General features: G+C 47.6%; 1 protein-coding gene across 2 annotated transcripts; it reads left to right on the forward strand.

Moving 5' to 3' along the window:
• The first annotated feature begins 19,715 nt into the window (after positions 1-19,715).
• On the forward strand, positions 19,716-118,220 carry Gfod1 (glucose-fructose oxidoreductase domain containing 1). 2 transcript variants are annotated; one of them, XM_041632659.1, is made up of 2 exons: positions 19,716-20,816; positions 112,037-118,220. In XM_041632659.1, exons 1-2 carry the CDS (start codon positions 20,564-20,566, stop codon positions 112,954-112,956), a joined length of 1,173 nt encoding a protein of 390 aa, XP_041488593.1. In that variant the 5' UTR covers positions 19,716-20,563; the 3' UTR covers positions 112,957-118,220. The 2 variants fall into 2 exon arrangements, with proteins under 2 accessions (XP_041488593.1, XP_041488594.1); XM_041632660.1 differs by lacking the exon at positions 19,716-20,816 and adding an exon at positions 20,852-21,232.
• Positions 118,221-121,896: the final 3,676 nt, after the last annotated feature.

Raw genomic sequence — 121,896 nt, forward strand, 5'->3', positions numbered from 1 at the left:
CGGGTCTCTGTGAGTTCAAGGTCAGTCTGGTCTACTGAGTGAGTTCCGGGACAGCCAGGGCTACACAGAGAAACCTTATCTCAAAAAATAAAAAATAAAAACAAGAACAAATGTCCTGTATGATGTGTTTGTGTGTATACACATATGTGAGCAGGCGCACATGCATGTAGAGGCTGGAAGACAATCATGGGTGTCATTTCTCAAGAGCATGTGCATGTGAGTGCATGTATGTATGTGCGTGCGTGTGCATATGCTTGTGTGGAGGCATGCCCAGAAATTAGTATCAGTGTATTCCTTGATTGCTGTCCACCTCATGTTTTGGAGATAGGGTTTTTTTTTTTTTTACTGAACCTGGAGCTCCCCAATTCCAGACTGGGTGGTGGTCAGCAAGCCCTAGGTCATCCTGTCTCCCCTTTATGCCAGATTACAAGTATGCATTGCCCTGCCTGATTTTCCATTTGATCTCTGCCGTTCCAATCTCAGAACCTCATGCTTGTGATGTACCTTACTGACCAAGGTATCTCCCCAGCCCTCTGACTCATTTTTGAGACAATGTCTAGGCTGTGTGGTCAGAGACCCCTGGAGTCTTCCTGTCTTCTCCATGGGGCTGGGATGCACACATGTTCTACCGATTCCTCTTGTGCCATGCAACAAAGACACAACCCTGTTTGTATTTCTGTGAACTGGGCAAAACAAGCTAGGCCACCTGCTCAGGACTCAGATACAGAAGAGGCTTTCAAAGGTTGAAAATGATCAAAGCCAAAACTTGTCAGGGGAGGGTTAGGAATCCTGGGCCACTGGAGGACTAATTGACTAATGATGAAATGGACGGTTCTATTTCTGCAGTCCACAGGGTAGCAATCGTATCCAGGGTGAGCCCCTGCCTATAAGTGCTCAGAGATTACAGACCTCACAGGATGCCCAGATAGGCACAGAACACTGGGTATGCTATGTCCTCCATGAATGCCAGTCTTGTTTCAGAAAGGAGCCTGAATATGCTGAGCAACGCTGGGTACCGTCAAAGAAGATGTGAAATGAAAATACATTGCTCCTAAACAGGAGGATAGTCCATTTGTTAGAAGGAAATGGACTCAGAGCACCAAGAAACAAGCACAACATTGACTCAATATACACCCATCCATTGTTGAACTATAACACAACTCATATTTGTGTGGTTTTTTTTTAAAAAAAATCGATATGGCTATAAATAAAAAGTTTATGTAGGAGTTAGAAAGCTTGCCTGTCCCAATCTCCAGTTTTGCACATAAGGTTAAAAGAGTAATTTAAATAAATGAAAGTCTATGTTATTGGTGAAAACCTTGGGGCTTTATTAGTAGCCAGGAAGCAGGACCCTCCCTGGAGGTGATGGATAAGCCACAGAGATGTTGGTCAGGCCGTCTGAAGCGGTCCGAGCGGAATGAAAGTGTAAAACAGTGCAGCTTCCCAGAGGGCAGCGGGGGTTGGCAGTGTGTTTCAAAAGTTACTCAAGTGGAGCTGTTTCTGGATCAAGCAATTCTGCTTCAGAGAGCAATAAAAATAAATACGATGTATAAAATTTTTCGTTATGATATTGTTTGTAGGTTTTCTCTTTAATATTTCAGACAGAGTGTCATTGCATCACTCGCCGTGTGAGCCAGGCTGGCCTTTAACACACAGACGTCCATTTGCCTCTGCCGAGCAACAATATCTGCTTACTCAAAGCCAAACTAACAAAGCAGGAAACAACTTACGGCCATATGAATAAGGGATTTGCTGGGGCTGGAGAGACGGCTCAGTACTAAGAGCACTGGCTGCTCCTGCGGAGGACCAGGTTTGGTTCTCAGGGCCCACATTGAACAGCCCATAACTGCTTGTAACTCTAGCTCCAGAGGCTATGACATACCCCCTTTTCTGGCTTCCATTGCTAGACACACACACACACACACACACACACACACACACAATAATTTTAAGTTAAAATAAGAGTTTTGTTGACCACGAGGGGTGCACCCACACACTAAGACAATGGGGATGTTCTATTGGGATCTCACCAAGGCCAGCTGGCCTAGGTCTGAAAAAGCATGGGATAAATCCGGACTAGCTGAACATAGCGGACAATGAGGAATACTGAGAATTCAAGAACAATTGCAGTGGGTTTTTGATCCTACTGCACGTACTGGCTTTGTGGGAGCCTAGGCAGTTTGAATGCTCACCTTATGAGACCTGGATAGAGGTGGGCAGTCCTTGGGCTTCCCACAGGTCAGGGAACCCTGATTGCTCTTCGAGCAGATGAGGGAGGGGGACTTGATCGGGGGAGGGGGAGGGAAATGGGAAGCGGTTGTGGGGACGAGGCAGAAATCCTTAATAAATAAATAAATTTTTAAAAAAAAGAGTTTTGTTAAATATATTCAACTCAAAGCACTCTCTGAAACATTACCCAGTCTGAGAAGATATTGCTGTGATAGATGGATATTAAGATCACCACAAGGATGAAGCTGAGGATAGCTCAGTTGATAGAGGGCTTGCCCAGTATGCATGAAGTCATGAGTTTGGTTATCAGCAGGGCATAAATTATGATGACACACAGCCGTAATTCTAGCATCTGGGAGCTGGAGACAGGAGGATCAGAAATTCAAGGTCATCCTCAGCCAAAAGTAAGTTCAAGGCTAGCCTGACCTACACCAGACTCCGTCTCAATAACAACAACAAAACACCCCGAGAAAAACAAGAAACATCCAGAAATTTAGACCAAATACCTGGCCACCCTGTGGCCCAATCAAGTGCGCATAAGAGGCTGACTGCCAAGGTCATCTCAGTCTTTTTAAAACATTAAATATTAAGGTTGATGATTTATCTGCTACTACCAGGGACTGAAATGTAGAAACTACTGCACTCTGGCCAAAGTCTCTGCCACTGAACTACAATTCCCAGCAGTGAATATTAATGTTTAATTTGTTTCTTTTTCCCTTCTCTCGTCTTCCCTCCCTTCCTTTCTTTTGTGAGACGAGGTCTCTTTGTGTTGCCCAGGCTGGTCTCAAACTCCTAGATCCACTGGGCCCTCCCACATCATCCTCCAGAGTCCCTGGGATCACAGACCCTTGGCACTGGGCCCAGCAATTTACACACAGTTTTAAATGCACAGGCCTGGGAATTCTTCCAGATTTTTCAAACACACACAAATCACATACCCAAAAGAACATAGAACTGTTAGCCTATAGCGCATTTTTGTTTTTGTGTTTTTGTTGTTGTTTTTGGTTTTTCAAGAGAGGGTTTCTCTGTGTAGCCCTGTCTGCTCTAGAGTTGTTTTTGTAGGCCAGGCTGGCCTCAAAACTCAGAACTCTGTCTGCCTCTGCCTCTTAAGTGCTGGGATTAAAGGAATAAGCCACCACCACCACTCAACAGCATATGGTTTTTAAAACAACATAAAAACAATCATATTTTTAATTTTAATCAATATCACATACATTTTTTTCGTCAATTATAAACCTCAAGAAGTGTCCATGGAAAATTACTTTCCTGAGACCAACCCAACTTGATAGGCAAAATTGCTCATTATTCCTTTGCTCTTTCCATAAAATCTTTTGTTAGTCCATTCCTCTAGTCCATTGGCGTTTCCCTGCTACAGGCAGCTCAGCTACAGCTATCGCGAGCTGGGACTTTTCATGGGAAATCTCAGTATTCCCAGAGGAGGAGCTGGGACTGCTCAAGATTGTCCAATTATGGCATGTGTACATAGTCAGCTCTCCTGAGTCCTACCCAATGGCTTTCACGCTGCCCATCATGGTTTGTGCTTCCCCTCGCAGTATTTGAGAGCTCCTTTTGCTCACATCCTGATATGTTAATTTTTTAAAAAGGATTTTATTTTTAATCATGTGTCTCTGTGTGAGCATATACATATACATTTACATATACATATGTGTATGCAGATACCATGGAACCCGAATCAAGCATCAGCTTGGAGCCTCAGTTACGAGTAGTTGTGACATAGGTGCTGGCATGAAAGCCATTGGGTAGGACGCAGGAGAGCTGACTATGTACACACGCCATAATTGGACAATCTTGAGCAGTCCCAGCTCCTCCTCTGGGAATACTGAGATTTCCCATGAAAAGTCCCAGCTCGCGATAGCTGTAGCTGAGCTGCCTGTAGCAGGGAAACGCCAATGGACTAGAGGAATGGACTAACAAAAGATTTTATGGAAAGAGCAAAGGAATAATGAGCAATTTTGCCTATCAAGTTGGGTTGGTCTCAGGAAAGTAATTTTCAAACAAGACGAGCAAGTGCTCTTAACCACAGAGCCATCTTTCCAGCCCCCTCAATTTGTTTACTTTTATGGTATTCCTGTGTATTGTGGGTTGGATATGAAATACCCCGCCCCCAAGATTCATGGGGTAGAACTATGAACATCCAGTAACAAACATCAGAGGTGATAGCCCAACAGGGGCTCCAGCCACATGAATCCATCCTTTGAGACATCATGATCCAGCCACCATTACACTAACCCACTGATAAGCTCATACCCTGATGTGCCTTTTAGCAGTGGGTCATAATTAGAGGAAGTGGGTCACTGGGAGTGTGTCTTTGAAGAGTAGAGTTGGTGTCTATTTCCTGTCCACTAGGAGATAAACATCTTTGCTCTGCCACACAACCCCCACCATGAAGCACACCCCAGTTCAGGCCCAAAGCAAAGAGATTAAAAGACCATGAACCAAAACCAAAACCAAACAAAACAAAATACATCTTCCTTCATTTAAGTTGGTTTTCTCAAGCATTTTGTTACAACAATAAAATCTAATAAAATGTGTGTGTCAGGTCTTTTTATGTCTATATTTTATGTCTATATATGTATCAGAATTTTTATGACTATAGCAATTTGCCCATTTGGTCTTTTTTTTTTTACAAAGGTCTAAAGTTGCTGGGCAGATGTGAATACCACCACCATGCCTTTAATTCTAGCACTTGGGAGGTGATCTCTGTAAGTTCAAGGCCAGCCTGGTCTACAGAGCAAGTTCCAGGACAGGCAGGGCTGTTACACAGAGAAACCCTATCTCGAAAAACAAAAGAAAACAAACAGCAACAATAAAAAACAAAAACAGACAAAAATCAAAAAAATAAGCAAATAAAAAAATCTAAAGTTCTCCGTGTGAAGAGAGAATCCACTCTTTTTTCTTTATTGGTATATGAAGTGATATATTAGTTATGCACTGCTACATAAAAATTGCCCCCAAATTCAACAGCTTAGAGCTACATTTATTATCCCATAGCTTCCGGAAGGCAGCAATCTGAAGGCAACTTGGTTCCTCTCCCAAGGCTATAAATTGCTCATGACACATCAGTTATCTTCTATAGACCGAACCACCATCCCAATTTATTGAAGATAACATGATGGTATTAGAAAGTTGGATCTTTGGGAAGTAATTAGGTGTAGATAAGGCCATGGGAGTGAGCCATGTGATGGATTAACACCCTCAGAAGGACAGGAAGAGATCCTTTCCCTACACACCACACCAAAAAACAGGTCTTCATCAGACACCGGGTCTAATCTCAGATTCTCAGCTTCCAGAGCTCTGAAGAGTGTGTGTGATGTTTAACCATCTGGGCTGTGACATTTTATTCAGCAGATCCAGTTGATGGAGGCACATCTGAAGTCCACAGGAGATCCGCTTCAAAGAACATGCGCTCACAGGCTGTTGTCTAGAGGTCTCCTCTCTTCCCCAGGGTCCCCCTCCACCTGAGAGTCCTCATGATATGGTAGCTGGCTTCCCAGTCAGGATGAGTGAGCAGGAAGCTGCAGTTCCGCTTGTGACATAGCTTCCAAAGTCATACATAGCCCTTCTACTCACTGGGTGAGTCACTGTCTAGCCACACTCAGTGGGTGGGGGAAGAAGGATCAGCAAAGAGCCATGCTACTTTAAACCTGCCCCCGGTAGAAAGCAATGTAACCCACTCCTACTCAGCTTGCTTTCAAAGTCCACCCTTTTTTCACTGACAGAGATGGACATTTTCCTTTTTAAAAATACTTATTTTTATTTTAATTTATTTCACATGTATGGGTGTTCTGCTTGCCTGTGTATCTGTGCACAATGTGTGTGCAGTACCCAAGGAGGCCAGAAGAGGGCGGTGGATCCCCTGGGACTGTAGTTACAGGTGGTTGGGGGCCACTATGTTGGTGCTGGAAACCCAACCTGGGTCCCCTGCCAGAATGGGCAGCAGTTCTTAAGCACCGAGCCCCAATGGAACATGTTGAATTTCATCTTCTACCTTTTTAAAAATATCTGTTAAGGTAATCATGTGGGTTTCCTTTTGCTAACATCTCATATGTTTGAACAAATTGATATATTTTTTTTGTAAGCTTAAACCATAAACATTTTTATAGAGCCAGGCAGTGGTGGTGTATTCCTTTAATGATATGGGATGTCCTTCTGTATATGTGTTGTTTTTATTAGTTAATTAATAAATCTGCTTTGGCCTATAGCAGGGCAGAGTATAGCCAGGCTGGAAGAGATATATAGAGAGAGTAGGCAGCGTCAGGGAGATGCCATATAGTTGCCAGAGGAGGCAGATGACATGTAGTTGCTGAGGGAGGAGGACATACTGTAACCTTACTGGTAGGCCACAGCCTCGTGGCGATACACAGATTAATAAAAAATGGGTTAATTTAAGATGTAAGAGTTAGTTAATAAGAAGCCTGAGCTAATAGGCCAAACAGTGCTGTAATTAATATAGTTTCCATGTGATTATTCGGGTCTGGGCAGCCTGAAACAAAAGAGCAGTCTCCGTTTACACTTTAATCTCAGTACTCAGGAGCAGAGGCAGGTGGATCTCTTTGAGTTTGAGGCCAACCTGGTTTGCAGAGGGAGTTTTAGGACAACTAAGGCTGCACAGAGAAACCTTGTCTTGAAAAAACCAAAAATAAAAAAATAAAAAATTATCGAACAAATCTCACTGGTTTAGGCTTATTTTTATATGTTGCTAAGGTAGATTTGCAGATTTTATTATTTGTGTATGTGTGATGTGTTGTGGGGAATTTGCTATAGTATGCTGCTGCAGAAGACAGGATTACTCTGTGGACTTAGTTTTCTCCTTCCAACTCCACATGGGTTCTTGAGATGGGATGCTGGTCCCCAGGCTCTCAGGTGGGCACTTTTATCTGGTGTGCCTCCTTACTGGCCTTTACATTTAGAATATATCCATAAATAGCAGTGGCCTCTAATTTTCTTTGGAGACACTGTCATTTTCTACTTATAATAGCATAACAAGTAAGTAGCATCCCCCCCTTTCTATTCTCTGGAACTATTTGGCTAAAATAGGCTATAACTTTCTTAAACAATTGGTGTGGCTGGATGAGGTACCATTTACCTGTAATCCCAGCACTGGAAAGACTGGGGCAGGAGACTCACTGTGAGTTTAAGGCCAACCTGGGATGATTCCAGGCCAGCCTAAGCTACAGAGTGACCCTGCCTCAAAAAAATTTTTAGAAAATTTTGTGTGAGCTGGGCAGTGGTGGTGCACATCTTTGATCTCAGCAATTGGTAGGCAGAGGTAGGTGGATCTCTGTGAGTTCGAGGACAGCCTGGTCTACAGAGTGAGTTCCAGGACAGCCAGGGCTGTTACACAGAGAAACCCTCACGGTTGTGGTGGTGATGAGGTGGGGTATTATTGTAAAGCCTGTTTTTCTTTATTGGAGATGTTTGATTGGCCATTCTATTATTTTAATAATCACTGTCACATACAGACTTTCTGTTTCTTCTTGGGGTCAACTTATTTAAAGTTCAAAACTATAGGCTAGACTTTATTTACAGTCTTTTATTCCTGATGTTTAATTTGCCGTTTCTCCAGAAATTTTTGTGTTCTAATTAATAGCAATTTATTTTAAATTTACTTTTGTGTGTTATTGAGCATGTGCATGTGTTGGAGTGTATATATCACAGTGTATATTTGTGTGCGCATGTGTGTGTGTTGGGAGGTGCATGTCACAATGTGTGTGTGTGTGTGTGTGTGTGTGTGTAGGTCAGAGGACAGTTTTGTAAGGATCTGTTCTCTCTTCTATTCATATGAGTTCAGAAGACCAATTCAGGTGGTCAGGTCTGAACATCAAGCACTTCTACCCACTGAGCCACCTCACTAGCCTTTTAACTAACAATATTTTAGAATAATTGACAATTTTTATATTCTTGGGTTTTAGTCTATTATTTTTGTGTTTATATTTATTTCTCTATTCTCCTAGATTTTTTTTTCATTTTCTCCTTCTGAGTTACTTGAACATTTAACTCATTAAATTTAAAGTGAATTTTGTATTTAAAAATGTATTTAAGATCTAAATCTCTCATTGGGTACAATTTTTAGCTGACACATGGACATTTTTGTATGCATGATTTCATTGCATTCCATGCTAAATATTTCTTTTCATCATAGTTTTCTCTGCAGTGTAGAGACTATTTAGGGGGTAATTTTAATTGTCAGAGTCACGGGCTAGAGGAATGCGTTTCTATTCTTGGTTTCTGTTTCCAGTGTACTGTGGTAAAAGAACGCGAACCAATGACATCATTCCTTTGGAATGTCTTGTGATTTCCTCTGTGGTCCGATAAATGACCAAGTGTATGAATGTTGTGGTTGGGTATCCTCCAAGGCCTGGGTTGTAGCACATGGTTAAGTATGCCCTGAGCAGGTGGGTGCAAGACTCTGGGTTCAATGGCCAGCAACAATTTAGAAGAAGGTATTCCTGTCTAGGGGTCTTGATCAGGTGTGTTTCCTCTGCCTGTTAAAGAAATAAAAGGTAGGAAAAATCTTAAGCTTAACGGGCATTGTCAGAAAAATCTCAGACACAGCAGACAGGAGCCGAGAGAATGACAGTTTTTTAAAAAAGGCTTTTATTGTTCTTTCAAGGTCTGTAAAGAATTTTGCTGGGATTTTGATGGGGATTGCATTGAATCTGTAGATTGCTTTTGGTAAGATTGCCATTTTTACTATGTTAATTCGACCCACCCAAGAGCATGGGAGAGCTTCCCATTTTCTTGTGTCTTCTTCAATTTCTTTCTTCAAAGATTAAAAGTTCTTGTCATACAGGTCTTCCACTTTGGTTAGAGTTACTCCAAGATATTTTATGTTATTTGTGGCTATTGTGAATGGTGATGTTTTTCTGACTTCTTTCTCAGCCCTATTATCATTTGAGTACAGAAGGGCTACTCATTTTTTGGAGTTAATCTTGTATTCTGCTACATTACTACATTAATGAAAGTGTTTATGAGTTGTAGAAGTTCCTTGGTAGAATTTTTGGGGTCACTTATGTAAACTATCATACCATCAGCAAACAAAGAGAGTTTGACCTCTTCTTTTCTGATTTGTATTCCCTTGATCTCCTTTTGTTGTCTTATTGCTTTAGCTAGAACTTCAAGTACTATATTGACTATTTATGGAGAGATGGCCAACCCTGTCTTGTTCAGTGGGATCGCTTTGAGTTTCTCTCCATTTAGTTCGACGTTGGCTGTTGGCTAGAACAACACAGACACGTGCACTCACGCACACACATGCACGCACACACACAGTCATGCACGCATGCACACAGCAGAAACACAGACATAAAGACCCTCTGCAAGGCAAAGCAGGGAGGACCCGTCTCGATTTAAGGTTCAGAGATTTTTAATTCCCGAAGGTGTTCCTCCCCTAATTTAGAGTTAGTCCCTTTGAAGAAAGAAGCTAGCTGATAGGCCCACAACTGTTGTGTGACACTTCCTGATCTGGCCTTGAACTTGTTTGGACAGTTCATTAGCAGGGTTTCTGCTGACCTGACAAAGAGCCTTTAAGCCTTTGTTTTAAACTGCCAAGCTTTTTTCTTGGGTCAGAAGGGGAGAAAGAAGCCGGCCATATTGGAAGTTCGTTATCTTTATTACCAAGTTGTGGCCGCTCTTTCTAGCTGTTTGGCTACTAGGAAACTAACTCCTAATCCCTCAAAGGTATCTTGCTTACTTGTTTTCCGAATAGCCTTTCTGAAATTCATAGTTTTATAATAGACAGTATTGTTGTTTGGAAAGAAAGAAAGAAAGAAAAAAGAAAGAAAGAAAGAAAGAAAACACAAGTAGATTTTAGGAGCCTGGCCTTATCAGGAGCAGAAAAAGGCTTTCAAAGTTAGAGCCTGAAGGATAATCTGTCCAGGAAGTCTAGAGACTCCTCCAGGGGACACAGACAGACATCTAAGGCTATAAACCTGAGAGACAGACTGCCGTGGAACTGTAGCTTCCTTCAGTGGCTGTTTCCAGCACTGTCACACAAAAAATAAATACACAAATACACATAAAATGATAGGAGTCATTGATTTGGACAAAGTTTCTGCCTGGGCCCTACAGAGCAAGCCAACATCCTGGCAGGGTGGTGGTGGCACGCACGCTGTTAATCCCAGCACTTGGGAGGCAGAGACTGGTGGATCTCAGTGAGTTCAAGGCCAGCCTCATCTACCAAGCAAGTTCCAGGACAACCAGGACTGTTACACAGAGGAAAACAGAGCAAGCCAACATCCTGAAGCCTAAGTTAGGGTGCTTAAGTGTCCTTTCCAGAAGTGACAGCAGGAAGGGGAGAATGCCTCTCTGCTTTAACCTTACAAGGAAACTAGCTTTCAAGTAACCAGCTTCTCTCTCTCTCTCTCTCTCTCTCTCTCTCTCCCCCCTTTTTCTCTCCCCCTTTTTCTGTCGGTAAAACCAGATTCCTTTGCCTGACTTAATGGAGTAAATTCTATTGGATAAGTTGCCTGATTATAGAACCACAATGCAGTGGTATATTATTTGTATTTTGATAAATAAATCTTGTCTGAAGACCAGAGCAAAGCTAAAGCTACTAGAGGTCAGGCAGTGGTGGTACACACCTTTAATCCCAGGATTTAAGAGATAGGGTCAAATGGATCTCTGTGAGTTCAAGGCCACCCTGGGTTACACAAGATCAGCAAGATCAATGCAGAAATAAATCCAAGTGGTAGTGTCCTACACCTTTAATCCCAGTATTAGAGGGAATATAAAATGGGAGGAGAGAGAGACTGTCTGCTTAGTCTGCTTAATCTGCAGATGCCCAGCCTTGGTAAATGTGATTTCTCTAGTGGTTTGCTTTTCTAATTTTCAGGTTGAACCCCAATTTCTGTCTGTGGATTTTTATTATCCATGCTATACTACAAATACAAATCAATTAAGGTCTTCATTCAAGGTCAACCTGGTCTACAGAGTGAATTCCAGAACAGCCAATGCTACACAGAGAAACAGTCTTCAAAAACAATTTATATCTGTATATCTATATATAATATGTACGTATTAATACAATGTGTGTATATATATTATAAAATTTTATTTTAAAATTGTGTGTGTGCACGCACACGTGTGTTCATGTGTGCACATGAGAGCAGGTATTTTGCAAGGTCAGAGGAGAGCTTCCCAAGGAGCTAAAGTTACAGACCCTTAATGAGCCATTCAATGGGTGAGGCAGAGGCAGGCAGATCTCTGAGTTGGAGGCTGCCCTAAAGATCGAGTTTCAGGATAGCCAGGGATACACAGAAAAGCCCTGTCTCAAAAGAACCAAAACCAGGTAAGCCTGAAGGACCAAAGGGCGTAGGTATGACAAGAGCAGAAGAGACAATGGGGCAAAAGTACTTCATATTCATCAGAGTGTTGGAGCAGCACACAGAACCTGCTCCATCTGTAGGGGGATTTGGATGGGTTGCAATGGGGAAAGGGGGGCTTTAAACCTGTCAGCGACTACCCAGTGCTTTGTAAAGCTCTCAAATTACCTGTGGTTTGGTGGAGCAAATGCATGAAGGGCTGTCCTATGAGGAGTCCAGGGCAGGCAAGATGGTTGCTACCCAGGCTTGTGCACTTCATTCAAGCCAAGGCTGCAGCAACCTGAGGCCCATTTCCATCAACAGAAGCCACAGACCCTGTTCGATCTGTAGCATTTGAAGACACAGCAGACTCAGCTCCTGTGATAAGCTCTAGTACTCTGTCCCCCTTTGTCGATCCAACTGCAGCTCAAGGTCCCACCAGAGCTGCAGCCTCCGTCCATACCTGTAACCCCCCCAACCCCTGCCAAGGAGATGATGCGCATCAAACACCTGCAACCCCAGACCAGTTCTGGGTTCAAGGCCTCTGCAGATTTGATGTCTCCCTAGATACTGTGTTTAGTCCAGCCCTACTCACCCTGAAGCTATTTCTAGGAACCTTTGCTACTCCTTAAGACATTAGTATACCAGCCGGGTGGCGGTGGCACGCGCCTTTAATCTCAGCACTCGGGAGGCAGAGGCAGGCGGATCTCTGTGAGTTCGGGGCCAGCCTGGTCTACAAGAGCTAGTGCCAGGACAGGCTCCAAAGCTACACAGAGAAACCCTGTCTCGAAAAGCAAAAAACAAACAAAAAAGACATTAGTGTACCAATGAGCAGTGACATAAAAAAGGACCAATGGGCCCAGGATATTTCTTTGTCTATAACGAGGGGTATGTGATGCGCCTGCTTAGTCCTAAAGATCCCCAGGTAAGGTCCTGGTTTTGGTTCATGTTTTTGAGACACCAGCTTCCAACCTGAAAAAAATAAAAATAAAGCAAGCAAGCAAGCAAGCAGCAAGCTAGCAGAGAACAGACAGAAAGTAGAGCCATGCTAAGACATCTGAAGGTCCATCCCCGGTGACTCACTTCCTGCAGGAAGTCTCCTTTCTTAAGTGTTCTATAAGCTCCCAAGACTGGGTCACCTGCTGGCCATGTGGTGTACAAACATAGGAAGCTACGGGAGACATTTCACGTCCAAACCACAGCAGCCGGCTACCACCAATGGGTGGGGAGACACTGAGCTAAGTCCTGTGGCTAAAAGTGAACCCATTCTGAAGATGAAGGGCAGAAGGAAGAATATTCCTAGAGCAGGGAGCATCAAGTACAAAGGCCCTGAGGTAGAACCAGGTAAGCTTTGTAAAGCTCTCAAATTACCTGTGGTTTGGTGGAGCAAAAAGCATGAAGGGCTGTCCTTTGAGGAGTCCAGGGCAGGCAAGATGGTTGCTACCCAGGCTTGTGCACTTGTCTGTGTGGTCTCTTGTAGTCCAAGTTAGCCTTCAGCTTACCACATAACCAAGAATGAGGATGATCTTGAACTCCTGGTCCTGTATCCATCTGCTGAGAGATGGGATTGTAGGCGTGTGTCTCTACCCTTCCTGGCTTTATTCTGTGTATACGAGGCAAGCAAAGCAACTGAGCTACATTGGCGCCCCCAAGCTACTAAAACCTCAAAACCAGTTTCTTGGGTGTAATGATGGAGAAAGCTGTGCCCGCCTGAAGGAGCCAGGAGGAATAACACATCCGCCAGCTGAGCTTAGCGTCCCACACATGGCAAGCCCTCGGCAAGTGGCGGTTGCTTTCAACCTAGAGCAAAAGAGTTGAAAGTTAAAGATGAGTGGGTACTTTAAAAGACTCAGCTACTGCGAACTGTCTTAGCACTCAGTTCAGGACCGAGTTTATAAGCCATCTTAGCACTCAGCTTCAAGACCGAGCTTGCAAAGTGCTCGGTAGATCTGCTGTATGGCTTCCAGCGTCATAACTTAGTCCCACTTTTCAATCTGATACAGCTTAAGTTCTGCAAAGGCCAAAGCCGTGTCACGCGGTAGATACTATTTATGAAGTTATTGCCTATTTGGGGCCACTCGGTTAAAAATAACCGAAGCCTGTTTTCATTCTGTGTCAAAAAGGAACAAAAACCATATCTAATAGCAAGACATTCTTCCTTTGTGTTTTATTAAAATACTAACATATTTCTTAAAATCCTCGAGCATAAAAACCCAGTTGTTTATCGTGGCTACGTCAGTGTGAAGTGGCATGTCCTGTTTTCCCTCTCTTCTGGAGGTGGACCAGGTTTTGCTTTTGAGACAAGATCTCACTGTGTGGCCTGTGTTGATCTGTGACTCTCTTGCCTTCACTCAGAGCAGGCGAGGATTATAGGTGTGTATCACCCTATCTGGCCATCACATCTCCATTTCAGAAATTGCCATAATATTTACAAATGTGTCTTTTACACTGAAAGGTATGTTAATTTATGACTGGACCTTTTGGATTAACCTTTTTATGTGTTTGGGTGTATGCGTGTGCCTGCACAGGCCAGGAGGTGTCGGACCCTTAGAACTGGAGTTACAAGTGGTTGTAAGCTGTTGACTATGTGTGCTGGGAACTGAAATCGAATCTTCTAGAAGAGCAGCAAGTGCTCTTAGCCACTGAGCCATTCCATTTTTATTTCTAAAATTGTAAAAGGTCCTGAAATTTAGTCATGTGACAGTTACTTTTGTGTGATGTGTGTATGTGTTTTGTGTGTAAACATGTAGGGGGTACCTATGTAGAATACATGTGTATGCACATGTGTGTGCAGGCTAGAACCCAATGTGCCCAAGAGTGGAGTGTTTTGGTCAGTCATTATTTTTTTTAAAGACCCATTTCTGTATTTATGTTTATGGATGGGTGCTTTATCTGCGTTCATATCTCCACACCAGAGAGGCCATTGACTCTCATTATAGATGGTTGCAAGCCACCATGTGGTGGCTGGGAGTTGAACTCAGAACCCCTGGAAGAGCAGCCAGCGCTCTTATTCCCTGAGCAGCCTCTGCACCTTCTACCTTTTCAGACGAGGTCTTTCACTGAGCCAGTAGCTCACCAGTTTGGCTAGACTGGTTGGCCAGTTAGTCCCAGAGATCTTCTCTCTTGCCCTCCCCAGCCCTGGGGTTACAGACAAGCACAACCAGTTACAGCCCTGATTACAGCCAGTTTTTATCTGACCTCCGGTCCTCATGCTCATATGGGAAGCACAACTATCTCCCCAACCCCATATTATTTTAAATTACACTCAAAGGGGGCTAAACTCTTCACCCAGATGAAAGGAACAGAGATTGGGAGCCAAATCCTGGGGAAAGGGGTGGAGCCTTTTGTTTTTTTTTAGGCAATTGTGTGTGTGTTTTGTTTTGTTTTGTTTTTTACTATATTAAGATTCCTGAAGTAATGAGTCAAGAAAAAAAAAGATTGAGCTAGGCTCTTGGTTTTGGAGACTCTAGATCCATTGCTTCAGCCACTGGTGGAGTGGCAGGGGAAGATGCCACAGAGCAAAAATGGTCATCTTGTGACCACGAAGTGAAAAGAGAGGGAGAGAGAGGCCAGGGTTCCATAGGTCCCTATATGAGCACTCCCCGAGTGATGTAAGGACTTCCCATTAGGTCGCAGCTCCTGAAGATTTCAGTGTTCCCCACAATGCCACTCTGGGGAATGAGCCTTAAGCACAATGGAACTTGGGGAGGACATTCAACACACACATGCACATGCATGCCTGTGTGCGTGCCTGCATGTGCCCGAGCATGTGCACAGAGCCACTGAGTCCACAAGAGGGCATTGAGTCCCCCGGAGCTGGAGGGGATAGGTGATTGTGAGCCACCTGAAATGGTCACTGGGCACCAAACTCAGGTCCTCTACAAACGCTAACTCTCCAGCCCCTGTGGGCAGTCTGGAAATGTCTAAATGTCAGGCTGTATTGGGTGGAATCCAGGGCAAGGCTTTCACGTAAGACCAGTAAAGATTACCACACAGATGGCTTTTAAAGCTGCCCATGCGCTAATGTTGTCCATTCTTTGACATTTGGTCCATTCACGGCCTGGGTGGAGGGCATACTCAGAGTCATCCGGCACTGAAGCGGATGAAGCAAGACCTGCCAAACCCGTAGTACACAAGTGCACGCCCAGATGACATCCCCTTCTGAGAAATCACTTCTCACTCCCTGCGCACGTCCATCCCCTCCCAGGCCTTTCTTCCCTTCAGTCCTGGGTGCCTGCAGGGGTGCCTGTCAGGGCTGTGCCTCAGGCCCCTCACAAGCCACCCATACTGGAGGCTCAAAGATGTGGTTTAACTCTTTCAGCAATTCTGGGTCCTATCTGGACTCCACAGGCTCCTCCACCAGTCTAGAAAATTCTCTCTCCTAACTCCAGTGTGCCTTCTGGAACTCAGGTCCAGCTCTCTTTTCTTTCCACACATGTCCGCAGTCTTTTGTTTTCAACTTTGAAGGCCTTACCTACTCCCACCCGCTCCCACCCCCATGAGCCCCTGCAGCCCTATGTTGTCTCAATTGGTGTCCTAAACCAGAAGCCTCCCAATGTTAGCACCCGAGGAAGAGGCGGTCTGGCATTTCCAGTGCCCACGTCACTCTTGTGTACATGCTTGGCTTAGTCCTAAAGATTTTACATATCCTCAGCTATAGTATTCTCCGGCTAATAACACAGTGCTATGTAACAGGTCAATATAAAGAAAAGGGGTTTGATCCCAGGGTGAGGGCCACATCTGGGGACGCTGGCCGCCTTCTAGCAGTTTCCCGGAATGGTTCCAGGCATCACTGGGGAAAGAGACAGACAACACATATGTCTGTCTCTCCTGGCCTCTCTCCTTTTATGAAGTCTCCAGGATCCAATCGTGGGACTCTCTTCTGATGACTTTATCAAACCCTTGTCACCTCGCAAAGGCCACACTTTGTCTGCAGCTACCGGGCATTTAGAAGGTGACGTATGCACTTCTGAACTCAGGGAGTCTGTAATCTGTGAGGCAAGGGATGATAAGCAGATGATGTGGTGGGAAGCAGTGATAAAGGATGAAATGTGACAAGGACATCATTTCAGATGAGGTGGTCAGGCAAGGGCTGATCTAAGGAGGGGACATCCAAACACATACCTGAGTGGAGTAAGTAGCAAGCCCCTCCCCCCACCGTGTGTGTGTGTGTGTGTGGGGGGGGAACAGCTAGTGTAAAGGCTCCGAGATAAGAGCAAACTCTGCCTTCCGGGTGTGCAGCTAGCAGGTCAACATGTTAGGCTAGAGTCTGTAGCCAGATGTTGTCCCAGTGACAAACCAAGGTGGGAACCAATGAGTTTATAAGGCTGACTTGCAGAGCCATAGGCAAGGGGTCACCAGAAGGAGCGTGGGTATTCTTAAAATAGCCACATTGGACAGCCTGTGCTCAGCATGGGTGGTGACTCCTAACTGTGTGGACAGAGGTTCCTCTTCTCTTTGGTTCCCACCTAAATGTTCTCCAGTCCAAAGGCCCCAAGGCTACATTCAGTTAGGGTAGAATTATATGCAATAGGGCAGCAATGGCTGTATACTTAGGTGGCCCCTAGTGACCCCCCAATACCCATTCTTTCTATGAGGAAATAAGCCCAGCTATGCTGATATTTTTCTAACAAACCCAGCCAAATTCCTGAAGGCAGTAAGTTTGAGAGATAGTTTTGTACAGCATTTTAAATTTTTATTTATTAATTATTATTGTTTTGGTTTTTTTGAGACACAGTTTCTATGTATAGCCCTGGCTGTCCTGGAACAAGTCTGTAGACCAGCCTGGCCTCAAACTCACAGTCTGCCTCTCCCTCCTGAGTGTTGGGATTAAAGGCATGCACCACCATGGCCTGACTATACCTCTTTTTTAATTAATAAATTTTATTAATTATTGCGTGTATATGTGTGCACAGACATGCCATAGCACACTCATGGAGGTCAGTTTTCTCCGTCTACAATGGAAGTTCCAGGGGTTGGAGTTAAGTCATCAGACTTAGTGGCATACACCCTTAGCCACTAGGCCATCTTGCCAGCCCTAGCCTTCTTTTAAAAGATGTCAACAAAAGACCCGGTTTTCTCCTTTGTGGACACCAGGAACTGCTGGTGTAACAGGGGACTGAGAAGGTTTATATGCACAAGGCTGTAATATGGAAGATGGAGACAGGAGGACCAGAAGTTCATTCAAGGTCATCCTCCCCTAGAGAGTAAATTGGATGCCAGGCTGGACTACATGAGACCCTATCTTGAAAAAACCAAACCAGGAACTGGAAAGATGGCTCAGCAAGTAAAAGTGCTCGCTGTCCTCCCAGAGGACTTGAGTTCTGTTCCTGACACTCGTATAGGGTGGTCCACAATTACCTTTCACCTCCAGCTCCAGGGGCTCCAATGCCCTCTTCTGACCTCCGAGGGCATATGCACTCAAGTGGTATAAACCCACACCTATACATATGAAAAAAAAAATGAAAGAAAACCAAACCAACCAACGAACAAAAATCCCCAAACAACAAAAAATTATAACAGAATCCATACAGGTTATATACACAGGCTAATAGTTACTTTTAAATAGGGCAGTCGTAATAAATAGAAATGAATATCAAAATAGAGGGCATATATATCACATAGAGCATTTTCCTAGGGAGTATCCTTTTTAGGACTTTACGAATGTCAGGTAACATGGTACTATCCTGTTCTTCCTTTGCAGAGGATCACAGCAAAGTTATTTGTCCTTGGTTCCACAGCTAGTAAATGGCAGAGCCAAGAAGCAGCTTCCACCTCTGACTTTCAAGACACACACACCAGACAGTGAGTGAGCTTCCCCGCCCCTGACGCAGGACGTTGAACACTGTGTGCTGCCAATGCCAGCATCGGCCCAGTAGGTGCTCCTGCCGTGGTTCTTGCTCCGCCAGGGCTGATGGCACACCCTCCTTTCTTTTCCCCTAACGCTTCTCAGCCAGTCTTCAGCAGATCTTGTTTGCTCTTTTGTCTCAACCCTGCTCAGGCTGTTGCCAGTCCTGGAGCACTTTGTCCTTTCTACTAATGTCCTGAGGTCAGCTCTGCCTCCTCCCATTGCCACACATGAGCTTTTTACGGCGTACAGCTCTCTCCACGAGCCCTGCCTCGCTGCCGTTTGTTACAAGTTGCTTTGAACGCTATGGAGTGTCATATTCTCCACGCTTCTGTTGGAGCAGGCCACGTGCCTCTTTAGCTGAGAGCTGAAGGCCAGGGGTGAACTTGACAGACAGTAGTAACCTGATCTTTCCAGAAACATTGAGCTAGAAGGCAGGTGCCCTTGCCCTTTGGCACTAACTCCGCCCTCCCAGCACTAAGTGGGCACCGAGGGACAGGTGGTGACTATCCATTCATTCATTTAGTTGAGCGCCTAGTATCGACTAGTTAGGCCGTGCGATAAATGCTGAGGATATGGCCGGAGACAAGAGGACCACTCAGTCAGCACCACTGTTAGGATTTACCATGCAGTTCGGTCTGAGGGTCCCCAGCATCCTCTGGGCCTCAGATTCAGTAAAGAAAATAAGTGGTTGGGAACCGAAGCAGAGGACGGGAGGCTGGAGTGGCAGTGAGTACCTACGTCTCTGGAAACCAGACTCCACAGGCAGTGCAAAGACCCCATTCTGGGTGAGGTCGCCGGTGCCACATGAGGCACAAGCATGACATGGGAAACTGGTGGAGCTTGTGCAGCCAGAATTGGCTTGGTTGGGATGGGACTGGGCACACTTAGGAGTCAAAACTCTAGGGATTCAGGGCTGAGACGCTGGTGTGTGCATTCCGATTCCAGGACTGTTGTTTGTGTTTGTTACTTTGAGCAAATCTCTTAACCTTCCCGGACCTCATTTTCTTCATCAGTGAAATGGGTTTCCAACAACCATAGGGTTAAGTGCCCGGAAAGCTTCCCCCCGCGCAGCGCCCGTAGATAAAAATACTCGGGAAAGGAGGCAATGATCCACGCTGCTCACACCTCGTGGGGTTCTCCGGCTTCCCTGGGGTCCCGGCGACAGCCAGTCTTTTCCAAAGGACCCGGTCCTAGCCCATTAAGGGCCAGTCCCGCTTTGATATATTTATTTGCTTGCTTGGGCGGAGCTTGGAGCACAACAAGGAGGAGGCGGAGGCGGAGAGCACAGAGAAAGGGAAGCCACCCGGGGGCAGCAGGCTAGCCTGGCGGGGCTGGGGAGGAGTCAAGCCGGGTTCCAGCCGCACGGCGCTGCGCGCAACGAGAGCCTCGGGCGGCGGAGACAGGGGCGGGGACGACGCTTGTAGGCCAATGGTGCTCGGCGCTACCGCAAGGGCGGTGCAGGAACCCCAGCCGCTGACAGTCAAAGTAACCAACTCCGCCTTAGTACCCGCGGGATCCCGGAGCCCGAGCCCTAGCGGGGCTGAGGCCGCCCAAAGCGCGCTGCGAGCAAGCGAATATGGCAGCAGAATGAGGAGCCTTGCGCCGGGTGGTGACCGCCGCTGCGGTGCTGCAGCTCGCAATCGGCGCTTGGCACGCCACGAACTGCATTCTTAGTCGGCCTCCGGGTTATTTCATTCCGCACCAAGGACCGCGGAAAAAGGAGATCCGTAGCCCAGAGAGGGAGCTAGGAGACGGGAGCGCGACCCGGGAGAGATTCTGCGGGGATGAGCCGGCCATGGGGCGGCCTCGGCGGGGCGCACGGAGACGGCCGGCGCATCGGCGGGACCGCTGCCTGAGCCCGGGCTCCACGGGACTTCGGGGCCTCGTGCGTCCCGGCGGAGTCCCTGACGCTGTCTCTGGAAAGGACACGATACCTGCGTGGCGGACACTGCAGCGATCACAGCACTGAGGCTCCCGGAGCCTACAGGGTCTGCGGTTCGGTGTGCTGTCACACCGCCGCACGCGGGCGCCTTGCCCGGGGCTCGGCGACTGGCGCAGCTCAGCGAGGTCGGCTGCAGGAGCCGGGGACTGCGGGACTAGCCGGAGAGGCGTGCGCGCGGGTGATCCCGGCAGAAGCAGAGCCGGACGGACCTGAGCAGCCATGCTTCCCGGGGTGGGCGTGTTCGGCACCAGCCTCACGGCCCGTGTCATCATCCCGCTGCTGAAAGATGAGGGCTTCGCGGTGAAGGCACTGTGGGGCCGCACTCAGGAAGAAGCCGAGGAGCTGGCCAAGGAGATGAGTGTTCCTTTCTACACTAGCCGCATCGATGAGGTGCTGCTGCATCAGGATGTAGATTTGGTGTGCATCAACCTGCCGCCGCCGCTAACCAGGCAAATCGCTGTCAAAACCCTGGGTGAGCGACCCCTCCTCCAGCCCTCTCTTCATTAGCCCGGGTCTTTGCTTCGCACCCTCTCCAATGGCAGAAGCGTACACCCCAGGGATTCCAAACCCATGCATGTTACTCCCAGCTTTTCCATTCCCAGTCCGTGGCCTTCCCCACCTCCACGCTTCGCTCCTGGCACCACCTGGAAGCGTATCCCCACGTGTGTGGTGCGGAGGCTGGAATAGGCTTGGGTTCCAGGTATAGGAACCAGGTGGATCAGATGCAGAGATCTGAAGATGGGTTGCTGTTCCGGGAGAGGAAACTCGGTCCCCAGCTGTATGTGTTAGTGCTCCGGTGTGTTGGTGCGTGCGCGCCTGGGAGAGGCGAGCGCGCGGCCAGGAACCCTTGAATAAAGGACCGCACACGTGGCAGGGGTTTTCCCCAAGGTACCTGTTGTCAGCAGCTGTGGCACCCTATTTTGGTCATTTGTTTCTACTGTAAGTGAGTTTAGTGTGAGATGAGAGACGTGACAGCTGGCCGGAATGACCTTTTTAGGCTCTGGAAGCAAGCAAGGAAGGACAGTGGAAGTGAGAGGGGGCGGGTCTATTAGAACATTCTCAGATGTGTCAGAGGTTAGTAAAGATTGTAATTTAACCTTTGGGCAGAGTCTCCCAGAGTTGTCTTCTGCTCCAATTGGGATTAATATACCTTATATTCTTAGGAGATGGGCGTTGCTGTTTCAGAGGCAGGGATGCTTTGTGTGGTAACAGGCCAGACGCTGCAATTTCCTTTGGAAACGTGCGATGGCACCTCCGTGTTTTGCCTCCGGAATATTCCCAGACGCTGTGTTTACAAGTAGGTTGGGACTCTGCTGGGCTCAGAGGAATGTCTCGAGCAAGCCTGTCCATCAACAGCTCTCTTCCATACCTAAAACAACCCCAGTTGGCTAGTCCCAGGCGTTAATTGCTCACCCTTGGATGTTAGAGTCTTAATTGGTGAAGAAAGAGTAAAATCTCCTGAACTGGGGGCGTTGCATTATGGTAGAACACCTGTCTGGCATGCACAAGGCATTCGGTTTCAACTCTCAGCAAGGAGAAAAGAATTTTATAAGTTTTTGTTATTGACAAAACCGAGGTGAGTTACATTTTCTTAACGAAGCACCAGAGGTGCTATTATCGGAGTTTACTGTGTGATGGGGGATAGCCAGGGCTTCATGCTTTCGTGATGGGCTGTAGGCTTTCTTCTTTTCCTTTGTGAGCGCGTTTTCCCGTGGCTTGAGGTAGTCTATGATGATGAAAAATGTAGTGCCGCTGGATTTAGAAGTGGCCACACAGGCGCTAGCCGACTTCCCTGGAAGCCCCATGAGGTGCCTTGGCTTGTGTCTTGGAGGCCGCTCTTGACTGGCTTCACAGTCGTGGTTAGGAGGTGGTACACACACAACAGAGGAAGTGGAAAACCCCAAACAGTTGTCAGTCTGGCTTTGGCCGTTGTGGGGTTTACACATACTAACGTTTACCTGGAATTCGAATGAGCCGCCCTTCAACGAGTCCCGGTGAATTGTGCTTCTTTTTCCACAGCCAGCAAAAGTGATAGACCTGTGTGTCCATGTCCTGGCCCGATAAGGAGAGGGCACCAGACAAGTGAGGTTAGTGGAATCACACACATTCTCCTTTGAGTTCCAGAAACTTCCTCCAAAGCCCTACCTCTGCCAGACTTTGGGTCACACCCTTCCCCAGCAAGCCAGGTTCAACCACCTGTCCTCCCTAAGTCAATCAAAACATCCAAATTAGTCTATCCATTGTTTTGGCTCCACCCCTCCTGCCAGGTGGCCTGGCAAGCTGAGAACCTCACCTCGTTCCTTGAGAAGTTTCCCCTCTGGCTGACTCAGGTTTTAGGCTTTCTCTTCTCTCAGCATGAGATTCCTAGGGGGAATTCCAGCTTCTTGGGGGTTTATTGTTTTAATAGTGTGGTAGCTGAAGCGAAGGCTGTCTCTTTAGAGCAGCTTCATTCTGTACAGGCCAGTTGCACTGCCTCAGTGGCGAAGCTGCTGTAGAGATCTTTCTGCCACACACAGTTTGTACACCATTCAGGGCTGTCTATAACCGAGAACTTCTTGTGGGCCGGCCTGGGGGGTAGTTTGCAGTGTATAAAACATGTCACGGTGATGAAACGGGTCTCTAAGGTAGACATCTGACTGATTTTACAAATGAGGCCACCCTGATTCAGAGAGCTGAGTCTGAGCTCCCCATGGCCATATTCCTAGAGAGCTGCGCCCACCAGCCAGCCTCTCCAGTTCTTTCTGAAGCCTGCTCCATTACTACAGTTCCTTCTGTCACAGATTGCTGGGGAGGTTCTGTGTTGCTTTCTACCCCACCGCTGGAATCGGTTCCCCACATTCTGTCCCCTGCTGTCTCCTGAATCTTTCTGTCTTTGTTACCCCCTTTTTTTTTTTTGCCAAGTTGCATCCCACTAATAGACATCAAGGTTCTCAATTAGTTTCTGAATTTTTCAGAGGGTCCTGGCTCACCCCTGCTGGGTCACCTTCACAGTGCTTCAAGTTATCACACAGAGCCCTAGATACTGCTCCATTGTCAGTGCTTTTAGGAGAAGCCTTAGCTCGATGGCCTGACAGATAAGAACCAGTCTCTGATGAGACTGGCCATCAAGTCCCTGATGAGACTTGAGGCTTATGTCCTGCAAGGCATTCAGAATCTGGTGAGCTTGGGCCATCGAGATGGCTCATTGGGAGTGATGGCTTGCCATGTAAGTCTGGAGACCTCAGTGTGATCCTTAGAACCCACAAGCCGATGGAGTGGGAGAGCTGATTTCATGATATTGCCCTCTGACTCTGACTGTCATATATGCACTGTAGCCTGAGTACACACACACACACACACACACACACACACACACACACGTTTAGGGATATTTGATCACACTGTGACACTCTGAGCCTGTGTTAATAAAGTTAAATTTGGATCAGCAGGGCAGAGCCAGTGACTAGTTGACAAGAATTGACCATAGAGATTTTGGAGGACCCAGGATATGATAGAGAGGCACAGGAAAAAGTAGGGAGGAGCTTGAAAAGGATTTCCAGTCCTTTTTGATCTGGGAAGTATGGAGAGAGGGCCGGCTGGTTGCTCCTCTGCTATTGCTTTGCTTTATCAGGTTTCACCCTAATATCTTAGAACTCATCTCTCTCTCTCTCTCTCTCTCTCACACACACACACACACACACTAGAACTCCACGAGTCACAGTTAAGCTACCAGTGGGGATTTCTTGGAGAGACTCTTGGTTCATTCATCTGCTCAAGCTTCCGCCAGGCTCTCTATTGTCCCTGCAGCTGGACTAAGAGTTGTGCAGTCTTCAAAATCGATCATCTGTTGGCACCTCCTGAGTGTTGTGCTTCTGCTTCTCGATCCCACCCCTTCCCTGCGTACCCTTCTAAGCTCTCAGTACCAGGAACTTTCTAGAACCAATTTGAATGTGTTTGCTTAAAACCCAAATTGTGTTCAGTTAGTTTGAATAGGTTATATATTTACATGGTATAAATTTCAAACACTATAAATGTACATACTACAGTAGAGTAAGTGCACCCCATTCTGAGGCAATCAACCTTACTACTTCTTTCAATGTCTTCTAGTCAAGATTTTCTGGCTACAGTAGTAAATATATATATATATATGTAAGAACTTTCATATTGGATGGGCAGTGGTGGCATATGCCTTTAATCCCAGCACTCAGGAGGCAGAGACAGGTAAGTTTGAGACCTGGTCTACAGAGTGAGTTCCAGGACCGGCTCTGAACCTACAGAGAAACCCTGTCTTGAAACAACAACAAAACAACAACAACAAAACAACAACAACAACACAGTTTTTTTTTTTTTTTGATTTTTCGAGACAGGGTTTCTCCGTAGCTTTTGGTTCCTGTCCTGGAACTAGCTCTTGTAGACCAGGCTGGCCTCGAACTCACAGAGATCCGCCTGCCTCTGCCTCCCGAGTGCTGGGATTAAAGGCGTGCACCACCACCGCCCGGCCAACAACACAGTTTTAAGAGTTTTCATGTCCTCTTTTGGGTGACTGGTAAAGTCTCATTTGTGCTACTGGAAACCTGCTTTCTATCATGACATTATTAGCTCCTATGTGAATTCAACCAACCAGCAATCAAAAATACTCAAAAACCAAAAGAAATTGTACCTGCACGGAACAACTACAAATGTTTGTCTTGTCATCTCCCCCTGAACAACCTAGCAAGACCAGTACATACTGTCTTTCTACCCTAATAGCTATTCTAGGCAATCTAGAGAGGGCCAAAGCAGGGAGTATACACATAGGTTACACACAAATACTAGGCTGTACTGAGGGACTTGAGCATCCAGGAGCCTTTGTGTATCCATGGGGATTCTGGAACCAATACCCGGAGATAGGGGTAACTGAATACATATGTCTGTGTATGTAACATATTTATGTTATACACCCATATATACATACACATACATATATTTAGAATGTGAATCCATCCTTGTCATGTTTTGGGCTATATAGGGTTTCCTGGTAGGGGTGAAATGAAAGCGTATTTGACCCGTTCCCTGTTATTCAACATTTAGGTTGTTTTCCTGTCTTACACAAGCGTGGAATGAGTCATCGTGACGCACTGCCATTTTGTATACGCTAGTGTAGTTGTAGCATAAATGCACAAGCTGAGAGCCGGCCAGGGGGGCATAGTCTCATTTCATGTGACACAGATATTGCCAGATGAGCCGGCATCTGACATTCTGTATTTTGTCAGTCTCCTGAGCTGCTCCCAACAAGGCCCTGGACTTACACATCCCTGGAGTATAGTATAGTTTGGCTCACACTGTTCAGTCCAGAGAGACTACTAGCTCGGGCCAGTACCATAGGCCATTACCACCTTCTAGCTAGCCCTGGGTCAGTCCGAGCCTGTCAAAACATTGTCCCCCTGCAGAAGTCCTTTTCCCTTAGGTAATGCGGCAAGCTCTTTGGCTGCCCGTGTAGGCCCAGGGGATTCTCTGTACCATGGGAGAGGCGAATGTGTAGGAGTCTGGACATAATCACACCCACAAATGGTATGCCCGTGGTTCTCTTGGACGTCGGGCTAACACTCATACTGAGGAGGTATTTGGATTCAAGTTGCCCTGCCTCCTCTCTGCCTCTTACTTCTTAAGTAATTGGGGCTCATCCTGGATGCACCACCCGCCAGTACTAAGGCCTCTGTTATGTTCCTGGAATTCCCCAGTCACTTATCTGACTCTCTGGATCGTTGTACTGGCTCTGAAGATTGTCTAGATGGCTCACTACCCTGCCTGTGGATGGTTGGACAACTCTCTCCCCTGCCTGTGAATGGCTAACTCTCTACAGATCTATATTTTGAGGGAGTGACTTTTCGGGCCTCCCCTTCCATCTCTGGGTTCATCTCTGTCCCTGCTGTCTCTTTGCTGTTCTTGGTGACATTCTCACAGCTGGGGAGCCTCACGGGTGTCGTCTTAACTGCTCTTTGTCCCTCTGCTGGAAGGCAGCTCTTTGAGGGCTGAGCTTTTGTCTGTCTTGCTCCCTGTATAACTCTTTACCCTCTAGACAGCGCCACATACCCAGCCATCTCGCACACAGGCTGCAAATGCCTGTTAAATGACCAGTGAATGCGGACACTTTTCATTGTGTGGACATGTGACCTCAGGAGTCACAGGTTAGGAACAGGCGACACCTATCAACAGAATTTTTGTGCCCTGTGTGGTATTCTTTCCCCTTCTAACTTCACGGTTCACTGGTGTTACCTGGGGAGCCCTTCACAATATAGATTCCTGGGTGGTAACAGATGAACCATTTCTGCCTAGCTCATGGTTGCAATACTGGACCAGCTGGACACTGGAGTTGCTAAAGCTCTAGGCCTTGGGGAACTGAAGGGGGCCTCCCTCCCTGAGTAATTACCACGCAGGACTGTGCCAGAAATACCTGCTCCCTTGTGTGGCATGCGAGGACACTTGCTGCCGTGCTCTCTGTCCTCACGGTTGGAGGTGGCTGTGAAGACCCACAGGAATGGAAGGCTTCCCCAGGGTGGCAAGTGAAGCTGCAGGCTTTCCTTGAGCTCTGATCTTCCTGCGCCTGAATCCTGCCCCAACTTGTTTGGCATTTGGCAGTAAGGACCTGGAGCAGTGGAGACCTTAGCACTAAGGAGGACTGGGGGGAGAGAGGTGAGAACTGACGGTCTCGGGCCATTGTTGCCACACCAGTGATCATTCGGGCTGCAGATAATGGCAAGGGTGAACTTGGACTCGAGGGGAGCCGTTCTGAAATTCTAGCAGGCCCCTGAATTTCCAGTTCTTCCCTGGAGTTTCTTTTGGATCTCTTCCTATCTTAACACTGGGAGGGAAAAAAAAAAAAGAAGTGATTGTATTCTCTGGGTTCCTACCCCTGTGCACAGCAGGAAATGATTTTCGGTCTATCAGTTTGGTGCAGAATTGAGGAAGCCCTTGGGTATTATGTAAATGAGAGAAATTACTCTGTTTATGGTTAGGAAAACCCAGGCGTGACCAGGCTCATTGCATCTAACCGGTATTAGGTGCACTTGAGTGATCATTTGCTGGGTGTGTTGGACTTTGGAGATGGATGATTCTGCAGCGTATCATGGAAGGAGAAAGTAAATGAAGAAGTTGAGCATTTTGATACCTGACCTGAGAGAATGGCATGAAAGAGGAAATGAAAAGGTGTGTTTAATATGCAAGCAAAGTTGTGACACGTTTGCTAGCTGTGACCTAGGAAGGTGCCTTGCCACTTAACAGGTCGTGTATGGTTAAAGTAACTAGTTATAGAAAGGGTTGGTGGGCCATTCCTGTGTGATTTTGGGGAGGTAGTTGTCTTCAAAATGATTACTAAAAATTCAAACAATATTGTTATTATAGCGTGTATGTGCAGGTCTGAGGACAACTTCGAGTTGGTCTCCCTTTCTACTTGTCACGTGGGCTCTGGGGATCGAATTCAGGTTTCTAGGCTTGCGCAGTAAGCCCTTTTATGCACGGAGCCATCTCACCAGCCCTTTGGAAATTATTATTGTGTGTGGGTGGGTGTCCATGCGCCATGACAGTCATGTGGCGGTCAGAGGACAACTGTTGGGATCAGTTCTCTCCCTTCCACCTGAGTTCTAAGGATCCAAGTCAGTAAGGAATTTCACCTGCTGAGCCTTCTCATCAGCCCCGCCCATTATCCATTGCTCTTGAGCCTCCGTTAGTCTCCCCAGTGAGACGGAGCAAATGACACTACCACGTGAGACATTTAAAATGGGGAGGATTATGTCATGACCTGGCCTGTTGTCCCCATTCGGTTATATGTATGGGCTCAACAAATATTCATTTCTTTTTGTCACATGTGATCAACTCTCTAGTTGGCTTATATATGTGATGCTTTTTTTTTTTGTGGGGAGGGGTATGTGTTGAGATAGTGTCTCACCTTATAGTGCAGGCTGACCTTGGACTTGGGGCAGTCCCCTTGCTTCAGCCTCCTGGGTACAGGGATTACAGGTGTCAGTCATCATCATCCGTGCCTAGAGTGAATGGGTCTTATTTTTCAATTAAAAACATCTCTTTTTGAGAGCTCGTCATGTGCATCCCAGGTGGGACTTGAACTCACAATGTAGCTGCAGATGACTTTGACCTTCTGAGATTTGTCTCTACCTCCTGTACTAGATTGCAGACATGCACTACCATGCCTAGTTTTTATGCAGTGCAGGGGATAGAACACAGGTCTTTGTACGTGCCAGGTGGGTACTCTACCAAGCCCCATGGCGCTTTTGAAATGTTTTTTTTTATTATTATTTTCTGCCAGATTCAGAAAACAACATTTTCAAGTTTTCCTCCCTCCCTCCCTTCCTCCCTCCCTCCTTCCCTTCCTCCCTTCCCCAAAGGGAAGTTCTCTAAACCGAGCTTTTCTTTCATTTTGTTTGTTACAAACTCAGCACAGTCAGCATTCAAGGTCTACAGATTCCACACTCTCAGATCAATAAATTACAAGTGGAAATTATCCATAAAAAGAAACTGCATCTGTACCGAACACACAAACCGTTTCTTGTCATTATCCCCCAGTTTAAACGGTGCTTACATCTGGATGAGATTCAGGTGCATAAGGAATATGTGTAGGTTCTGTGCAAACAATGTTTCTTTTCACAAAGGGGGTTTGAGCAAAGACTTTGGCATTTTCCAGGACAGTCAACCCGCTCTGAAGATCTGAGGGACTGACATAGTAGCTTCACGGTGATCAGTAGGAGGCACAGAAATTACCACATCCTCATTCTGACCATCGCTTGTGACAGGGCCATGGGGCATCTCACGGAAACCAAGAGCTGATCTTGGGCACCTTGGCTGTGCATTCCTAGAGTTAATTTTGCTTCTCTCCGTGCGTCAACACTGTCATTCATCTCTGCTTGCAGCAGCTTCCTCGGCTTCCAATGTGGTAGACGAAAGCTGTCTGGCTACACACATTACAGGTTCAGCCACCTGGGAAATGCAGCCCCTCCCCTCTTCCCAGTTCTCCCTGCTTCTTCTGTCTGGTGCTGTCTCCTGGCTGTCATTTCTATGGTTACCTTTAGTGTTTAGATAGCGAAGTGGTTCTCAACCTTTATTTACTTAATGAAATGCATCGTGGCATTGCCTTTCTAGTTGATCACAGCCAAACAGTAAAAAGAACTGATGTATGTGAGGTCCAGCGAGACCACTTATTGCTAATATAAGGTCATGTATATGTCTTGTATATGCACATATATAACATAGACGCATACATAGATACTGTACTGAGGCTGAGACCCAGGATTTAAGCACTCTAATCCAGTGTAATTGTCCTGGGGGATAATGTAAAGGAAGCCGCTTATGCCTTCAGCTATCTGTGTACTCAAACAATGGCCTGCCGAGAATTAGCATATCTCCAGGAATTCGTGTTGGAAGAAGGAAAAGGCTGCCATCTAGTCAGCCAGAGTGGGAACTTGTCTCCCACGAAGGGATTTCACACAGTTGTGAAAACCTGTCCGACCACCTTGCAAGAGAAGCTGGAGCCAGACGCTGCCTTGTTAGTGATGGGCATGACCACACCTGGCCAGGACTGCTTAGTTATGCATGCCTCTTGCTTTGTATTTAAATCGAATACTCACCTCAGAACCTGGAATAAGGATGTGCAGGGGTGGGGCGGCTGTCACTGGACCTCTTTCTGTTCCTCTTCCTCATCTGGCCATTTGAATAGACCAATCTCTCTCTCTCTCTCTCTCTCTTTCTCTCTCTCTCTCTCTCTCTCAAAGTTTATTTTTATTTTGTGTGTATGAGGGTGTGCCTACGTGTATGTGTGTATACTCAGGGTGTACCTGGTACCCACAGAAGTCAGGAGAGGGCATTGGAGCCCCTAGAACGGGTTGTGAACCCCCATGTGAGTGCTGGGCACTGAGCCCTTTGCAAGGGCAGCCAGTGCTCTTGCCTATTGCTCTCTCTCCAGCTCCTGGACCCCCTTTCTCTGCTTCTCACTGCTGCTTATCTTTTTAATTGGAGTAGAGAGAATGGAAAATTGGGCCTAGTTTGTGAGGGCTTGGGATGAGTTTGGGCTTCCCCTTGACTTCAGAACTTAAATAATTTAAAAGAAAGGTATGCTTGCCTGTAATTCTAGGATTTAGGAGGCTGAGGCAAGAGGGTCAAAGTCAGTTTGGTCTACACCAGTGGTTCTCAACCTTCCTAATGCTGCAACCCTTTAAATAACAGTTCCTTGTGTTGTGGTGACCACCAATCATAAAATTATTTCATTGCTATTTCATATGTATAATGTTGTTACTGTTATAAATTGTAGTGTAAATATCTGTGGTTTTTGATGCTCTTAGATGACCTCTGTGAAAGGGCCTTTGGTCCCCCCCAAGGGGTCACGACCCACAGGTTGAGAATCATAGGTCTACATGCTGAGACCCTTCTCTCTAAATAAATGAATAAATATATACATGAGGGGCTGTACAGATAGCTCCGCAGTTAATAGCACTTACTGCTCCTATAGAAGATCTAGTTCCTAGCACCTCTATAGCAGCTCACATCCACCTGTACTCCCTCTTCCAGGGTATCTGATGCCTTCTGGCCTTGCAGGCACTGTGTGCACGATACACATGCACACATATAGACAAACATACTAAAAAACCCCAAATGAGTAAACAAAGAAAACAAAAATGCATTTAAGAAAGACAAGGCCCCATGAGTAGGGTCACCCAGAGGACCTGTCCAACTCCCCTGAGCTCCCTCTGTATGGTCCCCACCATCCAGGAAACAGTGGATTGAGAATGTCCAGCTGTGTCAAAAAAAAAAAAAAGCCAGAAGTGAAGAGTTTGAAGGTTCCCCACCTGCAGAATGGTTGGGAGTTGAGGCAACCGAAATGCGAATTACCCTGACTTGAGCATCACACATGTAGACGTGTGTCAAATTACCCCTCCTAAATATTTATGTCATTTGCTAATAATCATAAAATTTTAAAGAATATCCAAAATTAAAAAAAAATTTTGGAGCTACTGTCAATGCTACTTGCATCATTCTCTCTGCTCAGGCTCCAGTTAGTGATGGGAGCTAGTGACAGCTCTCTAGGGTCAGCGAGGGTGACAGCTCGCAGGAGCGTTGGAAGGAACCGGGTTGGGAGGAGCCCAAGTGGCTGCCTTAGCTAGTGTGAAAAGCCCTGCAAAAATGAATTCACCCCGAAAGGCTTCAAGAGGATGCTCCATGTGGGGCAGAGTTAGGGGTGCAAGATGGGGAAGAGAGGGTGCTATGGAGGGTCTCGGTCCCGGCCCGTGCTGCTGCGTGGAGCTTTGCAGAGGTTTAGCATCTTCTTGGGAATGCACACTGAAATTCAATCCCCATAATAGGAGTGTAAGAGGCTGGATCATGTGGGATCTTTAAGAGAGAACTGGGGCCCTGCCTTCATGCGAAATTAATCCAGTCCTGTGTGCTTCCCTGTCTCCAAGGGGCGGGGTGGCAGGGAGTGTACACACTGGGGGATTTGTGTGTCCCAGAACTAAATAGTGGAGGTTTTACAAGGTCTGGGTGCAGCCCTCAGTTTATTAGCAAGGACTCTATTATTAATCAGAAGGAAACATGTTCTGGAGAGTTTTCCTAAATTCACCCTGAGATATTGGAAATGAACACAAAAATAGATTCTTCCCACCCTCGCTGAACACCATAGGACTTTAGGTAGTGAGGGTACCCAAGGAAGGCTGCCATGTTGGGAACCTTTAGCAAACCTGTAAGGACTGGGCTTTCTGGTCACTAGAGAGAGAAGCAGAGGAACCAGGGACTTCACGTGCAGGAGGGCAGATGTCAGTGCCACCCCTCCCCCCACCCAGTGGGCATGTGGAGGTCAGGGTTTAACTTTCACGCTCTTGTTCACGTCGTGGTTTTGAGACAAGGTCTCTCACTTGACCTGGCACCCTAGGCTAGGCTGGCTAGTGGCTAGTGGGCCCCTAGAGATCTGCCTGTCTCCACCTCCCCCAATGACAGGATTACAAGTGCACCATGGTATGGGACTATTTAAGTGGCTTCTGAGGATCGAACTCGGGTCCTCGTGCTTGCACACTAGGTGCCTCACTTAGCTATGAAGCACCAGCTCATTGCCAGGCCTCTTTGTTTGTTTGTTTGTTTGGTTTTTGTTGTTGTTGTTTTGTTTTGAGTTGGGGTTTCTCTGTGTAGCCCTGGCTGTCCTGGAGCTCACTCTGTAGACCAGAGATCTGCCTGTCTCTGCCCCCTGAGTGTTGGGAATAAAGGCGTGTGCTACCACCGCCCAGTTAGTGCCAGGCCTCTTGATCCTGAAAGAACCTGTGAGCATATTTGGCATCCAAGTCCTGGGATCTGGGCTGAGGGGAATTAGACTTCACAGTGTAACTTCATCCCTACCTCCTGCCAACATACTGGAAGACGCCAGGAAAAGCGTGGCTTCTATCTTCATTCTTCCTCTCCCCATCCCCCCCTTCCTTCATCTGAGGGGAGAGGCTTTAACAATCTAGCACACAAAGCCTCAACAGAAGGAAGGGTCATCACTATTTTGCTGATTACTATGGCTTCCCCTTCCCCGCTCCCCCTTTAAGTCCTCTTACTGATAGGCAGCCCGAGTCATTGGTGTGAACATTCCTTAGGGAGCCTAGGCGGTTGCATCCCAGCTTGTCAGAGCTTGGGAGGGGGTAGAAGAGAAGAGCAGAGAGGAGAGAGCCTGCATGTGGGGGTCCAGGGTGAGTAGGGGTGGTGGAGGAGAGGAGTGTGCATCTGAGAGCGCGAACACACGTGACAGAGTTGAGTGTCTGCAGAGTGGCTCTCCACTGAAGCCAAGTGCACAGCACTCAGTTTGGATTGCTGGCTATTTGGAGGGAACTCTGCTCATCTCCGACACGAATGTGAATAACCGGGTGGTAGAAAGTGAGCTGTGCTTCTCTGCTCTTAGAGCTAGGGCATCAGAGGAGAAAAGAGCAGTAACCACAAAAACGGGAGGGAGATGCTGCGCGGTGTGTTTGCAAAGGCTTCTGTTCCCTGCAGCTCCAGTGAGAGGGACAATTGTTTACACCCCATCGTGATGTCGCTCTCAGAGAGTCCTGGGAGACATGGTTGGAGCCCTAGGGGATGTGCTTGTCTGATTTAATATGCAGGGCTATTCACGTCCAGAGCACAGAGAGCCTGGCTTTCCCCCTAAGGCCCATGGGTACCACAATGCTAGGTTTGTCTGTGGAAGTGAGATTTAGCCACTCCTTCCTGACCGAATGCAGCTGCCTCCCTCCACAGCCCAGGCTTGGGGGATTCCAGAGTCATCTGTATCCTGAGCCCTTCTTGGCTCTTTCCAGCCTTTTGGCCTCTAGTGTGATTATACTGGCTCCTTCTGGTTCTGGGGAGACCTACATTGAATTTCCTGGTCCCTGGCTTGGGTGCTTGTCAGTTTTTACATTTCTTGATTTTTTTATTTGTGTGTGTGTGTGTGTGTGTGTGTGTGTGTGTGTGTGTGTGTGTGTATGGGCATGCGCAGGAGCCTGTAGAGGCTAGAAGAGACCAGCGGATCTCCTGGAGTTATAGGCAGCCATGAGCTGAGGATGTGGGTGCTGGGAACTGAACCCAGTCTGCCCCCCCCCCCCTTTAAAGAAGCCCAATTAAATGGCCAATATTTGTGTGAAGTACAAACGGAGTCTCTTGATGTTTACCTCCCTTTGCACCGGGTTCTGGGGGAAGGTCTGGGATTTTATTAGTTGGGTTTATCAGGGATATGGCTAGTGCTGCCTTACTGTCCCTGAGGACCAAGGTGGAACACAGAGCTATGGGGCACACAGCCATGAGAAGGGACACAGGCAACTCCCTTCCTTGCACGTTGAATTCTGGGAAGTTCCCAAGTGAAGGCCTGAATATGTTTATTGCCACAGTGCGCTGGGGCCATCTCTTACAGACAGATGGAAGTTTGTGGAAATCCAGAGCCATCCTGGGTTAAGGAGGCAGCAGCTAGGAGTCTTTGAGAGGAGGAACAGCCAGTCCCACCCCTGGGTTTTGTACACCCTTGACTCGATTTGCAGGTCCCTGCTTACATTAGCATAGTCCTACCGTGGGCTTCGACTAAGTCGTTTTCCTGGACAGCTATAGGAAAAGCAAAGAAGGGAGAGTGGATATGAGATCTGGGGCCTCAGACAGGAGACCCCGTGGAATAGTGGCAAGAGAAGCCTGCTGACAGTCGGACACCTCAGGCAGGTCCTGGGGGCTGGGGGAGGGGTGCTGTCATACCTGTCTCTTAACTAATGCCTCAGGAAACCAAGTCTCCGAAGAGTTGAGTGGCTTGCCAGTGTTCTTAGACCTAATCGCTAACAACCACGTCAGGACCAAATCCAGGTCTCCTGAGAGGAGTCCCATACGCTATGGGATTAGTTTGCCAGTTGGCACGTGTGCTTCCCTAACAAGGAGGAAAATGAGGAGCTGACTTCTAGGAAGCTCTTCTAAGGATGTAATAAAGTAACAGTCACAAAAGACGTCTCCCCAGTCAGTACTTCACCTCAGTGAAGTCTTGTTTATAATTAGTAGATCTCTAGAAACGTAGGGTTTGTGATGGGGACACTTATTTAAACATGGGGAATGCATGGATTATATGCTACATGTAGCCATTGGAATTCTATATTGGGAAGACGGTAGCAAAAATGAAACACTTTATAATTATGGGAAAAGAAAAAGGATACAGATATTTGTATATATCGATGATTGAATAAGCTGACTTGTCTGCACCATGGTATGGTTAAGGGGAAGGTTTTTGTTGTGGATGTGCAAGAGAGAAGAGCCAGAGGCATCTGGAAAAACCGGAGCAGAGAGAGAGAGAGAGAAAGTAATAGGCTGAGCACGGCCAGTAAACTGGACCAGAGAGAGAGCAAGAAGCACAGAGAAAGGGAGAGCGTGGGAGAGCAGAGGGGTTTTGAGAAATAGCAGTTATGAGGCGAATGGGGAGCTAAGGGTGGGGGCAGCTTCTGAGCAGGTGGGGGCAGTTTAGAATAAGGGAGAAGGTGAGAAGAGCCAGGTTGGACTTTGGGATGTGTAAAGGGTACTTGCGCTTCTGAGGGGTCCTGGAGGCCAGCATGCACTCGGATTTGCTAAGAGGCGCCACAGCCATTTGTGCCTTCTGCCTTTTGGAATTTTGGGGGAAATGGAGCTTCCTTTGGACCAGACAGTGATAACCTTGTTTAATTCCCCCAACCCCACATACTTAACCAATATATACTCTTAACCAATATACAAGGAAAGCCTGGTAGGTGATCAGCTCAAATCCTGGGGATGATTTTGAATTTATTAGGCCATTGCCCTAGTTAGCTTTTTGTCGATTTCTGGGGAGAGAGAACCCCAATGAGAAAATGCTCTCATCGGATTGGCTTGTGGGGCTCCTTCTTGATTGACAGTTGCTATGGAAAGGCCAGCTCACTCACTGTTGGTGAAATCATCCCTGGGCAGGTGGTCCTGAGAAACCAGGCCGAGCAAGAAATGAGGAACAGCCCAGTAAGCTGCATTCCTGCATGGCCTCTGCTTCAGTTCCGACCTCCAGGTTCCTGCCCTGCTTGAGTTCCTGCCTTGACCTCTCTCAAGGATAGACTGTGATGCAGAAGTACAAGCCAAATCAACCCTTTCCTCCCCAGCTTTTGGTCATGATGTTCATCTCAGCAGTAGAAACCTAAGTAGGACAGAAATAACGGGAGAAATACATTTTTCCCAGGGAGAGAAAAGCAGGGGATGTGACTCAGTGCTCACAGCTCCACAAAACAAAGCCCAGAAACCAGGGCGGGTGACAATGAGTGACTCCCTTCCTAGCTCTTTGATTCTCTACCCCCCCCCCCTTTTCTGTTTTGTTTTTTGTTTTTTTGAGAAAGAGTTCCTCTATGTAGCTTTGACTGTCCTGGAACGCACTCTGTGGCTGGCCTCGAATTTACTGATATCTACCTGCTTCTGCCTCCCCAATGCTGGGACCTCCTGGCTGATTCTGTACCCTTTGGGCTTGGGTTAGCTGGCTGGGCGACCCTCACACACGTGTGTTTAACACAGGAAAGTGGATCTAGCTTAAAGGCGTAAACAGACTTGCCAAAGCACAAGGGGATGAATCGTTCACTACGGGCCTGTGGTGTTTAGGTGTACCTGCCCCTCACTTTGGGGAGAGGCATAGGCTTCTGGCTGAAGGGTGACTGCTTAGAACCCTAACTTTGCACAGCCCAAACCTGAGCACAGATGGAGGGAATTGCTCTGTTTTCAGCCTTTCTTTTGCTGTTTGAACTTGTAAGAAAAATGAAGTTTTCGCTAGCTTCTACCTTCAAGGGATATAGGAAAAGGGGGCATGGTGTACCTCTGTAATCTTACCTCTGAGGAGGTGCAGACAGGAGCATCAGGAGATCAAGGCCATGCTCAGCCACTTTGTAAATTCAGTGTCAGCCTGGGCATCATGAGACACTGACAATACCAGCAGGTGGTTAATTTCTGGGCCTGGGCCATCATGTCTTCATCATTGCTGGGGAAGGGGCTCATGAAGTCCCATTTCTCCCATTGGCTATTAGTGGTTTTGAGGGGATGGGTGCCATTCTCTTCAATGATGTAGCCACAACCAAACTGCCTTTGATTCACTGACTCCCCTCCCACCCACACTTGGGGACGTACTCTTACTAAATTCTGTGGACCACACCCAGAAAGAAGATGTGAGAGTAGGAAATTGAGAAGAAGAATTCCAGGGGGAGAAGGTGGGGAGTAAGAGGGGAAGAGTGTGGTGAAGATGGCTAAGAGTCATTCTGTGGATGCGTGAGACCATTAAACAATTAAAACATTAAAACAAAAGCAATAAAGCCAAAAACCATAGAATGAGAGCCTCAAGCCAAGACAGTCCTGGGTAGCAAGCCAAGGACAGAGAGGGTGGTGCGGGAGGCTGGAAGGGTGGTGGTCGTGCTCATTCCCACACCTTGGGCAGGTGGCCTTCTTGCAACTGAGTTGTTTTTTTTTTTTTCTTTCTGTAACAGGAAGGTTCTAGAGTAGATTTTAAAACCACCTCTCTTTGAATACCCACTTTGAATACCAATTCGAATAACTTGCACCGACCTTCCCTCTCTCTGCGAGGGAGGAGATGAATTTCCAGGGCAAAGTCACAGGGCTGATGAGGCTTAGTGGAAAGGCTGCTCGTTAGTATTGTGTGCGTGTGTCTGTGGTGTGTGTGTGTGTGTGTGTGTGTGTACGCGCACGCTTGTCCATGCATGTGTGTGTGTGCATGCATGTGTACATAGTACACCAGCCCATGTGTGTTGTGCCCTCGATGGTGTTTTTGTAGAATTTCTTTAAGCACACTGCTGAGAATGCATCCATGTGGGTAGCTGCTCCCACCAACTGCCAAGCCGACAGTTCAGTGGGGGTTCTGTAAAATTTCTGGGCACAAATTTCTCAGCCCAGTAGGTGCTGGAGATGTGTTAGTATCTTCTGTTAGAGCCTTCTTAAGTATGGGCTCCACCAGACTAGGGAACAATGTGCTCTTGGCACGTCCTGAGCGGAGCAAGGGCTATTGGTGCTGGCCAAGCCCGGGTCAGATAGCTGATAACAGCTGTAGTCGGAGAGGTGCTTGCAGCCAGTAGGTGCTGTCCCAGCACCCTTTGCTGCAACTGGCTCTCAGGAATGCCCTCACTGTTCTAAAAGCCAGAGGACATTCTCTTGCTCAGCTTGGGGCATGAGAAGCCTGTTCTACTGATTCAGACCCCTCCAGAGGAATCACTCAGTTCATTTGAAGGGAAAGCAATCAGGTTTATTCCTCTTTTTTTTTTTTTTTTTTTTACATCTGCCTTCTCCTGACTGAGATGAAAACGCAGGCCATATGGCCACCCACAGAAGGCACAGTATTGCCTCGTAGCTTCCAAAAATGTTATGTAACCGTGAGTCATGAGCCTCAGCAGAGACCTGAGGAGCCAATGGAAGCTCATCTGCTGCCACGCAGGTCACATGTGGGTCACCCTACCCCAGGGGTGGCAGGGATCTTTCCCAGGACTCACTTTACACATTGTTTCAGTGTTTGACAGTTTTTATGTACGACCTGGCTTCCTACAATCCATTCTAAATGGAGCCATTCTTTTTATGTTAGTGAACCCTGATGCTGCTTCTTGACCTGTGAGATACTTGGTATGTTGATATGATCCTGGGATAGGATCCTAGTCTTTCAGGGTAGGGCTGAAGGTGTGGATTTCTCTCTCTCTCTCTCTCTCTCTCTCTCTCTCTCTCTCTCTCTCTCTCTCTGAGTCAAGAAGCACTCACTTGCAAGTGGCACATGCCATACTTTACAGAGTTTACAAAGTATGACATACAGAGGCACCCCCTGTAGATTCAAGCTCTGTAGGTCCAAGGTGGCCCAAGAAGCATCTCTGGCCTGCATCATAGAGACGGATGTAGCTGATTTGTGAACCAAGCTTTTGAAGACTTGGGTTTAAAATAAGCATAGATTGGTTAACAGTAATATGAGGCACAGTGCTGCTTGTGAAAATATGACATAGGGACTGGAGTGTAGCTGGTGTTAAATTGCTTGCCTAGCACACCGGATGGCCTGGGTTCAATCACCAGCCTCATAATGCACACATGCAGGTATGCACATCCCCAAATATGTAGGTATATGCATCATATATTTATACATGCAGGCATGCACTTTATACATGCACACATACAGGCATATATGTACCCGTAAACTTGTAGGTATGTGCATCATGCACACATACGGGCATGAACACCCACTAGCATGCAGGCATGCACTTCATACATGCATACATGCAGGCATGTACACCCACTAGCATGCAGGTGTGCATTCACAGAAGGAATACCAGCAATAAAATACCAGAATGATCCCGATCCCAGGAAGAAGAATCCTTAATTCTTAAATCTTAATTAATCTCAGGGGTGGTTACCAAGAGGAGGAGGCATTTGAGAGAGCATTGAATGATGAAGAAAGAAGTCAAGGGAACCTGGGTTCTCCAGGGGGAAAGCAGAGTCAAAGTAGGAAGGGAAAAGGACAGAGAGAACTGGGGAAAGAAAACTCCAGCCAGTGGGCGGCTCGGGAGTGGAGCGGGTCACTCTAGGGAAGAATTGTCCTGCTGGTCCACAGACTGTCTGCTGACAGAACTCCTCTTCACAGGTCAGCCTTTTAAAAACGTTTTGAGTTAAGGATTGGATGAGGCCCACCCACGGGGTTCAGAGAATCTACTTTACTCAGATTTAAAGAAGAATCGCACATAAAAAAAGATCAAAACAGGGCTGGAGAGGTGGCCCAGCGGTTAAGAGCACTGACTGCTCTTCCAGAGGACCCGGGTTCGATTCCCAGCACCCACATGGCAGCTCACAACTGTCTGAAAATGCAGTTCCATGAGATCTGACACCTTCACACCAACAAACATAATAAAGTTAAGTAAATAAATAAAAAAAGTTAAAAAAAAAAGATCAAAACACTTAGAAATAGGTTTGACTAAATGCTTGAATATTGTGGTTTGTCCATGTAGACACAGAATCATCATAGTGGAGGAACAAGTCCTCTACGGTGTGTGTGTGTGTGTGTGTGTGTGTGTGTGTGTGTGTGTGTGTGTACATGCATTACAGTACTATATAACCATAGCTGGCAAGGGAAGACCTATGATCTAGGGGAGCAAGACTCATTTCTGGGTACCTCATGGTTTTTGCTGTGGATGCTATGGTGAGCCTTTGTTCTGCTCTTACATACTAAGGAGGCTGGCTTCACACACCCCAGAGTGGGCATGGGCTCCGCTGAGTGTGTGTGCCACCTCCCACCTGTGGAGACAGGAGCCCCGATGAGTATATGAAGCTGTCCTGTTGCCCGGGTCTATGCCAAGAGGAAATGGATTCTAGGGGAAGCACATGGATGGTCACGTATGGAGGAGAACTCGTGCTCTGGATCAGTCATACGGAAAGGGGAAAATGAGTAAGCACAGGATCACTCAGACACCAGGGCAGGGCAGCCTACGCTGGGGAGTGAGTTGATGCTATAGCTACACACACGTATATGATCTATAGGATACCTATATCTAATAGATGAATAAGGAGGAATCTAGGTCTCATGACATGAACCCTTCTTCCACTGACATATGGTGTAACATCCTAGTTACTAAGAAGTAGAGGGACCGGCCATGACCTATTAACCACTTTCACAGTGCCAAGTGTGTGGGTACCTGCTGGGAGATAAGAGAGCCAAGTCCTGAGACAGGGCTGTAGGAACTGAAACAGTGCTGCCCAGAGGATGCTCCTGTGATGACGGACAGTTCTGTGCAGAGGAGCCCCGCCCCAGACCCCCCAGTTATAGTTAGTGCAAATGATGAACTGGATTTAAGTTTTAGTTCATTTAAATGTAAATTTCGTTCCTCTAAATTATTTAAAGATTGTTTCACTTAGACTAAACTGTGGCTCCTGTGGCAAGGTTCAGGGTACTGCCTAGCAAAATGGCAATAGTGCCCAAGTCCATACAAAACCTCTAAGAAAAACTCCTTGCCAGGTCTCTGAAAAACCCTGCTGGAGATGTTTGTGCTGGGATACAGTTAAGGAAGTATACAGGGCTGTGTTTGCAGGTAACTTTGCTTTGCCTCTTTAAATGCTCCAAACCTTTTCCTTCCTCCATTCAAGATGGGTGCTCTCCACCTAATGAGATCTCGGCAGCTCCTGTGGGCACTGACTTGCTGGACTCTGCCGGGGCACTTGTAAGGAGTGGGAGATGCTGGAGACGGTTTGCTCTGATTGATTGCTCCTTTTGTGGCAAGGTTTCAGGTAGCCCAGCCTGGCTTCATACTCACTATGTAGCTAAGAATGGCTTTGAACTTCCGATTTTCCTACTTTTGCCTCCTGAATGCTAGGATTACAGTGGTGTGTGTGTGTGTGTGTGTGTGTGTGTGTGTGTGTGTGTGTGAGTGCGTGCACGCACCCACGACATTTTGCCTGGTTCATGTGTTGCCTGGCTTACATGCAAGCCCTAGCCGTTCCTTGCTAGGCAAGCACTCCCTACACCGAGCCACACCTCCAGCAGCCCATCAATTGCTTCCTGATCTAGTGGAGAAAGCCTACTCGCGGGACTGGGGCTGGCTGACAGGAGGATGATGGTGGGAACTGGGGGGCCTGTGTTGAGCCACTTGTTTGTTGGTGTCCCATGACGTTTGTAAGCCAGTGGTTCAGCTTGAACTTGAGTTTGTTTAAATTTCAGCCTGGCCAGGTTTCTTAATGATTCCGGAATCTTGTTGGGGAAATGAGGGATTGTCCCCATTAGAAAAAAAAAAAAGTTCCCATGTACCAAGGCTTGGTTTTGGCAGAGCTTGCGCGGGTTCTGCTCCCAGCCCTCATGTTTGACCTGACTGAAGATGAATTGGCAAGTGGTGTGAAGTCATAATATTCATCCAGGCCAGAAGTGACATGAGATGATATATATATATATATATATATATATATATATATATATATATATATATAGGCTCTTATGAAGGATGTCACATCTCTCCCTCTGCTTATGGGGAAGGGTGGTTTCTGGATCCCACTGCTTCTTGGGCAATCACCTGGGTGATGTCCCCACACAGTTAGTGAAGCTCGGGCCTTTCTCCGGCTAATCCACCTATTGTCACTTTGTTAAACAGACTGGACCCTTCAGGGAGAAGTAGATCCCCTGGGATGGGAGGACCTGGGGCTCTAGAATTTTGCTTTCAGTACTGTTTACTTTTATGTTACCCATTCACAATCCAGAGTCACTTGGGAGGATAGAACCGTGTAAAGAGTCACCTCTATCAGATTGGCCTGGGGCGTGTCTGTAGGCTTTCCTTTGTGTTTGTTTTGTTGAGACAAGGTTCTTTGTGTAACTTTGGCTGTCCTGGAACTCTCTCTGTAGACCAGGCTTGCCTCAAACTCAGAGATCCATCTGCCTCTGCCTCCCGAGTGCTGGATAAAGGCATGTGAGCTACCACCACCCAACTTTGTAGACATTCTTGATGGGAGCGCCTCACTCACTGTGGGTGATGCTATTCCTAGGCAGGTGGTTATGGGAGAGTTAGAAACACAGCCATAAAGCTTGGTGGTTTCTGCCCAAGTTCCTACCCTGACTTCTCTCAGAGGCGAACTGCGATGTGGTACTGTAACTAACCCTTTCCTCCCCAAGTTGCTTTTGGCCAGTGTTTTATTTAGACACCTGGCGTTCTAGACCCCAGGGCAGGGTCCTGTTTGCTGAGGATTTTGAAATGTTGTCTTGACTCTCTGAAGCCTGCCTGGAGCACTGATGAACATTCCCTAATTCTCTGTCCCTGTTACACCCATGTGACAGTGTGACAGTCACAGTAACCGCCATTATGAGAGGTGGGCTGCTGGTCTTCTGAGCTGTAGCTTGCTCGGCAAAGGCTGAGTCTGGCGTGTGTTTGCTGGGAAGGGAGGAGCCTGGAATGAGGTTCCTGTCTGAGACCAGCACTCGAGTGAAGCCTGGATTCTTGACTTTGCTGCAGAACAGGATTTCAGGATGAACCCTAGGGGGCTGAGTCGGAGTTGGAGGAGAGACTGTAATAGTTTATTTAGCATGAGAGTTAAGAGAAAGACACGCCTCAGGAAAAGGGTGAGAAGTGCCCAGAGACCAGCTTCACCGTCCTCCCAACAGTCAAGAAAATGATCGAGGACACCCAGAACCAAGCCAGGGGAAGGCCCCAGGTTCAGTTTTTCTTGCGAGAACCGGCTCTGCTTGAGCTGTGGAGAACATCAGTCCTGGGGTTGTCTATGCATGGAGGATCAGCTGCTTGCTGAGTCACATTCGACTATAGGTTAGAGGTAGCCGTGACGCCCTGGCTCCATTGATAACCAGTCGTTTTTATGGTTCTAAGAAGAGAACCAAGCATAACCAGACCAGGCTCCCTCATGCTCAGGGGCTTCTCAGGTGTACCCCAAGCCACCTCATGAGGCTTTAGGCTGAGGGTGTGATGGTGACTCTCCACCCCTCCACCAGAATATTGATTGGGGGCTTCTGACCCCTAAGCCGTCAAGCCCTCTCTCCTTGACTCCTGGCTCAAGGAAAGGCCAATTTACCCTCACCCACCCATAGTTACCAAGCACCTGCTGTCCGCAGACTCCAGTTCTGGGTGTCATGAGTCTTTCTAGCCATCGTTCTTCCATTTTAGGCCATGGAAAATTCCAGGCCATGGCTCAGATCCCTGGCAAGTGCCCATTTGCTTCTGGCGAAGTCTGAGTCAGGATGCACAGTGGGGAATGTGTGCCTGGGAAGGTTGCGCTGTCCTTGCCATTTCCCTGCTTCTCAGCCCGGCCCTGAGGCTGGGCTCCGCAGAGCTGCGGGCAGAGCAGCCCTGGCCATGCGTTTCTTATTTGTGACAGAAAACTCCATCTTTGATTTCCCCGTGCCTGCTAACCTACCTGTTAGTTAATGGGAGCAGAGAGGGGCTGCAGTGTTCCCCATATTTCAACAGAATGCTCTGGATGGGCTCCCCATTTCCTGCTCTTGGATCCCTGAGTAGGGCAGGACATAGCTCAACTTACTGCAGGGTTAGCCTTGTCTGCTTCTGAGTCTCCTGATTTTATCTGGGAATCTTTTTTTTTTTTTTCCCCTTACTAGTACCTGGAGAACTGAATGGGGCAGCTTTTACCCCTGGAGTCTGTCCTGGCTTCTAAGGCCTACTCTGAAATGGTAAGGGTATCACAGTCTATAAAGCCCATGAGGTCATAGGTCAAGAGTCAACAGCTGCTCAGCATTAACCATCTGTAGCAAAAGAACAGTCAAATGCTGCCTGTATCTGTATTTCAGTTCTTGCTTCAATGGGTAGTTAAAAAGTTAACCTGTGCCCAGTGGATGAAAAACAAGTGGAACAAGCCTGCATTTGTATCCATGGCAATACTGATAAACAAAAATTTGATGGAGAAGTGGGTGGGGAGCAGGACAGGGTCTTTCTCTCCTTCTCCTCCCTCTCCTCCCTCCCCCTCCCTCTCCATTCCTCTCCTTCCTTCCCCCCTCGTGTGTGTGTGTGTGTGTGTGTGTGTGTGTGTGTGTGTGTGTTTCTGCCTGCTCAAGCCTTTTGAATGCTGGAATGGCAGGTGTGTACAACCACATTTGGTATATATATGAAAGATTAGAGCATTGTCTTTAAAACTCCATTTTTTTTCATCCTTTTTTGCTGTCTTTCTTTTCTTGTAGACTAGGTTGGCCTTGAACTCAGAGACCCACCTGCCTTGGCCTCCTGAGTACTAGGATTAAAGGTGTGTACCACCATGCCCACCCAGATAAAATCTCCACTTTCTTTTGCAGTGCTAGGGAATAGAGCCTTGTGCAAGCCAGTCCAGTGAAAGACTGAGCTACACTCTAGCCCAGAAACCTCACATTGCCTTTACCCTGTGGGCTTTCACTGCAAGGTGGAGGCCCTGCTGTCAGTGTTTTCCTGCACCCCACATCCACACTGGGACAAGCAGTGCTGAGCCGAGGATGCTCTTGGGTGGGAACTGGGCCCAGTGTGTAGAGAACTCCCAGCCCCGGGCAGCTGTGCCCAGATCATGTCCAGCAATATACACTCACGGATCCGAATAGTAGGCAAGCTAGAGGAGTTATTGAGCCAAGTCCTGTCTTTTTTGGAAGTCCTGCCGAAGGATCCTGGGGTAGTGTAGATCACAGATATCTGATATCACTTCTTTTTTCCTGGCACACGTCCTAAGATCCTTAGAATCACACAGTGCTGAGTGGCTTTTGAAAGTGAATGAATGGACCAAAGACTTGCAGCGCCTGCACAGCTTCGGGCTGAGGGACCGTCCACAGCTTCAGGCTGAGGGACCGTCCATGGCTTCAGGCTGAGGGACCGTCCACGGCTTCAGGCTGAGGGACCGTCCACGGCTTCAGGCTGAGGGACTGGCAGCGCCTGCACAGCTTCAGGCTGAGGGACCGTCCACAGCTTCAGGCTGAGGGACCGTCCACAGCTTCAGGCTGAGGGACTGGCAGCGCCTGCACAGCTTCGGGCTGAGGGACCGTCCACAGCTTCAGGCTGAGGGACCGTCCACAGCTTCAGGCTGAGGGACCGTCCACAGCTTCAGGCTGAGGGACTGGCAGCGCCTGCACAGCTTCGGGCTGAGGGACCATCATAGCAAAGACTGGCAGGGTTAGAGGTGAGGTGCTCAGCTCTACCCACTGCCTCCAGGAAGAGAGAAAGGATAAAGCTCAAGTTGATTGCAGATGACTTTTATCACCAAGTCTTTGTAATGAAGTATCTATAAACCCCCATTTTTCTGGGGAGAGCACATTGAGGGAGTGGCACTTCCAGAAAGGCATGGAGGAGTCCCAAGCCCCCCTTCCCCAGGATTAGTGTCCTTTGTAATTTCTGTGTGTGTGTGAATTGAATTTAGGACCTCATTCACACGAAGCAAGTACTTTGCCACTTAGCCCTGCAACCCTTTCTGATAAACTACTAGATGCATTTCCCAGGGTTCTCTGAACTGTGCAAGCATATTAATTGAACCAGAGGAAGAGGTGACAGGAACCTTGGTTTAATTAATTAACTAATCCTGGTTTGAATAATTAATTTAATTTTGAGCCTCACTCTCACTACACAGCTCAGGCTGGCCTTAAACATGCGATCCTGGTATCCTTCAAATGCTGGGATTTACTACATGTGCACGATCACTCTCAGATATAGAATCGGGACTCATTCATTCATTTGGTTTTGTTTGTTTGTGTTTTAAGTGATGCTGGAGATTGAGCTCAGGACTGTTTGTGTACGCCACCATTAAGCTATTTCATAGCCTATTTATTTTATTTGTACGGTTTTTAATAGAGCCCTAATTTAAAGCAGGTGAGCCAGAGGCAGACAGGTCAGCCTGGGCTTGTAGTTAACATCTAAACCACATGTGTTCGTATGCGGAGAAAATCCTGGGGCTCAACCCTCGACCTATGGGACCTGCCACCAATACCAGGCTCACCCTGTCAAAATGAAATCATGTCAGAGGACCCCCAGCTGGCATTTGCTGCTGCAGCTGTGGCCTGGTTATGGATCGGGGGGGGGACCCCACCCATGCCTGACGTCATGATTCTGCAGTTAGAGAGGGAGAAACTGAGTCTTTTCCTATGCCCCCCCCCCCCCACACAACGGCTGACTGGCTAGGAATGCAGGCGGTGATGGATGGGGTAGAGTCTAGTGTGTGGGAGTAGGGGACAGGTAGTGTAGGCAGGTGACATCACGATTTGACCTTTGAGTGTTTCCTATCTAGCTCTGTGTGTGGGTGTCTGAGCTTCATTGGGCAGAACTGTTTGTTTCTTACAGGCTTCTTGAGTTCAGACAGGACATCAGGTGACGCGTTGACAGTCGGCAGGCATCGGTGGGGAGACTTGGTGTTTACAATGGCTATGGCTTAATGACAGCCCTTCTCATCTCTGTCACCCCTGTCAAACTGTCACAGCAGTGGTGAGCTAGGGTGGGGTTTCCTCTTTAAAATAGCACTGCTGTGGTCCCTGGTGCCCTGCCTCCAAAGACAGCGACAAGGTGGCTTTCCTACTCACAAGGAGCTTCTGGGTTTCTCTGAGCCCAGGGTTGGCTTTCCCTTTCAGGAAACCAAACCCGAGAAGGGCAAAGGGTGGCGTCTGGAATTACTGAGGTGATTCAGTGATAGGGACTTCTGAGAGAAGCAATTGTGGGTGTGCCCTCAGTTCAACTGGGTCAGAAACTTGACCCCCCACCACATACACCCCTCTACACTCATCTGCTCAATGTCAAGCTTCCGGAATTGTTCGGGAGGCATACACTCCTGCTAGATGCTTGCAAGGACAAGAGCTGGGGGCCATGAGTGCACGTGTGTATCACGCATGTGCAGAGGGAGGGATCCAGGTCTGAGCACCTCCGATGATTCAGTCCCCAACTCCAGTGAGAGCCCCAGAATCAGATGGCACAAAGTCTCCCCTAAATGCCTTCATCGTGTATTTGAGGGTTTTCATCTCCACACAACCAGAGCTTTCCTGCCAGTGGTAGTTAAAGGTGAAGTCAAGGCCCTGGGGTCTGAGGAGCTTCAGTGGTTCCTTCCCTAGCGTCCCTTGTAGAGCTACACCACCTCTTCCTTCCCTCTCTGCAGCCTACAAAGGACTGGGCAGTGTTGACATCCATTCCTGGCTGCCAGCTGTCCACCTGGGTGGCACGTGGGCGGGTGGAGAACACTGTTAGTGGACTGGAGAGTGGGAGGTGTCTGCTCTGTGACATGTGAGTGTGGGGACCCATGTGATCACAGATGTACTTTTTTCATTCAGAGCAACTGGGGTGCGCTTGTTATCTATTTTTTAAAATTGTTTCTTGTTTTCGTTTGTGAGATACTGGGGATTGACTGAACCTAAGCCCTCGCGCACTCGGCATGCGTTCTGCCACTGAGCCCTGTGTATCCCTGGTCCTTGTTTTTACCATTTTCGTTTTAAGATGGGCTCTCTCACTAAGTAGTTCAAGGCTGGTTTGAAATGTGTAATCCTCCTGTCTCAGCCTCCTAAATTGGCTAAGCTCACGGGGCTGTACCAGGGGGCTCAGCAGTGTTTTGGTTTAAAAGAGGTATCCCAGAAAGGCTAGAGAGTAGCTTAGGGGGCAGGACAGGGAGGGCTCTGATAGTGTCCCATCTCTTTTCCTTTAGGGTGACAGGGTGGAAGGATTACCCTCTGCGTGGGCTGTCTGTGAGATTACACATTGCTCTGGAAGGTTTTAGCCACTTGATGGGCTTGTATTCATTTCCAAGAGCCAATGTAACAAAATGTAGAGGGACTGACTGTGCTTGACCAACAGAGGTTTAAATTTGCAAGGCAGGAGCCAGGGAAATCTAGGAGCTTTGAGGGTGGTCCTCTCCAGGGGGGTCTGTGGGGGATCTTGGTACATGGCAGCATCCACTTATGCCTGTTTTTAATTTGGCCAAGGCAGTCTCTTTATTAACCAATGAAAGTAACACATAGATAGATGACCCTCCTACATCAGCTACCTTATTTTTACTCTTTGACATAGGGCAGTGCTTCCCAACCTTCCTCATGCTGCAACCCTTTAATACAGTTCCTCATGTTGTGGGCACCCCAACTTCATAACTGTCATTTTGCTACTGTTTGGAATTGTAATGTAAATATCTGTGTTTTCCAATGGTCTTAGGCAGCCTCTATGGAAGGCCCTTCCCCATAAGGGGTTGAGACCCACAGGCTGCCACCCATGGTTATAGGGTCTCACTGTGGCTCTTAGGCTGCCCTTGAATTCATGATCCTCCTGCTTCAGTCTCCCAAGGGCAGAATTGCAGCATGCACCCGGAGGGATGCCTGGCTTCCTGTTGGGATTCCCCCACTCCCCTAGCTAGTCCTCTTGTTTGTTTGAATTTATGAAAACATACTATTATTGGGGAAACCTTAAGAAGTGGTGATTTGAGAGAAGTTAGGACACTGCTGCCTGTGTGTCTAGATCTAGACATCATCAAATGATTCAGTAATTGTCCCTGCAGGGAGTCTGCAAGGACCCATTGTATTTTGGATATTGAAAAAGATTACTTTTTATAGCTTGCTCCATTCATCTAACAAACACTTATTCAAGCGTTGCTATGCGCAAACCACTTTGCTCAGTGCTGAGGTGACTACAGAATAGCAAAGATATTATTGTCTCTGGGTTTGAGATGTCTGTAGCGAGTGAAGGAGACACAATGCTAGGTGGGGACTGAAGGGGAAAGGCTGTCTGCGCCTTGCGGCTCCGTCTCAATCAAGACAGTCTTTGAAACAACCTCATGGAGGGCAATTCAGTCCCTTCTCCTCAACCTGCATTTTAAAAACGTGACAGAAAGCCACCTGGAAATGGAATGTTTTTATTTGGTAGTTTTGATGCAAACACATGCTCACAAGACTATGAACTCCAGTAGGAGGCAGGGTATTGTTTTACTGTTTCCTGCATGACATAGAATGTTCAGGAATTTCCCTGTGGTGAAACTGGAATGATACGTGCCTGTTTCTCTCACTTGAGAGGGTGAAAATAGAGGTTCTGGGTATGGTTTAGTGGACAGAACACGCCGCATGGGTCTCCATGTAGTACCCTCACTCCTGGGGGGAGTGTAACCTGCTGACCTTAGCGCAGTGTCCAGTATCTTTGGAGTGAACATTCCTGCCCTTGGTTCTCACTGCTTTGTCTGATGCCGTTGGTTCCTTTGTTAGTCTTGTACCATCATCCCCAGAAATGGCAGTTGTCTTATAGCTTTTATTTCTGTGAAGAGACACCATGACCATGGCAACTCCTATAAAGAAAAGATTTATTTGGGGTGGTTCACTTACAGTGTCATGGGTTCAGTTCATTTTATCATCATGGTCGGGAGCATGGCAGCGTGCAGGCAGACGTGGTGCTGGAGCTGAGAGTTCTACACCTTGCAGGCGACAGGAAGTCAACTGAGATACACTGGGCGATATCCTGAGCATAGGAAACCTTACAGCCCACCCCCACAGTGACATACCTCCTCCAACAAGGCCATACCCATTCTAACAAAGCCACACCTCCTAATAGTGCCACTCCCTATGATATTATGGGGGCCAATGACATTCAAACTGCCACAGTAGTGAAGACTGTGCTCTTGGTCCACGACAAGAAAGTTTCGCCTTTGATTGTCTTCATCCCTTAGTCTTCTGGGAGGTCTTCTCCCAGCAAGTCCCAAGCCACCTCCTGGGGCTCTGTGTTTTTCAGGATGGAGTGACCTTGACAGAGCCTTTTTTCTTTCTGGCCTCTTGTTCCTCTGGCTGAACTCCAGCCCCGCTCCCTGACCTCACCAGGCTCAGTTAGCTGCATAGCCAGTCTACTGCCCAACCAGACCCTAGATCTTTTGGGTCATGCTGAGGGCCATGGATTAGGGCTTAGACAGCATCAAAATCCCTTCCAAGCTAGGGGAGGTGAGCAAATTCCTTGCCACTCCAGCACGAGAGCCTGAGTTCAGATCCCAGGAACCCATATCAAGTTGGCCTTGGCAACATTCATCTGTTATTCCAGCGCTAGGGGAAGGGATTGAGATGGCGGCAGAGACAGGAGGATCCCTGGAATGTACTGGTTAGCCAGTATGGTCCAAACAGTGAGCCCCAGGGTCAGTAAGTGACTCCATCTCAGCAGTGAAGATAGTGGTAGAAGACACTTGAAGTCAGCATCTGGACTCCACATGCACATATGTGTGTTTACACATGGATACAGGGCACACATACTAACCCACTCACACAAAGCCCATCCCATGTCGAGGGCTGGAAGCATCTGGCAAAGGGGAAAGATTTCCAATACTAGACTCACCTGGATTTGTTCCTCATTCGTATTCCCAGGGGAATGACCCTGAGTTCCTTTCAGGGCCCTCTGGTTCTGAGAAGCTTTAATGTCTATTAATGACTTGCCAGGATGGTCAGGATTGCCAAAAGTGGTCCCTAGCGTGAGCATCATCCCAGCATCGTATCAGATTGAACCAGCCACAGGTGAGAGCCATGCTAATGTCAAGGTGTGGCAAGATGATCACACGACCTGGTGTTTGGACTTTACTCACCTGGTTCATCATCTAAACTTAAGTAAGACACTGTGGAAGGACCTGCTTGGAGGCATGAGACCTGGCTACTGATGAGCGGTTCCCTTTGCTAAACAATATGCAGAGCTCCCTGTGCCTACATCCTGCAAGCAGTCTGCTGGACACTTGCTTTCCATCAGGGAGTCTGGAATCCAGGGCTGGTACAAGCACAGCAGACACATGTTAAGACCCCAGCAACTGAGTCTGTGATGAGAGCTGGATTCGTGACAAGCTTGCCAGTAGACAGCCCCTCACACTCTTGGTCACCTCCAGGTGCTGGGAGAGCTAAGCCATCCGGAGTGAGTGTTGGGAGTGGATTCATGGTCATGGCCTATTCTCACAGGAACTTCAGCTTTGTTGAAGGGTGGGCTGGTGTGGCTGGAGACGCAGCTCAGTTGGGAGAGTCCTTGCCTAGAATGCATGATACTCTGGGTTCCATCCCTAGCCTCCACACTGGGCGGGGAAATGCCTGGGGAAAATCAGTAAGGAAGTCATGGCCCAGCTGGACGTTCTAGACCGTGGAGGGATGTGTCTGGAACAGAACTGGGTGGGGGTTGTGGTGATGTGTGTGTGTGTGTGTGTGTGTGTGTGTATACACATGCGTGTGTGCTCTCACCTGCCTTTTTTCCTGCTTCACTCTGGTGATGACTTTCAAACCACCCCAGGATTGTTTAGCAGCGCAGTGGCTGTCTATGTCCCAGAACCCAGCCTCCTGTAAGTCAGGAAGTATTATTGCCGGAAGACCAGTGGGAGCAAGTGTGGTGTCACCGTTAAGCATACTTAAGGCAGCAGCTATGACTTTTGACTAAATCACATACCTGCTCCTCAATTCTAGGTACCGGTGAGAGTGTGGTGGGGGAAGGGTAAGATTTGTGCCTAGAGTGACAGGAACTGTTGAGGAAAATTCAAGCTCTCACATTTGGCTGCTTTATCCTTTGTGGACCACAAGAAGCCAAATTTCAGTACAGGCAGATGGCTTAATGGTCCCGCCTAATGAATTTTTTTTTTTTAACTTTACTATGGTGGGAAAGCAGCACACATTTAGTAAGATGCTGACATGGAATTTCGGTTTGAGGTCTTTCAGACAGTGATAAGCACTCCAGGTTGGGTGGTGTGCCAGGACCCAACCTGGACAAAAACACTTCTTGCCAGGGTAGGGGTGTGGGGATTTAGAAATATAAGTAAAGAATACTAAGGCACATGAAAAATAATCAAACAGAAACCGCAGGATAGTACCAGTGAGTACTGAAATCATCTGCATTTATTTTTCCATATACTTTTATACCCAATACAAAAGGGAAAAGAAGGCAACAAAAGACTTCTTTAACATGATACAAAGGACAACTCGAACAGTCAATTGCTTCAACACTTTGAGACATCAAGTCCTTAGCATTCTTTTGTTTAGGCAGTGACACCACTCTGGACTAAGTATTTTGAAGGCAGCCATTCCCCAAGTAACCTCATATTACAAAAGAAGGAGCAGAATACACTGTACATCCTGACCATCTGTCAGGATGGAATGGATCTACTTGTATGAGCCATCTTATGTCAAAAGAACCGAGTAATCACATCCTGAGTCACAACACGTAGCTATGCTTGTCAACCATTTTGAGCAACCTGCAAACTCTCTGACCATCAGACAAGGTAGAAGTAGACTCACATTTTTGATCCTCCAGAGTGGTGGTAGCAAACCAAGCTCTTGGCCAGCCCCACGGTCATAATACTGCAGGATATCTTCTGAGGGTCTAAGCTAGAACATTCCACAGGCTAGGCGTAATAAATGGTGTACTTTTCACCTTGGGATATTTTCAGTTTACAGCGATGTTGCAGGGCAGGACGTCAGCACACTGTAAGCTGAGGAATGTCAGGTTGATTCTTTAGGCAATCCCTTTTCTGCTTGCAGTTGGTCCAAGTTGTCCCAGGTTGCCCTGATGTTTGGCTCTCCAAGGTCAGAAGGAGTCATTCCAGGAGGCTTTGTATTCCAGCATTTAAAATTAGCCCTGCTGTAGAGAGCCCTTGGCTCAGTCTCCACAGGCGGGGCTAGCTATCTTCTTTATCCAGAACGCATCAGAGGGACAGCCAGGCTGCCATCCCTAATCCCAGGTAGAAGTGTCGCCTGCCCTCCAAGGTTGCACTGAGAGTTTGTATATTACAGGACAGCTGAATGGCAGAAGTCACTGAGTTTACCTATAAGTGCTCTGAGAAAGTGGTGAAATCCTAATCAAAGCGATTAGTAGGAACATAGAAGGAGGCGGCAGAGACTGCCCCTCTTGGCATTTGTGAGGAAGGCTGCATGTTGCTATGGCATTTGGAAATTTCCATTTCCTTTTTAGAATTGTTCTCAATATCCTTATTTGGTGGAAGACCAGTAAGAGCAAAAGCTGTGAGGGGGTGGGGACTCGAGGTGCCCCTTTTCTACAAGTGACAAGCAGGTGCAGATGGTGAAGACAGAGTGGGTTTGCCGGTCAGAGGCATGACTCACATCCTGGGTGGGATGGAGTGGGATGCTGTGAGGTTCTATCACAGCTCACGGTTTAAAACTCACACAAACTGTTTATTTCTGGAATTTTCCATGTAATATCTTTGGACTGTGGTTAGCCATGAATATTGAAACTGCAGAAACCAAGTTCAGATAAGGTGTACGGGTAATGGTTAAACTAAAACAGCACCGTTTCCTGAAGGTCCTGCAGGCCACGAGGAGCAGCAGGTCCCAGGCAGGGAGCCACAAGGCGGGTGAGAGACATAGACAGATAGGCACACCATGCAGAGAAAGTGGGTATTTATTTAACGGGTTTTAGAGAGGAAAGGGAAAGGGGGGGAGGGCAGAAGGGAGAAGAGCAGAGAGAGAAATAGAGAGAGAGAGGTGAAGAGAGAGAGAAAAAGAGAAACAGAGAGAGACAGAGAGAGAGACAAAGAGAGAGAGAGAGACAGAGAGAGAGAGAAGAGAGGAGGAGAGGGGCAAAGGGAGAGAGGCAGAAAAGAAAGGAGTCAGGCTGGAAACAGGAGGAAGATCCTCTTGCCCTGGTGGACAGGGGAGGGAGTAGGCAGGGCTTGTCTCTTAAAGGGACAGGAAAGGCTATTACAATACAGATACATGTTTCTGTATCTCCTTCCTCAAGAAGGAACTCACCCATTTATCCCCTTGTCTCAGGTCCTCTGTGCTTCTTCAGCTGGCTGACCCCTCCTCCTACACTGACCTTATCTGCTGCCATCATGGATGGTCCTTAGCTTGTGGTCTGCCCCAGATGTGTGCTGCTGCACGTCCCTGTTCTGCTCATCTATTTCATTTCTTCCTAGTGACTTTGCCTGGGAAACTCACATACACTGGCTAGAATGTGTTCAGCCATAAGGAATAAACTCCCTTCATGTGTGGAGACATGGACAGCAGGCCTGACAATAGGGCCAGTGGAATATGCCAGGCACAGAAAGACATCCACCACATGACCAAATGTGTGAAAACTAAGAAAGCTGGCTTGGGCTGGGGTGTGGCTTGGTGGTAAAGTGCTTACTTACCTGGCACACACAAAGTCCTGGATTCGATTCCACAAGAAAAAAGAAGAGAAGTGAAAACCTTCCAGCTGTGGAGAGATGCGGGACAGATTTCCCTTCAGCTCTCTCAGGAGGAGTCAGATGGGCCCACGCTGCTAGGCTCTCCAGGCACTTGAGACTGTGGTGTTTTGTCCCAGGAGCCCTTGCCAACTAACTTGTCTTCTACCTCGAATTTTCTCTGCTCTTTTACAATGGTGGACAAATCAGTGAACTGCTTGCTTTAGCATTAGGCTTCAAGTCCTAGCACACGGGTTCCAAAAATCCTCCTTTCAGATGGACAAATCTAGCTTTGCCACCTAAAGCTGGGTGGCCCCAGAATTCTGGAAGTGGCTTCAGCTTTGGGCAGCTGGAATTGTGGGCAGAGAAGAGTCTGGTGAGAAGAGGGGGTGTGGCAGTGGCCAATGGTGAAATGAAAGGCTTGGCTTGCACATGTGTTTCTGAAATCCCTTACCCCGATTGGCAAGACAGACAAGTGATGTCATGTCAGACTTCTCCTGCTTCTCAGGATCCCGTTTCCTTGTTGTGGCTTGGATCTGAAATGCCCCCGACAGGCTCATGTTTTGAATGCTTGTTCTCCCAGCTGGTGGCACTGTATTTAGGAGGCTGTGATAGTTGGGGGTGGGTGGAATCTGGGTGGCAGAAACAGGTGATTAGAGGGAGCCAACCTTACACTTGGCTCTGTCACGATTTCTGCTGCCTGGTTAGTTACCATCTGAACAGTGTCAGTCACGTACTCCGCCATGCTACGTGATGCCACAGACAAGCCTCTCTGCCATGTTCTCTCTACCATACTGGATGAAAATCCCCTGAAGCCATGAGCCTAAATAAATCCTCTGGAGAGTGAATGCTGTAGGTGTTTGGGTTAGACCAAGAGTGACTCACACACAGGGCTTCCTTGGCCACTCACAGACGTGTGCACTTGTGGGGTCGATGGGATTCGATGGCCCATGGTGGGGGTGTGTCTGACGGATAACACTGTTTAAGTAGGCCACCATGATGACTGGGGAGATGGCTCATTTCTAAAGTGCTTGCGGAAGAAGTATGAAGACCTGTGTTTGATCCCCGAACCCATGTAAAGTTAGGCACGGTGACTCACACACTTGTAATGCCCAATGCCAGGGAAGCAGAAAAAGGTGGATCTTGGGGCTGGCTGGCTTATCAGCCAGCTCACTGAGTGTGATCCAGGCCAGTGAGAGTCCTTGTCTCAAAAAGCAAAGGTACCTGAGGAATGTCACCAAAGCTTACCATCTGGCCTCTATGGACATGGACATATACATGCACACACATGTTTGGACATACATGTACCCACATGACTATGCATGCATGCCCACATGAAGGTCACTCTGAGACTCATAGATGGCCACACCAGCGTGGTGTGACCTTTGGCTACTGTTCTCCCCACTTTCCAGGCCTGGTCTGGTTGTACATGCACTCTGGTTCTTCTGCGCTGAATGACTTTCTCGGAAAGCCTGTGTTCCTGCACTGCGTTGCTTCCAGCTTAAAGCCCAGGGCCACTGTGTGATCCCAGTCAGCTCCCCACATGACCCCTAAGCTCACACTTCACTTCTATGTTTGCTTTGTTCTGGTCCTGCAGGGGCAGCTGGCATGTTAGTTCGAGGGCACAGTTTTGGAAGCTATGGCAAACAGATACGTGTTTGAGCTATTTATTTAATTGATTTATTTATCTGTCTATGTATTTTAGGGACAGGGTCTTGCTATGTTGTTTCAGCTGGGCTGAAACTTTCTCTGTAGTTCAGACTGACTTGGAACTCCTAGAGATCCACTTGCCTTTGCCTCCTGAGTGCTGGAATTGAAGGTGTGTTCCACCACTCTTGACCTATGCTTGAGCATTTTGAATATAACAATTCAGGTCTTTGAAAGGCCTGCCCCTGCTAGACTGGAGTCAGGCTGTGGCATCATTAGCTTCTGGTTCTTGGCCAGGTTGGGCCAGGAACACAGCTGACCTTGTCAGCAAAGTGGACAGACAATACTGTAGGTGCCAGCTCCAGCATGGTGGCTTTGAGCCCCTCTTTTTTTTTTTTTTTTTTTTTTTTTGTCTGTCCTATGTCACTGCCCACATAATTTTCGGCTTTATATAGCTGAACAAATGGATACCCGGCCTTCCGTCTTTCCTCCTCTTCCTCCTCCCCCTCTTCAGTTAAGGTCTCATGTAATACACACTGGCCTTGAACTCATTATGTAGTTGATTGCTTTGAACTCCCGTTCCTCCTGCTTCTCCCTCCTGACTGGCACACATCTCTCCATGGCTTCCATGCTCTGCCACTCTCTAGGGGTGCTGTCTTGAGCGATCAGATCTACACATGAGTGTCACAATCCAGAGGTTCAGATGGTCTGCTGTTGGGCACATCGGCAAAGCTGTGCCCCATGTGGCCTGACATTGCTGGTCTCTTTAAGCTTAGATGTGTGTCCAGGGTATAGGAGTCTAAGAGGCACGTGGAGTCCTTAGTGTAGACTAAACCTTGATTCTACAAAATTAAGGGCAATGCAAAGCAGGTCTGTTAGCGGGAGTCTAGACCCTGCTCACTCTCCCTTCTGCTCCTTGGCTGTACAGAAGCCAGGGTGTTGCCAAAGGACAGGAGATATATGCTCTTGGCTCTAGGAAGTCTGCAGCAACAACAGCCGTAATTGTTTTAATTCTGTGGCTATTTGGATATAGAGATGCATTGGACAGGATCTCAGTCTCTTCAGATTATGGACACAGTATAAGGACAGAATATTAATACTACCATTGAGGAAGCTCACAGTCAGGGGGACTTGGAGATCTCATTTAGATGCATATTATTTCCTCCTTGCCCAACTGGAAGCATGAGAAACTTAAGAGCATCAGGGAGTCTGGCCCCCTAATAAGACAGGGTCTACTGAGTGTCTGTAAGATCCTAAGGCTGCCAGCCCTGGACGCTGGAATGCTACCCACTACCCCTTACTCACCCGTGCCCCCTGTGGCAGCTACTAAGCCTGTTGCCTTTACTGTGTTTAGTCTCAGTTCATGGATGCAGATGTCCCTGTGTCATCCTATTACTGACATCAGTGCTGCCATAGCAGGATTGGTTGGTGTGTGTGTGTGTGTGTGTATCCAAATCATACATACATACATACATACACACACGTATTATAACACCTCTTTCTACTGACAAAGTTATTTCTAAGATTTTTTTTTTGTTATGGGCTACAATGCATGGTTTTGATCTTTGTATACGTTATCGAAAAAGTCAGTCAAGCTAATTAGTGTCTCCATCACCTGATGTTCTCACCTTTGTGGTGATAATGTTAAAGACATAAGCAGCTTCTTCCAGTCTAGTGGGGACTTTGCTTTCTTTGAGCAGCCTCTCCCCTTTGTTCTGCCCTGCCTCTTGCCCCCCCCCCCCACTCCCCACCTCTGGAAACAGTCTTTCGATGACACTGACTTGTAACCCCACCTTTAAGTATGGTACCTGTCTTTTGGGGTTTGACCTGTGTCACTTCGCTTCAGGTCCCCCAATTTGTCCACTCATTGTCTTGAGTATCAAGAGGTCCCTAAAAAAAGATTTGTTTTTAAAAATTTTGTGTATGTTTGTCTGTCTAGTAGGGTGTGTGTGTGTGTATGTGTGTGTATGCATATAAATACAGGTGCCTATGGTATCCATTCTCCTGGAGCTACGGTTATAGATGGTTGTAAACTGGATACTGGAAACCAAACTTGGGTCCTCTACAAGAGCATTAGGTCCTCAACTGCTGAGCAATCTCTCCAATCCCACCAAAAATGTTCTTTTAAAGACTATGTGAACAGATGTAATGGCACATGCCTTTAATCCCGGCATGTGGGAGGCAGAGGTAGGTGGATCTCTGTGAGTCTGAGGCCAACCAGAGCCAGCAAAATAAAAAAAAAAAACACAAAACACCCACCACCACCACCACAACAACAATAAACCAACCCTCCAAAAGAGCAAGGAAACAAGCCACACAGCATCCCGTTATTTATACCTCATTTTGTGGACTTGTTCATCCACGCTAATTTCATGTCTTGACTGTGCTCTCTGCAGTTCATTTCAGCACTGTTCAGAGGTCTCCAGACTGATGACTGAGATTCTTTAGCATGTGACTAGAAATGGGGGTTGCTGGGCCATGCTGTATTGCTTTGAAATATGCATCCATTGTGGAATACTCTACCTTACTTCTCTCTCTCTCTCTCTCTCTCTCTCTCTCTCTCTCTCTCTCTCTCATATGTATGTGTGTGTCATGATTGTGGAATACATGTACTATGCCTCATTGCTCCCTTTCTCTTCCTCTCCTTCTCCCTCTATCCTCTCCCTCCCCGGCTCCTGTGTCTCTCAAGAACTCTCAGCAGTTTTCATAAAATAGCAGACTTTTTATACATAAAGCATGAAATCAGAAAGAACTCTAAACTCAGATATTTCCTTCTTTTCTACAGGCTAGGTGTTTATCTGTGGGACATGTAGTACTGTGTGCTTTATGTCATTTGAATGAGGTTTGCCATTTGCAAGAATATCAGATTTCTTGCTCCTACAGGACATTTTCATCCCAAATCTCAGCAGCTCAGAAACAAGGAAGGTCCAGATCTCGAGGTCTGTAGAGGTAGCATGGCTGCAGAGATGAAGAGCTGACGTCATAGTGGATCTTATAGTGCTTCAGAGCTGAAAGAGGGAATGTATCTTAGAGTCCATGAGGAAGCAAGTCCTACTAGGCCAGCCTACGAAGAGGGCATTCAGAAGAGCTTAGCAGTAAATGCTAGTGACACCATGAAACCAGCCTGAGCAGGTAGGAACTGTAGAACAGGTCCTATGACTGGAATACGTTCAGCAGCTGAGCTGTATCAGGCCCAGCTCTTCTTCTTCACCCTGACCTTCAATAGTTGCCAGGGCTCCTGTCTTCCTGTGAGGAGGCTCAGAAGACTGGAGAATGTGTCAGGCGCAGGACAGACACATACCAGGGTGATGTGGGTAAGAGATAACAGCAGAAGCATCTATTCTGAAGTGTTTTAAGGGCTCTGCGTGTCTTGAAACAAGCCAGCCGGGCTTGGATAAAAGCCCCAGCACTGTTTACATTGAAAGCTGTTCTCTGATTTAATAGGAAACATGTCCGGTTTTGACTTCCGAAAACATCTGTTAGCAAAATTGCTTCCAGCAGACCGGGCCAGCCCTAGGAAAGGAGCAGTCTGAACTCAGAGTCTTCTGGAGATGGAGACAGCTGGTCAGAGAGCTCTGTGGGCAGCCATGGAGCACGGCTGTGATGATCCAGGATCATCCAGGATCCATGGAGCGATGGGCGGGGAGGAGGGTGCTCTAATAGTAAAGGATTTACGGTAATTGTGGTATGGGCTTCAACTACACAGGAATGTCAGGTAACTTGGGGTGGTGGTGGTGGTGGCCTTACCTTCCTTGGAACGATTTTCATTGATTTCTAGAACCCAGAGTCTTTTCATTTCAGCCTGGAGGACAATGTCTGGCCAGCAGTAATGGTCTCGGACTGGGACTGGAAAGACCTGGGTGCAAACAGTACTGCCTGTCCAGACCTGGTCCTGTGGAATGGCTCTGAGTTCTGCCCACACAGGCTTGATCCTGTGGAGAGACTCTCGGTCTTTACATTGTGATGTTGGGGATGGAAGCCAGGGCCTTGCAAATGCTAGGCGAGCTGGAGTTTATTCAGATGGAGGGAGTCTAGTGATTGGTGAAACCACAGTAGAGAGAAACTAAGCTCAATTAGTACACAGTTCAGGAAAGCCTCAGACATACGGCAGTGGGCAGGGCAGGGAGGCGTCCATCTTGGAGGAGTCCATGTTGGTTTGGTTAGAAGAGCCACTTTGCATTAATTTTCCAGCAGTAATCCCTGCCACGTCAGTGAAGGCAGCCTTCATTGGTTGGTTTTCAGTCCTCGGCGGTTCTTAGGGTAAGCCACTATGCCTGTGATGTCTCACTGTGCAGTTACTGCCCTGCAGATGTGGGCAGCTGTATGATGCACAGAGCTGTGGCTCCTTTTCTTTGGCCTCACCATTTGATACTCAACTGCTTGGTTGGAACCCAGCCGTGTTTGTTTTTAGATAGTCTTTTTGTTTGTCTTGTTTTCTGTTTTGGGGACACTTTCTGAGCCAGTATGGCACTGGAAACCTTTTCTGGTTGGTTAGTAATAGCCCCTCTCCTCACCACGGATTAACTTAAAAGTCACCCTGAGAACTCCTGCCCCGACAGCTGCCCAGTCTGCATCCTACAGCCAGGACTATGGGGACCTCTGGGTGGGGGGCTGATGCCTTGAGAAACCCTGGTTCCGTTAGACAATGACACTTTACAGCTCAGTGCTCGCTGGAAAGAGGGAATCTGTTGTCTAATACAGATGGTTCTGTGAAGACTGGAGGAGATAGTCCATGCGTGGTACTTCATCTACCTCCAAGCGCGTGGAAAATGCTTGGCAAAGCCTGACCTACGTCACTCACTTGGAATCTCTTAAGTTCAAATGAAACTTCGGAAATGCAAACAGGGTGTCTCGTGTCTACTAAAGGAAGGCGTGGAGGTTTATTTGAGACTGGCAGACAGACAAACAGACTCTAAGCCTGTGCTGATGTTGTAGAGAAGTTGAATCAGAGAGCTGAATTTTTGAGTGTCTATGAACTCGGCCTCCCGAGGACAATCACCTGCTGCTGCCAGGCTTTCTCAGGCCTGTAGGCACACCACGGTCTATTTGAAATGGCAGGTGATCTTTATTCATTTTGTTTTTTGTTCACTCCTTTCTTCCTTTCTCTTTAATCTCCCTGTGTATGTGTGCTTTTATGATTTTTGGTTTGTGTGTGTGTGGGGGGGGAGAATTTGAAGAGCATCCTGGGCTTAGTGAGTTCAAGGACAGCCTGGGATAAGATCTTGTCACCAAATAAAGGGTGGGGTTGCTAATTGAGTTCTTCTTTTAAGTACCTTGATTTATCTAGACTGAAAAGCCACCTACACTCTAGGAACCTGTAAAATGGCTCTGCCCAGCAGGAGCTGCTAGCCACAGATTGTCATTATAGCCATTTACGTTGTGATTAATCAAAAGAAACTAGGGTGAAAAATTCAGCTTCTCTGCCTCATTCTGAGTAGTGGCCTTCCTAGGGCTCAGTGTTTATGTGGGCTGGAGGCTCCCAGGTGGGCCATAAAGATAGAAAACAGCTCCAGTCTGCAGACTGTTCTGCACACCAGTCTCCTGCAGAGGAGCAAGGGTGTGTCAAGATATGTCCCAGTGCAGGGACAAGGAGAGAGCAGCAGAAATCTGGGGCAAACTTGGGAGCTGAAGGCGGGCTATTGACCTATCCTCCCTGCTCGACCTGTCCTTCGGGGTGGCCTCATTCTTCTTCTTATCTCATGACTGCAAGGTTTTCACTGAACAGGTCTGGAAGGAGTAAGTGTGGGGTCCTCTAGGATTCTGGACGCACAAGGCTTACCCACACTGAACTCCTGAGACTGATGGGATCAGAAGTCTTCCCTCTGGCTATCAGTGTGAGCGGACCCGGGCAGGGTTCTTGAGCTGGGGTTTTGCACTAACACAACGTCTTTGACACAACGTCCCACAGGAATATCGTCCTCCTATTTCTTAGGCTCACCAGACATTTATAGGGGTAACCGGAGAGCCAGTCAATACTTTCCCTCATTTACAAATGGAGAAAATAAAGCCACAGAATAATGAAGTAGGTGCCTGGCAAGTGGGCAGTAGGAATAGTTGTCAGAGGTGGAAATCACACTGCCCTCCACTATTGCAAATCGACTTCTGGGAATTTACTTAGCTGCTCGAGCAGAGTTGTTTATTGCAACATTGGTTATGATATTGAATAATTGAAGCTGTGTCTATGTGTGGGAGAGTGGGTTAAGTGACCTGTGTATAAGATTACAGAGGCCAGAAAACTAGAATTTAGATTTGCATATCCTGACATGAAAGGGTGTCTGTGGTGGTCTGAATAAGAACGGCCCCCATAGGTGCTTAGGGTTGAATGTTTGGTCCCCAGCTGGTGGGACTGTTTGAGAATAAATATGCAGTGTGGCCTTGTTGGAGGAGGTGTGTCATTGGTGGGGACTTTGAGGTTTTAAAAGCCCACACCATTCCCAGTTAGTTCTCTCTGCCTGTGTTTTGTGGATCAAGATGTGAGCTCTCAGCTACTGCCCCAGTACCATGCCTGCCTGCTGCCGTGCTCCCCACCGTGACAGTCATGGACTCGAACTCTCTGGAGCCATGAACCTCAAATTAAACTCTTTCTTTTATAAGTTGCCTTGGTCATGGTGTTTTGGTCATGGCAATAGAAAAATTACTAAGACAGTATTTAAGGCATATGAAACTTAAGAGCTGAAATTTCAAATAGGTAGATGATGCTTATTCTCAGTTCCTGGAATTGAACCTCATATATGCTAGATGACACTTTACTACTGACGATTGAACTCTATGCCCAGTTCTATTTTTTTCTTTTCCTTTCTTCTCTCTCTCTCTCTCTCTCTCTCTCTCTCTCTCTCTGATCTTTCCTTTTAACACAGGGTTTCCTTGGTTTCTAGGACAACCTTACCTCTGAATTACCTCTACAGAACAGGCTGGCCTTGAACTTGCAGACGTCTGCCTGCCTCTGCCTCCCCAGTGCTGGAAATAAAAGCTTGAGTCACCATCGACTTGCCCCCTATTTTTCTTTTTGAGACAAAAAAAATCTCACTAAATTGTCCAGGATGGCCTTGTACTCACTCTGTAGCCCAGGTAGGCCTTGAACTTGTAATTCTAGTGACTGGGACGTCAGACCTGTGCCACTATTTGAGCCATTTACTCATTGGTGTGTTTATGGTGTGTGTGTGTTGGTAGGTATCTTTAGCTCAATGGTTAAGTCTGCAAACAAAACGTGCCCTGTTTGGAGACAGATTTCAGGCCTTTTTATCCTGTTGCACCCACCCTATTGGACATCCACTGGTCTGTGGCCTCCAATTCCCGAAGAGCACCCCAGGCAAGGGTCATCATCCTAGCCGCACATCTGGGCTGCTGTGTGCAGCTGAGGAGAGACCAGCAATGTAGGATCCACATAGACAGGGCTGCTGTGTGGAATGTTTCGAGCCAGCACATGCCCGTGTGTGTGTGACTGACGGCGCTCTCTGGGGAGCATTTTCTGACCAGACACAAGGAGAGGAAGTGGGTGGCGGCAGAGGTGCTGTTTCGCTTGTGTTGTCGGCCTTCCCTCCCCGGTGGCCTCACTTTGGTGGAAGATGTGGTCAGAGTGTGAGAGAAGACGCTGCGATGGCAGAGCAGGGTGTGAGGACAGGCTGCAGCCTCCTGTTGCTGCCCCTCCAGCAAGAGCAGTGGTGCTGGGGTGGGACGTGATAGGCTGGAGCCTTAAGGGGGAGACCTCAAGATAGAAGGGGTGCTGGTGAGAAGAAGGTGGGGGGAGAGCCCAAGATGGGAGGGGTGCTGGTGAGAGGAAGGTAGGAGAGCCTAGGATAGAAGGGGTGCTGGTGAGAAGGTTGGGGGAGAGCCCAGGACAGAAGGGGTGCTGGTGAGAAGAAGGTCGGGGGAGAAACCAAGACAGAAGGGGTGCTGATGAGAAGCTGGGGGCGATCTCAGGATAGAAGAGGTGCTGGTGAGAGGAAGGTGGGCAGGATATTCTTTTTACTATTTTCTCTTTCTTCCCTGAAAGAGTACATTAGCAGAAGCATCACTATTGGCTGATGCAGAAATGGGTCTTTTGTCTTGCCTTCTCTTCTGCTCTATCCAAAGTCACTCGCTTCTTTAGAACAGACACCGTGTAACCAGGGTTAAAATCCAGTGACAAGGGCAGGCAATGACGACTGTTTTCTGCCTCTAGACAGATCCACACGGTCCACCTGGGCTCATTGTTTTGACTTCTGGCCATCCGACTGTGTGGTGGCTCAGAAACCACGGTGCATTGCCAGCCCCGCTGGGAATGACTGACCTAGAAGCCAGGGAGCTCCTCCTGCACCTACAGGAAGAGAGGGTCCGGGTGTACCAGGGGAATGGTCTTGTTTAGTGGTTTTGAATATTGCTGTTGGGGTGAGTTGCTTTTCAAACAGAATGTGTCATTATGCTGCAGGCACTGAGCAAGCAGCTGTTTCTGTTGGGCTTCAGAAGGGAAATGGGAGAACTTCGGAGAGAGGAGTCATCAGTGGTCCTTAGCTGGTGATGCTTCGTACTGGGGAAAACCAGGAGCCAAATGGGAATGGTCATTCAAGCTTGTATTGAGGTGTGGGATTATTACTTTGGGACTTTCCTCATAATTAGTGAAAAGTAGGGTTCTTAAAATGTGGTTTGCAGATACTGGGAGATTGTTCAGTTGGACCTGAGTTCCATAGCCCAAACTAATGATAAAAAAAAAAAAAAACAAAGCTAGACACAGTGGCATGTGTTTGTAATCTCAGCTCTGAGGAGACAGAGGCAGGCAGATCTCGAGCTTGCTGGCCCACCAACTTAGCTTAATTAGTGAGTCCCAGGCCACTGGGGGACCCTGTCTCTAGAAATAAAGCGGGTAGCTGGGTTTGGTGGTGTATACCTTCAACTCCAGCACTTGGGTGGGAGAAGCAGGCAGATCTTTTTGAGTTTAAGGTTATTCTGGTTGCCATAGCAAGTTCCAGACTAGCCAGGGCTACACAGCGAGACCCTCGTATGTATTTTAAGTAAGCTTCTCAAATAATAGGTTTCCCTATGGCTTTTAGAGACATCCTCGGTGTTATTTATCTCCCCTCCCTCCCTCCCTCCCTCCCTTGCTTCTTTCTCCCCCTTCATCCTCCCTCCCTCTCCACTTTCCCACTTAAACCCCGTCCCTGGTTTTCTCTTTTTCTCTTTCCCCCTTCATCACACCAGTGTCCTTCTGCCCCCATTTCTAGAACTCCTTCGTCCGTCTCAGCCCCCACACTCCTTCCTTTCTGCTTTCCTGGCTTTTGCAGCTATCAGTTAGCTGTACAAACCCAGAGGTTTGGAGCTGGGACCCACAAACAAGAGAGAACCTGCAGCCTTTGTTTTTCTGGGCGAGTGGTCACCTCACTCAATACATCTTCCAGCTCCATCCATTTGTTTGCAAGTTCTGTGATTTCATTTTTTTTTATTTGTTTGGGTAACTATTCCTGGCAGTACTGGTGTGTAAGTTGTATCACCAGCTAGGACTCAGAGCCATGGGTGTCAATCTGTGGGTCACAACCCCTTCGCCAAACCTCTGTCTCCAAAAATGTTTACACTGTAGTTCACAACAGTAACAAAATTACAGTTATGAAGTAGCAATGGAAGAGTTTTGCTCCCCCCCACACACACAAGGAAATAGTTTTAGGGTTGGGGGGTCACTACAACATGAGGAACTGTATTAAATGGCCGTGGTGTTAGGAAGGTTGAGAACCATTGCCTTTAGAACATGAGGAAGGGTCGGGTGGGCAGAGATCGGGGTCATTCACCAGAACAGGCTGGTATACAGGCTGTGCCTCCTCACCTGAGGCAGGTCTTCTGGGAGTGAGGGGGCCAACATAGGAAGCTGGGGAGCTGGGTCACTCACTTGACTGGGTTAGTTAGTATAAAGCCTTGTGAGCCCAGCTGGGCCTAGGAGTGTGGGGACAAGGACAGCACTGCTGGCAGGGAGCTGGCACATTCGCCTTGCTAGACTGGTGACCTCAGCTAGGCCTGGGGAAGGTCCAGGTGGAAGAAAGTCTGGGTCCCTCACCAGGCTGGACTGGTACATAAACTGTGTGACCCGAGAGTTGACTCCTTGATGGCCAACATCCCGCACTGGGGTTGTGTCGTTTATTTCAGAAGGGAATTGTTTGGGTCTGTGACACTAATCGTGGGTGGTGTGGGGCAAGAAGGGCCGACATGGGAGCTGGTGCACTGGATTTGGGTCCCCTGCTTGGTTACATGGGGGCCACTTCAACTGTCTCCTCTCTGATGTTCCATCTTACAAGGTGGATTAGGGTTACGTGATTTTTAAGACCTATTAATAAGTCCAGGTTTGTGTGAGTTATTGAAAGCCTGTCTTGATGGAAGAGACCCTATGAAGTCTTTACTTATCCTATCTCCCCTTTCCTACATTTCTCAACTCCACCTTCCCATCTCCCTGGCTTTGCTGTTGTGGGGGTGAGGGAGAGCCCTAATTTTTGTCTTCTACAGACAGATCTCTGTGTTTAAGTTTTCGTTGGTGCCTTTTCTTAATGTTTCATTTGGTTGCCCCTTCCCTGAATGCTGCTTCATAAACACAGCTTGAGAGAGTGGAGATGCAGCTCAGTGGAAGGGTGCCTGCTTAGCATGGGTGAGGCCCTGGTCCATCCTCAGAAAAAATGAAAAATTAAAAAAGAGCGATGACTCGGGTCCACATTGTTAGGACTTTATATGAGTTTCCAGCAAGTTGGTACATGTTCAGGGACCCTGGTGTCAATGAAAATGTTTGGTACCATTTTTTTTTTCATGTGCCTAAGAGGACGAATGCTCAACACAGTACATTTTAACCAGTTCAGAACAAAATCAGACCAGCAGCCCTCCATCCATCTTAAGGTACTTCATGGGTTGTTACCAGAATGTGTGAGTAATCAGCAAGTCCCCTCCTCCAGAGGGAGGACCAGCAGGAACTCAGCAGGCTCTGGCATTCAGAAAGAGAATGGCGAACTGTGCTATAGAAGTGTTGGTCACAAAAATCCGTTATTAGAAGTGTAAATGCTTAATGAACCCCAGATGTAATGAACGAGGGCTGGGTGATGGCTAAGGCGGTAAAGTGTTTGCTATACATGCGGGAGGACCTGAGTTTGATCCCCCAGAACCCACACAGCTATGCCAGGCACAGTGGCATGGGCTTGTAATCCCAGTAGATACAGATACATCCCTGGGGACTTGGTGAGTACCAGGCCAAGGAGAGACTTGTCTCCAAAACCAAGGTGACCGACATCTCCCAGCTGAGGTTGTCCACAAATGCATATACACATACATGGACGGTCACACAAAAGAGTGACAGGATAAATATAAGAAAACACAAAGATGATAAATGAGATTATGCATGTAAGTGGGAAAACATTTTTAAAAATGAGAGCTCAGTATTCCACCATTGCCACCCGCAGGCCAGGTGACCGCTGGGAATTCCTGAGAGAGGAGCTGTGTGCTGGCTTCAGATTTTAAGACTTTCGCTCTCAGCCCTCATTAGCAGTCGAGGTGTGAAGGGCGCTGGCAATGAGCAGCTCACATATACCTGCCTTGGCGCCTGAGATCAGCCCTCAGGAAAATGTAAATGTCAAGTTGGTGTTTCCACTGCTAGCCCCAGGGCCTCGGGTGGACTCCTCTCCTCATTTCCGCCCCTGGTCCTCACAGGGCACCGTGCCTAGTGTCTCGCCAGGCTGAGGGAAACTCACATCTTGTCAATAGGACCCAGAGCAGGGGACAATCGATGTGAGCCTGAGAGGCACAGAAAGGACTTTGGCCTCCTAAGGACCACTTGAGACTAGAGCACCCATCCCTTTTCTTTCTGAGTCTAAGAAGTTGTTTTCAGAACTCAAATGCAGCCCATAGGAAAAGGCTGCTTTGGGGCTGGGGATAGAGCCCTGAGGTAGCATGCCTGCCCAAAATATGTAAGGCATTGAGAGAGAGAGAGAGAGAGAGAGAGAGAGAGAGAGAGAGAGAGAGAGAGAAGAACCACTTGTTTCCATCAGCACTTTGTATCTCCAAGGTACGCAGTCTATCTTAGGTTTCTAGTGCTATGGTAAAGCACCCTGATCAAACGCCCCTCAGGGAGGAAAGGGTTCCACATCCAGATAACAATCCATCATCCAGGGAAGTCAGCGCAGAAACTCAAGGCAGGAACTGAAGCAGGCCCATGGAGGCACATTGCTTACTGGATTTCTCAGCCTGCTAGCATTGCCCATAGTGAGCTGGGCCCTCTCGTGTTAATCACTAACCAAGATGACACTCCCACAGACTTGCCTATAGGATAGACCTATGGAGGCACTTTCACTGTTAGGATCCCCTCTTTGGCTATGTTTAGGTTTGTGCCAAGTTGAGAAAGCCAACCAGTACCCAGCCCTGCCAGTATTTAGATGTTGCTCATGTGCAAATAGCTTGGGAGAGTTTTCAGGCCTCAATTCTCATTCAAGAGGTAGCAGCCTCTGGAAAGGGTGTCATGGATAGCTTCCCATCGGGACTGGTCATGTTCTGTGCTGGTCGAGCTGATCTCAAAACATAGTCTTCTCTCCCACATTTGGTGGACACAGTGTCACGAGGCTTATCCTGGTGACTTGGGGCCTGTTAAAGGTTCCTTGGACTCTAGAAAGGTACCAACCAGGGACGCTTGGAGTCTGGATGGACAAGTCCAAGGAAGCATCGGGCCTGGCAGAGGGTGGGGTAAAGCTTTTATTAGCCCATGGGCTGTGACATTCATGAATGGAGCCATAAAAAATGCAAACAGAGTTCAGAAAGACACAGGAAAAGCTTGCAACCGTGATAGGTTTATTTTGTTTTGCTTTTTTTTTTATCATTATGTTTTAAACTATTCTGGTTCCCTCCCATTTTCTCACTTACCCCTCCCACTTGTCAAATGTTTGCAAAGGTGTTGGATTTTCTGAGAGCCAAGCCCTTCTGCAGGCATGTCCTCTCTCAGAGGCTTGGGGTAAACATGTCTTGACTTCTGGGAAGAGTGTGTGGCCTCGAAAGTGTGACTTGGAGGTGACCAGCGTATTATGGTCCCCTGTCACCTCTGCTGCTCTGCCGAGTCCAGTGGGTTGTCAGAACGCATTATGGCATTGCCGACTTCCTCGTGGTTTGCAGAAAGATGCTCTGCCGTGCATTTTTGTTTATCACAGCTATGACATAGACAGGGCTTCACAGAGGCAAAGATGGGAGGGCAGAGAAGTGAGGGATGTGTCCCAAGACAGAGACAGTGAAACAGAGTCTGTCTGCTGCCACTTGGACAGCGTGCTCTTCCCAGTGGACACAGCCAGCCTTTGCCAGAGCAAAAGAAACTCGAGGAGACTCTGAAGCAGTTGGCAAATGGCTCTGTCACCAGGCTTCTCTCTTGGTCTCCATTCTGCCTGAAAACTCTGTGCCCAGCTCAAGTGATTGCCCCCTCCAGCGACCCAGATCTCTGCTTCTGGGTTCTCAGAGGGATTTCTCTTTCTGCTATAACCCTGTCCATTTTGAGGGTGACTGGAGGCACCATCCTACTAAGTTTCAACTTTTGACATAACTACTGTGATTTACAGAGTTCACCCTTGAGAACCTTTCATCTGTCCATCCGTCCATCTGTCCACCCCGTCCATCCATCCCCCCTGGACCACAAAGTCATAAATATGTGTGGGAACTGGTATCCTGCCAGGCTGCCCAAGGATGGAGGAGATGCCACCATCAGTGACAGGAACAGGCCAGGCTTGAGATCTCTTCACACTTTCTTGTGGTAGTCTACAGGACATAAGAAGAGCAGCAGCAGTAGGATCAATGGGCGCTGTGTTGGGGACACCAATCCCCACTGATGGCTGTTTCTCTGGCTTCCTGGCAATTGTTTCTCTTCACTGTAGGTCAAGCCTGGTCCCACCATTCTGTGTGTATAGCCTTGGGCAAGTGGCTTTCTTTATCCAGAACATTCCTAGAGGCCCCACTGAACCAAAAAGAAGGCAAGAGAGCAGGAGAGACTGCCTCAACCTGCCTCCTGGGCTTCAGGAAGGTGTTTCTTGTGTCTTGCAGATTTGAGGTGAGGCCACATAACAGAGGCCCAAACCTCAGCCAAAACCTTGGGTTGTCCCTGCTGTACGAGAGCTGGAAGGTCTAAGTCCTTTTCCTCCTTCAAGGAACAACTGGTGAACACGCTGTCACCTTAAATTTAATTCTTTTGAGAGTTACATGGAGACCACTCAGCGCTTGGTTTTCTGGGGCTGGGGTGGGGGGAATTAGGTAATATCTGGCCGTCAGGAAGCAGTGTGGAATGGAGAGCTTAAAGCTTTCAGGTCTGAATGAGTGCTGCTGACTATGCTTTTTCTCTCCAGCTGCTCCAGAAAGAACTTTAACAAACTCACAGCTTCCAGATGGGGTCTGGAGCCGTTTCCTGCCCTTCTGACTTCTGCCTGTTTTAGCTCAGTCCTGGAGAAAATCATCCCTAATCAGTAGCTCAAACATGGCCTCTTGTGCCCAGACTACCCAGGTTTAAGTCTTGCCTCTGGTCAGTTCTAGGGCCTTGGGAAAGTGACCTTGTCTGGCTTTTGTGTTCTCATCCATGTCTACGAATGGCTCCTAGATCTCAGCTCAGTGATGGAGTATTGACTGTCTGAGCCCACCATCGCTCATTATTTCAGGATAACATGAATGGCCATCTGTGGAGATGATTTTACTTCGGGTAGCAGGCAGGCCTCAAAGGAAGGGCTCATCTCTGAGATACTTCATGAAGCCCCTTCACGGGAGATGGTGCAAGGTATGGAAGAGTGTACACTCCAGACAGCAGTAGAGCTGGCCTCAATGTGTTCTTAGTTTCTGAATATCCATGACTCCGCATCTGGATGCCCTTGGAATACCCCCCACCCCCCATGTGATGGAATGGGTCTGAGCACATCCTCAGGGTGACGTGTGATACCCATGGGAGGTGGCTGGCCACCTGCAGGTCTTATATCTACCTCCTCAGTGTTCAATACCCGAATCAACTATTCTGTTCCCCAGGCATGCCCAAGTCTGTGTAACTCTGTGAGCAGTTTCAGCAGGCAATAGGACTCCAATCTCAGTGCTGGAGGACAAGGTTCTGGGGTTGGTTTGCTTGTTGAAGTGGTAGGATAGGGACCTTGGGGCTTGTGCATGCTAAGGAAGTTCTCCATTGTAGACCCGTGCCCCCAAACCCCTCCTTGGTGGATTCTAGGCAAGCTCTTTACCACTGAGCCATACCTCCCAGCCTTTCTCTGTGTTCTAGGCAGGTGCTCTACCACTGAACCACACCCCGGCCCTAGTATTTGCATGTTATTTTCTCCATATCAGGCTCTGTGTCAAATACCTTATTTAATCTCAAATATAGTGCTACGTGGGGTTTCTTTCCATCATTTATCTTGTAAGGAGAACAGACATTCATTTTCCCTTGGTTAAGTGTCCAGCAATCCAGCTGCAGGGGTATCTCTGACACCCTCGGGCATGCGGCACTGTCTGTACACCGTGCTCATTGCCGACTGCTCTTCCACCTTGAGGATGTGTGCCTAAAATGACATGGGCTTGCCAGTTGAGACTTGCCAGTTAAGGCATACGGGTTTGCAAGTGTTGCTTCCAATGTGCCTGCTCAGCACACACAGTCACTCAAAGCTTTCCTGAAGCCCCAACTCCAGCATCGCCAAACCAGGCAAAGACATCCCACCAGGCTCTTTCCCCAAGAGAAACTTTGTGCTCGGAAATCCTGCCCCTGGTTCCCACAGCCTTGGTGGGAGGGGGGAGAGGGGAGTCTATTGTTTGACAAAGAAACCAGTCCTGGGTATCTGGATTCGCACAGGCTTCCCACCCAGATAGAAACGACCTGAGTCTTTTCTCCTTCTTTCCTCTTCCTTTGCCTCGTCCACCTCTGAGCACTAGTGGCTCTCTGTGAAGGGTCGTGGTGTAGAAACACAAGCATCTCTACCATTGGGCAGTGTCTGCACCTGTGCTCTCAAGGCATTATTTAAAATAAATTATGAGCAAGTAGGGGCGTGGAGTATACAGGGAAGGGATGAGTGGGGCTGTGGATGAGGAGGGAAGAGAGGTGTCCGTATAGCAGTTTGGGGACACTGAAATTGTTCAATGAACCTCAGTTTGCTCCTTGTCAGGGTGTGTGGTCTCTTGTCCCTTTCAGCCACGTCATTCTGCATCTTTAGGGTTATCCTCTTGGCTCAGTCTTTCTTTCTTGCTTTTTTATGTTTTGAGACAGGGTCTTATTAGCTAGCCTTGAACTTGTTAGATAGAGCAGCCTGGTCTCACAGTTACAGAGATTTCCCCATCTTTGCCTCCCCAGGGCTGATATTAAAGATGCCTGGCTCATCTTATCTCTCTTAAAAGTCTAGCCTGGCGACTTGTACACCGTGGACCTCTTGATCATTTGGGGATGTTTACTTTGCCATCCGAGGGAGCTTCTTGTTCATTTTATCGTCACCAGATTCTAAAGACCGAATGGCAGCCTAAATGAAAGAAAGGCCTGATGAAAAGGGATGGAGAGCATATGTACATGTGTGTATGCATGTGCATCTGTGTATCAGTGCGTGGCGTGTTCGAGGGCGCACGTGTGCATGCTCATATGTGTGCATGTGTGTGTGTGTTTGTGTGTAGGTGAAAAGGGAATAAATCCTAACCAACTGTAGTTTTCTATTGATTTCTTTCCCTCCTTCACTGGATATATTTCTCCTTAAAGGAAGTATAGTCCCCGATTTCATGTTTGAGCTCACTGTGCCTCCTAGGGGAGAAACTATCGCTTGTCTTTTCCATTACAGATTGAGATGTGCTTGACTGACAGCTCTGGAAGAAGGCCATGGTTTCCCAGAAAACTCCTTTGCATCCCCCTCCTCCATTGGGAAACCTCTGTCGACGGATCTGGCTTCCAGCCCAATAGCCCAAGCAGTTGCTTCTGTTAATGTTTATCTCTGCAGAATACTGTAGATGAGCTAGGATGAGCTCAGCTGTATGCTAGAAGCCCTGGGTTTGATCCCAGGGTTGAGCCCTAATATACAAGAAGCCTTGTGCTTGATCTCCAGCACTTTGTAAACTGGGCATAGTGCATAGTAGCACATATACGCTAAGGTAGAGGCAGGAAGATCAGAAGTTTAAGTCCAAACATTCATGCATGGATGCATACATACATACACAATACACACATGCATACATACCTGCATATGTATGTGTATATATATATATATATATATATATATATATATATATATATTCTCCACAGATGCTAAAATGACAATAACAATAAAACAAATGCCATTTAAATTAGGGATTTTTTTTTCATGGGGAAGACTCACAAAGACTGCAGTAGATGTGTGGAGAGAAAGGTCCATGGTGGTCCGTGGTTCTTGTGCAATTGTCAAACACAGAGGTTGAGAAAATTGATGGGGAGACTGAAGAGGACCTTCTGAAAATGCAAGTAGAGATGGTGGTAAAAATGTCCTCTAATGGTTCAAAACGCAAATGTGATATCTGGCCAGGCATTGGGCTAGGATTTTTACGTACATCATCATCCCTATTTTTAGATACTTAGGTTGTTTTCAGGTTTTTTTTTTTCTGGCTTTATGTAGTACATATATGAATATATTTTCATATAATTGTGTGATTTACAGCATCCTGTTTAGAATTGATTCTTTCAAACACAATTACTGGGCATGTAATTAAAAAAAAAACCCTTGAAATGCATTGTAGGCTTTCTTCAGTGTGACATTACAGTCCCACCAAAAGAGCACACCCATGCCTACTTCCTCTCAAAGACTTAGAGAAACCAGCTCTTTGTTGACAGTGAGCCATCAGCCAGCTGTATGACTCAACGTCTTGGTAATTTAAGCCAAAACCCAGCTGCGTTTATTCTACAGCAGCGGTTCTCAACCTTCCTAGTGCTGCGACCCTTTAATACAGTTCCTTATGCTATGGTGACCCCCAACTATAAAATTATTTTTGTTGCTACTTCATAACTACAGTTTTGCTACGGTTATGAGTTGTAATGTTAGTATTTGTGTTTTCCGATGGTCTTAGGTGACCCCTGTGACAGGGTCAGTTAACTCTAAGGGAGTTGTGAACCCAAGATTGAGAACCACTGTTCTAGAGACTTAGGACTAGAAAGAGCTGCCCTCTGATTGGATTCTTTTCAGCTGCAAGTTCAAGGTATCGCAGGGAAAAGAGGAAGTGCATTGCTCCAAGTTCATTCCTGCCTCTCCTCCACTCTTCTCTCTCGTTCAGATGCCTAGCATGTCGCCCTTTCAGCTGGCTGTATCTGGAAGGCCCGAAATATGAGCTCCTCCCTTAAGGAGATACTCAGGAACCTAGATGTTTCCCCTAACCTTCCAACACCCCCATCCCCAAAGTAAATGGCTGCTTCTGTGTTCTTAGGCCCCTGACAGCCTCCTCTGCTGTATACCCTGGGCTTGTTGTCACTGTTGTTTTTTTTTGTTGTTGTTGTTTGTTTGTTTTTTCGAGACAGGGTTTCTCTGTAGCTTTGGAGCCTTTCCTGGAACTACCCCTTGTAGACCAGGCTGGTCTCGAACTCACAGAGATCCACCTGCCTCTGCCTCCCGAGTGCTGGGATTAAAGGCGTGTGCCACCACTGCCCGGCTTGTTGTCACCTTTGAAAGGTAGGAGGATGTGCATTCAGACTTGAAGCTGTGTGTGTACAAAGAAGCTTGGGGCCTGTTAGCCTTGGGTTCCCCCCGGAAGGAACTTTCTCCTGGGCAAATCTAGTTTCAAAGCACGAAAGGGGTTGCACACATGCCAGGAAGCATGTTCTGAGAGTCTTCTCTGAACCACACGGCCAGGAAGCATGTTCTGAGTGTCTTCTCTGAACCACACGGCCAGGAAGCATGTTCTGAGTGTCTTCTCTGAACCACACATTGAACCCTGAAACAGACAGGCCATGTCTTGACCACATGATGCTTGCTCATCTTCCGGAAGGATGAAGATACACACTAAAGAGAGGCTTGTCTCCCTCTGCTGAAGCTAATCTTGTGACCAAAAGTCATGCAGTTAAGAGGGTCATAGGGAACAACAGGGTTGAGGTGTTGGGGCAACACTGGCAGGTGGAAATGGGAAGGGAGTCTAGGCATGAGGCGTGAGTGTTTGGGGACAGCAGGTTCCAGATGGAAGTGATAGTAGCTCAAAGGCCACCAGAGTACAGGAGGATTTCCCATCCTAGCAAGGAGACTAGAAGGAGAAGGAAGAGGAGTGGAGGCCAATATGAGAACTTGGGGTTCTATATTCTACAATACACTGACTCAGAAGGCTGATGGTAAATAAGAGGTTGTTTGAAAAGGTTGGGTCTGGCTCTACCTTAATAGTTGGCAGAGATGGCAGAAAGGGGGTGTTGGTTCTTGCTAGCTTGTAAAGGAGAGGCAGTGGTAGCTGTGGAGTGTGCGAAGTGGCCCATTCAGGACATGCTGTGGGAGAGCTCTAGCTAGGAGTAGGCATGGCAGCCTTCTCCGGCAGCCTCCCCTCCCCTAGGGAGGAGTAATGGCTTGTGTAATTGTCAGCTTTCTCCTTGGAATCTTGACTCCAGGTCTCCATCACAGTTTTCGACAACCCTCCCATCTCAGCCATTCTGGAGAGAAGGTCACCATTTCAAATGCGTTCATGTCTTTCTTACCAAGTTCTTTCTTTATGAGCAATTGTGGTGGGTGCCCGACATGGTAGTCAGGGCTTGTTTGTCCTCCGTGTCAAACCTTCTGTTGGACAGGAACTTCGAAAAGTCACAAAGCCAGGAACCACCTGCAGGGGTGCCCATATCGAAGAGTCCAGCCAGGAAACACAACATTCTTTCATGGCAACAAAAAAGTAACTAAGACAGGAATCGTTTCCCAGGGTGATGACAGCCCTTACTAGAGCCCTGCTCAGGAGTCTGGATTCTCACTGCTGTCCTGCTAGTTGGCCAGGTGTGTGGTTGGGGACACGGATCCCTTTTGGGACTTCATCTTCAACTTGAACATGAGTCCCAGCCAGCTAAATTTCTAAGACGCTGCCAGCTTTAACATCTTACAATTCTAAGTGACGAGTATAAATAAGAAATAAGGAACAGAGGTGGCAGATGAAACCAACACACTCCCTTGGGAGGTTCCTGACAGTGGTGGCCCAGGTTTGAATTCCGAGCAGCTCCTCGGTATCCATTAATCCTCCACATTTATCCCCTCCCTTTGTGATATTAATTCTGTACAACTGAGTATATTCTGTTGAAAAGATGAGCAAACCCACGGCTGGGAAAAGCAAGTGAGCCTCCACGAAAGGAGACATTCCTGGTAGCTATGTGCTCTGCGTCTGATCCTGGTCTTGCCAGTCTGGGTTGCCAGTTCACCTTTGAGGGGAATGATGAATGAAAATGGCACAATTAACCCCACCCTCCCCCAACAGGTCTGCTCCCATCAGCACCAGCCTTCGAGATTGCACTTTTGGTTCACACCTCGTCCTATCTGTTGGTCTTGTTTGTCCCCTGCAGGTGCTTAGATGTATAAAGTTGAAGTAGGAAAATGGCTAGCTTCCAAAATGAGAGCCGTAGTCCAGCCTGGGGCTGAGTTTGGTCTGGTAAGCCAGATACCTTTCATCTTACCTGGACGCTAACACCTTCCTCTCCGGTCTAGCAGGAGGAGAGACAGGGGAATTGAGCCTTAGGTCTCTTTCTCCTCCCACTTTGCTTTGGTTTCCTACTACGACTGATAAATATTGCTGTGAAATCCTCCCGTGTGTTAAAGGGACAACGTCTTTCAGAATGGATTCTTACCTAAGTACGTGTCTTGGGGGGGGGGGTGTCCACGTGCGTCTCTACACTGAGGCGTGCTATTCTCTTTTAGCTTAATCTTTTCCCAGCAGGCTCCGAATGCAAATGTCTATTATTGTCTAAACAATGACATGACAACTGACGTGGCTATTCAGGCCGTGGCTGAAAGGGCCCTGTTCTTCTCCTGCTGTAATTATGAGAAGTGTCCCTGGTTTTGTTCCTGTTTGGAGCCTGTCATTGTCCCGGGTGTTTGTATGACAGGTGTGTGAGGCAGTGAGTGCCCCGCCACCTTCAGTTCTGCCGGCTGTACCCATGGCACCATCCCTGTCGGCCGACAACACTAGTACTTGTGTCTTGAGCCGAATTGTCTGTCTGTCCTCAGAGCCAAGTCCAATCAATTGGACCATTGAACAGCTGTCACGTTCTTTAGGGACAGTTTTGCTCAGCCGCCAGAAGTGGGTAACAAATCTCCAAGCAGAGTGTTAGGGAGCTCTCCAGTACTGTAGGCCCCTCACTCCAGGCCCCCCGAATCTAGACTTTGAATTGTTTACAGTCAGCTGCAGTTCAAAAATATTGCATGGAAAATTCCAGGAATAAACCGTGTCTTAAATTGTGTGCCATTCTGAGCAATGTGATGGAAACTCACACCGTCTGACTCTACCACTCTGGGTGTGACATGTCCCTTTGTCCCGTCTAGCCATCTCATATGATAACTTACAAATGAAGCTTTGTCATGGATGCAATATACGTATGTAGGCAAAAGGAGGGCATGTGTAGGTTTAGTGCTATCTTAGTCTCAGGCACCCACTGAGAAGGTTGAGCTGGCCCCCCTGCCTCAGATGAGAGGGGCTCAGGGGATGAAAGCCAGGGCAAGCAGGGTGGCGGAGAAAGCCCAAGTTTCTCATAGTGAAGCATGTTCTATAACCATGTGTGTGCTCAAGTCCCAGAAAAGATGGGAGGGGGAAAGGACTGGCTTTAAGAGGACATGAGAAAATTTTATTTTATTTTATATGCTTTTCAAGACAGGGCTTCTCTATGTAGCCCTGGCTGTGCTGGAACTCACTCTGTAAACAATGTTAGTCTGGAACTCAGAGATCCGCCTACCTCTGCCTCCCGAGTGCTGGGATTAAAGCATGCCCCCCCCCGCCCGTGTGTGTGCACACATATGCACATGCATGCACGTACATGTCCTAGTCCCTAGAAATACTTTTGTGCTACTTAGCTCGGCTGGGAAATGGACTGGCCTGCTCTGAAGTGCCAGCTCTGTGGTGGTAGATAAAAGCCTGCCTGGAGAGTGTCTGGGAAGAGCACGTTCTTATCTCCTCTGAGAACAGAGAAGGTTGTTTCAGCAACTGCCCGGCAGATAGAAAACACCAGCCCTGGTTTCTGTGTGAATTTTCTGGGGCCTGGCCGTTCTGTGTGCAGTTTGTGTTGCACGCTTTCTAGCAGGCATCTTGGTGCTGTGTTGTATCCGAGCGGGCTGCTGCTCCTGCTGTTCTGTGCCAAGGACAGAACCAGAGGGCGCTGCACAGATGAACCTGGTTTGCTTGGTCAAGCCCCCCAGGGGGTGTGTCACATCTACCAGGTTGTCCTTTGGATGTACTGTGTTGCTTTGTACACAGGCTTGTCTAACATGGCGGCCAGGCTGTCTAATGGCCCCAGAGCTAGTAACAGGTGCAGCCTTGAAGGGACGGGTCACTGCTTCCACGGAGGGGGGTGGTCTCTACCCCTGTTTTGGTAAGGAATACCCTGTCTTTTCTGCTTGTACCACCCTGGAGGAGAGTAATGGACTGAGCCGTACCCAGTAGGGGAGCCCTTTTAATCCTGCTGGAGCCAAATAGCCCTATGGGTCCTATCCCTTAGCAAGGGTATTTTTGTTTTTGTTTTTTTGGCTTTTCTTAGATCAGGCCTTGTCTTTTGATTACCCTTGAATGGGGAACATATGCTTATTGGTTGTCATCATGAGTGCCAGCTCTGGCTGTGCTCAAGTGCTGAGTGGCAGGAGAGAGAGGAGAGAGAACTGTGTGCCAGAGACAAGCAGTGGGTACCTAGTCCATGGTGTCTGTCCCCAGGCAGATGTGTAAGACAAACATCCTCTCTCTTCCTTTTTTCCTGCTCCCCAGAAAACCATGGAAGTTTGGAATACTGTCGGCAGATGTCCACCAAATACTGTGCTGTACAAAATGAGGGGGGATATCAGGCACGAGGGGCATATATCTTAGATGCAGACATTTGAGGGGATGTGTTGGCAAGGCTCTGTCTAGTGGCAGAAATACCCGTTCCATTGTCTGCCTGGGTTCATGTGACGGTCTGGGTGAGGGGCTTTCCCGGGGAGGGGTGCACCTTTGGACTTCCTGTGAAGACAGTGAGTGTCACTGGGGCCTTTCAAGCATGAGCAATGCTGAGCAAACACGACTGTAGCTATCATTGTTGTGACCCTGTCATAGTCCTCAAAGCGCACGCTCTCTGAAGCAGACAGGACTCTCAACAGCTTCCCAGATCAGGATCTGAGGATGGCCGTGCTCACGGAGCCACACACACACTGTACAGCTAGTGCCCTGAGATTGCCATGTGGCCTCTGAAGTTGGTGCTTCACCCGGGTCTCTCACAGGTACCCTGCCGGTGCTAGCCATAGAAAGGCTTGGCCCCAGCCCCTTGGTGAGAAGAAGGGCCTATTGAGCTGCACTTCCACGCCGCTACCTGGTTCTTGTTGTGGCCTCAGCTGATTCCTCTGTGATGCCAGCAGTCTTGAAAGTAGGAGTCTCTCTGATGGTGACTGCAGCTGGATGAGAATGACCATGATGTGTCCATTCATGTTCACACAGAGGAGGCAGGCCCAGCTGCCTCGGGCAGATCCTGTCAGGATTAGAGTTGGCTGCTCTGCCTGGGGTCTCCTCCTTTTCACCCTGCTTCTGTTGGTGCAAGTTGTTCTGGGAAGCACTGACAGTGAACATGAGGGCTACATCCATGCTAGGCTGTCTGTAGCTTTGTGGACTCTTCTAGAATGAACTTACGGCGTCACCACGAAATCGTGTCAGGGTTCTTTGTGGTGCTAAGAGAGTTCCCACCATGTCCTTGAATCTTGCTTTGCTGTCACAGCCAATGGCCATGGGGAGGTTGGGAAGAGTGGGGCAGAGGATGCTTTTGGTTCTCAGGGTCAATGTTTAGAGTGGGTCTCTGCTTCTTTTTCCTCTTTTGCTTCTCGTCTGGTCAAGCCTACCCAGGTCTATCCCAGGAGCCTGGTGATGTTGACCCGAGCTTGTAAATCGGCCTCCACTGTTTTCCTGCCAGCCGACAGGGTGATGGATGCCTTTTCTTTCCAACTGTTGTTGTTGTAAGGATTTCCTAAATATGAGAGGTACACTCTTTCCTGAAAAAGTCTGATAACCCAGTCAAGCGCAGAGGGTGAGCCCGCTGCATTGTTGGAGAGCAGATTCCAATGCCGCTTGTGACGTTTATCTGAAGTTCAGGCATCTCGCTAGAATGCCAAGGAAAATATTTTCAAACCCCTGGGGCTTGGGGGCTTTATTTCTCCTGTTACCAGCCTTTCTGATGACCTCAGTTGACAGTGACCTCTACCCCGCCGCCTTCAGGATCCTTTCAGTTCAGAGAAAGCTAGACATCTTAGGGTGGCGTTAGGGGAGGTTGTTCAGCCTTGTGACACTGTGATATGGTGTTGTCATCCACCATGTGTTGGGCCCCATTCACAGCTATCCTGGGATAGACTGGTTGGACATGTCTATCTCTATATGGCTACAGAAATCCTGCGAATTCTTCTGTCGGTTTCTTACTTACCTAAGTTCCAATAACAGACTCCTCTTTCTTTATTAGGGAAAAAAATGTAGTAGGAAAAAAAAAAAGGGCAATCCCTTTTAAGATTGTTTCTGCCCATAAACATCCCCAACTTCCCAGGTGTCAGTGGAGGAAGAAGTAACTGAAATCACAGTTTAAGAAAACTGATGCTAAGTTGGAGAGATGGATCAGTGGCTAAGAAACCTAGTGCTAGATCCTAGATTGGGTGCTGGGGACTATCTTAATTTTCTTCAAATGTGCTTGCATTGCTTAGAAGAAGAAGAAGAAGAAGAAGAAGAAGAAGAAGAAGAGGAGGAGGAGGAGGAGGAGGAGGAGGAGGAGGAGGAAGGAAGGAAGAGGAGGAGAAAAAGGAGGCGATGCCATTTCTCTAAAAACAAGTCATTCCAAGATAAACAAATTTAAAAACAAAAAACTAGACTGGCCCCGCGAGTGGGTCAGCCGTGAAGTCATGGAGGGCAGAGGCCTGAGGGCTGTGCTGGGCATCTGATTAGCACCTATGTGTACTAGCTCTTTTGTTTGCTTCTGGTTGGATCTTATTTCGACCCACTGGCCTACTTTCCTTTGGGGCCTGAGTGGTTCACCTCAGCTCCTTTAAAGGGCTGTTCTTCTGTCTGCCACCTGGGAGGTCCTTACAGGCCAACACCAACGTTGAGAGGCCAGCAGCACCAACAGACAAAAGCCCCTCGCTGTTTGAAATTAATGTCGGTTGTGAGGCCAAATGTGCCCACCGTCTCACCTGCACCTGACATCACAGCGAAGATGGGGTGGGGGGAGAGCTCTTGGCCTCCGCACCGGAGCTAAAGCACTTGCTATGCTGTGCAGCAAATTTAATTAGTCAAAACAAAACAACTGGAACTGGGGCCTGCCCTCAGACGGAAGGGACATTAACCTCTGCCCGCCACAGCTTGGCCCAAGGTTGCATTCAATTGTGTCCTGATCAGGCGGCCATTTCCGGAGCTAGGAGAGAGAACTTGTCATTTCATACAGGCACTCCCCACGTGGAGGACAAATGCCACTTGACAGGGCTGCAGGCCACTCTCTTCTGCCGTGCTCAGTGGGGAAGGAGCCATTTCTTACATACCTTTGGCAGCCTCAGCGTTTTTTGTTTTTTGTTTTTTTATATAATTATTTTATTTATTTTTTTTCTGGGAGCCGAGCCAAACATTCCTATCCTTTGGGAGTTGACCCAAGAGGAGATTCGGTGAACTTGTGTTCATTGGTTGATCAATCTCCAAAAGTCAGTTGGGTACGCTGGTGAGAGGAGCGGTGGGGCTGGAGTCATCCTCTTACTTCATCGCCAGCTCCATTAAACAAAGGGCTTGTGTTTGCAATTCTCTGCTGACGAAACCCAGTGACTCGGACAAAGGTACCCAATGAGTCCTGTTGTTATAGCCGATTCCCTGCACCCATTTGATCTCAATTTCCCTCCACGCTTGCTCTGACTTCAGAGATGCGCAGAAAGTGGTGTTTAAACAAAAACCCAGTGTTGGCTCTGAAGGTTTAGCTTCCAAGATAAACTTATTGTCTGGGTCATTTTAACTGGGTGCCTCAAAGGCAGGCCAGAGAGACATTGACAAAGGGCTTTGTTTTTAATGAGAACCTTTATTCTAAATGCCAGAGCTGGGCTGGTCAAAGAGGGATGCTCTTGTGAGCAGAGGGAGATGGGGATGAAGAAGGCCGTGAGGATGATGAGAGTCTCTGCATCTCAGGAGTCAGGAAAAGAAAGACTCTTCATTCAGGATAGAAGGCAGCAAGAGCCAGATGCTGGCTGGAGGGAGGAAGCCAAATCAGGTGGGGGATCATCCATTTCAACAGTGCCCTCCCTTATTCTCTTCAGCAGACAAAAACCCAAGGATACGATTCCAGCTCCCATAATCCAGACCCAAACCCACTTTTTCTTGCACATCGCTGTCCCTCTGTGAGCAGTATGGCAAGCAGCTCCATAGCGTTGGTGATCAGGATTCTGTCTTGTTGCTCCACAATCCTACTGTGTTGCCTTGCCTTCTGGGGTCCAATATGGCCTCACTCCTGGTAGAATTCATAACAGGAAAAGGGGAGCTGGAGGGTTGTCCCATGGGACAATTATATGTCAGCCTTGGCACACCCTACTGGCCAGATTTAGTCACACGGTCATTCTTTATTGCAAGGGAAACTGGGAAGTGTAGTTCTTATTGTTGACAGCTTAAAAAAAATGCGCAGTTTTGTTAGTAGAGCAGGAAGCGGCTTATTGCGGGTGGGGGATAGATAGCCAAGGGTAGGAGGGATGGGGGTGTCTCTTCACTGGCCACCATTTTTTGTGGTGAGACCTAAAACAGGGCAGTCACTGGAACTTGTTTGTTTGTTTTTTAAGATAAGGTTTTGCTGTGCAACAGTCCTAGCTGTCCTGGAACTCACTTTTGTAGACCAGGCTGGCCTTGAACTCACAGAGATCCTCTTGCCCCTGCTTCCCGAGCACAGAGATTAAAGGTGTGCGCCATCACCACCTGGCTCCATGACCATAGTATTAAACCTAACATCAGGACCTTTTCTTGAACCTCAGTGTCAGTGATTTCTGTTATTTACCCGTTTACCAGGCAGCTGAACTTGGAGGAGAACAGCCAGTAAAGTTTTTTATGTCTTTATATATTAACATCAAATCAGGATAGACAAAATATTCCTGGAAGCATGAGTTTAGAACAAAGAGGGGCTTTTGCCTCGCTTTTCCCTTACCCCTTTGCCTGCCTCTTCTTCCCTTGCCACCCACACAGGTTAGGGTGGATTCTACAGTCCTTGGAGGCACAAGGGTGCTCTTCTGGATCCCTGTTCCGCTGTTCATGAGAGGCCTTAAGGGCTTTGAATAAGACAGGGGCAGGGTGATGGGGGCACGGGGGCGGGGGAGGGGAGCGAACAGATGCCGAGGGCCCTTACATAAGGAGGTAAATCAGTGCACGGGCGTTTCGTTTTCCATTAGCTAGAGAGGCATTTTATTTCCACTAGAAACGGAGGCAGACAGGAAAGCAATTACTGTTAGTGGGTTTATGATGCTGTCCCTGGAGCCAGCAAAATCCAAGCACCAGATGTCCATGCGAGAACATTCGGGGGTTCTTTCCACCCCTGCCTGTCCCCACCTCCTGCTGAAAGGACCCAAAATATCACAGTTGGGAGAATAGAGAATGCCACGAATAGCAGAACAGGAGACCTGTTCTTTGGAGATACAGGATGCTGCCTCAGAAGCTGGGGGCAGGGGGTGGAAGTGACAGGAAGCAGCCTTCTCAGGCCTCCCAGAATCCTTCAGGCCTCTGATGACAGGGCTTGAAGTGAAGGTAGACTGGGGATGGTGAGCTTATGCCTACCATCTACCTTCATCTTCATCCCTGACCTCTACACCCTGGTTACTTGGAGAAAAGTAACGACAGAAGGAGGGATTGCAGCAAGAAAAGCAAAAACAAACAAAAAACCCACAAAAGCCTGGGCACAACCTTCCCCCTTCCCACTACTCCCTTTCTAGAATAGTGAGATACGGCACCCTTAGTCACCACAGAGATGATGTGTGAGCGACTTCTGGGGTGGTGGTCTTTTCCCTGAACTGCTTTATCGCCTCCTCCAAGGCCACATAGCACAGGCCTGTGTCCTCATCTGTGCTGTGCAGTTTGGGAGCCACATGTGGTTCCTGAGCCCTTGAGTGGGCCACCTTCACACACACAATAAGTGTAAAATAGGCACCAGATTTCCAAGGGATAGTCTGAATGCCACACATATATCTCACATGTTTATATGATTACATGCTCATAAAAATTGGGGATATACTGGCTCAAAGACAGTGTACTGTCCAAAAAAATCCAATTGGCTACTTTTGGGGCTCAGGGAACTAAAATCTCTTATTTAGTCATTGCGAGAAAGTAGACCCAGGATTGAGGCCTTCATATTTTAGATGCCAGCGCCCTAATCACAAGGATTTAAAAAGCTTCATCATACAGGGTCTCACGGATCCTTACAGATGCCCTTGTGAAAGGCTCAGGCCAGTCCCTCTCTCTCATGGTCTGTCTGTGATTTCCCTCCATTCCAAGAAGGGGACAGACTTACACGTGTGCTAAACTAGTAACTTTGTGACTTCCAAGGTAGAAGAAAGGGCTAGCCTGGTGGTGTGCACACATGTTGCCCCGCCCTGGCGTTTGGGAGGTTGAGTTAGGGGGATGGTGACTTTGAAATCAACCTGGGATTCATAGCCTCATGTTCACATCCTTACCCTAAAAAAAAAAAAAAAAAAAAAAAAAAAAGTTGCACTTGGAGGAGATCCTTCCCCTGGGAGCCCCTCAGCTTGTTTATATGGTACTCACAGAGCCCTCTCCTGTGCATTATACGGTAGTCAGCATCTCTCACTCCATAGAAATTTATTTCAACTTTCACTTAGAATTAGATTTTGATTTCCAACTATTTTGTTTAGCATCCTACAATTTTAAAAAAAAATCATGAAAACATGGGGCCTGGACAGATGGCTCCAGTTAAGAGAACTGGGTACTCTTCCAGAGGACCAGGTTCAGTTCCCACCACCCACATGGCCACTCACAAATATTTCTAACTCCAGTTCCAGAGTTTCCAACGCCCTCTTCTGGCCTCTGTGGGCATTGCACGCACATGATACATATACACAAGCAAAACACTCATAAAATAAAAATAGATCTTAACAGATGTGAAAATCTCAAATATTTTGCTATATGTGTTTTATCTTTTACTTTCCACTTTTCCGTGCCACACCCCAATCAGTTTTCAGTTTATAACCATCACTATAATTAACTTTAGAACATTTTATCCTCTCCAAATAAAACCCTATAGCCATTGTCAACTACTTTCTTAACTTCCCTCTACTGAAATCCTAGGAAACCCTAGTTTTTTCTGTTTGTACAGGTTTGCCAGCTCTGGAAAATTCACATAAATGAAATCATCCCATAACATGTGGGTTTTTGAGTGTGCACAGCCTTGGACATGTCATAACATTTCCAAAATTGATCCATGGTGTAGCATACATCAGCACCTCATTCCTCTCTGTGGCTGATTGAATTCTGCTGCATAGATAAACTGTCTTGTTTATGCATTCCTTGGCTGGTAGACATCAGGGTGGTTTCAAATGCTGGCTACAATAAATAGTGTGGTTATGAACACTTAGCATGCAAGTATGTGCTCGAGTGTAGCCTTCGGTTCTTTTTTGATATACACCCAGGAATGCAATGAATGGGCCAGAGAGCCCTAGTATGATTAACCTTTGGAGAGACTGCTGGAATGTTTCCCAAGTAAGTACACCATCATCCATTCCTGCCAGCAGGGTTTGGATATTCTAGTGATAGCCAGGCCAACTCTTGTTACTTTGGTTGTGGTTGTAGCTTTGGTTACCTTAGTCAACGTGAGTTGGTACCTCATTGTGTTTTGATTTGCATTCTCCTAAGGACTAGGAAGGTTGAGCATCTTTTCACAAATGAGTTGGTTGTTTTTAGGTGTTTCTTGGAGACATCTACTTGGGCCCTTTACTCAATCAGTTTTTATTTGGTTTTTCTTACTATTATTAAATTATAGAAGGATTTGTATATTATGAACACTATTTCCATTTCAGATGTATGACTTGGGAATATTGTCTCCTGTTGCTTTGTTTTCCTGATGCTGTCCTTCCAAGTACAAACTTTCTGTGTTGAAAAAGCCCAGTTTCCCTCCCTCCCTCTCCCTCTCCTTTGTATTTGGTGTCAAGTCTAAAAAGGGTTTCCCTTACCCATGGTTTCAAATTTTACTACTACATTTTCCTCCAAGAGTTTGGAGCATCAGCTCTTATATGGAGGCTGTTGGTCCGTCTTAAGTACTTTTCTGCATACGGTGTAAGGAAGGAATCAGGGCTGTTCCTCTGCATGTAGATACCCAGTTTTACCGGAACTATATATTGAAAAGACTATTCTTTTTCCACTGAGTTTTCTTTGCACCCTTATTAAAAATCAGTTGCTGGGTGCTGGAGAGATGGCTCAATTAGTAAAGGCTTCTGCCACCAAGCCTGGTAACCCCTGAGTGGTATCCTGAGACCCTACCCACATGGTGGAAAGAGAGAATGGACTTGCACTGGTCGCCCTTTGGCCTTACACACACACACACACACACACACACACACACACACACACACACACTCGATTGTTCTTACCCACGTGCATATACACACGAAATGATGAAAGAAATGGGGGGGGGCATAAAAGCTAGGATTCATTTATAGACTTAGTTCTCTTTTATGGATCTATTATTCATCTTTTGGCTGCAGCTCTGTAGTAAGTTATAAAATCACAAAACCCAGCTCTCCTTAATTCTCTGTCAAGATTATTTTTGCTACATCTTTCATATTTTCATGTGAATTTTAGAGCCATTTTAATCAATTTCTGCACAAAGCAAGTTGGTAGGTAAGAACCACGGTGAATGTGTCAATCAGCTCAGGAAACATTACTAAGTCTTCTGATTCATTGACATAGGATATCATTATAGTTATTCACTATGCATCCCAATTAACACTATTAGTTTCTTTCAACAATGACTTTAGTTTTCAGGGAATAGACTTTGTTCCCTTTCTTTATCTTTTCTCATTTCTCTGATTTGTGCTGGAGATGCAGTGTATGTTTGGCTGTTTTTCCCCAGTTAGGGTCTAAATTAGTCCTTGTCGTATACTCCAGAACAGCACAGCTCATCTCACCTCCCTTCTCTGGGAGTCTTTTATTTTTCTTTCCTTTGTTGTGCTTTACCTATTTAAATGCCTGTTATTGGGGCACAGTGGGCCCGTGTGTTCACAAGGTCTAACATCTATAGTCTGAGATCTTGGCTCTTTCCCCGTTCACTTCACAGGAAGAAACTCAACACATGGAATTATTTTCTCTCCTAGTACTTGGCTACTTACGTGGATGGTGCTGTGATTGACACCCCCACCGCTTTGACACCTGCTAGGGAAACATAATCCTTGCTGAAGGCATTGGATGGAATCCTCTTGTCTCTCCTTCTCCACCCCCGGCATTTGAATCAATGAGGAACTGTTATACAGAGTGATGGAGAGAGACCTCAGTCATCTCATGTTCTTTAATGGGGTGCTCATAGGGTGTGTTTAGAACCATACTCCCCACCCACCCGGCCCTATGGAAAGAGTTATTCATTCAAGGCCTCCGCGTCCATGCTTTCTGCTTCCTCTAACTCCAGACATTGCCTTTCCCCGGTCCTCCAAGACTCTTTCCTTAAAATCTAAGAGAGAGACAGTAGTCTGCAGTTAAGACCAAAGCAGGGCTCAGGAATAGAGAAATCAAAGAGTTTGCTTCCTACTTTTATTGCTGCTTTTCCTTGTTGACAACATATCATTTTGGCCTCTCTGCAAGAGCAACTGTCAAAGATATCAGCCATCCCCTTCATGCTTTCTTCTTCTTATATAAATTTATGCCTTTGGCACGTGATGGGGGGGTGGGGCGCAGGTCCAGCTTCATTCTGTGCACATTTCGGTGGCTGGATGCGTTCATTTCCATCAGTGAAGTCCTGGGAGTGAAATTGTTGAGCTTTTGAATAGATACTCGGTATTCCTGGTGGAAACTGTGTCTAGTTGCCAAAGTGGTTGTACAGCCTATCTATCTCTCTGTGTGTTTATGTTCACATGTATGTGCTGTTCATGTATGTGGAGACCCGGAGTCGATAGCAGGTGTGTTTTCGTCCATTGCCTTTCACTTTATCCTATTGCGTCAAGATCTCCCTCTGAAACTGGAGTTCATCAATTCTGGTTGCTTCAGCTAGCCTGCTTGCCCTGGGACCTCCTGTCTTAATCCCCAGTGCTGAGATAACGGGTGGCTAGGGTGCCTTATCCAGTCTTTATGTGAATTCTGTGGTTCTGAACTCTAGTCCTCAGGATTGTGTGGCAAACACTTTATCCACTGAGCTATTTGCCCGGCCTTACTTTATTTTTTAGTTTTTTTGTTAAGACAGGTCCACATATTATATCCTGCCTGATGTGGTACTCACTCATTAGCCCAGGCTGGCCTTCAGTACTCATGGCAATTCTCCTACCTCAGGTTCTTGAATGCTGGGATTGCAGGTGTGTAACCACCATACCTGGCTAGCACATCTCTTCCAAATATGCAGGGGTCCTGGAACTAACTCTCCTGTCTTATGCTAGGAATAGAGAGGACTGGATTCAGGCACATTCGTGGTGGTTTAAACAGAGAAACAGCCCTAGGTCTCTGGATGTTGGGCCTAGGTCCCACCTGGGTGTTACTCTTGGTAATGGCCAATAAGAGTAGGAGAATCTGTTGCCTATGCTTGCATGCATGTATATTTCATGTGTACATGAGTGTGTGTGTGATTGTTCTACAGAACCTTGCTCTGCCTCCAGGCACTGAGATTCTAAATGACTTTCCTTTATAAGTTCAGGGGAAGCCCATTAATCAAAACTTGACACCTGATATGAACTCCTTGGATGCTGAATTTGTGCAGTGACAGGGAACATCCTGTGCTAAACATGCCAAGTGCATGCTTGAGAACAAAGGAACATTAAAATAATTTTATTGAGGCACATTTGCATGCAGGTAAATATAAGGTAGTAAGTGTACAGTTTAAGAATTTTTATAAACATGCATTCAAATAACAACTCCAGTCAAAATGTGAACAGATCTATAACTATACAAGGTGATTGGTATATGCAATCCTAATATTTGGGAAGCTGAGTCAGTAAGATTGAGTTCCAAGCCTGCCTGGGCCATAGTTTGAATTCTTATCTCACAAACAAGCAAGCAAGCAAATAAAAGGCATATTAATATGTCTAAGGGATATGTTTGAAAAGGAGAACACACGTAGACTTCCGGGACCAGGCACTTTCTTGATTCCTGCATTGCCAGCCCAGGACTGAAAGGGGAAGTGAGTCTTGTGACAGATCTGACTCAGGTGTTAGTTAATGCCAGGAGCATGGGGACAACTGTCTAGGATAGGCCTATCTCGGGGATACTTAGGGCTCTGCTCCAGGAAGTGCAGTAAATTGTTTATGACCATAAAGCAAGTTACATAGTAAGATTTTGTTTTGTTTCTGTTTCCTAGGGCTTATCAAAGTTTTATTTATAGTCTATTGCAGTCTGTCAAGCAATGACCTGATGGCATTACCAAATGAACATACTGGGGTGGTGGCTTTGTCAATAAAGGGCTTGCTGGGCTGTACAAGCACGAGGACCTGAGTTCAATCCCTCACACCTACTTACAAAGCCAGATACGGTGACACATGCTTGTGATCCCATCGACAGAGAGACAAGACAAGCGGGTCCCTGGAGCTTGTTGGCCAGTCAGCCAAGGCTAGTCAGAGAGCCCAGGACTTAGTGAGAGACTCTGTTTCAGGAAGGACAGGAGGAAGAGACTAAGGGAGGAGACAGCTTCTGCGGAAGATCACCTGAGGTTAGCTAGCCTCTGGCCTGTGTTGATATGGACATGAACAGACACTGATGGGTGTGCACGCATGCACACATACACGAAGGAAAAGAGACATCATATTAGCAGAATTTCAAAACCTGTTCATACCTTAACTTAAAAATACTTTATTGCTTAAAAAGAAAGAGAGAGAGAGAGAGAGAATACTCCTGAGGACAGGAGAGATGTCTCAGAAGGGTACAGGCACTTGCCACCACCAAGTGTGCTGGTTTGTGTTTGATTCCTAGTGTGCATGTGATAGAAACAACTCCCCGTAGGTGTCCTCTGGCCTTCATTAATACTATGGCATGCATGCACACAGACACCGGTATACGCACACACACAATAAATAAGTGTAAATTAAAAAAAAATATATAGTTGCTCCTGGCCATGTGAGTTATTGGGGAAATGCCATGCATAGATTCAGCCAATTTAGAGTTGCTCCGACTGATAGGAACCAAGTGCCTGGGGACAGCACGGGGCACACTTGTCCTTCAGTGCTCAGACAAGGCCCGTGAGGTCAGAGTTCCGTTTCTCCTCTGTAGTCGTGGAAACAGAACAGAGCAAACTGGACCAGTGAACACACACACAGGGCAGTAGCCAGCGCGGCAGGGCTCGTCCCCTGTAGAGCACCCAGCTTCTGCGCTCTGTGCCTCCATCCAGCTGCTTTTTGCTTTCTTTTGCAATGTTGTTGAGGACGGAGAAAAGGGAATGTGTCCTTTGAAGGACAGAGTGTCTGAGGATGTGACTTAGATTCTGACTTCTCTCTCTAAACAAACAACTTGTGGGTTTTTTTTTTTAAATAATTGATTTTTATTTTATGTGTATTGGTATTTTGCCTGTGTGCATGTCTGTGTGAGGGTGTTAGAGCCCCTGAAACTGGACTTACAGTTGTGAGCTGCCATGTGGGTGCTGGGAATTGAACCTGGGTCCTCTGGAAGAGCAGCCAGTGCTCTTAACTGCTGAGCCATTCTCCAGCCCCCAAACATTTCCGTTTTTTAAATTTGAATGCGGGGGTTGAGGAAATGGCTCAGTAACTGACAGCCTAGTTGTGCAAGCATGAAGACCTGAGTTCAGTCTTAGTGCCCACATAAAGAGCAGGTGCCATGGTGTGGGCCTTCAGGGCTTGGGTCAGCCAGGCAGTGATGGAGTCTGCAGCTCAGTCAGTCTGGCCTAATCAGTGAGCTCTAGGTTCGATTGAGAGACCCTGCCTCAAAAACCAAGCTGGTAGGACTAAGAGGTGAGTCAGAGGTTCAGGACCCTTACTGCTCAATCTTGAAGACTGAAGTCCCGGCACCTGTGCAATAGGCTGGCATTCCACGAGGGCCTCTGTGCTCTAGTTCTGAGGGACCCAGTTTCTGACCTCCATGTGTGCATACATGTCCACACATACAAATAAACCATAAAATGTAAACATAAGGGCCTGTGAGATGATTTGATGGGTAAGGGTGCTTGTGGCTGATTCTGGCAACCTGAGTTCGATTTCCAGCACCCGCATGATGGCTGGAGAGAACCAGCTCCTACAGGCTGTCCTCTCACGTCTACACACGTGCTGTGGCGTGTATCACCCGCCCACTCTAAATAAATAAGTGCAATAAAAGGAAAAGATGGAGAGTGATGAAGGAAGATACCGGACATCAGCCTCTAACACACACACACACACACACACACACACACACACACACCTGCACACACATAGGTACACATACATATACAATAAAAATGAGATTAATACAAAGTTTAGTATTCAGGAGGCTGAAACAAGAAGTTTGCTGTGGGTTTGAAGTCAGTCTAAGATGAACATTAGGGCCTGTCTCATGCCCCTCCCCTCACTACACCACTGAGAATATAATAAATACAACACTGGGGTGATATCAAAGGCTGAGGCAGGGGTATTAGATTTGCAGGCCAGTCTGGGCTGCATTGCGGTTCCAGGGCAACCCGAGGAACATAATGGGATCCTAGCTCCAAAACCCAATAGCAATAATCAGTGCAGAGTTTAGATTTAGTTCCAAATGCATTTGGTTCCTTTTCATATAAAATACATTGTATTAAAGGGGGAAAAAGCCAAAGCCCACTCTTCTGTCCTGAATCTCAGCAGACTCATCAAAGGGCACTCTGGAGGGATGCCAGTGGCCATGTGTCTTTCCTGCCACCTCTGCTGCAGGCCACCACTGCCATTTCAGGATTCCCGAGCCTTTGTTGGCCCTTGGCCAGATGTGTTTCCTGTTCCCACCCTGCCCTCTTATTTTGGCTTAGTGTCTAGCCAAGAATCAGATGAAGCCAGATGCTTGTTCACCACTTGGTACTAGGGCCTCAGTCCTTCCCCAGCCGTCTCTCTGATTTACGATTTGATATAGCTTCCAGCCTTTCAGGATCAGGCCAAGGACTGAAAGTGAAAGAAGCAGCAAAAGGTCACCTGGGAAGTCTGGGGCAATTTCTCACAGCAGGCTGCTGTCCTCAGGTGCAGAGACCATGGTTCTGGAAGCCTGCTCCCTGACCTATTTCTAGCCCCTGTCCAGGTAGCTGCCTGTCTCAGGTACCCTTGTCCCTTCCCTGGAGTGTTCCCTGACACCTGTCCTCTCCGTGATTCTGCAGGTGTGGGTCTTTGAGGGCCACCATGCACACTGGTGGTTGGTACCACTCAGCTCCCTCTCCATTCCTGTGAGGTGAGCACCCCTCCCCTGATACACTTTTAGGATAAGAGTTAGTGGGTTTTAGGGGAACTCAATGCACTTGAAGACCATTCGGTGACCAGAGACAGTGTGTTGTTCTCTTCCTGCAGAAGAGGAATTGAGGACCATAGTGAGTGGCAGGACTCTGTCCAGGTGTGTGGATGAGTCTGTAGTTGGGTCCAGTCTTCTGTGGTCACTAGCTTTCCAGTAAGAAGCCTGAAGTCAGGCAGATAAGGAAGCTTTGAAGAAAGCCGATTCCTATCCCAGAAGCTCTCTCTCGTGTGTGTGTGTGTGTGTGTGTCTGGTATCAAGGGAAGATGGGAGATAGGAAGGCTTTGGATTCAGAGGTAGCTATCAGGCCAGCCATCCTGTCAGGGAGGTATCTTTTTCTCACGCTCAGTAGGACTGAGGGTGGCTCCAGCTCCCACGAACAGGTCCCTATCCCTGCAGGTGATGGTACTGCTATGTTATTACCACCCCACGCCTTGACCCCATTGCTCAAGTTCAGATTCTGACCTGGCTGCTGTATTGGGTTCTGTGATGTGGCACAGGGTAAAAGATATGACCTCTGTCTTCATCGTATAAAATGGAGACAACGATCTAACTGCAGGGACGATCAAAGATGAAGCATTTGGCACAGTGTCTGGTGGACGGTGTTTGGCAGATAGCAGACATGATTCCTTATTCTCCCCGGGGTTTGTCCATTGGACAGAAACATTTGTGGGGGGGTTTCTTTGGTGGGAAGGAAGGGGAAGGAGGTCGTAAGGTCTCCAAACCGCGTCCTTTTGGATTCTTTAGGGCGAGTGGAAGGGGGCTGACATTTCTGCATCAGAGTTAGGTAAGCTGGCTTTGCTAATCAGGATGTTACTCTATGCTTATCTAGAGGAAGCTAGAAGCTGAGGAAGGGACTGACTTCCTTATCTGCCTTCCCAGGGCCAAGTGTGGCTTCTCTAGTACCTGAATGCCAGCCTAAGCCAGGAACCTCGTGTTACATTACAAGAAAGGAAAAACGAGATACCCCTGTAGGAGACAAATGTCACTGGGGATGTGGGAGGGATCTCACCAGACAAGAACAAGTATAGGAAAGATTAGTTGGAGAAAATTTATTAAAGAAAATATACCACTTGGAGAGACCGAGCTATAGCTGGTGGGTAGAGCGACAGGGCGGTGGTGACTGATTCTGGGAAGGAATAGGCCATCTTTTGCCACAGTTAAGAGAAAGTACTCAATCTTGTCTCATGATTCTATGGGGTCCTTATCCGGATAGATAAGTGTGCTATCTTATCACATAATTAATTTTTCAGCTCCCATTTTCTACTAAGATTGGCTGATTGGGGTAAGGGTCATGGGTCTCGGAGCTAGGCTCTAAAGAGTTGTGTAGACATCTCGAGGCATTGAGGTCAGGCTCCAGATAGTCAGGGTCTGGTTGTTAAGGTGTGGGGACTTCTGCCTTTAGTTTTGCCCCCCTTTGTCTCTACGGCAAGGCTGTAATAATTTATCGGGGTTTATGGGCTCTTCATTTCCTACCCTGCGCTTCCTGTTTGAGGACAGCGCTGAAGACCATGCCTGTCATCAGATGGATATGCCCTTTTCCTATTTAATCCATTTTTAATAATTCCCTCTAAAAACACAGGTCCCATCTTGGTCCATTTTGTGTTGCTATAACACAATACCCGGGACTGGGCAGTGTATAACGTTTGGCTCATGGGGTGGGCCTAGTCACTGGGACATATGCTCTTGAGGAGGATAATGGGATAGTCTCCAGGCCCTTCCTCTGCCTGATTCTTTTGCTTCCCAGTCATGAGATTAGCAGCCTTACATCTCCATGTATCCCTGGCATCATGTACCCCACAGGCTTCGAGAACGAAACCAACTGATCGTGAGCTGAAACCTTCAAGCTGGAGCCAAAGCAAACATTTCTCTTTATGAGTCGCTCATCTCAGCTCTCTGTTACGGAAACAGAAAGCTACCAACATGGTGCTGTTCGTACCGACTGTTAGATCTTATTCTTCTCTGGAACAGTGCTTCAATTTTCAGCCAGTGTTCTTTAGAATTTTGTTTATTTGATTTTGGTAGAAGAGGCTTAAGACAGTTTTGCATAGCCCAGGCTAGCCTTGAAACCCCACTTTGTGCTAAGGGTGACCTTCAACTTTAGACCTGTCTCCCACGTGCTGGGATTACAGGTGTATAGCATCATACCCAGAATTGTTGTAGGACCTATGTCCTAGATGTAGGGGTGGGGGTAGGATGGGAGGGGGCTTGGATTGGCTTTATTTCAGGTACTTTGATTTGCCCACTGCATGCCCCACCTACAGCACTGTTTAATACCTGTGGAGTCTGAGCCCGCACATAGCAAGCACACGACTATTCAGTGAACCAACTGGACGATCCTGTCAGTTCTCACAAAACCACTGATAAAAGCAGAGCAATGCTTCTCTTTCTAAGCTCAAGTGCAGGGTAAGAGTCCTTTGTGGACTCCATGTTCATCATGAAGGTAGGATGGTCTTTAAGGGCCTTTCCCATCACAGCTACTCTTCCCATTGTGAAGGACAATACTGAGGACGATGGTTTCCAGGGACACTCTTAGCTGCCTGATCTCTTCTACGGTAAGCTCATGGGAGCAGGTACCTGTGTGGAATTTTTCTTGACTGTCCTATCGTGAGATAACGCATGCCTGACATCAGACCATCAACCTTATATCCAACACTCACCTTCTCTGCTCTCCCTTGGCATTGGGTTGCAGCAGTTGCTAAGCAACAGCTTATCTGTAGCAGTGCCTGGTTGGTTAGCAGATGCAGAAGACAAGACCAATACCACAATTCCTATCAGAGACTTCTAGCTGTGATATACCCCAGGGGCTGGAATGTAAACTCTGCTGCATCTAAACATCTGAGCTCCTAGGGGCTTCTTCTTCTTGGGGCTTGGGTCTGCCTTTTGCTATGGTGGGAAATTCTAGAGTTATGATCAAACTTTAACTATATGAGCCAAGAAGTTTACTAAGTCTAGAGGAATTCAAGATGTTTTACAACAAAATTCTCTATCTTCCTTTATATTAAAAACCCACCCAAGGGGTAGCTGGTTATTTTACTTTGTACCAGACAGCTCGGGAAACTTTATTTTGGAGGTCAAGAAGGCACTAACCCCATCAGACTCCCACCTCAGGGGCCCATGCATTACACAGTCATTGTTTTACGTCTTTTTCACACCTCCTTGGAGCTCTACTCATTGCTAAGCTTCTCATAGCCAAGTTCCCAGTTTTATTATAAATTACCAGTAAGTATTAAAGAGCCTCTGTAAAACTCAAATATTACGGTAGGGGTAAACTGAAGTACTGACTGGCATAAAATGACCTCCTTTCTAAAAAATATTGCTGTTGTGCCTTGATAGATGGGTAGGTGCTGTGACAGCGAATGTTCTAGAATACAGGTTTCTAGTCCCTATTTACTGTGCCTTTTAATATGCAAGAGAGCATTACAGCCTTGTTGGGACTCTGGGGGATGGAGCCTGTCTTTTTCTCATTCTGACCTCTTTTAAAGGGCCTCAGAGCATCATAAGGATCAAAAAGTATTAAAATGTCACTCCAGACCTGGTGTGGTGGCACACACCTTTACTGCCAGCACTCAGGGAAGGCAGAGGTAGGTGGATCTCTCTGAATTCCAGGGCAGCCTGGTCTACAGAGTGAGTTCCAAGACAGCCAGTGCTATGCAAAGAGAGTCTGTCACAAACAAACAAATAAACAAGCACAATAAAAATAAATAAACAAAAATGGCATTTCAGAGCCAGCAAGATGACTGTCACCAAGCCTGAGGATCTGAGTTCCATATCCAGAACCCAGATGGTGGCAGGATAGAATGGAACCTACAAGGTATCTTCTGACTTTCATGTGTGTCATGGCATGCCTCCATGTGTACACACACACACACACACACACACACACACAGAGAGAGAGAGAGAGAGAGAGAGAGAGAGAGAGAGAGAGAGAGAGAGAGAGTTTTAAAAAGTCTATTCCTACCCCATTTCCTCAACTGCAGGTAAGGTCCTCTGTACCTGACAAGTCACATGAGGGCCACAGGCTGCTCTAGCTCTGAAGGAGACTTGCTGGGGCCATGTAAGCCCAGGCACATCGTGTTTTAGGGACTACTTATACCACATAGCCTGCTGTGCTTGGAAATGCTTGCAAAAGAAAACAGCCAGGCCTCTTTCTGGCCAGTGCCACCAAGGCAGTGAGTCTCATCTCAGCTCCCCCAGGTGCTCTGCCTTCCTTTGGATGATTAGGGTTGCCCAAACCCTCACCTCAGGGGGAAAATTAAGTGCTGTCCCTTTAAGAGATAAAGGCTACAGGAGTGAAGATATCAACTGGCTTCCTGGCTGCCAGGAGTCAAGTACTTTGTGAAAACCCTCTCAAGCCATTCCGCACCTTCAGTCTTTCAGGCTCTGAGCTTGGCTGGCAGAATATAATTATTGCCCACGGAGGGCAGTAGCACATCCCTACCCAAATCTCAGGCTGGAGATGTGGCTCAGTCTGCACCGCAGTACAAACACAGCTTGTGGGTGTGTGCCCACAATCCCAGCGCGTGGGAGGTGGAGGCAGGAGGATGGGAAGGTCTCCCTACACAGGGAGCTCGAGGCCAGCCTGAGTTGCCGTAGACCCCATCTCAAAACAGATCGAATCATGAGCAGCAACCCAAGCTGAGTTTTATGATTTAGCCAGAGCAATTTTAAGCGGCAGCCTCTCTCATAGCTAGCCAAGCCTCCTTTATTTACCAGAAGCAGCTAATGGGCAACCTTTGCCCTACATTTGGCCAGCCTGGCCTCCCCGTGGCCACTCCAGACAGACAGTAAAGCTTTCAAAGCCTCTGCTTGGGCTCTGCAGAGCGTAAAGTGAACTTGGCATTGGTTACCGTGTGTAATTCTTATACGTGGTTCACTTCACCCTCTTTGGCCTCTTAGGGAGCTTGTAGGCCACCTGTTATTGTCTTTGCAGCCAGGCGAGCCCAGGAGCTCCTGGGATTTACAGACTTACCCCCCCCCCCCCCATCCTCTGCACTGTCACTCCCTTAGCGCTCAGCCAATGACTTGTTTTGAATTCCAGCAGTAAACGCTGACTTGTGCAGTTTTTATTTGCATCCCGTTATTGACCTCAGCAGGCCATTAGGAGCCTTTCTGTGCCTCGGGTCGGTTGCCCCTGCCCTGTGCTCACTGCAGCCCTTAGGAGTGGGTGTGATGACTTTAACTTTATACATGTAGCAACCAAGCAAGCTGCTTCTGTGTCCAGTGGCTGTGCTTACAGCATTTGCACACTAGAGCCTGTATCATGTGGCCCCATTTTTCTCTATTCTGTCTTCTGCATGTTGGGTTCTTTTTTAGGAGGGGGATTCAAGAGGGTTTCTCTGTGTGGCTTTGGAGCTTGTCCTGGAACTTGTTCTGTAGACCAGGCTGGCCTCGAACTCACCGAGATCTGCCTGCCTCTGCCTCCCTAGTCCTAGTATTAAAGGCATGTGCCAACACTGCTCGGCACATGTTGGGTTCTTGGTGTGCAGTGCTTCCCCTGACCAATCCCAGGATGGCTCTAGAAAGTTAGGAAACGTGGTATTTGAGCGTTTTAGTTGACCACACAGAGGCCAGAGGGCTGAACTTAGCTGACTGGGATTTTTAAAGAGGGGGTGGTTCTTTTACAGACATCTCCAGGAGGCAGGAGAATGGCTAGAATGACAGTCCCCAACCCACCAAGAACCTCAACTAATATGGATAGAATTTGTGTCACAGAGTGGTGCTGGCACAGAGCATCCAAAGCCCTTGTTAGCATCCCTGCCACCATAGCCTGCAAATGAGGCACTATGACTGCCCCCGGTCAGCATGGTCTCCACCTTTCTCTCTCTCTCCTCATGTATCCAGCTCAGGTGAGATCCGTGATTGGGCAAACCCATGGGTGTGCCCACGCTTTCACAGCAAAGGCTACTGGGGAAGAAAGCCATTGGCTTGGCTTCAATACAGGGTACAGCGTGTGAGAGAGGGAACGGTAAAGAAACTGCTGACATGACCACTCCATTTTGAGGGGGCAGATTTTTACTGTGACAAGGAGAGAGAAAATATTCAGGGGCATCTGGAAGAGTCCAGAGCAGAGAGAAAGGAAAGCAGGTTGGACATAGGCTGTGGGAGAGAGTAATGGTGACAGAAAGATAACAAGAGCTAGAGAATGGGGCACTGTGAGAGAACAAGAGTGGGCGGAGAGAGAGAGAATAGCAAGAGATAGACCAAGAAGAGCTATAAAAGGAGTGTGGGTGGGCAAATCCTGTGGATTAGACAGAGGAGGAGTAGCTGCAGAGGCTCAAAGGCCAGGATGCTTCTGTGGACCAGGTACTTGTGATGCTGAGGGAGCCCGGAGGCCAGCATGGGCTTTGACATACTGTTAAGTGCCACAGGTATATGTCAGCTGGAGGGCCATATGTCCCCTCTGCCAGAAGTAAGGGAACTGGCTCCTTTGGGAGGAACAGAAAACCTGTTTCACAAGTTCCTGAGGAAGGCTGGCGTTTATCTAAAACAGAAATCCTTCTGCAGTCCAGCTTGAGCTCATTTCTGGATATTCGGACCTCTTGTGAGACCTAACATATAGAAACTGTGCCTTTTACCAAGAACCTTAGGTGGGTACATCCCAACACACTAAGGAGATAGAGGGGTAGGGCACACTCCCCAAATGACTCTTCCTGGGTCTCCAAACATGCACACACACCCTTGGATGACTGTCCCTGAGCTTGGTCACAGACTGGACAGTGTGGTGACAATGTAGGTGAAGGTATTCTAGGAGGTGGCTTGTTGATAATTATCCCCAGCTGTCATGAGTGGCTCGGGCTCTGGTTTGCCTGGGGCTATGGGAGGGGATTGTGGCCATCTCCTAGCTACGCTGCTCTTTTTGGGTCAGAGGGTGTAAGGCCAGCAGGGTCCTCACCGTGTATGTCACCTGTCTCCCCTGACTGAGGAACGAGAATGGGGATTCTTCACTTCCTTGGGTAGGATTTGACCACCTGAGGTACTTTGGTTCTTGCAAGGGCCTGCAATACTATGAGTCTTGCTGCCCTAGGTGTTATGAGCATGACCCAGCAATGCCCCCACTCCGTGGTACCCAGCCTTGAGGTAAAGCCTCGGGCAAGGACCAAGTCACATAGCACCTTTGGCCAAGAGAGTGAGTGCTGACTTGTAGAAGGCAGAGCCTTGGTGTGTGTTTGTTGTGAAGCCCTGTCACCACCATGGCTGGTTTCCTCAGCCACCTCCTCCCTGAGAGTAATCTTTCAGTTCATCTGGCCAGTTTATTGCCTCAGATGTGGAGTAATCAGACAGTTGACCTCAGGAAGAGAGAGCAACGGCCCTCTTGTCCTGTGGGCAAGCTCTGTCCCCTTCTTACTTTCTCCCTCTGCTCTTCAAGCCCCAGGCTTTGCCACCTCTGTGGCCCCTCACCCCCATCTCATGAGCTGGGAACTTCTTCCTGAATGTTTCTGGCAGCCCCGAGGCTCAGATATTTGGTACAAATCCTTCCCCCAGGCAGCCACTGTCTAGCCAGAAAATGGGAGCCATTGGAGCTGGCAAGATGGGTCAGCAGGTAAAGACACCTGCCACCATGCCTAAGTACCTGGGTTGACTGGCAGTCGGGAGGAGAGAACCAACTCCCCCTAGTTGTCTTCTGACCTCCACAACTATGCCATGGTACATATGCACCCAGTAAATGATGAATGTAAACAAAATTCTTTTTAAAAATTAATGAGAAGCATCGGGCTCGGAGATCATAACCCTGCCACGCAGCATGGACTTGGTGTGCATTGCTGGTCTTAGTCACAGTTTGCAAAACCTCAACTTCCCCCCATTCTGCCAGAAACAGGTCGCATAACACTAGTGTGGTGCTTTGCGGGCACAGAGTAGCTCTTTTCCTTCCTACTGCTGCCCCGCCCCGCACCTGCTCATGCTGTATGGAGCGAGCCAGAGTGGGGACACAGTCACCTTGGTAACAAGGAGACTAATAATAGGTTAATAATAGGTTCTTTTTAAAACCCTGGAGTACCCCACCGCGTCTCTCTGATGGAGTAACAGCTCCCGCAAGAGCTAGCATTGGGAAAGGCGTGCAAGACAGACACAGGGAGGGGCACCACGCTGGCAGATGCCAAAGGCTCGGTGCCTCAGAGCTGCTCTCTAGAGCTCCCGGCAGGAGGTGCAAATGAGCAGACTGCTGAGAGTCACTGGAAGACAGCATTCTAGGATGACCTCTGCCCCTCGGTAGCACTCCCTTGACCAGCTCAGCGGCAGAAAGGAGACCATGGGTGGCAATCGCTGATCTGACTGAAGTGTCTAAGGCAGAATGTTCCAACTAGCCAGAGCTCCAGAGGAAGTCAGATGGCCAGTAGGAGGAGGAATTAGCCTCCAGAATCTGCATTGGGCAGATGGATGTGGGCATGTGGCAGGGATGTTGGATCCAGATGAAGCTACACCGCTAGTAAGAAAACAGGAAGTCTGATCACTGCAAGGAACCAAATTTAGCCAACAGCTAACTATGCTCAGAGGCAGATTCTTCCCCAGATAGCCTACTGGACCCCTATGAGGGACCCCATTCGCCCACTTGAACTTCTGATCTAGAGAAGTGAGTGCTAGCTAAGGAGCATTGTGCAGAGCAGTACCTCAATAGGAAAAGCCATGCAGGGGGACTGAGCAGAACTAATGATGCATGTGCCATCTGCCATGTTATGCTGGGGGCCCTGGGGAAGAAGAGCAGTATTTCCAGAGCACTGCACTTTTTAAGAGAGGCCAGAAACTTGGGTGTAAACCAGAAGTTTCTCATCCCACCTAGTCCCGCAGTTGCTTTTAAAATAACCACTCTGAAGCTTAATATGAATTACAAACTGTTTGGCCTATTAGCTCAGGCTTATTATTAACTAGCTCTTCCAACTGAAATTACCCCATTTCTATTAGTTTATATTTTACCATGAGGCTCGTGGCTTGTTACCTCACATCTTGGTTCTCTGGCAGCTGCTGACCTCTCCCAGACTCCCCCCTTCTTTCTCCCTGTATCTCTGCTTGGATTTCCCACCTGGCCCGGCTCTGTTCTGCCTCACTATTGACCAAAGCAACTTTTTTATTAAGCAATGTTAGTAAAACATATTCACAGCCTACAGAGAAGCATCCCCCGTCAATTGGGCTGTATAACATGTCTCATTTTTAAAACAGCAACAAAACCAAACACCTTTGGGGATAAATATATGCAGATTTCCTGTCTAAAACACGATCCTTAGAAGGTTGCCACAGCCTCCCTCCTCTCTCCTCTTCTTTATTTTTGTGAGACAGGGTCTTAACTGTAATGTAGGCCTGGTTGGCCTCAGATTTGTGAGGACTCTGCCTCCTGAGTGCTGGGGTTATGGGTACGAGCCAATGGCCACTCCTGGCTTATTACTGCTTTTGTTTCAGTCCTGGGGATGGAACGAAGGCCAGGCCGTGCTAAGCGAAGGCCATGCTAAGCAGCTGCTCTACCCCAGCCTCCCTTTTTTGAGATGTTGACTAATTTGAAGTCTATGGTCTTTCTTACCTACAGGGAGGATAGTGTTTCTCATGACAACACTGGCTTCAAGCAGCAGGTAGTTTGTGTTAAAGGCTGTGAGGGCCTCTGGAGACACCAGGAGTTGCGGTGAGAATTCACCCTCCACCCGTGGCAGGGGAATGAAATTGTTGTTGGACCTGGTACCCTCATGGAACCCAACCGTTTCTGTTCTCTTTTCTACTGACTGATGACACTCTGCCTTTTGTCCCACCTTCCATCACTGCCCCGAGTGACTTCTTCGATAGAGGAAATTATGGCTGTCATCACTTTTCTTTTCTCTGTTCCTGGGATCCAGCTGGTGCCTTGGACTCTGTCCTGTCTGAGTGGGGGATGGTGGTCAAGACTCATGAGTGGCTGCTCCCAGCATCATGGCCACTCAAGCTCAGTGGGCATCATCTGGTTACTTAGCAGGACTGCTGAGTGTTCACAGTCCTGGCTGGCTCCATATCCCACCCCTCCATCTTTCTGCCCTTCTAGGCCGGTCCACATATGTAACCTGATGGCATGGAAAGTCTTCCCCAGGTTCGCCTACCTGGGGACCTGGCCACTACTCGGAGCTTGGTTCTGGCAGACTGCCCTGCTGTCTCCACACCTCTCTCACACCTCCCCTAGGCCAGAAGCAGAATCTAGTTGCTGTCGCCAAATCCCTGACAGAAGCCACTTAAGGGAGGAGAGGTTTATCTTGGTCTGAGGGGATTCGGTCCATTAAGGAAAGGAATGCGTAGCAGTAGGGAGCATGCAAGCAGAACTCCAAGAAACAGGAAACAGAGATGAGACAGGAAGCGGAAGTGCACTATAAACCTCAAGGCCTTCCATGACCCGCTTCCTCTCGCTCGGTCCCACTTCCCAAAGTTCCACAACCTTCCAAGCAAACACGTGAGCCCACAGAGGAAGGGAGAGATTTCACATCGAAAACGAAACATCTGGGAATGTCCAGGCTGGGAGGATGTCCAGGCTGGGAGGATGTCCAGGCTGGGAGGAGCTGTCTGGAGATTTCCAACAGCACATTTTCTGTGTTACCAGAGCCTCGTGGAGATGTCTGGCGTTTGGGGTATGATCCCTGCTACTCATTCTGCTATGGTAATGTTCACGAAACAGCATAGGAAATTTCTATTTCTCACAGGGGAAACTGTACAAAGGGGAACTGGGGCAACGGACTGGAGTCATGGCATTGTTGGGCACGGAGACACCGCTCTGTGCTGCCGCCAGCGAGTCCTGAGGAGTCTGCCTTTAGAGATCTTAGCTTGGGCTAAGCCCCATCCTTGGCTTTGTTGAAGAAAAGAATTTCAGGATGAGCCAGTAAGAAGCCCAGCTAGAGTTATTAAAAGGCATTTTTTAGTAAATGCCAGAAGCCAAGTCAACAGGAAGGTGTTAGGGAATGAAGGCGACTTACCCAGGTGTGGGCTTCTGGAAGGAGGCACAGGTCACTGTCTTTACAACAGTTATATGCGGAATTTCAGTTATTTCTGGTTAGGAATCGCAGATTGGTTCCTGAGGTGCCGGCACCTGAGGGGCTGTAAGAGGGTGAACTCTGGATCACTGGGGTGCAGGAAGCTAGAGCCTCCCCACTATCAACACATTAATAGGCTTGTTTGCAAGGTGTGAGGCCCTTCCTCAGGTTACCTCCACTAAGGCCTTGAGCTGGGTTTATTGATATTTTAGCATTCTTATTTATCAGGATTTCTACATAAGTATTCTTTGTGTGCAGGCAACCGTTGTGAATTGTGCTGGTGAGGGGCTCCAAGCAGACCAGAGTAGAGGGCCCCTTGCCCTTCCCATATCCCCGGAATTTTCCATCATCTTTCCATCCTGCCTCCGTGGAGGGGGGTTTGTAATGGATATGGGGGGGACACACACACGCTGGACTTGGGGTGCGTCCAGTGTAGACAAGTCTACACGGCTACTTCAGTTCAGTTCCAAGCCCCATCACTGTCAGCCACGCTCATTTCCTTTCATTAGTGGTGACCCTCTTTCCGAGCCCAGTGAGGGCACCCAGGGCTGTGACAAAGGAGCTGAATATGGGTCACCCTGACCCATTTCCATCTCAAGTTCAGAATTAGGGTGGAAACTTAAGTCGCTCTGAGACTTGCAATGCCACCGAGCTCTGCATGAGGCTCCCCAGCCCCCTCTGTCCTGATTTCCCATGCTCACTCACTACAGTCACACACTCTCTTCCCAGCGTCCTTTGGGGCTGCATGCTGCAGACATTGCTTGTACGCATAGACCCCCCCCCATAACCAGTGATGATGGGGAACACATAGCAGGGTGTACAACTTGCAAAGAACCACCACACCAGTCTTAAACTGGGGTGCTCAGAGACAGGGGTTGTGTACAAGATCAGATGGGCTCCAGTTCAAATCCCAGATCTGACTGGTGACCGCCAGAGGTCCCATCTGCAAGAAGGGGAGGGTATTTGTGTCTGCCTCCTGGGATTGGAACAGGCTGGACAGTAGAAGTGCAAGAAAAGCGTGGAGGCTCCTCTGGCAGAAAGGAAATGCTTAACTCAAGGCTGTGGCTGCTATTTTAAAAAATATTTTAAAATACGTGTGTGTCAGGGGTTAGGGTATGTGCACGTGGCTACAGATGCCTGCAGAGGTCGAGAGGCATCAGAGACCCCGTAGGCAGTTGTGAGTTGCCCCATGCAGGTGCTAGGGATAGACCTCACTCAGGTCCTTTGCCAGAACGGTATGTGCTCTCAATCACTGAGCCATCTCTCCAGTCCCTTGTACTTACTATTTGTAGGCAGTGTCAATTCTTTTTCAGGATCAGATGAGTCTTCTGAATTGGGAAGTTGCTTCTATCAGATGCTCAGGTAGATGAGGAGTGGAGTTTGTGTAGGGAAGGGGTCGGGGCAGGGAGGGGGACTGGACGAGCCATCTGTGTTGAGGTTTTTACTTCTTAAAGTATGTGGGGGAGGCGGGGGGGGGGCTGGAGGGTTGAAGGTGGGGGTGGAGCAGGGCCAGCGAAGAGTTGGGAGAAGGGAGAAAGGATGGATGGAGACTGGGCTAGACTAAAGGGCGAGCTGCTGTGAGCGGGAGCTGGCCACCTGTCCCACCTCTGGGTGACAGTGAGAGGTTGGCATCTGTGGTGTCAGGACTTTGGCTCTCACTCCTCTTTGTCTCCTTCACTTCAAGACCTGGTTCTGCTTCACCTTTAAAAAAAAAAAAAACAACAAAAAGACTTTGTTTAAAAAAAAATAATAATTAGGGCTGGGTGTGGCGATGCATGCCTCCAGTCCCAGCACTCAGCAGGCAGAGGCAGGTGAGGCTCTGTGAGTTTGAGGCTAGCTTGATCTACATCATGAATTCTAGACCAACCAGAGCTACATAGTAAGACCTTGTCTCAAAATAAACAAAACAAAAACCAGAAAAAAAACAACAAAAATGTATGTGTATTAGTATGTATGGAATTCAGAGGTGTTAAATCCCCCACCCCCGCCCCCGGGGTTGACTGCAGTTACAGGCTGTTGTGAGCCATCTGACAGGGAGTGCTGAGAACTGAGCTCAGGTCCTCTGAAAGAGAAGTCCATGTTCTTAACCACTGAACCATTTCTCTAGACCCCCAACACAATCATTTTTGAATGACAGGTTCTTTTAGGAATCTAATGAGTCTAACCTTGAGAAAATTGCACTTCACAATAGGCACAGTGTTTTTGTAAACAATCCAGATTTGGTGGCTGCTAGGATCTCAAGTAAGAACCTCTGTTTTAGATCATTTTCTAAAGGGGACATCATCTTAAGGTCAAATAGGCAAACTCCTACACAAGCTTCAGAACCCAGATAAAATGTTACCTCTTGAACAGAGAGCTTTCTCACTTGCCCAAAACAGCTGGACAGCCCCTCTTTCATGCTGTACTGCATCGCTTGCTCATCTCTTGGATGGCCTGCATCCTGTAATCACTCATTGCCTCGTTGGTTTCCTCTTTCCTCTACTGAATGGATTGGGGGTTCTTGTCCATCTTCCTCACTTGTTGGTCCCAGGGTCTGGGAGTGTTGGAGGTCCAGCTATAAGTTAGGATAAGGTGTTTCCTGCAGAAAAGGTCAAGAGTCAGGGTATAATAAGTTAGGGTAAGGAGTTAGCTGCAGAAATAACTTCTCTATATCCTCTGACAAGGGGAGGAAACCCCATGTGGTGGAATGTCTTTTGGGGGTTTTACCAGTCTGCTGAAACAGTTGCTTGGGACTTCCAGATCATAAGTGACCATCAGTACAAGTGGGATGACCAGGAAGAAGCTTGGGAACCTGGCATTGGTCTTGAAGGTGCCACCCGATTAGATAAGGGGGTGCGTAGCTGGAACTATGCCAGTGGCAGTAGTTGTGGGGTTGGGGTACTTTGAAGATCCCGGCTGCTTTTGCCTGGATGACTCTGGTTCCTGGGTGGCCACCACCCTCTGCCTGCTCCCCAGGAGCTCAGAATGTAGGTGTCTCTTCCCAGAGTGTCCATGGGAAACTCCTCGCCTAGGTTCCCAGGCTGTGTAGGCACTATTTGCATGGAGGATGACCCACAGAAGTTCTGGTCTGATGTGGGAGTGATTTCTTATTAATAAAGAAACTGCCTAGACCCATTTGATAGGCCAACCCTTAGGTAGGCGGAGTAAACAGAACGGAATGCTGGGAGAAAGAAGCTGAGTCAGGGAGTCGCCATGATTATCCCACTCCAGACAGACGCAGGTTAAGATCATTCCTGGTAAGCCAGCTCGTGGGCTACACAGATTAATAGAAATGGGTTAGATCAATATGTAAAAGCTAGCCAATAAGAAACTGAAACTAATGGTTTAGGCAGTGTTTAAAAGAATACAGTTTCCGTGTAATTATTTCGGGTAAAGCTAGCCGGGTGGCGGGACACAGCCCGCTGCTCCGTATTTCAACACTGGTCTTTTGGTGGTCAAGACCTGAGTCAGAACTCAGTCACAACTTGGAGATTCTGAGTGTGAAGGAGATGAGGGAAACAGCTGTTTACAGATGGCTTTACAGATCGTACAGTTGGAAACGTCTTCCATCTGTAGCGTCGATTCCTTGTGAAGGCCATGGGCATTTAGCCCAGTGACAGGAAACACACTCAGCGGGCTGGAAGAAACTGTGAGGGACCTTAGGAGGGCATCAAGCTTCTGCTTTTGATGAAAAGCTCCTCCCCCCCCCCCCCACCGTACCTCCTGCCAAGAGTTTGTTTACCATCCATTAGGGTCCCAGTTTCAGCCCCATGCCTACAGGGGGAGGTTCCTATTTTTCTCCTTAATGATCATGTAGCTCTCACTTTATTTGTTGGTGGGGGTTCCAGTCCTATAAATGAAGTTAGGTTAGATACAGAGGTCTCCAAAGACCTGTCTTAAGGTCTGCACCATTCTACAAAGGGCAGAAGCCCATGAAAAGGACAGTTAAGAAGCCTTCCCCAGAAGACCAAGATGTCTTCTCTACCACTAACTCTTGGTCACACAGAACCACATGGACAGAAGTGGCAGTATCCCAAGCTACTTATTTCTGGGCATGGGGACAGGTCTCTCAGTGAGCCAGCTGAGTTTGGAGCTGTGAGAACAGTCCCCAGCCTCTGGGGTGAAGTCACGGGGTGGCTAGTATTGGTCTCAGCTGCAGTGGGCATGCAGAATGCCTGCCTGATCCCATTGCTGGGAACACCAGAGGACGTTGATGGAGTTCTCCCAGTGTTTGCAAAATGTTTGGGGTTTGCAAAACCACAAATGCCTCTTTCTTGGCCACTTCTTTTGCCTTTCATCCGCTTTGCCCTTCCTGTGTGTGCAGAGAGATGGAATCCATGTGTTCCAAGGGCCTTTGTTGAGTTCACCGCCGTGTGAATATTCTGGGAGATTGTTGGAAGTTCCCAGGGTCGGGGTCCTCTGCCCTTGAGGGAAGATGCATTCGCTATGAGGTGTGCTATTACACCTTATGCGTATACTGCCACAAGGATATGGGGTGGTGGCAATGGCGCTCCCATTTTTTCCTTAGAGAAGGCACAGTCTGACTGCATATGGTGAGTCCAAAACAGCTTTGTCTCTGGTGATGCAGCTCTCTCATCCCAGCTACTTGAGAAGTTGAGGCAGGAGGATCACAGTTTCCAGCTCAGTGGGCTAACGGGGCTATTAAAGTTCTGCCTGGGTAACCTAGCCAAACCCTGCCTCAAAAAAAAAATGAAGGGAGGTAGGGCATTGGATTGCTGGCAGAGGTCTTTCCTAGCATGCCACGAGACCTTGTATTTCACCCCCCAGCACCACATGCAAAAAGAGTCTAACAGCGGGGGGGGGGGGGGGGGGGGGGAGCATGCGCAGAGCCTGAGCCTCTGAAACTTAGCAAATTCAAGGAGTCCAAGAGATAAGGGTTCTTTCCCATAACTCTGAGTAGAGTCTCTCTGTCCCCTTCAAGAGTAGAAAACAAAACCAAAAAAAGGGGCATTTTTCCCCTCTGATCATTGCAGGCAAAAAAGAACAGATAAAATTGGAAGTACTTCAGCTCAGTGAGAGAGCACCCACGATGATTGTGTCAAGACCTCATTCAGCCCCTAGACTGCAAAACTCTAGTGACCAGAGTTAAGAGTAAACCACTGTGAGGGTTCCCTGCCAATGCATGCTTCTGTCTCCTTCAAGGGCGATGGCGTCATAGCACTTTGAATGCAGCCTGTTCACACACCGCTGCCTCGCAGTCATCTTGTGTGTCCTTGAACAGTCTTTGTGGGTGCTCGCTATTCTGTTGGAAGGCTGCAGTCCAGTTTCCTTATCCATTCTTGGTCACCTATGCAGTTCCCAGGCTTTTGCTCTATAAATAAAATGTACAAAGCACCTTTGGAGCAGCAACTGTTTGTGTTTTGGATTTTTTTTCTTTGATTTCTAGAAGTTGCTTACAATGTTCAAGGATAGACTATACAAAGGTGTTACCAAAACCCCATCTGCAAAGCACGGCTGTCACAGACTGAAGGCCAAGGGCTGGGTATGATGCGTGCAGGACACTCTGGCTATGACCATACCATGGACAACATCAAGTTTATATCCTTGAGGATCTTACTGGATGTGGGAACCCACGGCATGCAGCAATAGCCCAATGGGAGGGATGCTGTACCCATGAGGATCTATCTACAGATTTGGGGATGGGGTATTATTCTGTGTATATTCATCCTCCGTTTTCCAGAACACTCCTCGGGATCCTTTCATCTACACAGCTGCCCTTTCATGGCTCATTTGGGGTATATGTGGTGAAGTGGATTGGTTTTGTTTTCATACTAGAAAACATTTCCAAAAGTGTCATTCACACGTGCAAGAGAGATGGTTTGATTCAGGGGAACTTGCGGTAGGGTCTGGCATCTGCCAGAACCCATGCTCCATAGGAGTAATACAGATGTTGGCAGTATTTGTCACCATCATCGTAGGGATAATCTGTTTACATGCACATCTGTCCTTGGCAACACTAACCTGTTGTCAGAACACTGTGTGATATATGGAGATGGCAGCTGGTGATGTAAGCCATCATTACCTCATCCCACTGCCGGAGCCTCCATCCTCAGAGAAGGAACAGCCAAACTGCCAGATGGAACTGGCAAGCAGAGTCAGGCACTCTATGCTTAATGCTGGCACTGAGGGCTACAACTCGGTGTGCGTGTGGAAGATCATGTATTTTGTTTGTGATCTAACAAATAAAACTTGCCTAAATTTAAGAGTGTGGAGCTAGCCACTAGTTAGCTATAGAGGCCAGTCAGTGGTGGCACACACTTTAATCCTAAGGCAGAGGCAGATAGATCTCTGTGAGTTCAAGGCCACCATGGGCTACACAAGATTCAGTCTAAAAGAGAAACAGAGCCAGGTGGTGGTGGCTCACACCCTTAATCCCAGTACTGGAGAGTCACTCTCCTTTGATCCCAGCACTAAGGAGGTGGAGACAGGAAGGGATAGGGTTAGACAAAGAGAGGAATATAAGGCAGGAGAAACAGGAGCTCATGGCATTCAATCTGAGGATTCAGGGAGACAGAATCTCGCCCTCTTCCGTCTGAGGATTTGGTAGAGGTAAAAAGAACTCTAGCAGCTGGCTGCTCTGCTTCTCTATCTTTCAGTTTTATCCCCCTAATATCTGACTCTGGGTTTTATTATTAAAACCAATTAGAATTCACACTACAACCATGGCTATCTGTTGTGTGGTTTTTTTCCCCCCTTGTGCCAATCACTTCTGTTTGGCTAACTTGTCCAGTGGGGAAATGAGAGGACCCCTGGTCCTGGAAACCCCATATTCAGGCATCTATAATTACAGGGCTGCCACAAACTCAGCTTGTTTAATGAGTTCAAAGATTTTGTCCGACCCATAGTCTGGACAAGTGAGTTTGGGGCTTATGATTCATCAGAGTCCCCTTGCCCTGGGATCCCTCTCTCTTCTGCAGCTTGAGTGACCACATCTCCAGCGGAGGGTCTACATACATCAGGCCATGCATCGGCTAGGTAGCTCCCTCTACATCTTACCTGGCTGGTTAGCAGGTCTGTGTGCTTACACTCCGGTTGCCATTTCTCCAGGTCCAGCAGAGTTTTTCCTCCTCTCAGGCTCCTGGCTTCTGCAGAATAAACCCCGTGTCAGTCTCTGTGGTTCTCTCTTCCTTTGATCTGTTTCTGCTCCAGACCCAGGAGCATTTAGTCTCTAAAGGGCTCCAAGAGGCATCGTGCCGTGCCCTATAAGTTACACACCACTACTGACATAGTAGGATGCCCATTCTTACTTGGCCAAGCTCTACTGGCTGAAAGCAATAAGACCATCCAGAGACAGATAGGGATGGAAGAGGAAGCAGGTACTACCCACCCCTAAAGTGAAATGAATGCCGGGCTCTTGATGGCATGAGAAAAATATTCAACTAAGCATTGCCAGTGACCAAGTCCAACCATTCCAACAGAATGCAAATTAAACTCTGAATAGAATCCTGGGTGGGGTGGGGGAGGAACAGCCACAAAGCTTTCAGAGTATCATTAAGACACGTTTGGTTGAGTCTGGAGGCTCGTGCCTGGTATCTCAGACCTGGGGGCCGAAGCAGGAAGGTTGCTGTGTCCAGGCCAGGCTTGGGCTACAGCGTGAACCCCAATGTCAGCCTTCTCTCCTCCAAAGGAAGCGCATCCTCATGTTGGGACTCGCCTTCTCTGTCTAGGACCTGAACTTACATACCCTGGTTCTATACCGTTATTCTCTTTCCTCTCTAGAAAAGGCTATTTTTTTTTTAACAACATAGTTTTATTAAAACTTCATGTAATATATAAACTTAATAACTTTTACCTATGAGATAATTTTAGTGAAATGTATTTTACACAGAAAAAGATACTGTGTAACTAAAGATTTCAAAAGCAGTTTGTAAGCAATGAATTTTTTTTTTTGAGGCAGGGTTTCTCTGTGCAGTCCTGGCTGCCCCAGGTCTTTCTCTGTAGACCAAGCTGGCCTTAAACTAGCAGACCCACCTGCCTCTGCCTCCCAAGTGCTGGGTAAAGGTGTGCGCCACCATCGCCCAGCTGCAAATAAACATTTCTTATTCTTTACACATTTGTAAAACCATCAAATAAGGTATTTTACGTATTTAGAAATTCAGTATATTTTTAAATGCAGGCAGGCGATATAGTATATTAAGCATTACTCTTTAGATCAATGTTAATAGCTTAATGGTAAGAATTCAAGTAACATTGAAATATGTAGGATGGATCTGTGTGTGTGGTGCTGGTGATCGAACCCAGGACCTTGCACATGCTAGGCCATAGGATGAATTACTTTTATATGTTAGGAAAGAGTGTGAAAACAGACACAGGGCTCTACTCCCCTGGGGTGGCTCTCTCCTCTACAGCATACTGATCTACCGTTTTTTGCTCTCCTCAGGCATAGGCAAGAATGTCATTTGTGACCGCACCGCGACGCCGCTGGACGCCTTTCGCATGATGTCAGCAGCCCACTACTACCCCAAGCTCATGAGCATCATGGGCAACGTGCTGCGCTTCCTGCCAGCCTTCGTCCGCATGAAGCAGCTGATCGAGGAGGGCTATGTGGGCGAGCTGCTGGTGTGTGAGGTGCAGGTGCACAGCGGGAGCCTGCTGGGCAAGAAGTACAACTGGAGCTGCGATGACCTGATGGGCGGTGGCGGCCTGCACTCGGTGGGCACCTACATCATCGACCTGCTTACCTTCCTCACTGGCCAGAAGGCAGTTAAAGTCCATGGGCTGCTCAAGACCTTTGTAAAGCAGACGGACCACATCAAGGGTATCCGTCAGATCACCAGCGATGACTTCTGCACCTTCCAGATGGTCCTGGAGGGTGGAGTCTGCTGCACAGTTACCCTGAACTTCAACGTTCCTGGAGAGTTCAAGCAGGACGTAACCGTGGTGGGCTCTGCAGGGAGGCTCTTGGCAGTGGGCACCGACCTCTACGGGCAGCGCAATAGCGCCCCGGAGCAGGAGCTGCTGTTGCAGGACACTACATCCGTGAGCAACTCCCTGCTGCCCGAGAAGGCATTCAGCGACATCCCCTCGCCCTACCTGCGGGGCACCATGAAGATGATGCAGGCAGTGCGCCAGGCTTTCCAGGATCAGGATGACCGGCGCACGTGGGACGGTCGGCCTCTCACCATGGCCGCCACCTTCGACGACTGCCTGTATGCTCTCTGCGTGGTAGACACCATCAAGAGGTCCAGCCAGACTGGAGAGTGGCAGAACATTGCCATCATGACCGAGGAGCCAGAGCTGAGCCCCGCCTACCTGATCAGCGAGGCCATGCGCAGAAGCAGGATGTCCCTCTACTGTTAGCACTGGGACCTGGTGGACTCGACCTGCTGCATGGTGCCAGTTAGGGGGAAATGCACTGTGGAGAGGGGAGCCGTGGGTGGGGATTGTGGGAGGGGCAGCATGAATGCGCGGCACTTAAGAAGGTAGTCCCCATCCTAGGTAGAGGGCCCCATCAAAGGTGGTGGTGAGCCCGAGATTTCGTATTCAGGAAGACGTGTGAAAGGAAGGGGGTATAACTAGCACCTCTGTAGTCCATTACTGTGAGAAGCAAGGAGGGGCCGCCCCCGCCCTACCTCATCAGTCGTGGCCATCTTTGCAAGCCAAGACTGTGTATCTGATAAGCTCAGTGGGAGCTAGGCTCTGTCAGCGCCCCCCACTGGCAGGAGAGGGCACTTCATCAAATGTCTTCAAAGGGGTTTTTTTGGTTTTGCTTTTTTTTTTGGTGAAGGGAGGTAGAGGAGGTGGGTGGGGTTGGTGAGAAAGTTGTCACTGGGGAAGCCACTGTGTGTTTTTCTTTAAGGATATGAAGGAAAAGTACTTGGTAGCAAAGTGCTCAGCTTCCTTGCTTGCTTTGTGTCCTAGGAAGCATTAGGGCCTAACTGGCCCAATGCTGTTTACTTGGTAAGCGGCGTCTGTAATGGAGAGCAAATAAGTGGTAATCTGTACCCCTGAGGTGACCCCAGATGACAGACAGGCTTCAAGAAGCCACTTCAGAAGGGGGTGGAATCAGCACGAGTGGCAATCAAACCGTCCTGCCACAAGGCTGTCTAAGCAGTGCTAAGAATGCCACACATAGCATAGGCTTGACTGTAGCTGCCTGCCTGGGTCAGGACAGCTACATTCCTGGGTGTCGCAGTATGAGCGCCCCAAAAGAAGGGAACACGAGCCCAGCCCCAGAGTTGCTGTAAGCCCAGCTGCCAAGCAGAAGAAACACATTTAGGAGGAAAGACATTAGACATTTGTGAGTTTAGATAGGAAGCCATTTGCTTCATGCCCATAGACTCCTTTTCTCTTAAGAAGAGTCGGGCTCTTTCCCTTACCCTTGGCCTTGATTTTCAGGATTCCAATAGCTGGAAACTTGACTAGGTATTAAGAAAAAAAAAGCCAACAGGGATTATATTCTCAGTGTTTCTAAAGGGGGCTTGAGATCCCCAGGAGGGGGTATACATAGGTGGAGAAGGTTCACATTGGGGGGGGGCATCTTTTACTTCCTCTCCTGATCCTTTGTCATTTTACTCTCTGTGTGAAACTAGAGATGGCCAAGTACTAGCTTAGACCAAGTCTACAGATGCACCCTTGTAAATGTTTGCTATCCTCAAACATCACTAAAACAGTCTTTAAAATTCGAGCCTGGTCAATCACATCCAGTTTGAAAACAGGGACTTCTCTTTTTCTCGGTTGACCTCGCCAATGTTCACTCGGTGTGGTAGTTTTGAGGCTGGATACATAGACTAGTCCTTGGAAGTTGTCTGCCCGGAACAGCTAATGCTCCTCCCTGGTAATTCCTGGGCACCGCCATACTGGAAGCCACACACCAGTGGAATGGCGGTCATTTTCCAGCAGGAAGGAGGTTTCTAGCGGGTGTTGCCTTGCTAGGAGCCCTCCTGCAATATGGTAAAGTCAGTCAGCTGAAACTGGGAGTCTGTGCACAGGGCCACATCATAGACTTTTTTTTGGGGGGGGGTTCTTTCTCTCATAAATTGCTCTCTAGGGAGTAATCCCCCCTTAGCTATCCTGAACAGCTGTGACTGAAGGTAAAATCGGGGCATGGTAGATGACTCCATGGGGTTCGTTTCTCCAAGTCATTTATCTAAGTAGATGTTCTTGAGAGTTCAATTTGTTTCTCTCCTTCACCCATGATATTGCGGGCTTTCCCTCCAGAGGCCCCCGATCTCTGTGATAAACATGCCAGGTCTAAAACCAAAGCTCTCATTTGAGGCTAGGGGCTGCAGAAAGAATATGCGTTCTTCGAAAGCAGCATGGGAAAGAGGAAGCGGACTGAAACTGGAAGGCATGGGGTAGAGGTAGAGACAGGAGGGAGAGGCAGGCAGGGGCTTCTCTGAATGTCAGAACGACAACAGATGGTTCAGGGGCTTCTGAAGTGTTCCTTCAGCCCTTGGGGTCCCACGTGCAGATTCTTGATCGGCTGCAGCAATGTGAGGCTGGAATCCCAAGCTTTTGACAACATTCTGCAAATAGACTTTGATCTAAGTCTTGGCAGCAACCCAGGCACTCCTAATTTCTTTTACATGGTTTAAAGGCTTGGTGGAATGGAAGCTGTTTGGGGCTTTTTCATTCACTTCCCCTTTTCCTTCTTGATATATGTGAAAGTTTGGACTCCCAGAGATTTTAAAGTAAGGGTTTGGGAATGCCCCAGGTTTATCTGCAAAGTTTGGAGTCTAGAACTCCTCTGTGGCTACTGTCAGTTCCTCTAAGACTTCTCCCCTCATTGGTAAAATTGCATCTTGGGGTTCCTTCAAAGCTCCTTTTGTCTCCTTGACAGCACATCCCCCAGTGTCAGGTCCTGTGACACTCAAGGTACAGCGTCACCTGGCCTTCCCACCGAATGCAGAGTATTGTAGGTGCATCATCTTATTATCTATAAAATAGTATTGGGTACTGCCTCACTCCCTCTCTGTATATACGAAGATGTAACATGCCCAAAGCCACATGAGTGAGCAAACACAATGTGTACCTCTGTTGTTCTTGCCAGGAAAAGCATTTCTCATGAAGCCCTGTAGGGGGCGTGCTCCCACCCCAAGGAGAAACTGTAAGAGAAGTGGTCTGAGATCCACAGCACTCTCCTTGTTGAGCAGGATGCAAATGTGATGTCCTGCCAGCAGGTTGACAATTACAGCTGCCAACAGAAGCAGCTGGTTGGTCTTCCCCTTCCCAAGTGGAAATGTCACTCAGCTTCTTTTAAGATGGATTTCCTATGTTGATTTTTAATTGTGAATGACTCAGCCACCCTGGGCACTGGGAACTTTCTAAGCATTGTCGGCTACGATAGCTGGCCTTGGGTTTTGTTGCTGGGGGGGGGCTGAGTGTAACATAGGAAGACGTCTTTTCCCAGGAAGCAGGGCTTCGGGGTTTATATGGGACTTGGGTTGAAGCTGTGTGCGTCGTTCCATCAAACACTCTCTTATTCGTCTTGTCCAGTGACTGAAGCTATTGAACTTGACTTGTGCCTATAAATTAGGTTTCTGATCTGGTCTCTTTTCCCAGTGGGTACTGGAGGAACTAGACTTTGTTAAGGATGCCCTGAGGAGAAAGTCAACCCAATACACATGAGAGGACATCAGGGTGGCATCTGTCAGGTTCTTCCTTTGAAATCCCAGAGAGAAATGTAATAGCCAAGCTTGTCTCCTTCTTTCATGGTAGACTCAGGGTTGAAAAGCCCATTTTCCCGAGCCTCAGTTTCTTCCTGACTGAACTGCTCCTTCAGGGCTACCACACACAGGGAAGGGAGGCTCATCCCGACAGTCTGGCTTGGTATAGAGAGGCCAGGGTGAGAGCACAGACCAGCACCGGACAGTATTCACTGAGCTGTGACAGATACGCCCGTATTTTACAAACATGCTACAAGACTGTGTGTGTGTTAGGGACAGAAGCCAAGGCTTTGTGAATACTAGGCACGCTCTCTGCCACCCGTCCTCAGCTGTGTCTTGAAAGTATTCAAAAACCTTGTGACTATAGCGGAAGGGTCATCTCTAAATTTGCGCCTTTATGGAGGCTAGGGGACACAGAGTCAGATGCACTCCTGGAGGAGGACTTGAGGCCCACTCTGCCACCATTGCCTGCTGTGGATATGAAGCTTGACCCTGACTAGCCTATGACTCTTGTTCCACCCACTGGTGATTTCCTTTGCCCACCAAATCCCTGAAGGTTACAGGTCAGGGTGATGACACTGGGGAACTAGCTGGAGAAAATAGCACCTGCCAGACCATCCTGTTCGTTTCCTTTGGGCAAGGGAAGGGGGTGAAGAAGGGACCAGTTCAGGAGTCTGCAGGGTGGCTCCAGGGTCTTCGGCACTTATGATGTTCTGCTGGCCCACACTGGGCCACGTTCTGAGTTTAGCTTCGGCTTCCAGAACTTCTCTGCAGAGCTGTTAATGCCGCCTTGTACTTCTGTAAAAGTGAGAGGTTGGTGGTCTCCTTGGAGCTTGGCGATGTGAATGGCGGCATCAGTAAAGAGAAGGTAGCCGACCCCACTGGCCTTTTCTCCCCTGCATCAGGGTCTTATTTGCTGGAGTTCTTGAGAGAGCCAACGAAGCCTCTGGCTCTCCTCCAGGCTACTGACATGTTGCACTACTGAATACTCTCAAATCTGCTGCAACCTTTTGTTTACACCAGCAGAGAACAGAGTGATAAAGAGAACGTTATAGATGAAATGCTTGATGCTTAGTGCAGCGATCAAAGCTTGCCTGGGCCAGTGGAGCAGGGAAGCCATCACGGCCATGGAGTCACCACTTCACTGTTGTCTCCTGGGCCCTGTTCAGCTCTCTGCTGTCCCCTGCAGCCACCACAAGGGCTAGGCTGTCCAATGAGCCCTATAGCTTCTAAGAAATGCAATGGCTTATTTGTAGTGCCGAGTGACAGCCCAGGCGAAGAAGCAAAAGCCCATGACTTACCCTGCCTCTTTATTCTGCCCTGCCCCTTGTTTAGGGGAGGGAAAACTTTCTAGCAATTATGGCTTTGTTTGCTGCCTGGTGCTTTTATAGTATGTCATTTCCTTTTTCTAAAACCAAAATTGCATTGGTTTGGTTGTCACTGTCAAGGGTATATTTATTGTTTTACAAATGTGAGTATATATGTATGTATATGTATAAAAACCAAACGTATATATAAAAAGTCAAGGCATGTATACTAGATATTTTAAAGTTATTTATCAAAGGGAAAAGATGTGTGTTATAAAGTAAAACAGAGTCTATATTTTATATATAATGTTAGATAGCAAAAGATAGCTTATAAATTATAGAAGGTTTTACTTTTTGTTTTCTATTATTAAATGAAAAAAAAGAAAGAATTTTAAAAGGTATTTAAAAGATACAGGAGAGGAAATGCAACAGTGCTCAGTGTTTCCAAGGCAAACCCTTAGGGAGATGGAGGTGGCCTGAGTCGATGGTACCCACTGATGCCTGTACGATGCTCTGGCCTGGGGTAGGCATGCCAGCCAGCTGTCTGGGCTGTGCCAACAGTGCTTTCAGCTGTTCATGAATGGATTTGATGGGATGAGCATTGGTGGTGGGAAAAAGGATGAACATGGCAAATAAAGTCTTTAAAGAAGAGGTGATTCCTGCCTGGTCGTGTTTTTCTAACCCCAGATGCTCTTGACTTGGGGGTCAGCTCAGTGTGTGGGCTCTGAAGCAGAAAGGGGGTACATCTGAGATGGGGGTTTGGGGGTGAGGCTCTGTTAGCATTCATGAAGCTACAAAGGTATGGGAATCATTGAATATGTACTGGAGCAATCTGCTTCAAATTATTCTGAAATTGTTGAAATAGAGACTAGGATTTGGGCATGTATGCATAGCTGTGTGTGTGTGTGTGTGTGTGTGTGTGTGAGAGAGAGAGAGAGAGAGAGAGAGAGAGAGAGAGAGAGAGAGAGAGAGAGAGAAGACCAGGGAAGATAAAAACACAGATTTTACATCAGAGGACCATATTTTAGAATTTTCTCATTCAATATCATGAAATTGGTTTAGTGACACATGCCTATAATCCCAGTATTCCAGAAGTATAGACAGGAAAATCAAGAGTTTAAGTCCATCCTCAGCTACAAAGCAAGTTTGAGGCCAGCCGGGTTACAAGAAATGCTGTCTCAAAAACCCCCAAACCAAAAAAAAAAAAAAAAAAAGGGCACTTCCTGACAAGCTTTCTTAAGAGCGTCTTTGTCTGCCTTGTGTTTTAGGAGCGTTTGAGAGTGGCCATTTGGACTGAGTTCAACTTAACTGGAAATGTTGCATGGCATAGAGTCTCATGATGGGCTTGGCCTTCCCTCTGCTGTGTCTTTGCAGAAAGTGCACAATCATTTCTTCTTGTCTGCACCCTCCCTTTACGTGAACAGTTCAAAAAGATAATTAGGACCACAAAATCCAAAACCTCCTTATTCACAGATGCCAACACACACACACACACACACACACACACACACACACACTCCCTCAGCAAATTTCTACATCCACACACCCGAGTACGGTACATTACCACACCTTAGGATTCTCTAGTGACCCTCGCCACTCCTAATTAAGGCCATGTAGAAAAGGGAAAGGGCCACTTGCCCAAATGGTGGAGCTTGTTGAGACAGACTCCAGCCTCCCCTCTTCTCCCAGTGAACTATCCTGGGTACCAGCACTCAATGCACATTGCAAACCTAAGGACTTCTAAACATTTTCAGTCTAGGAGCAAATTATTCTTTCTCAAGTTGTGGGCTTTCTGTGTGATGCTCACTGCTCCCAAACTGGGATCATTTCTTGCTTTGTAAACCAGAATCATAGAGGTTGAGCGTTCCTAACCTGAACAATCTGAAACCTTTTGAGCGCCAGCGTGATGAACTCTACAGCATTTTGGCTATGGATTTTCAGATTAGGGATGTTCAACCAGTATTCGCGTATTCCCAAATCCACAAACATCAACCAAAAACAAAAACAAAAACAAAAACACCACCAAAAGCCAACAAGTGAAACACGTCCTAGAATCTGCAGTCCACAAGGGCCAAGCCTCATGCTGAGCCACAGACCACATTAGGACTGCTTCCAGGCTCTTGACTACTGCCCTATGCCATAGCCAGTTTTCCAGCACCCCATCCAGGTTCCCCACAGGCCAAATGGGAACTCCGTGTGTCCTCCCCTGTCTGTCAACCCCATCCCAGCCCTACAAATAGCCTCACCTTCTAGTTTCCTTCCCTAACTTTTTGGAGGCTGGGTTTTTCTACATAGCCCTAGCTGTCCTGAAACTCACTAAGTAGACCAGGCTTGCCTTTTAATTAACCTACATTATCATCATCATCATCACCATTCCGTATCTATTATGACAAGTCTGCTTGGTTTCATTTAAGAACACCATAATGCCATATTTTATGGTGCATTACATGTATGTGGAAATCTGTGTTAAAATGGGAAAATCACTAAGCAATAAGGTCCCACTTACTGAATCATGTCTGCCTTATTCTTGCCTGAGCAGAAAAGGTCCCTTTGCCTGGGTCTCCCCAGACTCTGTCCCACCCCCTGTTGAAAGGCTGTTCAAGACATGTAGATGAGATGAAAAAGGCATCCTTCCACAGAGTTTGTGCCAAGTCATGAACACAGCTTTAAAGCTCTTTGGAACCAAACATTGCTCCCAGAAAGGTGGTGCCAGTGAAAACCCTTCAAATGCCTCTGCCTGCTCATTCAAGTCTGAGCTTCCTTTGACTCTTATCTCTGAGTCTGCAGCTGCTGGGCAAATTCCTGAGAGGTGACTTGAGCTATTGCCTTTGTGGCAGGACTGAGACCCAACCACAGGTCTGCAAGATAAACCCCACAGACTCTAACCTGGTGCGTCTGGACTTCCTCTAAAATGTTGTACTAATTACAGAAATACCTTTATCTCCTAATTACATACAGATTCAGATTGCCTTGGATCAAACCACACGTTTCCCCTTCAGTTTTCCGTGAAAACAGAAGATGAAATAACGTAAAGGGAGATTGCCTAGGGCAGTTACAGGTGTCCCATAGTGTCCAAGGGGGATTTGGTCCAGCATCCCTACATATGCCCAAGCCCTTCCTGTAAAATGGCATGGTGTTACACAGAACCTAGACTAGCCTCCCATACACTTTAAATCATTCCTGGGTGACCTATGTACCAAACACAGGGTCAGCTGAGATGACTCAGTGGATGAAGGTGCTCACTGCTAAGCCTGGCGACCTGAGTTTGATTCCTGAATGGTCATGTGGATGGTAGAAAAGAAGAACCAACTTTCAAGGGTTGTCCTCGAACCTCCACATGCATGATATGGTACATAATCTGTGTGCGTGTTTACACACACACACACACACACACACACACCCCATAACACACACCTCAAATGTTTTAAAATATCAAAGGCAATGTCAATGCTATGCAAATAGCTATTAAGACTTATTGCATAAGGAATAACAACGAGATAATCTGTAATGGCCAGCCCATATTTCATGATGTTTAACAAGACTCCAGTCAGCAACTCAAACTGATTTTTTGCAATCTGGAATTCGACTACAATCCAATCCAAAGATAAACTAATTTGATATTTACTTGCTGGATAATGATAGCAGGAGACATTAAAAGTCGCCTTTTCTGTACTTAAACCACTGTTTCTATAAGCAGAAATGTTTGCACGGTGGATACACTGCAGTTCTGAACACGGGACAACCTTGGCTCCAAGCTGAGAGCTCTGAACAGCATTCCTTAGTAGCATGTAGCATGACGACAGCACTTTCTGTATAAAGTACACATGTTGTATGCTCAGAACCAAGGCAATAAAGTTACAAGGTACTACATGGGCAAGTACTTCTCAAAACACCTGGACTTGGTTTTGAATTGAGTTTTGGTGATAGCACATTGATAAACCTTTACTGTTGCTGTGTTTTGGTGGCCAGCATAATCAGTTAGGTGACCCCATGCAGTGTCAATTCACAGTTTAACAAGTGGGTACAGATGGATTCATTTCTTGATCATCAATGGGCCTCATTCATAAAAACCACAATGTGTCTATACCATTATCTTCATCCATTTCTTATTGGCCATTGGCGCCCTAAGAAGAAGGAACCACCAGATGATCCTGTGTGGATCAGCTGATGGACAGAGCTTGCGTCCAAAGTCAAGGCTCAGTCAAAACCACCTCTAGGTCACTAATTCTCTTGGGAAAGGGTTAATCACTTCAGCTCTCCCACCAGAAAAGGCCAAGCATATCTATTATCTAGGTCACCCTGGGGAAGACAGTAAGCCTAGAGAC

The sequence above is a fragment of the Microtus oregoni genome, unplaced genomic scaffold, assembly GCF_018167655.1.
Source record: "Microtus oregoni isolate MIOR12 unplaced genomic scaffold, Mior012 000042F_ref0000377, whole genome shotgun sequence".
Classification (NCBI taxonomy): Eukaryota; Metazoa; Chordata; class Mammalia; order Rodentia; family Cricetidae; genus Microtus; species Microtus oregoni.

What these genes read in the sequence shown, in the direction of transcription:
- Gfod1 (XM_041632659.1), top strand. Translation starts at nt 20,564, where the DNA reads ATGCTTCCCGGGGTGGGCGTGTTCGGCACCAGCCTCACGGCCCGTGTC. An exon ending in AATCGCTGTCAAAACCCTGG is followed by an intron (nt 20,817 to 112,036) that starts GTGAGCGACCCC and finishes TGCTCTCCTCAG; the next exon opens with GCATAGGCAAGAATGTCATT.